Source organism: Bos taurus, chromosome 18 (genome assembly GCF_002263795.3).
Source record: "Bos taurus isolate L1 Dominette 01449 registration number 42190680 breed Hereford chromosome 18, ARS-UCD2.0, whole genome shotgun sequence".
NCBI lineage: Eukaryota > Metazoa > Chordata > Mammalia > Artiodactyla > Bovidae > Bos > Bos taurus.
Window position 1 is genome coordinate 59,596,871 of NC_037345.1, and position 144,179 is coordinate 59,741,049.

Consider the following 144,179-nt stretch of genomic DNA (forward strand, 5'->3'; position numbering starts at 1 on the left):
TCTGTCGTTTTTGAGATTCCATCCAAGTAGTGCATTTCGGACTCTTTTGTTGACCATGATGGCTACTCCATTTCTTCTGAAGGATTCCTGCCCACAGTAGTAGATATAATGGTCATCTGAGTTAAATTCACCCATTCCAGTCCATTTCAGTTCGCTGATTCCTAGAATGTCGACATTCACTCTTGCCATCTCTTGTTTGACCACTTCCAATTTGCCTTGATTCATGGACCTGACATTGCAGGTTCCTATGCAATATTGCTCTTTACAGCATTGGACCTTGCTTCTATCACCAGTCACATCCACAGCTGGGTATTCTTTTTGCTTTGGCTCCATCCCTTCATTCTTTCTGGAGTTATTTCTCCACTGATCTCCAGTAGCATATTGGGCACTTACTGACCTGGCGAGTTTCTCTTTCAGTATCCTATCATTTTGCCTTTTCATACTGTTCATGGGGTTCTCAAGGCAAGAATACTGAACTGGTTTGCCATTCCCTTCTCCAGTGGACCACATTCTGTCAGATCTCTCCACCATGACCCGCCCATTTTGGGTTGCCCCATGGGCATGGCTTAGTTTCATTGAGTTAGACAAGGCTGTGATCCTAGTGTGATTAGATTGACTAGTTTTCTGTGAGTATGGTTTCAGTGTGTCTGCTCTCTGATGCCCTCTTGCAACACCTACCATCTTACTCGGGTTTCTCTTACCTTGGGGTTATCTCTCATGGCTGCTCCAGCAAAGCGCAGCCAATGCTCGTGCATCCTCTACTCTTAAAAAAAAAGTAAGTAGAATTATTTTCTGGCCAGGTTAAATTAATAGGGGCAGTAGCGGCAAGAGCTCTCCAAATTTCTGGTTGCCAATAAGTTTTGCCCTTAGCCGTATAGGAAAACATAGGAGGAAGAAGTTGATTATGATGCCATCTACTGGTGGCTAATGGCCAAGGAACTGAATATTCTTTCCAATTGTCCAATCTGCCGGTAAACTCATCATTGGATATTGGGTCCTGACCTGGATTTGGGTTGCTCCAGTCCTGAATTGTATAATTTCCGCCTCCCAGGATTCTGTAATCAATTCTCGAATTATAAGTACAAGATTTCCAAATCGGATAACCTAAGGACCATCTATGGTGTTCCATATGACATTTGAGGGAACAACATTATCACAATTTGGATATTCTGGTGGAGCTTTGAGGAACAAGGTTTTATGGGGGTCAAGGACCCTGGGCATACGAGTTTGTAATATCCAACTGACCGATCCCTTTTAAATGCAAATTTTAAGTTTGGGGAATCTGTCAGAATTGCTTTTTTAGAGGCTCCAATACATCCTTCTTTGGTAGGAGTAATAAAGCTTCCTGTATGACCAAAGTGGAAGTTAAAGCTAACAGGAAGATCGTCTGTCAATGCCCTAAAGGTATAATTGAAATTAATAGGGTATTGATCCTTTGTATAGGAAGCATATGATCTTCCCAAAAGGTGAGGCTGGTTTGTGTAGACCCGTAGAGGGTCACTGTTTCAAGTAACTACCTGGAAGGTCGGAAGATCTGGGAAATATGCCCAACAATTTTCTGGCCTCCATTATATATTTGGATACCCCAATCCAGTACGTTGCTGTCGAGGAGTTGGGCAAATTGGTTCAATTATTCCTGTCTGTTGTTTGCCTAATCCTTTTGATGGATCATAGCCCATATGGAGCATTTGGGAGATCACTTTATCATCGGGGCTGTAAAGTAGCACTCCCATTTGAGACAAAACATCTCTTCCCCACAGGGTAAAAGGAAGTGAGGGAACTATATAAGGTTGAAAAGTTCCATGGGTGTCTTCAATCTGCCAATCTAACATTTTTGCACTCTTACTACTGTGGGGGCTCTCCCTAATCCCACCAACTCGTTTTCAGTAGTATGTGTTGGCCAGGAGCTGGGCCAGTCCTTCCCTGCAATACAAGAAACATCTGCTCCTGTGTCTCACAGTCCCACAATAGACCTGCCACTAACCAAGATAGTTTTCATAGGGCGTTTCTGAGTAATTTCTGTCACCCAGAAAAACATATCACTGGACCCAAATCCTTTCTCTTGCCTCTCACTTTGAGTAGCAGTGTGCCCTATGGCAGTGTGATAAGGCAAAAGTAAAAGTTGAGCTATTCTTTGTCCTTGATGAATCTGTGTAGTTTTAGTCGAGGGTGAAATCATTATCTGAATCTCTCCTGTATAATCTGAATCGATCACTCCAGGGATAATTGTTAAGTCCTTGCATGGCTGAGGAGCTTCTGCCTACTATAATTCCTACCAAGCTTGTCAGTAATGGGCCTTTAACCCTTGTAGGGATTTTTATAGTAGGACTATCTGGTGTTAATATTGTTGAGGTGGTAGAAGTGAGGTCTAGTCCTGCGCTGCCTGGGGTTGCTCTGATGAGCTCTGTGATGGGACGAAGGGTTTGAATGGGTGTAGTGTTGTTGCCCCAGTCGTTGTCGGGGCCTGAGGCTGGCCCCTCTACCGGTTTCCTGACTGCTGGTCAGGAACTAGCAAGGTTCTGTTTTTATGGAACTTTGATCTGCAGTCCTTTGCCCAGTGATATCCCTTCTGACAACAAGGGCAAGGAACCTTAGGGAGATTAGGAGTCACAGCCGTGGAGGCAGGATTTGACAGAGAAGAATCAGCTGTTTTTTGGGGGGCAAGCGTGCATAAAGTGCCCCTCCCGGCCACAAGAAAAGCAGGCTTTGGACAAGCCAGCATTCCAGCCTTGATTACTGGAATAATTCTTTGATGGGTTATTCTGGCCTGTAAAAAAGGATTGAACTGTCTGTTGATAAGAATCTCCTTTTATGGCTACAGCTATGGCAACACCCTGCATCATTGCTAGTCCTACATCTACACATTGCCTGATGTAATCTCCTATTTCCCCAGATTTTTTTATAGGACGTAGGATGGCCTGGCAGGTAGAATTAGCATTTTCAAATGCCAGTTGTTTTACCAATATATTAGCTGCCTCATTACTAGAAATTACTCTGTGAACTCCCTCCATAAGTCATGACATAAAGTCCTCATATGGCTCTTCTGGTTTTTGTTTAACGTTTGAAAAGGAAGAGGTTGATTCTTTTCCTTGAGGCAATAATCGCCAGGCCCCAATGGCGAAGGCTGTTACCTGTTCTAAAGCCCTTTTGTCTAAACCCATCTGATCTCCAAGTGTTCCAAATTCACCAATTCCTACCAACATTTCCTTTACAATATGTCTTGGGCCATATCTGCCATTAGCATCAGCCTGCTTTTGGGCAAGATCTTCGTATTCAGTTCTCCAGAGTATATATTGCTCTCCAGATAGACAAGCCTTAGCAATTGTTTTCCAGTCATGAGGTATCATCCATCTGGCCGTCAAGGCTTCTAACAATGTTAAAGTATTCGGGGCTGTAGCCCCATATAAGGCACAAGCCTGTTTAAGTTCTTTAATTAGTTTCATTGGAAGGGGTTCCCAGGAGGAGACCTCTCCCCCATCCCATTCCTCAAACATTACGGGAAAACAAGCCTCAAGGTGGGGATCAAATTCATCCTCGGGGCCAGAAAGAACCCTCCTCCAGGGAACTCCTAGTGGAGGCCCCTTACCCCCATAACGGGGGGGAGGCATGGGGGGATGGGAGCCCATGTTTCTCCTCTCCTGTTCCGGAGATCCTTTAACTGTCTGGTGTTTAAACCTTATAGATGGTCTGACTGGAGATGTTTCTCTTAAGCTCTTAGGAGCATCCTTAGCTAAAAGGGGCCAATCCTCATCAGAATGGTATTGAGCTGCTGTTTCCTCTAAATCTTCCTCATCTTAAGGGAAAGCTGATCTTTCTTTTCATCCCTATTTTCAGTATGATGATCGGTGTCCATGGCAGCTAACGTGGCCCTTAATTGTTGATAGCTAAGTATAGCCTCTTCATCTTTACTTTCCTCTTTAACATGTACCTTTTCAGATTCGTGAGCTGGATCTAAAGCATCTCTAATAATATTCCATAGAGAAAAGGTGTCAGTAGGGACCTTTTCTGGGCCATGCAAAGTGTAATAAGTTTTTAACTGTTTCCCTACTTTTTCCCAGGTGTCTAGGTTAACAGAGCCCTCTTCTGGAAACCAAGGACATTGCTCTTGTACAAATGTAAAAAAAGATTGAACACTAGCTTTCTTAACCTTAATTCCTCTTTTAACAGTTGCAAGATTACTCCTAAAAAAAGTTGTCATTCTTTTGACTCATTGTTACCCACGTCAGAAATTTCTGTCTTTTTCGCTTCTCTCTACATGAAAAGAACCCACTTCCCACTCCATCCACCCTACCTATCTTATGCAGGGATGTTCGCGACACCCTGTGTGGGGTCCTAGCCGTCCGAAAAACGGCACAATGGGGGAGACTTACCCTTCAGGTGCTTGTTCCGGGCACCACTTACCAGGGTCCAGCCCCAGCAGGATCCAGGGATACCTTCAGGAGGAATGGCGTCAGCAAAAGAGGAAAGATAAAGGGGAGAAAAAGAGGCGTAATCTTCCTTGGTTTACACAGAAAGCCAATAAAGTCCATGACACCGGACTTGCTCTGTTCACAGAGGCCACAGGCGCCCTCTCGGTGGGGTGAAGATGCAGGGCATCCCCTCCCCCGAAGACGCTAGGCGCCTTCCTAATAGAATCTTAGAAGCCCGGGCAGTTAAGTGAACTCAGAGGGTCCCTGTGCTCCAAAGAGTCATCCTGAAAGAGAGAGAAAAAGAAAAAAAGAATGACACGGGGAGACAAAGCTTCGGTGAACAAGGCCCGAAACTTTATTTTTAAAAGAAGCTTTCACACCCTTAGTTATACATAGAGGATAATGGAAGATACAGAGTCATGCAGGATCAGCAGTCCTTGACCCTTATTGAGACCAGGCTTTCTTTCTGCGAACTTATCATATACATAGGCTTTAGGTGATTTACATCATCTTCTGAGCAGGAGGCCTGTTAACATTTTTCCTCTGATAAAGGTTAGTCAACCAGAAAACTTATTTTCTCTAAAGGTGATTTTTCTGAAGTTTGGCACCACTCCCTGAAAGCACTAGATAAAGTTGCATTTCTATAGGGCAAAGGTGCAGTGGGCTATAACAAGGAAAGAATTTATTAACTCAAAGGCCTACAGTTAACATCAAGGCTACTACTTATTTTTTCTATATTAAAACTATATTCATTAATATACTCCCAGGGACACAGTGGGTAAGGGATATGGAAACTTGGCAGCAAGCATTGGCTCAACAATGATTTCCTTCATCAGTTCTATTCTAATAATTTTTAACTCCCCGAAATGCTCTATACTGTTAGAATGTCTTAAGCTTTCCATGCCTCTCATGGTTGGGAGGTTGTAAACAATTACATACGTAGTTGTAAGAGTCCGGAAAAACCTGCCAGGCAAGTTAGAAAGCCATCCAAGGGCTTGGACAGAAACACTCCTATTGTGCCCAGGAGACTTAGTAACTAGAGCTCTAAGTTGATTTCTTTCAGAGAAAGGTGGTGGGGATAGACCCCGTTAATGTCAGAGGGGTTGGTGAGAGTCATAAAATAGTAAGACAGACAGATTCTGGTTTTGGGGGGTAGATGCTCGAGCAGGTCCACGAGGTCCCTTGAGTCCTGACCCACCTTTCCTGTCAGGTCTTCTCATGACCTTTGTCATGGGTGGGATCTCCCGTGGTGGCTCCCAGCACTACACAACAGGCCAATCAACTGAGAGACTACTTGTTGGGCAAGGAATAGTGACTTTATTCAGAAAGTCAGGAGACCAAAAAGATGGTGGACTACTGTCCCAAAGAATAATCTCTGATGAGTTAGAATTCAGGTTTATTTTACATGAAAAGATTGCTATAGCTTCTTTTCAAATATGGACTTACCGCAGTTGCTCAGTACCTGAAATAAAGTCATCAGAGAATACATATAGTGAAAAAGGTAAAGGATTTGCCACAACCACTGAGTCTGGGAAGTATGGCTCCACTATGTTCCTATCTTGTGACTTTTGGGTAAGATCCTTGCCACACACATTACATTGCTGTGTGTTTTTTTCCAGGATAAATACTCTGATATTACTGGCAAGATGTTGAGCTGTGAGGATAGTATTTTTTTTTTTTTTCTTTTCTTACACTTGTGAAATTGGTGAGGAATCTTTCTAGAATGAATTCATGTTCTAAAGACCTAATAAATACATATATATCTGGCTTCTATCCAGTATGAATTTTCTCATGAAGCCTAAGATGTTGCCACATTCATGATATTTGTATGGTTGCTCAGGAGTATCAATTCTCTGACTAACAGTAGGGTATGAATTTTGAAGACTTCTACCATATACCACATTCACATACGTTTCCCTCATGTATGGATTTTCTGATGTTTAGTGAGTGCTGAGACCTGAGTAAAGGATTTTCCACACTTGAAACATTTGTAAGGTTTCACTATATGTATTCTGCGATGACTTGTAAGGTGTGAATTTCGACTGAAGAACTTGCCACACTCATCACATCTGAAAGGTCTCTCTCCAGTATGAACTCTCCAGTGAAGTCAAAGATGTGGTTTTTGACCAAAGACTTTTCCACACTCATCACATTTGTAAGCTTTCTTACCAGTATGAACTGTCTGATGAGTTAAAAGGGTTAACATTGCATGAAAGGCCTTGCCACACTCATCACATTTGTAAGTCTTCTCTCCAGTATGTAATCTCTTATGACTTATGAACTGTGAAGGTTGACTAAAATGCTTGTAATACTCATTACATTTGTAAGGTCTCTCTCCAAATGAACGCTCTGATGCCCAGCAAGGTGTTAACTTCGGCTGAAGACTTTGTCACATATATCACATTTAAATAATTTCTGTCCTGTATGAATTTTCTGATGTCTCCCGAGGTTTGGGCTGTCAGTAAAGGCCTTGCCACACTCATGACATTTGTAATGTTTCTCTCCACTATGAACTGTCCAATGACTTAAAAGGATTGACTTTACATGAAAGGCCTTGCCACATTCATCACATTGTAAGGTTTCTCTCCAGTATGTAATCTCTTATGACTTAAGAACTGTGAAGGTTGACTAAAATGCTTGCAATACTCATTACATTTGTAAGGTTTCTCTCCAGAATGAACACTCTGATGACCAGCAAGCTGTTCACTTTGCCTGAAGACTTAGTCACATATATCACATTTAAATAAATTCTGTCCTGTACGAATTTTCTGATGTCTCCTGAGTTGTGACCTGTCAGTAAAGGCCTTACCACACTCATCACATTTGTAAGGTTTCTCTCCAGTATGAACTGTCTGATGCCTTAAAAGGCTTGACTTTACACGAAAGGCCTTGCCACACTCATCACATTTGTAAGGTTTCTGTCCAGTATGAATTGTCTGATGACTTAAAAGGAATGACTTTACACGAAAGACCTTGCCACACTCATCACATTTGTAAGGTTTCTCTCCAGTATGAACTGTCTGATGCCTTAAAAGGATTGGCTTTACACGAAAGGCCTTGCCACACTCATCACATTTGTAAGGTTTCTCTCCAGTATGAACTGTCTGATGACTTAAAAGCATTGACTTTACACGAAAGGCCTTATCACACTCATCACATTTGTAAGGTTTCTCTCCAGTATGAACTGTCTGATGCCTTAAAAGGGTTGACTTTACACGAAAAGCCTTACCACACTCATCACATTTGTAAGGTTTCTCTCCAGAATGAACACTCTGATGACCAGCAAGCTGTTTACTTCGCCTGAACACTTTGTCACATATATCACATTTAAATAACTTCTGTCCTGTATGAATTTTCTGATGTCTCCTGAGGTGTGACCTGTCAGTAAAGGCCTTGCCACACTCATCACATTTGTAAGGTTTCTCTCCAGTATGAACGGTCTGATGAATTAAAAGGATTGACTTTACACGAAAGGCCTTGCCACACTCATCACATTTGTAAGGTTTCTCTCCAGAATGAACCCTCTGATGACCAGCAAGGTGTTCACTTCGGATGAAGACTTTGTCACATATATCACATTTAAATAATTTCTGTCCTGTATGAATTTTCTGATGTCTCCTGAGCTGTGACCTGTCAGTAAAGGCCTTGCCACACTCACCACATTTGTAAGGTTTCTCTCCAGTATGAACTCTCTGATGACTCAAAAGGATTGACTTTACAAGAAAGGCCTTGCCACACTCATCACATTTGTAAGGTTTCTCCCCAGAATGAACGCTCTGATGACCAGCAAGGTATGCTTTTCGGCTGAAGACTTTGTCACATATATGACATTTAAATAATTTCTGTCCTGTATGAATTTTCTGATGTTTCCTGAAATATGAGCTGTCAGCAAAGGCCTTGCCACACTCATCACATTTGTAAGGTTTCTCTCCAGTATGAACTGTCTGATGACTTAAAAGGAATGACTTTAAACGAAAAGCCTTGCCACACTCATCACATTTATAAGGTTTCTCTCCAGTATGAATTGTCTGATGAGTTAAAAGTTTTGACTTTGCATGAAAGGCCCTGCCACACTCATCACATTTGTAAGGTTTCTCTCTGGTATGAATTGTCTGATGAGTTAAAAGGGCTGACTTTGCATGAAAGGCCTTGCCACAGTCATCACATTTGTAAGGTTTCTGTCCAGTATGACTTGTCTGATGAGTTAAAAGTTTTGACTTTGCACGAAATAACTTGCCACACTCATCACATTTATAAGGTCTCTCTCCAGTATGAATTGTCTGATGCCTTAAAAGGCTTGACTTTACACGAAAGGCCTTGCCACACTCATCACATTTGTAAGGTTTTTGTCCAGTATGAATTGTCTGATGACTCAAAAGCATTGACTTTACACGAAAGGCCTTGCCACATTCATCGCATTTGTAAGGTTTCTCTCCGGTATGAATGGTCTGATGAGTCAAAAGGGCTGATTTTGTATGAAAGGCCTTGCCACACTCATCACATTTGTAAGGTTTCTGTCCAGTATGAATTGTCTGATGAGTTAAAAGTTTTGACTTTGCACGAAAGACCTTGCCACACTCATCACATTTGTAAGGTTTCTGTCCGGTATGAATTGTCTGATGCCTTAAAAGGCTTGACTTTGCATGAAAGGCCTTGCCACAGTCATCACATTTGTAAGGTTTCTCTCCAGTATGAACTGTCTGATGACTTAAAAGGATTGACTTTACAAGAAAGGCCTTGCCACACTCATCACATTTGTAAGGTTTTTCCCTGTGTGCTCTGAGGTCTTGCGTTACTACTGAAGGATTCATAAAGTCATTCCCATATATATTAGAAACACTGGTTTGGGCACAAGGAGGAATTCTTTGAAGTGGTGAAAATGAGAAACTGTTGTTGACAGACCTCTCAACTTCATTATATTCAGAAATTATCCCACCAGTTTGAAATATCTGCAGTTTATCCTGAAAGTTAAATCCAAGCCTACTTCCAAACAGCTTGATTCCTGCATCCTTTCCATCATGTGAATCTATTCCATCAGGCACATTTCCATTAAGGCTTACAGATGTTCCTTTGTAACTTCTTTTGTCATCTCTCCCCTGACACTCAAAGTCACACGTATTTTCCTGACTTTCCCAAAGATGAAAATGTTTGATATCACAGCTTTCAGGTCTTCCCAGCATCAATGTTTGGAATATTTCTCGTTTATCACTGTTCGCTTTGGGTTGTAAATGCTTGATCACATGTGTAGGAGAGATATCTACAAGATAAAAAGAACCAGAGGTATCCTGCTCAGAATAATTCAAAAACAAATCCTTCATGTTGAATATATATTACACCAGAAGTAATACTTACACCAAGTTGTGAAACACCACAATGATGACCTTAAGTTTTTAGAAACACTAAAGGAATAGAATTCTTAACTTAAGAAAGCATGATAACATAAATTCACCGTTAAGGTAGCCTAGTTTTAAAAATCATATGTGAAACACACTCACGTTGCACAATTTTAGGCCAACTATCAAAAGCACAGTATTTTTCTACCAGGACACCTAGGAACGTATAAAACAACAGTTGTCTCAAATTGAAAAGAAAAATATTACACTATCATTGTATTCTGCATACTTACTGTACATTAATAAATTCTAAACAATATATAATATATTGTAACAGTAAATAATCCAAAACCAAGCTTACCTAATTAATAATTAACTATTGATAATTGTTTGTTTACAATTGAAAACAAATGAGAAAATGAAGAATATGACTAAAACAATTTTTGGAAACAGCAGTTTTCTAAATCTGCTATAGAACTACGTACCCAAAAAGAAAAGGCATTTTACAATATTAACAAGTAGTATGTGTCAGCTGTATTGCAAAATACACGCTAAAAGACCATCATCTGTACATGACATATACATTAAGACATAAAATATTCACCAGTTTTCTAACAGTCAATAACCAAAGCAATCCCTACCTATGTTGTTGTTCAGTCACTCAGTTGTATTTGACTCTTTGCGACCCCGTGGACTGTAGCCCACCGGACTCCCATGTCCATGGGATTTCCCAGGCAGGAATAATGGAGTGGGTTGCCATTTCCTTCTCCATGGGATCTTCCTGATTCAGGGATCAAACCTGCATCTTCTGCATTGGTAGGTGAATTCTTTACCACTGAGCCACCAAGGAAGGCTTCTCTCTAGCCATGCACTATTCTTAATTACCTGGTTTAATGGCACCAAAATATAATAAATAAAAAGTGAATGCTTTGTGTATTTATTGACTAGGGTCAGACACAATATTGCTGAAAAATGTTGCAAGTGAAAAGCATACAAGATATAATGTAGTTGAGGTCTGATAGAAAACAAAATTTTGTAAAGCAATAGTCCCTCAATTTAAAAATTAATAAAAGTTTAAAAAGATATAATGTAGATAAAGTCATATCATAAAGAACATGACAGAATATAGATATTACCTTTTTGAAACAAAAGTAAATTTTGAGTATTTACTATAAAACATGCACTACTGTAAGCCAACTGACAGCACTAATTTGCTTTAAAAGGCTTGAGGTAAATTAACATGTTTTTCTCTAATCAGAGCAGGAGACACACCAAATGGCGCACAAAGTGGTAAGAGAAGCAGGATATGAATCTGAACCTACAGACTGAGAAAACTTATTTGTAAACATGACCACCCACTGAATGAATAGATTAGAAAATATAAAAAAAAAAAAAATACAAGCAACGTAGAAAGAAAATATCAAGGAAGATACAAGACAGAATTAGTCTGTTTAACTATTATTGAACCATCGCATCTCGAAATGGGTTGTGAGTCATCATGGATGCACAGAGTGATTTAGGTTACGTCCTGAGAAACTTGTTCAATAAATGACCAGAGATCTTTACAGTGAGAGTATGTAAAAGGTGGAGGGATGTCGTAGGTGAGAACAGTGTTTCCATTTATATCAAGGTACTACGTGAGGAATGGTCAGGACTAAGAAAGGGCCTGTGTGGAGCATAGGGTACATAGGTTTATGTCAGATATCAGCTTGTGACCGCATGTCTTTGTGAAGGTAACTGAGAGCGCAAACTAATATACTGACCTTAAAAGAAAAGAATTGGTTCAGCAAGTTTATGGGCATTATACTATGGGTATGGGACAGAAACAAGAGAGATTTTAAAAAGTGACTGTGATATATGGAGAACGCAGGATAATATCTGTTATACTATTTATAATGTAATGTATCGAAAGTGAAATTTGTAAGTTACAATGGAATGCTAATATTCAAGAAAAACATACACAATATTCCAGGATATTGTGTAAAAATCTTATCAGAAGAAATCAGAAGGAAAATCCAAGAAAAGGCTATCTAAACCTGGGTTCCTCTGCCAAATATGATTAACCTCTCTTTTGGACATTTACTTCATTTCTTCTTCCACACATGTTCATCTCAAGATTGAGGAGTATCAAAGAAAAGGAGGGACTGAAACTGACTCTGGAGGACCTTCCCAGTTACAAAAGCCTTCCGGAGGCATCCAACGTCTTTTTGTAGAAAAAGGCTTCATTCTCCTAGACCTTCCCTGAGTTCAAAAGAGCAGATTCAAACAGTTACTAATACATAAAAGGATCATACCATGTTCAAGTGGGATTTATTGCAGGGATGCACGATTTCTCAATAGCCATAAGTTAATCAGTGTGATACACCACATTAACAGTTGAAGACTAAAAACCATATGATCATCAATAGATGCAGAAAAGGTTCTGACAAAATTCAAGTGCCATTTATGAAAAAAACCCTTCAGAAAGTCAGCACAGATGGACCCTACCTCAACAAAATTAAGACTGTATATGTCAAACACACAGCTATCATACTCAATAAGGAAAAACTGAAAGCATTCCCCTAAACAACATGAATAAGACAAGAATGTTTACCATTGCCACTTTTGCTGGACATATTTCTGGAAGTCCTAACCACAATAATCAGAAAAGAAAAAGAAATAAAAAGGAATTCAAGTTAAAAAAATAAGAAAGAAGTAAAACTGTCACTATGATGCTACACACAGAAAATCCCCAAGATGCCACCAGATGACTACTAGACCTCATCAATGAACAGAGTAAACTTGCTAGATACAAAATATATAGAAAACTGCTGCACTTCTATACACTAACAATGATATATCAGAAAGTGAAATTAATGAAATAATCCCATTCACCATCTAAGAGAAAAGAATAAAACTCTAAGGAATAAACCTACCTAAAAAGTCATAAGAACTGTACTCATAAACTATAAGATGCTGATGACTGATACCAAAGATGACACAAACAGATGGAAACATATACAATGTTCTTAGATCGAAAGAAGTAACACAGTCAAAATGACCATCTTATCCAAGACAATCGACATATTCAATGTAACCCTTATCAAATTAACAATGACATATTTCATAAAACAAAGAAAACCTTAATTTGTACCATAATACAAAAGACTCTGATATCTAAAACGATCTTGAGAAGGAAGAACAGAGCTGGAGGAATCATGTTCCCTGAGTTCAGACTATACGACAAACTGACAGTCATCAACGTGAAAGTGAAGTCGCTCAGTTGTGTCTGACTCTTTGCGACCCCATGGACTGTAGCCTACCAGGTTGTTCTGTCCATGGGATTTTCCAGGCAAGAATACTGAAGTGGGTTGCCATTTCCTTCTCCAGGAGATCTTCCTGACCCAGGGATTGAACCTGGGTCTCCTGCATTGTAGGCAGATGCTTTACCCTCTGAGCCAGCAGGGAAGTGGTATGATAATGGCACAAAACAGAAACTTAGATCTGTAGAACAGGATAGAAAACCCAGAAATAAACCAATTGACTTGGAGTCAATTATTCTATAACAAAGGAGGAAAGAATACAGAATGAAGAAGTCTCTTTAATAAGTGATGCTGGGATAAATGGATAGTTACATGAAAAAGAATGAAATTACAACATTCTCTAACACCACATACAAAAATAAACTCAAAATGCATTAAACATCTAAATACTAGACCAGATACTGTAAAATTCATAGTGGAAAACAAATGCAAAACACTGACATAAATGTCAGCAAAATTTTTTTGGATCTTAGAGTCATGGTAATAAAAGCAAAATCAAACAAATGAGACCTAATTAAATTCAAAACCTGTCTGCAAAGCAAAGGAAACCAAGCAAAGAACAAAAACACAACTTTTGGACTAGGAGACTATAGATGCAAATGATGCTATCTATAAGGGATTTATTTCCAAAATATACAAACACTTCATACAGCTTAATATCAAAACAAACAAACAACCCAATCAAAAACTGGGCAGAAGATCAAAACAGGTATTTCTCCAAAGGAGACAAACAGATGGCCAACAGTCACCTGAAAAGATGTTTGACGTCTCTACTTATGAGAGAACGCAAATCAAAACCGCAAAACTGTATCACCTCGCACTGGTCAGAATGACCACCATTAAACAGTATACAAACAATAAAGGCTTGAGAGGGTATGGAGAAAAGAGAACCCTCCTACACTGTTGGAAGGAACATATATTGGTACTGCCACTTTGGAGAACAGCATGGAGGTTCCATAAAGAACTAAAAATAGAGCTATCACATGAACCAGCAATTCCAATCCTGGGCATATATCCAGAAAGGATGAAAACTAATTCAAAATGACACATGCACCCCAATGTTGTTAGCAGCACTATTTATACCCGGCAAAACATGGCAGCAACCTAAATGTTCACTGACAGACAAAGGGATAAAGAATGTGTGGTACATATATACAAGGGAATATTGTGAAGTGAAAGTAGCTCAGCCGTGTCCAACTCTTTAAGACCCCATGGCCTGCAGCCTGCGAGACTCCCTGTCCATGAAATTCTTCAGGAAAGAACACTGGAGTGGGTTGCCACCTCCACTGCATAAAACACAATGACGTAATGCCTTTTGCAGAAATATAGACAGACTTAGGGATTATTCTAAGTGAAATCAGACAGAGAAAGACAAACATCATAGGATATTATATGTTGAACTGAAACAAATGATACAAATGAACTTATTCACAAAATAAACTCATCAGCATAAAAAACAAACTATACCAAAGGGGATAGGGCAGGATGCTGGTGGGGGCAGGAAAGGGAGAGATAAATTGGAGTCTGAATATATACAAACTAATATATATATATAAAATAGATAAACAACAAGAACCTACGATATAGCTCAGGGAACTATATTAAGTATCTTGTAAACTGCTGTATACCTGAAACACAACATTGTAAAGTAACTATACCTAAAAAGTGGAAAACGCAATGGCAACCCACTCCAGTATTCTCGCCTGGAGAAACCCAGGGACAGACGAGCCTGGTGGGCTGCCGTCTATGGGGTCACACAGAGTCGGACACAGCTGAAGCAACTGGGCATGCATGCATGCATTGGAGAAGGAAATGGAAACCCACTCCAGTGTTCTTGCCTGGAGAATCCCAGGGGCAGAGGAGCCTGGTGGGCTGCCATCTGAGGGGTCGCACAGAGTCAGAAACGACACGCGACTTAGCAGCAGCAGCAGCAGCAGCAGCATACCTAAAAAGAATGGTTAAAACAAAAACAAAAACACCTCTTGCGGAGATGTTCAAACGATGTTCCAAGGGTATAAAAACTACTAAATGGGGGAAGCAGTCTATGAAACAAGACATGTTGACAAAACTGAATACCCACCAGAAGAAGAATTTACTTGGACCATTATCTTACACTATAGAAAAAAAATGAACTCAAAATGGTTCAAAGACCTAAACCTAAGTCCCATATGTATAAAACTCCTAGAGGTAAACGTGCAGGAAATGTTTCTGGCAATTGGACCCACAAATGATTTACCAGATAGAACACCAAAAGCACAGGCCATAAAATAAAACCATTATTAATAAATTGAACTATATCCAAATTATAAACTACTGTGCATTAATGTGCAGTGAGTTTGAAAAGGCAATCAACAGTAAAAGAGAACATATGTGGAAATCATACATCTGATAGTAAATGACTACAAAGAATATATCAAGAATTGTAAGAGGGACTGATCACCAGTTCCACCATAGGGACCATCCCGCAATCAACCATCCAACCCATTGCAAATACAAAACAGAAACACTAAAAGTAACACAGAAATGTGAACTCAATGCTAAAATAAAAAAATACTTACAACACACAGAACAACAGTGTAGCCAATAGCCTCATAGATAGAGACTGTGAACTTGGACAAACTTGTCCTGGGATAAATTCCCATACCATTTACAGAGGGTAAAATATATGGACTTGATATACATGAACAACACTGTCATGGTGCCCTAAACAGAGTCTCCAAAGGCAGAAAATAACCTGGAAAGATGTATCAGGTTCTTGTGATACTTTCTCTCTCATAATCCTAGAACATGCTGACCACTCTACTGGATACCTTCAAGTGGTGACTTTGTGCAGAGCAAGAAAATAACATTAGGAATAGTGTCTCCATCACAGTTTTCTGTTACCTAGTAAATCCACCCCACAGAGACTCAGCAGAGGCTGCCAATTAAACATAGGTGGATTATCACAGCAAGGAAACCAGATAAAATTTCAGACCCTCAGGAATATATTTCAAAGAAATTTAAGAGGTAAAATGATACAAAGTAAGGAGAATGTAACATCAGGAATGGTTGACATTCCCAGACTGGGTAGAGCAGCACAAGAGTAAAAATAATACAGTGTGAAGGTCAGACATCACAGCATCTTGAGATGGGACCATGCGCTCGACCTACAGATGAAAAGCTAAGAGCCTGTGGGATTCACATATGCTCCCCTTATAGGATCTGGGATCAAAAAGACGATCTCTCTACCCACTCTCCTTACATTTTCCTAAGTAACAACCACAGAGGATCCAATCCACCAGCTTGTCTCAATCCTAAGCAGAAACAAAATGCCCTTTTGAGATACTCGTTTTTTCTTTACACGTTGTGTTTTTGACTATTTTTACGTCACTCCCCACTGTCCAAAGCTTTTTCCCATGCTCCAATGTGGAGATAATATTCAGATCTGAAAGAGAAATTCTGGGACTCCCTGGTGATCCAGTGGTTAAGACTCTGCATTTCCAATGCAGGGGGTGCAGGTTTGATCCTTAGCCAGTGACATGAAACAGACACAGCATTTGAAGAGGGTCAGTTTAACCTTATGAAGCTGTGTCAATGCCCCAGTCACAGAACTCTCAGATGAAAGACATCAGGGCCTCCCAAGGGGCACACAGGGAAAATGCAGATACCCAAGGGCAGCTCTGGAAGGAAGTCATCCTCACCCACAGACAGCAGGTTCCTGTAGGTCTCCAGCATCACGTCCCTGTACAAGGCCCTCTGAGCAGGGTCCAGGAATTCCCACTCCTCCTGAGTGAATTCGATGGCCACATCCTCAGAGGTCAGTCGTTTCTGAAATCAAACCACACGTCACCAAAACGGCCATGAAAAGTTCTCATTTTCATGCAAAAGAGAAAGCGTAGTAAGGGGTAAGGATTGACTTGGTTGAAGTATGTGTTCTAACAGATCCATGCAGGGGTATCTGGAGAAATTATGCATCTCTAATTTTAATTTCTTATGCTTTTTCATAAGACCTTATGAGATCCTCCAATTAATATGGATTTTTCATCACTGCTCAAAATCCATGAAATATATACAAAGAAAACTCAACACTGTATTGGCTATACAGAAGTGTCAGATACTATGTTCTACCCAGTGAGTGCAATTCATTATCTAGATGAGGTACAGCATGAGTGGTGTCTTCAGAGATGACGAAGTCCATTGCACTTTTAATGGAAAGGTCAAAAGTTTCAGTTATGACATCGATAACAGCAGCAAGGACCAAAAGTGTCTAAAGGCTTCCAGTTGCTCTAAATTACTGTAGTATTACTCTAAACATTAAACAAGTACTTTACAGGCAAGAACCTGTCATCCATATAATAGCTCATTAAAGAACGATCTGTTCCCACCTTACAGAAGAAAAACTGTGTCACAGACACTCTGAGAAACTCAACTCAGATCAAGAAGGTAAGAATCGTTACACGAAGCACCTGAACTCAGAGGCTTGGGCTCAGCAACTGAAGCTTAAGCATCTAACAGTTAAGTAATACATAGAACATTAAAAGTCCTTTGACAGAGGGCTCCTAAAGAAAACTTGAAAGAAGTCCAAGGTGAGCCTCCTCCCTGCCCCTCTTGTCTGCACGGGGAGCAGCTCTCTGGCCTCGGGCCTTCATCCCCTGAAAATGGACCTCTGCACCAAATTCGTCTCCACCCACTTCTTGATCAGGAGAACCTCCCTGCTGTTGATTGATCACTGTCGAGACTGGTGGTGAAGGACGGGAGACACTGATCGATGAGAGCCACAGCAGCTTGGGAGCCCCAGGTCCCCAGACCATCTCACTTATTCCTAGCCACAGCTTCCAAACCAGTGCCATTTCAAGGGACTCTGACACAGCAGCCAAGTTCCCTGGAGCTGGAGCTGCCATAGCAGGGGTGGCTGCCTCCGGGCCTGGAAGTGGGACTTGTTCGGGAGCTTCATCACTGTTATGCCAGGAACCCTTCTCTGAAACAGTAGCTCTTCTACGCCATGGGCTTGGCCCTCTCAAAGGCCATGGGGCTCTTTTGCTTGATGGTGGTCTAGCTCATCTTCATCACGATGTGAAGGGCTGTTTCCACCTCCCATAGTTCTTTCTCCTGTGTCTGCCCTGTATGTTCCCTTTCCTGTAACTCCCCAGGCAGCCTGGGGAAAGTGGTGGGCTCAGGGTTTGACAGAAGGAAAACAAATAAATATTGTATTACTATGAAAAAAACACAAAGTTCAAGGCGAACAATGTGGAATAGCATGAAAGGTCATTATAGATGTGGATACAGAAACACAACTGATAATAATTTACTACTTAAAACACTAATAGGATTGTTTAGAAAATTTCAAGGCCACAGATTATACTGATAACATAATTTCAACTCAAAGAAAAAAGGTATGTAGTTTTTAAATAATGATGTCTTCTATCTAAACCACAGACTTGCACATGAATGCATACATATCTATAAAAAATTAACTGAAATGAGAGGATGCGTCTCCTGACAGATGTTTTTGGACAATTTTATATCATCCATTTATTCACATGTATTTCAGCATCTTTCAGACAATAAAAATGTATCCTTTGTATTGAGCTGAGTTTGTCAACAGCATTCTATACTAGGCTACCAAAAGAAAACAGGTAAAAATTAAAAAAAAAAATACTTGATCTAAATTCATAATAAAATTAAAATATACAAAAATACTAATACAATTTTATCCACTTAAATTTACATAGCAAGGCATTAACAGAAGCCAAAGACTTTCTTTGTTTTTTTTCCCCATAATAAAACAGTGATTTGAAACTAGAAGAGTCATTAGATTATGACAAAAAAAAATTATAGCAATAGTAACGTAAAAAAAACTTCTTGGAGAATTAAAAATCATGGCAAAAAAGAATATGAAAAAAAAAATATAGTTATTAAGCACGACTATCTCAAGAAGCATCATGATGGGAAGGAAGCATTCAATACATTCCTTCTGAAATTACAGGGGCATGAAAGGAGCTGTCCAGGGTGTCTGTCTTTCACCACCATACGATGCGCATGCGCAGGGGCCACTAGAACAAGTAACAGGAGGAAAAACACAGGGCAAGAGACACAGAGTTTGTCAGAGAGTTGAAACAGGTAGTACTCACAAACCTAAGGACATGGAAAGGTGAACAGTCAAAGGATGGAAAAAGTCCATCCTAAAGAGAGCAGGGGAGACTGTTATATCAGACAAAATAAATTGAAGAAAAAAAAAGTGCAATGACATAAATATTGTATAATGATAAAATGGTCAATTTACCAAAAAGCTGTACCAAGTAAAATATATATATACATCTTATATTAGATATGTCAGAGAAATGAAGCAAACATTAAGGGAAAGGAAGACAAATAGTGGCACAGGAATAGTATGAGATTTCAACGTCCAGGTTGAACAGGCATGTACAGATCACACGGCCCAACAAAAGCATAAAACACATGCATCTCAAGGACACATAAAACATTCTCTATGAGACACCACAGGTTAGGTGCAAATCAACAATTTTAAGAGACTGATACCATGAAAGTATTGAGAGGGTAACAGGCAGGAAGGTCAGGGGTCTCCAAAGGGAGGAAATAGCCTGCAAGTGTCAGACATTTTTATCTCTCTTAAGCAGCAGGAGGAAACAAACTAGCGATATTTTTTCCTTCTCTACACAAATTTAAGAAGAGGTTTCTCTTAAAATACTGTGTTGCCATAATGACACTTGGTTTCACCTGAAGTTAACTATACTCAAACCTTGAGTTAACCAATGCCTTTCTCTTATGGAAGTGTTTATCTTAAGCTATGCTAATGTACTATATGCATTTACCCCAAACTCTGTCTTCAAGTTGGTTCCGCCTCTTGGCTCAGAATCTACTTGACAAACCAGTATGTTATATTCCGATATTGCTCCCCTAATCTATGTAAACGAAACTATTTGTATGGTGATCTGCTCTTCTTCAAGATTCAAGTTAATCATTTTATGGCCCAGGATGAACCATTTGGAGCCAAGATTATCCCGAAATGCATCTTATGGGTGAGGGGCCTGGTGCCATTTTGAGTTTTAAGACATTCCTTTCTTTCATTAACAGACTGCTAGTGACTATAGAACATCCAGCTGAAGACTAGCAGGCGGGTACTCTTTCTGCCCCCATCTGATGCCTATGTCAGAAGCTTTCTCTATCTCCTTTATACTTTAATAAAACTTTATTACACAAAAGCTCTGAGCCATCAAGCCTCGTCTCTGGCCCCCGACTGAATTCTTCTCCTCCAGGGGCCAAGAATCCCGGCATCTTTGCGTGATTCAACAACAACCTTTCAGGATCTTCCCTAACAATGAAATAAACACAAGAAGAAAAGAAAATTCCCCAAATGTGGACATTAAACAACTCACTCTTACACCACAAATGGGTCTAAGAAAAAAATCACATGGAATTTCTTAAATACGTGGATGAAAACGAAAAGACAACATTAGAAAATTTATAACACACAGAGAAGACTGTCCTAAAAGGAAAGTCTGAACTGTTACATGCTTACAGTAAAAAAGAGAAAAGATCTTAAATCTGCAATCTATTTTTAGACCTTTAGGAAGCAGAAAACAGAAAACAAACTAAACTCAAGTTTAGCAGAAGGAAACAGGTAAATAAGAAAGATTAAACCAGAGATACAGCAGAAAGAAGAAAACTATAAAAATCAACAATCCAAGAGTTGATGCTTTGAAAAAACTGTATAGGAAGACGCCCACCTAGACTAAGGAAAAGAGAAAAAAGATTCAAATAACTAAAAACAGATATGAAACAGAAGTGATTACAAGTGAGGTCAAAGAAAGTTTCTAAAGATAAGGAAGTACTATGACCAATAATGCCGATAAATGACAGAATATAGGAGATACTGGCAAATTCTCAGAAACACACAAACTCTTTTACTTATTAGGAAATAAAAAAATTGAGAAGTGTTGAAAGTAAAAGTGTTAGCCACTCAGTCGTGTCTGACTCTTTGTGACCTCATGGACTGTAGCCCACAAGGCTCCTCTGTCCATGGAATTTCTCCAGACAAGTATACTGGACTAGACAGCCATTCCTTTCTCCAGGGGGTCTTCCAATCCAGGGATAGAACCTGGGTCTCCCTCACTGCAGGCAGATTCTTTATGATTTGAGTCACCAGGGAAGCCCATTATACCTAGAGAGATTTAATAAATAGTCAGAAACCTCTAAGAAAAATACAGGACCAAATTTTACCAAACATTTACAAAAGAATTACCACTAATCCTGCTAATTCTATGGAGCAAGCATGATTCTAATAGTTTGCTAATTTCCCAAAGACACAAGAAAGGAAAACTAGAAACCAATACCCCTGACGAATACTGATGCAAAATTAAAATACTTGCAAACCCACTTCAACACATATTAAAAAGATCTGGAGAAACAGACAGAGAGAACAGACAGAGGCGGGAGGGGAGGAAGGAGAGGGTGAGATGTATGGAGAGAGTAACATGGAAACTTACATTACCATATGTAAAGTAGAGAGCCAATGTGAATTTGCTGAATGACTCAGGGAACTCAAACAGGGGCTCTCTAACAACCTACAGGGGTGGGATAGGGAGGAAGATGGGAGGGAAGGGACATAGGTATACCTATGGCTGATTCAGGTTGGTATTTGGCAGAAAACAACAACTTCTGTAAAGCAATTATCCTTCAATTAAAATAAATAAAAAGATCTGACACCATGACCAAGTGGAGTTTATTCATATAAGGCAAGGAGAAGTCAACATACAAAAATCAATTAATATGACACACTACATTACAGATTTAAGGGAAAAAAAAATACAGGATCATCTCGATGCAGAAAAAAACCATTCGACAAAAATTTGACAATCTTTCAAGATGGAACACTCAACAAGCTACAAACAATAAACTATACCAACATCAACATAATAAATGCCATTATGAAAAGAGCACAGCAATGGGGAAAGAATGAAAGACCTTTTCCTCTGAGGTCAAGAAGAAGGCAAGGATGCACGCCCTGCACTACAGTTCAACAAAGCACTGAAACCCTTACAGCAATTAGATGAGAAAAAGATATCAAAGGTCAGCAAATTGAAAAAGAAGTAAATTTATCTTCTTCCCCACATGACAAAGATTCATAGGTAAAAGTCAAAGATTACAAAAGAAACATGCTATATCAAAACAGATTCTTTAATAACCACACAAAGGATCAATCAACCAATTAACTCATTATCAAACCTGCCATGGCAATCTTTGTAGAAGCAGAATAAAACATGGTGAAAGTGATAGAACTATTCAAAGAGCAAACAGCAAAACTCCTGAAGAAGGAAGATGGAGGTCTCTCTATTCCAAAACCTATTACAAAGTAATCAAGGTGATGTGGTACTGGTATAAAAACAGACAAATAAACCAACTGAACAGAACACAGTACTCAGAAATAATTCTTTCTGTATATGTAAGGTATATCCACAAGGATGTATCCACAAGATACACAAAACAGCAAGGACAATCTCAATAATCATGATGGTGAGAAAATAGATATCCACCAGCAAAACAATGAAGCTGGAATCTTGCTTGCATTAAAAGTTAAAACATTTCTGTGTCAAAGGATTCAATCCACAGAGTGAAAGGACAACCTCTGAAGAATGGAGGTAGTGAAAATTTCCACTTGCCAGAGACTTAGATTCATTTCATAGATTAAATCTGATGATAAACTAAAAAACCCTGTATCACTGACGTCTATTTCTGAACTTTCCATTCTATTAACAATAAGGATTTAAGGAGACTGACCCACATCTTTAGCTTGAACTACCTTAACAAAGAACAAACTGCCCCTAATTGACCTGATTCCCAGATCTCACCAGCTATTGTGCATATTAATACCTCACTTCCAAGTGCAGTTTCCTTACCCTGGTGGACAGAGAGCAGACAGAGCGTCCAAGTGGGCCCTAAGCAATCCCTGCTGCCCAACAGCACTGAGACCCCATCTCCAACCCGTGGGTGAGAAGCCCTGCCCAGGATGGTGCCCAGGGGAGCCTCCTCACAAGGGCCAGGTCACCGGGTCATGGGGACAGGCATCTAAGTGGAGACGACAGGGAAGGCCCCGGATGAGTGTGTGTAGACAGGAATCAAGACAGGATACTCCAGAGTCAGACACAATTAGAAAGTCCAGAGCAGGGCATTTCAGGAAGGACAGACTGAATATGACCTTACCTGAGAAAGAGCCATGCCTGACTCCTTTTCTTTCCTCTTCCTCAACTTCAGGGCTTCCTCAGGCAACACAAGTCTTCAGAGGTCTATCATGAAAGTCGAAAACATGCCGCTTAATGCTTAGAGTCAGCACATCCCCTTTCTGAGCCCCAACAACACACACAGGGCAGAACTCACAGTGTGGAATAGACAGTCCTCTGTGGCCACTGTCTCAGGAGGGAATCAGGACCGTCAACTCCCGCAGAGAGACCAACATGGGACTTTCCCACACGTTCCCTCGGATCGCAATCCCCTCCTGGTGAGGCCTCATGTACACAGCAAGCACCTCCGCTGACCCCACGATCCCCTTCAGGTCACACAGCAGGCCCTGGTCCAGACCCACTCGGAGCAGAGTGCCCCCTCCTCAGCTCAGATCTCAGCCCTCAGGACTGGGAGGACTCAGAGTCCTGATGCTCAGTGAGGGAACCAGACTGGAATCCACTGGGGCACCTGAAACATTCTCGAGCCGTGGACCACCACAAGTTACCTGAAGGGGAATCTGTGGTCAGAGGGTACAAAACATGGGTACGCAAAATGCCTCATCAATGAAACGTGAAGCCTGGACTGAGCACCATTCAGAGGAGAAAAGCACCTCCCAACTCTCTTTTTCATCCCAGCCTAACTAAGGTGTAACTAACAAAAATGGTACAAACGTACTGTGTACAAAGTGATCCTGTGATAGATTCATACATTGAATAATTATTACAGTGGAGTAAGTTACACTTCCATCTATGAGTACACTGTATTTCTCCTCTCTGGGCGAATTTCAAGTATATAGAAACACTACCGGGAGCATGCAGTACCTCAGATTCCCAGAACTGAAAATCTCTACTCTTTGCCTAACCGTGTCCCATTTCCCCCTCCACCCAGCTCCTGGTAACAGCCTTATTACTCGATAGCTCTATGAGTTTGACAAGTCTAGTTTCCACATACAGTGTCTGTCCTCCTTTGTCAGCCTTCTTTAACTTGGCATAATGTTCTCTAGGTTCATTCAGTTCAGTTCAGATCCTTGATTTTTATATACAGAGAAAAAATAGTTCATGAATATACAGTATATAATAAATATTTCTATACCATACTTTTGTTACCTATTCTTTTGTCAAGAGACATCTGGGCTGTGTCTGTGCCTTGGCTACTGCAAATCCAGTCACACTCATGGGACTGCGGACATATCCCTGAAAAACTGACTGCTTTCCCTTTGGATATCTGTCAGAAATGGGTTTGACAGACTGTAGGCCTGTTCTATATTAATTTGTTAAGGAACTTCCATTTTAGTTTCCAACATAGCAGTACCATTTACATTACCACCAACAGTGCAGTTAAGATTCCGTGTTTTCTGTACTGTGCCTGTGTATGCGCTTATTTTGGGAGGACAGGAGTGGATAACAGAGAACCCAGCACTGGCCTGGCAGCAAGAGAGTTGCAGCTGCATCTTCTAGAGGACCAGCCTCCGGGCTGCAGATCACTGAGGTATCGCTGCCCTCTGATTCTCGGAGCCATCTTCCCCTACGTCACAGGACTTTATGACTCTTCGCAGACTGGGCCCAGAGATCCCGGCTGAGCAGGACCACCTTATAACAAGCATTCTGTGATCTTAAGCTTAGTACTCCTATTTTCCCAGAGGGACTCAAACAAACTTACAAACTTTTATTGTGTCCAACAGAGTGTCCACAGAGCCCATGATGAGCCTCTAACCCTCTTATGCAAACACAAAGCATTTCAAGCCCTGATAACTCACGCATGAGGCAAAGTACAAAAGAGGACAGCCAAGGATCCACAGACACAAGACACGGTATTTTCATTTACAGTGAGTGATCCGGGTCAAATATGAAATATCCAAAGACTACGAAAAAGAGGGATAATTCCAATGATGCACGTGGCCCACTGAGACCTCAGCATCTTCCAAGGACACACTCCAGATTCTCTTGGTATCTTCCCAAATGCACGTGAACCTTTCTTCACCAGCAACCCCAAGTACACAATGATACCAAAGTTGATGCAAAAAACGACCTGATACTTTCCCTGTTACTCTATGCTCCCTCCCTGTTAAAGAGCCAACAAAAGCCAGGGCTTGGAGTGGATGCTGGGGGCACCTGCTAGAACCAGCCCCTCAAGCCCAAGGCTCCCATCCTCCTGCACCCACAGGTTCCTGCGGGCTCAGCCCAGGCCACAGTTCTAACAGTGGAAATGGCTTCTCTTGGGTGAATTCCACGTCCTTCATTGCTGCTCACGTGTGGTCATGAGTTGTCAAATCAAACCTGTGCAGGCAAGTGTCAGCCTCAGCACTGCTGTCCCGGGAACACAAGCTAAGGCATTGGAACCTCAAACCATTCCATGCGGGCTCTCCAACAAACCCGCTCCCAGGTTCTTCAGCCTGAACTGAGACATTCTTTTCCAACAGATCCACACCCGCCTTGTCGCTGCAACTACACTTGGGATGGGTGAACGCTCCATTCACTGGGCTCACCTTGATGCCCCCAAGTACTGCCACAAGCCTCCTGCAGACCCCACCAGGCTCCCTCCGCTTTCCCCATTTGCCTACCTCTCCTCTCTGCATGACTGGACTAAGCAAGACTAAAGTGCACCAGGGTTTCTTGGCAAAGGGGATCACAAGAGGAGTGCCCACCAGCTACCACACAAAGGACACTGCACGTGCAGTATGGAAACCAAGAGACTGGCCCTCCTGGGAAAGTCTGCCACCACCTGGGGACACTATGGAGTCCAGGTACAAAGGCATTTGAGATGAGGAAGTCTCAAAGCAAGGGTCTCCAGGTCTCACTCTCTCCTGTTTTCCCCACCCACACCTACTTAGAAAATATTCTAGCCCTTGGGAGGGGGGAGGGCGGGCAGCGTTTCCTTCCTGCCCTGTTAGGTTTTGCATTTCTGCTCATCCTCAGCGCACTGAAATCACAATCACTGACACTCAGCACATGAACTCCTAGAAGGCAAAGCTGCTGTCCATGATGGTGACTGGTCACTGGATGGACAGAGCTTAGATCTGGGGGCTGCAGAGGACGAAACACAGCAGACTAAACATGGGGACATCTTAGCCTGCTGCTTGAGGACACCAATTCTATAGGGCTTTTCAGGTTTTCCTATATTTCTTGGCTCTTCTTTTGAGTAATTACATAGTCTACATGGGGTAAAGATCAATTACAGCTGAAATGTCCAGAACATGGGAAATATCTTCATCACCTGCCCTGTTCTCCTGGTTTTCCTTAGGGATTATTCAGCCCAACCCATAGTCCTGTCATCTAAAGACATTTCCAGTATCAGGTACTGCAGCCATGTTTGGAAGAAGAGGAACACTGCTGCTGCTTCTAAGTCACTTCAGTCTTGTCCGACTCTGTGTGATCCCTTAGACGGAAGCCCACAGACAGAAGCCCACCAGGCTACCGTCCTCGGGATTCTCCAGGCAAGAACACTGGAGTGGGTTGCCATTTCCCTCTCCAGTGCATGAAAGAGAAAAGTGAAAGTGAAGTCGCTCAGTCGTGTCCGACTCTAGAGACCCCATGGACTGCAGACTACCAGGCTCCTCCGTCCATGGGATTTTCCAGGCAAGAGTACTGGAGTGGGGTGCCATTGCCTTCTCCGAGAGGAACACTATGAGTCCTAAAAAGAGGGGAACCAGGAAGGACTCAAAATAACCCATGAAGAAGGGCATTAATTTCTGCTGATGGCAACTGATACAGAGGCAATAAACCTGGGTAACATGAGAGAGACTGTTAGGAGGGGACGGGGAGACCTCTCTGAGCCTAGACTTGAAGGGTGACCTAGGGCCTGAGCCAGGGTGACCTGAAGGTGAGAAAAGGAACTACAAAGTCAGACAGAAATGGTTTTGGTATTTGGAAACAGAGAAAAGGTAAATGAGACCAAGACAGGCTGAACCACGAGCAAACAGTCAGCTCCCAGGATGAGGCTGGAGACTCTTACAGGGCCCTGAGCTTGACAGAGGGCTGTGGAGCCACAGCGAGGAGTCAAGCTTTTGTCCCAAGAACAAATGAAAGCCAGTGGAGGTCTGAATGTCAGGACGTAAAAAAAAATCTCCCTTCAGATTTAGCCTTATTCATAGAAGTCATCTAATTCTGAGCCTGTGATCCTGCCTCCATCCTACAGTTTTCCTTTTTATTTTTCATTGAGGGAGGACTGGGATCTACTTAAAATTCTAATTACCGTCAGACACTCCCTCCAAACCAGAACTGCCACACACAGACACACAGCCAATTTGGCTAATCATTTCAGGGGTCAGTGTTGCCCACGCTCAGAGTTTCCGGTCTAGTCTCTCATCTCCATGTTACAAGTGGGCTCCCTCGGGCCCAGATTGAAGCCGGTTATGAGAAGGTCTGAGCTGAGTGAAGAGAACCAGGTATAACTGATTAATGAAATGGGAGGCTGAAGGGCAAGGGGGCCAAGTTTGTCCTTAATGTCCATCCCATTTAACACCAGGAACATCTGTCATGTATCTGAGCAAAAGAAACTTTTCTTTCAAGATTGGGTCAAACTGATACCAAGCAGGTAATTCTTTATTAGAAGATTGCAGTAAAATATTTTTAAAATACAGAATTGCAAATATATATCCACTAGTACAAAAAACATTAGAAATAGGATCTGAGCAATCTTTTTCATCATGAATAGAGAGGCTCTGTGGGAAAGTCCCACGTCAATCCAGCCCATCCTTCCTCATTCGCACAGAAAAGTCAAAAAGGGACCTGAGGGAAACATCTTCATATCACCTCACAGCTCACTTGTTTCACTGATCATAGAAAATGGAGAAAACAGACCATTACACTAACCAGTTAAAATAGGTGTTGTTTTTTTTTTTTTTTCTTTTTTTGAAAGGAAAGAATGAAGCATTTTATTTTGTTGGTTTTATCATGTTAAATGTTCTTTTATTTTCCCATTTCTCAAAGAAATGCCTTTAATTTCACAAGATCTAATGTCATACCTCCGTTATTCTCTGGTAAAGAGCTGAGACCAGAAATATCCATTTGTGTGTGCACACATAAACACATACACACAATTCAAGTCTTTGGTAAAACCACAGTTGAAAATATGTCTGTTTAATTACACAATGTCCCATACATAAAACCATCCAAGATGTATTTCTCTTTGAATTCAGAGAAAGGGAGGCGAGGTGATCGTTGCTTATTAACTTTAATTTTTTCAGTTTCCTCATTTTTAAGTATTATAATGGAAGGATAATTACTTTATAATATTGTGATGGTTTTTGCCATACATCAACATGAATTGGACACGTGTCCCCCCCCATCCTGAACCACCTTGCACCTCCCTCCTCACCCGATCTCTCTGGGTTGTTCCAGAGCACTGGCTTTGGGTGCCCTGCTTCGTGCATCGAACTTGCACTGATCATTCTATTTTACACATGGTAATATACATGTTTCTATGCTATTCTCTCAAATCATGCCACCCTCGCCTTCTCACACTGAGTCCAAAAGTCTGTTCTTTACATCTGTGTCTCCCTTTGTTGCCCTGCATGTAGGATCGTTGGTACCATCTTTCTAAATTCCATATATAAGCAGGAATATACAGTATTCGTCTTTCTCTTCCTGACTTATTTCACTCTGTATAATAGGCTCTAGGTTCATTTACCTCATAAGAACTCATAAACGAGGTGACATTTTTGCTAAGTATGGCACAAAATAGTCTAAGATGATTTACTACTTACCAAAGAAAATTTCAAATGTACAAGACGAAGGGAAGAAAGCACCCAGGCAAGGAATGAATCGGAAAAAAATTTTAAAGAAAAAATTGTGAATTAGTTTTAATCTAAAAATCTGGTGTAAAAGTTTAAAAAAATACTGAGAATAATCATAATCAGAAAAGGATGATAAGAGTAGAATACTGGAAACTAAAAAAGCCTATTTCTGAAGTTAAAAATGATTACAGAAACTGAATGAATTAAGACCTATTCCAAGCCACAAAAAGCACCATATATATAGAAAGGAGAAAATGTGAATCCATTAAAAAAAAAAAAGTGTTCGTTTAAAAATGCTACCCAATAATGATACAGTGGACAAGAATCTGCCTGACAATGCAGGGGACATGGGTTCTATCCCTGGTTCAGGAAGATCCCACAAGTACAAGCAACTAAGCCTGTGCACAACTACTGAGCCTGTGCTTTAGAACCTGGGAGCCACAACTCTTGAGCCCACGGCACAGAACCGAAGACAACACAGCCAAAAAAATTAAAAAAAAAAAAAAAAGCTATCACAGAGTGACAGAGTCAGTCATTTCTTGCTCCAGGTGTCTTCTTCCCTGACCTCTATCTTATGATAGGACAAGGGAAGGAGTTCACTCACAACTCAGTGAATCAAGCCACTGCCCCAGGCTCAACAGGGTTTGCAAATGAAAAGTCATCTTCTGCCACAGTAATAAAAAAAGACACAAGCCTTATAGACAAGAGTTTTGAAATTCTCAGCCTCCTCTCTATAACTAAAAAAATCATCTGTATCCAAACAACTGGCCACACCTGGATCGAGCTTACCCCTCTGTTCACCTATCTCCCTATTTCATCTAAGTCTTCGTGTCTCTTTCTCTCCTCCTCTGCTCTTCTGCTGCTCCTGTCCTATCTCCTGCCTCTCACGTGTCCTGTCTCAGGCAGCTGCAATTCGTTCCCCCTCGAAATGCTCTCTCTCCCCAACCTTCCTGAGTCTTTCAAAAATCCATACCTGTGTCTGCCTCTTTCTTCCCCCATTTGGGCTCCATCTCTGCGCTCCAGATTACTCCCCTTCTCTCGCTGTGACTCTCCCTTCCTCCCCACTCTCTAGCAGGCCACGTGGTTACGCTTCCTTCCAGCACTTTCTTCCTCTGCTCCTTATCTCTTGCTCTGCCAGCACCATTATAAAACCGGCCACCTCACATTGAGACTTGAACCCTTGTGGCGGGACTCCAACCGGATGAAAACACAACCTCGGACTCTAACCCAAGAGGCCTGGACTCAAACCCGGCCAAAACTCAGTTAGGGACTCTCCACCTCTGACGTCCCTCATCGCCCTTCGCCTCCCCGCTCCCATCATTGATACAGGGCAGTTCTCCCTATGCTGCTTTCCAGTCCCTGGAGATCTGACTTTCTAATTTATTAATACTTCTCTATTTTACTCACTTGGCTATTTTCAAGGCTTAACCTCTTTGACTTGATTATCCCTTTGCAAGTCCCTCAGCCATTCTCAGTATTCCCATTGGTTCTCCCTGATGCTTTTCTCCTCAGTTTCAATTATTTCTCTCAGTCCTTCTGACTCTGCTTCTCTTGATCCTCCTGCCTCCTGAATTTACTGAGTGGGCGACAGAACGCGACGCCCCCGGACCGGAAGACCACCTTTTCCGACCGAGTTGAATTGGGCATGGAACAGCACTGGCGGTCACAAGGCTGGACCAGGTCACCTACCCTACGCGGGGTGAGGGGACGGGCTGACAGCAAAGGGGGGAGGCCTGAAGGGAAGAAGGACCGGCCTCAGGAGACGCGAGGACAGAGGGGCTGGGAGGGACGGGGCTCAGAGCGAGGCGGGCTCTCCGGAATCCCGGGACCAGGGAGGGGGCGCGGCCTCTCCGGGAGCGGGGGCGACGGGCTCTGCCTCCAGCGGTCGAGAAGGCGAAGCGGCGGGGCGCGACTCCAACTCCCGAGAGAGGGCTTTACTTGGCGAGGCCAGAGGTAAAAAAGGGTTTTAAGCAGGAAAATGTCGCCAGAGGCGGTGTCTACGCGGACAGAGCGCCGAAACCGACTCAGAAACACTTCAAACCCAAACGAAAAGATAACTGGGCCGCAACGGCAGCGTCTATTCGGGGCCGAGCACCGGGTGCCAGGGTTTTCAGGTCGCTGGCAATTCGCACACCATGAGGACGAGTGAGCGGAGACGGAGGTGGGGATTGGAGGGGTGGCGAGCTCTGCAAACTTACTCTAGAAGGAAGCTTAGGCGCCACTCGGGGGACCTCGGCTCCGCGCTCTTCAACTTCCGGCTCTGCGTGAAAGGGCTTTCGGTATTAGAGCCGCGGCTTCCGACCAGGGGCGGGGCGAGCACCCGCTGTGCACAGAGTTCGTGGGAGGGGCGGGCCGCGGAGGGGGGCGGGGCCTGTTACCTTGAGAGCACTAAGTTACCTTCTGTAACACTGCTAGGTAAAAGCTTCAACTTATGTCGGAACCCAAGATACTTCCTCTTAAGACTAAAAGGGTTTATTCTCAATAAAAAGCTGTTTTTCACAGCATGGTGTGCTCAGATCCTGCTAGTGAGGCTGAAGCAATTCAGGGATCTCAGAACTTGGGCAGTTTTAATAAACAAGAATGGGACTAGTCTCTATATTACAAATACAAAACTCTCCCTGGGTAGAAATGGGCTATTCCCTACTGACGCCCTACAAACCAGCAAACTCAGCATAGTGCTGAGTTCAACCAACTGAGGGTCAGCACTTGGGTGTCTGAGATGGAGGACTTAAGGGATGTGATCATTTGGGTCACTAACCACAGCCTTAAAATGAGCAAGACACTTTAAATGATTATAAACTGCGTTATTGTTTATTTTATCCAACGGGTTTTAATTATTTCCCTTTCTAAACCCAACTCTTTAAACAGTGACATAAAGGGGGTTGTATAAGCAACTCTTACAATGACAAATATCACTGTGTACGTTTAAGCTACAGAGAAAAATTAAGTGATACATATACTGTGAAACGATTATCACAGTAAGTTTACCAAGCATCCATAATTTTGTATAGATAACCTAAAAAGAGACAGCAAAATAGGAGGGAAAAAAAACATTTTTTTTTTTTCTTTTGATGAGAACTGCATTAAAATATTCTATTCTGTACTTTGGAGGAAGTGCTTAGTCACGCAGCTTTGTCGGATTCTTTGCGACCCATTGGACCATAGCCTGCCAGGCTCCTCTGTCCGTGGGACTCTCCAGGCAAGAATACTTGAGTGGGTTGCCATGCCTTCCTCCAGGGGATCTTCCCAACCCAGGGATCGAACCCATGTCTTGTGCATTGCAGGCGAATTCTTTACTGTCTGAGCCACCAGGGAAGCCTAACTGTTAAGTATCTTTCCCAAAAACTTGTTTAGGAAATTACACTAAATAATACCCATAATGTAATTTCAAGTTGGTTATATATTCAGCGTGAACATAATTAGAATCTTTCACTTGCTATTTGCAAGTTCTAATATATTTTAGGTCTTTATTTTCTAAAGCTATGACAAATTTCTACAGCATATTAAAAAGGAGAGACATTACTTTGCCCACAAAGGTCTGTATAGTAAAGCTATGGGCCAGTAGTCATGTATGGATATGAGAGCTGGACCATAAAGAAGGCTGAGTGGTAAAGAATTGATGTTTTTGAACCATGGTGTTGGAGAAGACTCTTGAGAGTCCCTTGGACTGCGAGGAGATCAAACCAATCAATGCTAAAGGAGATCAATCCTGAATATTCACTGGAAGGGTTGATGTTGAAGCTGAAGCTCCAATACACTGAGAAATCAGACAAGGTCTCTGTGAGGAAGAAACACTTAGGATTGGTAAGGCGGGAAATGGAAGAGTGTTGCAAGCAGAGAGAACAGCCTCAGTGGCAGCTCTGAGGCAGGAAGATATTTACTGCACAGGAAATCAGCCAGTGTGACTGGCACACAGCAAAAGTACATGGGGTAATGCCAGGCAGAGGCTAATTTATGGATTAAAATCTATGGATTTAGGACTTGATTCCAAAAGCTACAGAGAGTCACTGAAGAAACAGCAAGAGGACAGTTAGACGCTTAGATCTGTTTTTCAGAGCTCAATCTGCTGTGGGCAGAAGTTGTTGTTTACCTGCTTACTCATGCCAGACTCTTTGTAACCCCTCTGATGGCAGCCCCGCGAGCTCCTCTATCCATGGAATTCTCCAGGCAAGAATATTGGAGTGGGTTCCCATTCTCTTCTTTCATTTTACTTCTTCATTCAGTAACTATGTCAACATTCTATTTCTTTTTCAAAGCTTATTTATTTTGCTTATGTTGGGTCTTCGTTGCTGTGAGTGGGCTTTCTCTAGTAAAAGCTGCAGTGCAGGGGCTTCTCATTGCAGTGGCTTCTCTTGTTTTGGAGCACACACTCTAGAGTGTGCAGGCTCCTGGGCTCTAGAGCACAGGCTCAGTAGTTGTGGCCCATGGGCTTAGTTGCTCTGAGGCATCTTCCCGGACCTGGGATGGAACCCGTGCACCCTACACTGGCAGGCACATTGTTAGTCACTGTACTACCAGGAACGCCTCAACATTATCTTACTCTAGTTCAAAAAAAAATAAAAAGTAATACAAGCAGAAAATAACATACAGAAGATTTCTTCCAATCTTTATAAAATACCTGTATTTAAAAATATGTTAAAAAAAAAAAAAAATATGTGGCTCTCCCTACGGGTAAGTGGTAAAGAATCCACTGGGCAATGCAAGAGATCTGGGTTGTTGCCTGGTCTGAGTTCCCACATGCTGGGGGGCAACTAAGCCCGTGAGTCTCAATTCCTGAGCCAGAGATCTAGAGCCCAGGAAGTGAAACTACTGAAGCCAGCGGGCTCTAGACCCTAGGCTGCAAGACAAGAGAGGCCACCACAATGAGAAGTGTGTGCACTGTATCAGAGAGTGGCCACCACTCGCCAGAACTAGGGAAAAGACACTGAAGCAATAAAGATACAGTATACGAAATAAATATATTTTAAAAATCAAAATGTGATTTTAGGTATGTACTTATGAACAAAATCCAAAATTTATCATTTTATTCCATTAGGAAAATACTGAATCAAGATTAGTAAAGTTGGAGAATTCCATCATGGTCCAGTGGTTAAGATCCCTCACTTCCACTGCAGGGTTTCAGGTTCCATCCCTACTCAGCAAACTAAGACACTGGAGAATGCATCATGTGGTCAAAAAAGAAAGAAAAATATCTTAGTAAGCCTGATTTCAGTTTAAATTAGATGATGTAACGAAACACTCCCTAGCCCTGACAACTCTTTCTGAACGTTCCACTCCATTCCAAATACTTAGGTTTTCAAGGAGGTGCTCATTTCGTTTTAAATGTACTATAAAAAGTGAGAACTGATTTCCACTCATTGGCCTCTTTTGCAGATTTTACCATGTACTGTACATATTAATACCTGAGGTCCACATACAGCTTCTTTACCCTGGTTGACAGAGCGCAGACAGCACATCCAGATGGGCCCTAAACAGTCCCTGCTGCCCAACAGCACTGAGACCCCGTCTCGAACCCGTGCGTGAGAAGCCCTGTCCAGGGTGGTGCTCAGGGGAGCCTCCTCACAAGCTCCGCGTCACCGGGTCATGGGGAGACGGGATCTAAGTGGAGACGACAGGCCCTGAAGGAAGGCCCTGGGTGAGTGTGCGTGTATAGGAGTCAGACAGGACACTCGAGAGTCAGACACGATTAGCGATCCTGAGAGGAGCATTTCAGGAAGGCAATGTGAGAATCCACTGAGACTATGACCCTACCTGAGAAAGAGCCATGCCTGATTCCTATTCTTCCTCTTCTGCGCCTCTTCATCATGAGTCTTCACAGTTCTATCATGAAAGTTGAAAACATGCTGCTTAAGGCTTAGAGTCAACACCTCCCTTTCCTGAGCCCCAACCACACACACAGGGAAGCCCTCACCCTGTGGAACAGACAGTCCTCTGTGGCCACTGTCTCAGGAGGGATTCAGGACAGTCAAGTGCCACAGAGAGACCAACAGGGATCTTTCCCACACTTTCCTTGGCCAAACTCCCCTGTGGTGAGGCCTCATGCACACAGCAGCAGGGGGCACCTCTGCTGACCCCAGGATCCCATTCAGGTCACACAGCGGGCCCTGGTCCAGCACCACTCTGAGCAGGGCGCTCTCCCCTCCCCCAGGGCCCGATCTCAGTCTCAGAAGTGGAGGCTAAGAGCCCTAGTGTGCAATGCAGGATCCAGATCGGAATCATCTGTGGCTCTGTGCATATTCCTGGGGCAAGGCACCACACGAGATCCTCAGGAGCATGTCTGATGGGGGAGAACCGACTCACCAAAGGAATATGTGTATACACACCATACACCGTGTGAGCATGTGACACATGTGTACACTGTGAAACATTTATCACAATCCATGAACCAACACATACATCACCTCCAAATTCCCATGTTCTGTGTGTGGTGACAACACTGACAAGGTACTCTCCTGACAAATTCCCAGCAGGCAGTAACAGAACAGGATTAACTACGGTCAGCATGCTGTGCATACCTCCCCAGGACACACTCATTTCACAACTCAAAGTCCGTACCTTTTGTCCAACATCTCCCCATCTTCCCCACCTCCCAGCCCCAGATGACCACCATCCTACCCTCTGGTCCTAGTGAGTTTCATTTTTTTTACATTCCATATAATGGAAGGACATATAATACCAGTCTTTCCCTGGCTGTCTTAATTCACTTACTATAATATTCTCTACATTTATGCAAGTTGTCCCAAGTGAGACAAATCTCCAGAATTGTTTAAAAGAAAGTTGCTATTGAACGAACAAGTCTTTATCCCAAGCTACAAAAATAATTAAATGTAAAGAAAGCAGAAAGTCAAAAGTAAAACCATCACAAAGAACATGTTTAAAGTTCCTTGAAAAGGCATCATGTAGTAAGAGTCAGTCAGTTCTTGCCCCATTTCTTCTCTCACATAACCTCTACTCCTCACCAGGAATAGGGAAGGGGGTGACCCACACCTGAGAGAATCAAGTTACTGCCGCAGCCCACACCTCAATAGGCTCTACACATGCATGCTCTTTAATACAAATACTTACAAAATACACATGCGTCACAGACAGAAATTTTGCAATTCTCATTCTTATCTATACAATTTAAAGAAGCAAGATTTGCATTAGATTTTAAAGCCAAAAATCAATGTATAATGACTTAATAATTCTTACCCAACTGATTCAGCACTCTTCTGGATCTAGCCCCCACCATCACCTGCACACTAGCTGTTTCCACTCCATTTGGCTGATCTGTTTCCCTACTTCTTTCTATGTCTCCCTTTCTCTGCTCTCCTGCTGTGCCCGTCCCCCTCTCTGCTTCTTCCCTGCCTCCCATCCCGCCTCTCTCTGTCGTCTGTTCGCCTTCAAGTTGCTTTCTCTCCAACCTCCCTGGTGATCCTCAATCTCCCTGTATTTCTGCTTTTCTTCTTCCATCTCTGCCCTCCCTCCCTCCCAACTCTCTGGCACTCCTAAGTGGCTATGCTTCCTTACAGCTCGCTCTTTTTCTCAGCTCCTTCAATCACTGCTGCTGCTGCCACTAAGTCGCTTCAGTCGTGTCCGACTCTGTGCGACCCCATAGACGGCAGCCCACTAGGCTCCTCTGTCCCTGGGATTGTCCAGGCAACAATACTGGAGTGGGTTACCATTGTCATCTCCAAAACAAGTGTATGAGCCTCCAACAAAAATAATGATGACTGGACTTGAAGCAGTTGATCAAGTGTATAACTCAATATGTGATCAGTGATTGTAATAATGTTACTCTAGATATGGGAGTAACTTCCACTTCCAGATGTTCAAGCTGGATTTAGAAAAGGCAGAGGAACCAGAGATCAAATGGCCAACATCTGCTGGATCATCAAAAAAGCAAGCATTCCAGAAAACATCTACTGCTGCTTTATTGACTATGCCAAAGCCTTTGACTGTGTGGATCACAACAGACTGGAAAATTCTTAAAGAGATGGGAATACCAGACTACCTGATCTGCCACCTGAGAAATCTGTATGCAGGTCAAGAAACAACTTAAAACCAGACATGGAATAACAGACTACTTCCAAATAGGGAAAGGAGTACGTGAAGGCTGTGTATTGTCACCCTGCTTGTTTAACTTACATGCAGAGTACCTCATGCCAAATGCCAGGTTGGATGAAGCACCAGCTGGAATTAAGATTTCTGGGAGAAATATCAATAACTTCAGATATGCAGATGACACCAGCCTTATGGTAGAAAGTGAAGAAGAACTAAAGAGCCTCTTGATGAAAGTGAAAGAGGAGAGTGAAAAGGCTGGCTTAAAGCTCAACGTTCAGAAAATGAAGATCATGTCATCCGGTCCCATCACTTCATGGCAAATAGTTGGGGAAACAATGGAAACAGTGAGAGACGTTTTTTTGAGGGTGGGGGCCTCCAAAATCACTGCAGATGGTAATTGCAGCCATTAAATTAAAAGACACTTGCTCCTTGGAAGAAATGCTGTGACCAACCTATACAGCATATTAGAAAGCAGAGACTTTATCAAAAAAGGTCCATGTAGTCAAAGCTATGGTTTTTCCAGTAGTCACGTATGGATGTGAGAGTTGGACTATAAAGAAAGCTGAGTGCCGAAGAATTGATGCTTTTGAACTGTCATGTTGGACAAGACTCTTGAGAGTCCCTTGGGCTGCAAGGGAATCAAATTAGTCAATCCTAAAAGAAATCAGTCCTGAATATTCTTTGGAAGGACTGATGCTAAAGCTGAAACTCCAATACTTTGGCCACTTGATGTCAAGAACTAACTCATTGGGAAAGACCCTGATGCTGGGAACAACTGAAGGCAGGAGGAGAAGGGGACGACAGAGGATGAGATGGTTGGATTGCATCACCGACACGATAGACATGAGTTTGAGTAAGCTCTGGGAGTCGGTGATGGACAGGGAGCCCTAGCGTCCTGCAGTCCATGGGGTCGCAGAGTCGGACACGACTGAGTGACTGAATTGAACTGAGATATGGGAAGATGCAACAAGAAGGAATACTTTCCTGGACCATAACTAGAAGACAGGTCTGCAGAGATCTTTGACTATGGAGACCTAATCCACTAATAGCACATTGAGTGACCTGTCAGCAAAAGCCTTCTTCACAACTGAGAACAAGCCTTCCCAGCAACACGAGACAAAATGTTCATGAAATGCCCCCCAAAACATGATTGGATGTACGACCACAAGAGGGCCATGTCAACTACAAATTGTCACTTATTAAGGGCATTGCCAATGAGTGAACGGCAAAGGCATTTACCCTCTGCCTGCATGGAGATTGAACCCCATTCTGCTAAAGCTATGGACTTTCAACAGCCTCAGAGGGACTTCAGAGTGGAGCGAGGCACTCTGCTCCAGGGACTCTGGTAGGACTGGTCTGTAGAGAGTTGGATGTTTTTAGGAACAGATTTTATGATCTCAATCCTTGCACCTCCTCCTATCCAAAGAAGCACTAAATTCCTTCATGGTGACATCAGATCCTCATGACTAACCGAAAACCTTTTGTGAAATGAGTGCTTCATGGTATTGAACTTCCCCTTCACCAAAACCTTATATATTGAACTTCCCCCACTGCTGCTTTGGAGCAGTCTCTCAGACTGCTCAGACTACTCTATTGATATGACCATTTAGCAAATATGACCATACTTTGCAGGGCATTTCATGACCATATGGTCCCACGTTGCTGGGAAGGCTCATTCCCCGTTCTGAAGAAGGTTTTTGCTGATACGCCGCTCAATGTGCTATTACTGGACTAGGTCTTAATAGTCAAAGATCTCTGGACACCTGTCAGAGCTATCTGAGATGCTGTCTTCCTGGCTGCTGTCCTCATTTTCCCCAAATAAAACTTAACTTGCAACTCTCAAGTTGTACATCTCTTTTAGTTGACACGCCCTCTTACAACAACACGAGATGACTCTAACACAAGGACATCACCAGATGGTCAATACTGAAATCAGATTGATTATGTTCTTTGCAGCTGAAGATGGGGAACCTCTATACAGTCAGCAAAAAAAACACTAGGAGCTGACTGTGGCTCAGATCATGAACTCCTTCTGCCAAATTCAGATTTAAATGGAAGAAAGTAGGGAAAACCATGAGACACCATTCAGGTATGACCTAAATCAAATCTCTTATGACACAGTGGAAGTCACAAATAGATTCAAGGGAGTAGATATGATAGACAGAATGCCTGAGAACTATGGATGGAGGTTCATGACATTGTACAGGAGGCAGTGATCAACACCATCACAAGAAAATAGAAATGCAAAAAGGCAAAACGCTTGTCTGAGGAAGCCTTACAAATAGCTGAGAAAAGAAGAGAAGTGAAAGGCAAAAGAAAAAACGAAAGATAAACCCATTTGAATAAAATGTTCCAAAGAATAGCCAGGAGAAATAAGAAAGCCTTCTTAAGTGGACAATGCAAAGAAATAGAGGAAAACAATTGAATGGGAAAGACTAGAGACCTCTTCAAGAAAATTAGAGATACCAAGGGAGCATTTCATGCAAAGATGGGCACAATAAAGGACAGAAATGGTATGGACCTAACAGAGGCAGAAGAGATTAAGAAAAGGTGGCAAGAATACACAGAAGAACTATACAAAAAGGATCTTAATGACCCAGGTAACCATGATGGTGTGATCACGCACCTAGAGCCAGACATCCTGGAATGTGAAGTCAAGTGGGCTTTAGGAAGCATTACTATGAACAAAGCTAGTGGAGGTGATAGAATTCCAGCTGAGCTATTTCAAATCCTAAAAGATGATGCTGTGAAAGTGCTGCACTCAATATGCCAGCAAATCTGGAAAACTTAGCAGTGGCCACAAGACTGAAAAAGGTGAGTTTTCATTCCAATCCCAAAGAAAGGCAATGCCAAAGAATGTTCAAACTACCGCACAATTGTACTCATCTCACCCGCTAGCAAAGTTATGCTCAACCTTCTTGATTAGAAGTCAGCTTTCATCATCAGCTCCTCCTCCTCATTGGGTGGGGGAATTTTCTTGTACTTAGAAGGTCAAGCTTGGACTCGAACGGCTCAATGGAAATGCACAAAATTTGGTAAATCATCTCAGGTTTCAGCATAATGTCACCTTTTCCTTATATTTTGTTTTTAGTGCGCACAAAGAAGCATGTCCTAGGGGGTCATTAACTTACTGAGCCCACCGGGCAGGATGTGTGGCTCATGCCACCGTTGTTTTATTCTTTGGGGGCAGGTCCTGCGCCTTTGCCACATGGTTTTGTGGCTGAGAAAACCTGCTTTCTTGACTGATCCTTTAACGTACAGAGTCTCCCATACTTTTTTCTTTACGTACAATCCCCTAGTGGGAATAACTATTTAATGACCTACTCTGTCCCTTTTCTCTATCCTTATCAACTTGATTTACTTTAGTCTGCTTGCCAGTCCTGGGCGACCCAGGTTCTTGTGTTGGGCCCCCATCTGTGGAGGTCTGACAGCAGTCTTTATTTTTAGCATGAATCATGCAAGTCTGAGGGGCTCGCTGGATGGTCTTCCCCAGGTTAGGCTCCATTATGAACTTGTGAATCCGTTGTGGCTTCTCTCCTGGTGTGGGTGCTGTTACAGTATGCTGTGGCACAGTGTGCAAGAGGGCCTCAGGAGACAGGACAGTTCCACATGCACACATCTCCCCCAGGTGTGGTGTGATCCAGAGTGAATGCCCACTCCTTTTCTGGATACACCACCTGGTATTTTGACAAGTTGATCTGTAGTGAACCTCTCATGACTTGAGAATCGCCTGCCTTTGCGGCCTGCCTTTGCAGCTTGGTCAGCTACCTGGCTGCTTTGGATTATATGAATTTCACCCTTCTGGTGGCCTGGACAGTGCACTCCGGCCACCAGTGAGGGCTTGTGGATGGCTTCTCATAGTGACAGGATCTCAAAGCATGTTTTCTGCCTTTATTGTCCGAAGCGAGGAGCCCCCTTCTCTCCAGTTGGTGCTGGGAGCAGGCACCACAGAGAACGCAGAGGAGGAGCCTCTGTATGTATCACTCACGTGCCTTCAGTGAGCCGTAGGGCTGTTGTCAGAACAGTGACTTCTGTCTCCTGAGCTGAGCTCCCTAGGGGCAGGGCTTTTGCTTCTACCACCTTTTCAAGGGTCAGCACCACAGGACTTCCCTGGAAGTCCAGGGGTTAAGACTGCACTTCCTCTGCAGGGAGTCCGGGTTTGATCCCTGGTTGGGGAACGAAGATCTTGTAGGCTGTGTGGCAAAAACACAAAGGGTTTTCACTACATACTGAATACATCCCCTCCCTTGGTCCATGAAGCTGCTTCCATCCATGAACTGGTCCACATCCGGCTCAGCCAAGAGTTGTGTGTTGAGCCCGGTCTATTTGAGGCAGTTGTCCTCAGGGGGTTGTGCAGCAGCTGTCGGGAGCAGTGACACTGGATTTAGGGCCAAATTGACCTCAGGTTTTAGAGTGGAATTGCCTAAGAGAATGGCTTGGTACTTGCCCATTCTCCCAGAAGTCAGCCAATAGCCCCCTTTTTGTTCCAGTGAAGAAAGGACATGAAATGAAGTGAAAGTCGCTCAGTCATGTCTGACTCTTTGCAACCGCATGGATTATACAGTCCATGGAATTCTCCAGACCAGAATACTGCAGTGGGTAGCCTATCCCTTCTCCAGGGGATCTTCCCGACCCACGAATAGAACCGAGGTCTCTTGCATTGCAGGCAAATTCTTTACCAACTGAGCTACCAGGGAAACCCAAAGAAAGGACATGGTGAGAGATGTACACAGTGGTGTGTCACCCCAGGGTGAACTGCTCGGTTTCCTGAAGTGTGGCAGGAGCTGCTACAGGTCGAAGGCTAGGGGGCCACCCTGAACAGTCTGTTTTAGTTGAGAAGTAAGTAGTGGGCCGAGGGATGTTTCCCGGAGCTTGAATTAATATCTGAGACTCATGCCTTGTCTCTCATGGACCTACAGTGTGAAAGGTTTAAGTCTGCTACTTCCAAACCTGGAGCCGAGACTAACCTTGTTTTTCTCATTTCACAGGCTGTTTGGTGCTCTTTTGTCAAAATAAAGAGCTCAAGATATATCCTTTTAAAGCCTGAGTTCAAGATCCTAATTCGATAGAATCCTGCCTTTCCCAGAAGCCCCTCAGCTATGTGTATCTTGGGTGTTCCCAAGCTGGTAGTTGCCTATTTTTTGTCAGGCAGAGGATGAAACCCAGGTACATGACTTGTTGCTTGTTGCCTTCTTTCGGGAGCCGACCATCCACAATCAGCTGAGTTCAGGGTTCCTATGGTATTTTGTAGACATTTCGCTTGTAGGCAAGTACACATGTTGATGAAGTCATAGACAAACATTGGAGTAAGAAGCCTAGCCTACATTTCCCCAAACAAGGTAGGGGAAATCTTCAGTCCTTGAGGCAACACTGTCCAGCAGTACGGTTGGACTCCCTGTGCTTCTGGGTCCTGCCGCCAGAAAGCAGACAGCTGCAGTGGTTCTTCTGCAGTAGGAATGCAGGGGAAAGTGTCCTTCAAGCCCAGAACTGAGAACCCGCAGTATTGTCCCACAGTAGTTGTGAGCAGAACATATACGGATTACTGTTACAGGCTGAAAATCTTGGGCTGTCTCACTAATGGCCTCACGTCTTGGACAGTGTTTCGTACACTGCAGAGTTCAGCTCTTCGGGAGGATAGGGGTTTTATATAGGAATCTACAAGGTTTAATTCGTCCCAGTTAAGCCAACTTTTCAAGAATTGTCTGAATGATCTTTGGGTCTCTTGCCTCAGAAGGTACTGTTTTAAATTAGGTGTCCCAGTGTCCTTTACTTTTTTCTGGCTGTCCTGCATAGTTTGCAGGATCCTAAGTTCCCTCACCAGGAATTGAACCCGGACCACTGCAGCGAAGTGCCAACTTGTAACCACTGAACCACCAGGGAATCCCTCCAGTGTCCCTAATAACAGGATTTGTATTGGCCACGTGTTTGTCGGCCTTCCCTGGAGTGCTGTCAGTGCACACTTCCTGCCTTACCTTTTTGCATACTTGGGGAGGGGGAATCAGTCGCCTTCTCCAGAGTGTCCACAAGTGTCATCTGCCTGCTTACTGGGTGCCCTGACAGGATGCTGATGTCAAGCTGTTGTGGTGAAAAAATTATTTGCACATTTAATTTACAAAAGAAGGATTGGACACATTGGCATATATAAGAAACTGTGTTTCAGATTGAGGTCCCCTAATCGGCATTGCAGAGGTTGTAAGAAAGAACAGCTTTGCACTTCTCCAGAAACTCTTGTGACCGGGATGGACTGAGTCGTTCTCTGCGCCATCTTGGTATCTACCAAGTATGCGGCACTCTAGCTATCAGAAGGTCAGTCAGCTTGTCCCCCCTGTCACAGGTACCCAGGGCTCCTGGGCATCATCAGAGTGTTCATCTCTTTCTACTGCAACGACAGGCTCCTGTCTGTTACTGTTTTCCTTCTCACTCCTTAGCCAAGGACAGTCTGTTTTCCAGTGCCCTCCTTACACTAAGCGTGTTGTTCCCTCCCCCGCAGTGGCTCACCTCTCCTCAGGTTACTCATGCTCTGGGAGTCCACTGCTGCCACCAGGTAATGTGGCTTTCAGTCCTGCATCTTCTTGCTTCGTTTGCTGTTCCCTGTTGTTGAACACTTTTAAAGCAACATCTGCCAGTTGAGAAGGGGTCATTCCAAATGGACCATCTAACTTTTGTGAGTTTCTGATGTCTGGGGAGCTTTGTCCAATAAAGGTTATGTTTACCATTCTCATTATTTTCAGAGGCCTCAGGGTTTGCATCAGAGTAGGGCCTATAAAGTATGATAAACTCTTTCTAGAAACTCTGATGGATACTCATTGGGCTTTTGGTGTATCTCTTGAATCTCTCTAAGCTCCTTTGCATGGGTACTCCTTTTCAAAGACCTGCTAAGATACACTTACTGTAACGCTCTGAGTTGAGTTCAGTCACTCAGTCATGTCCGACTGTCTGCGACTCCATGGACTTCAGTGAACCAGGCTTCCCAGTCCATTGCCAACTCCCAGAGCTTACTCAAACTCATGTCCATTGAGTCAGTGATGCCATCTAACCATCTCATCCTCTGTCATCCCCTTTTCCTGCCGCCTTCAATCTTTCCCAGCATCAGGGTCTTTCCCAGTGAATCAGTTTTTTGCATCTGGTGGCCAAAGTACTGGAGTTTCAGCTTCAGCCTCAGTCCTTCCAATGAATATTCAGCACTTATTTCCTTTAAGATTGACTGGTTGGATCTCCTTGCAGCCCAAGGTACTCTCAAGAGTCATCTCTGACATCACAGTTCAAAAGCATCAATTCTTCGGCACTCAGCTTTCTTTATAGTCCAACTCTCACATCCATACATGACTACTGCAACAACTATATCTTTGACTAGATGGACCTTTGTCGGCAAAGTAATGTCTCTGCTTTTTAATATGTTGTGTAGGTTGCTCATAGCTTTTCTTCCAGGAAGCAAGTGTCTTTTAATTTCATGGCTGCAGTCACCATCTGCAGTGATTTTGGAGCTCCCAAAATAGTGTCTGTTTCCACTGTTTCCCCAACTATTTGCCATGAAGTGATGGGACAGAATGCTGTGATCTTAGTTTTCTGAATGTTGAGCTTTAAGCCAGCTTTTTCACTCTCCTGTTTAACTTTCATCTAGAGGCTCTTTAGTTCTTCACTTTATGCCATAAGGGTGGTGTCATCTGCATATCTGAAGTTATTGATATTTCTCCTAGCATTGATTCCAGTTTGTGTTTCATCCAGCCCAGCATTTTGAATGATATACTCTGCATATTAGTTAGTTAAGCAGGGTGACAATATATACTCTTGACGTACTCCTTTCCCTATTTGGAACCAGTCTGTTGTTCCATGTCCACTTCTAACTGTTGCTTCCTGACCTACAGATTTCTCAGGACGCATGGCAGGTGGTCTGGTATTCCCATCTCTTGAAGAATTTTCCATAGTTTATGTGAGATACACACAGTCAAAGAGTATTCAATGAAGGAAAAGTAGATGGGAAGAAGATTCTATTTGAGGAAGGGGCAGGGTTTCTGGGAATTGGGCCTCTGCCTGCTTTTTGGCCTTTTATGGTTATCCTGTGAACTATCATTGTGCCTGTGGGTGTGTCGTTTAGGTGATGTGTTAGAGTGAGAGTGTAATGAGGCTTAAGGTCAACTGGAAGTAGACTCTTCCGCCATCTTGGGCCTCGTTGGGGTTCTAACTACTTTTTGTCATATCCTTTTTTTCTCAATGACTGTGTCATCCCGTCCCCTCACTTCTTTTAATGGTTGTGCCCTGCCACCTTCCGTCTCATTGTGATCCTTTAGAATATTGAGAATGTTGTCTTCTAAGGAGTGATGTGGCTTGGTGCCAGAGGAAGAAAAATTGATCTTTACATTTGAGCAGGTTCTTCCATCGAGGTCTGGTTAACAGAGGGCTCACGGGAGAGGAGGGAGGGGGCCAAAATGGGCAGAGGGAAAGTTTGCGTTTAATTTTCCTGTCTTGCCTTAAATTGTTGACTTTTTATTTCATCAGTGCTCTCACGAGGCAGACATCTTACTGCATTCCACCTACTCTGAAAGTGTGGGCAAGAGGGGTCAGGAGCCTGAGTGACTGAGAGAAATAGAAACATGAGGAGAAAAGAAGAGTGGGTGAGATCAGAAGACAGTGTGGAGGATGGGTGTTTTGCAAAGAGATGGTAAGAATGAAAGAATAAACACTGAAAGAAGCAGGTGGTAAAAAACAAAGTGAAAGAAATTTGGGATCTCTTGGGACATGAAGGAGTAAAGACAGAATAGGAGAGGAGCCCCTGATCAGTATGAAAAGAGAAGGTTAGTCAGTCGTGTCTGACTTTTTGTGATTCCCATGGACTGTAGTACACTAGGCTCTTCTGTCCATGGAATTCTCCAGGCGAGAATACTGGAGTGAGTTGCCATTTCCTGCTCCAAGGCTGATCAGTATAGTGAGGGTATAAAAGGGTGGAAGACATGGCCTAGGGAGAGACTTGATGCTGGGAGAGGAGAAGGGCTAGAGCGGGAACAAAGTAAGCAGAGGAAGAGAGGGTGGAAAGGTAGTTTTGCCACCAGAGGCTGGGCAGAGTGGGGATGAAGGGCATGTCACGGATTCAATGGTGGTAACCTGCAGGACTGAAAGTGAGGGACACAAGGAAACAGTTCAGAAAGGTTGAGGGGGAACAATGTGCAAAGAGGTAGGACAGCAGAGAGGGACAGATAGACAAACAAAATGAAAGGGAAACACGAAGTGAGAGGGTGGAGATCTGGATGCAGATGAGTGCTGAGCTGTTTGCTTATGCATGATTAAGTAGTGATGTATTTGATTGGTGGCTTTGGACTCCAAAAAATACCTTTTAAAATTATTCTGATAAGGATGCTAATTGAAATTTTCCTGTCTGTATGTGTGCATTTTCTAATTATTTGTATCATAATAGAGCTTCCACTTGCCATCCTGTTCAGCCCAGGGGACAGTGACTTGACTTAGACAGCTGTGGGTCACCCCTTCCGTTGCCTGGTGTGGAGTAGAGAACGGGGAGACTGTTGTAGCCAGAAATGACATCTGTCACCATGCCTCTCTCTCACTTTTAAGTAGGATGCAATGAATAGAGAACATTTCAAGACGAGTTCTTTTATTACCTACCTTGATCCAAGAATCAGAATATCTGTATTAAATTAGAGAAATATTTTAGCGTGTTTAGATTCACACAGAGCAGAAAGGAAACAAATTGGTTAATTAGAAAACACTAAGTGCTCTAATAATGTTTGCCTGTCACTGAACACACGTAGCAGAGTGGCCCTGTGTTTCATGGAACATTACACTCTCAGGATAAAGAATAAAGTTCGATCCAGCCTTAACCCTGGACCCCAGAGAACTCCATCTACAGAGCCTAGTTAGTTAGTTAGTTCAGTCACTCAGTCGTGTCCGACTATTTGCGACTCCATGAATCGCAGCACTCCAGGACTCCCTGTCCATCACCAACTCCCAGAGTTCACTCAGACTCACGTCCATCGAGTCAGAGACGCCATCCAGCCATCTCATCCTCTGTCATCCCCTTCTCCTCCTGCCCCCAATCCCTCGCAGCATCAGAGTCTTTTCCAATAAGTCAACTCTTCGCATGAGATGGCCAAAGTACTGGAGTTTCAGCTTTAGCATCATTCCTTCCAAAGAAATCCCAGGGCTGATCTCCTTCAGAATGGACTGGTTGGATCTCCTTGCAGTCCAAGGAACTCTCAACAGTATTCTCCAACAGCACAGTTCAAAAGCATCAATTCTTCAGCACTGAGCTTTCTTCACAGTCCTACAGAGCCTAATGAAGGTACAAGCCCCAGGCCGTCCCTGCCCCGCTCTCTACACCTTGCACTGACTTCCCACTTGAGCCCTTGACGTTTGCCTTGCAGCTCCTCCAGGATGTGTGAGTAAAACACACTTCCATTTTGCTTTCCCTTGCAGTCTTCTATTGAGTTGTGACATAACGTCCATCACTGACGACCTTGACTTAACAAACGTTAGTGTAACAAAGTCACAACAGTGGTATTAGACATACCTAATAAACATACGAAGAAGAACTAAAGAGCTTTTTGCTAAAAGTGAAAGAGTGACAAAGCTGGCTTAAAACTCAACATTCAGAAAACTAAGATCATGGCATCTGGTCCCACCACTTCATGGCAAATAGATGGGGAAACAATGGAAATGGTGACAAACTTTACTTTTTTGGGCGCCAAAATCACTGCACTGATGGCTGCAGCCATGAAATTAAAAGACGCTTGCTCCTTGGAAGCAAAGTCATGACCAACCTAGACAGCATATTAAAAAGCAGAGACATTACTTTGCCAACAAAGGCCCGTCTAGTCAAAGCTTTGGCTTTTCAAAAGCCATACGGATGTGAGAGTTGAACTATAAAGAAAGCTGAGGGACAAAGAATTGAACTGTGGCATTGGAGGAGACTCTTGAGAGTCCTTTGGACTGCAAAAAGATCCAACCAGTCCATCCTAAAGGAAATCAGTCCTGAATATTCATTGGGAGGACTGATGCTAAAGCTGAAACTCCCAATACTTTGGCCACCTGATGCAAAGCATTGCCTCATTGGAAAATACCCTGAGGCTGGGAATGACTGAAGGCGGGAGGAGAAGGGGACAACAGAGGATGAGATGGTTGGATGGCACCACCAACTCAATGGACATGAGTTTGAATAAGCTCTGGGAGTTTGTGATGGACAGGGAAGCCTGGAGTACTGCAGTCCATGGGGTGGCAAAGAGTCGGACATGACTGAGCGACTGAACTGACTAAATGAACAAACATACAAAGAAGATTTAGCAGCAACTTGACATGATTTCTTTTAGACCAAAGAAAAGGAGGGAACACTTCCCAACTCAATGTATGAGGCCAGTATTACCGTGAGACAATAGGAGACAAAGCTTTCAGAAGAAAAGAAAAGATAAAGATAACTACCAACTAAATCCCACATGAAGAAGCAAACATTGTTAACAAAATATTAGCAATAGAAATCAGCAAGGAAAAAAAAAAATTCAGCAAGAGACAAAAATAATTGTATGCCGTGATCCAATGGGGGTATAGAATGAGGGATAGAAGGCTATCTCAAATTTCAATCAATGTCATCCAGACTGTTGACAGACAAAAGAAGGAAAAGCAAACTGTCTTATTAAATTGATTCAAAAACTGCATTTAACAAAAGTAAACAACCACTTATAATATAAACTTCAGAAAACAAAGAAGAGTGGGAACCTCCCTCAACTCAAGAAAGAACACCTGCAAAAACTTACAGCAAACACCATACTCAATGGTGAAAGACTGGATGCTTTTCCCCAGAGATTAGGAAGCAGACCAATATGTCCATTCTCAGCACTGCTATTGACATTGTTTTAGACATTCTAGCCAGTAAATTAAGTGAGTAAAATAAATAAAAACACTAAGGACTTCGCTGGTGGTCCATCCAGTGGATAATGCAGAGGGTCTGGTTTTGATCACTGGTCAGGGAACTAGATTCCGCATGCCACAACTAAGACTTCACATGCTGCAAGGAAAAGATGCTACAAGGAAGACTGAAGATCTCAGGTGCCACACCCAAAGCCCGACATAGCCAAATTAATAAATACAAATCAATGTTTTAACAAAAAGTGATAAAAACTATATGGAGAGAAAAGGATGTTAAAATTGTACACCCATCAGGAGAAGACAGTCTGGCTGTGGTAGGCTGAATAATGCACTCCCCCCTGCCCCAATACTGCCCACATCCTCTTATCTAGAACATGTTGAGTACTACTTTAAATGTCTTAGGGGCGTCTGCAAATGAGATCTAGTTAAAATCTGACACAGGAGATTAGATTGGATGAACTGGTAAATGAAATATCATTCCAAACGTCCTTCTAAGAAAAATACAGATGGAGATAGAATCATCTTGAAGCTGGTGATGTCATGAAAGGTAAAGAGATTTTAAGATACCTTGGGACTGCCCTGGTGGTCCAGTGGCTAAGACTCAACATTCCCAATGTAGGGCACCCTGGTTCAATCCCTGTCAGGGAACTAGATATCATATGACACAATTAAGAGCTTGAATGCTACAACTAAAGATCCCATGTGCTTAAAACAAGAACTGGTCAAAAAAATAAATATTAAAAAAATTTTTTAATGCTACCTTGCTGCCTTCAAAGGTAGAGTAAGGAAACAATGAGTCAAAGGAAGAAAATAACATCTAGAAACAGGAAAGGCAAGGAAAAGTATTCAGACCTGGAGAATCCAGATGCAGCACAAGGCTGTGGGTTCATTTTACAATTCTGGCGTCCAGAACTGCAAGAGAACAAATTTGTTGTTTTAACCCACTCAGTTGCTGGTGATTTGTTACATCAATAGGAAATTTAATGAAATGGAATATGTGAAAGGCAAAAGGATTTACAGGAATTTCTAGTAAACATATTAGGTGTCAGGATACAAGAAAAATATACAAAACACTACTGCAATTTTACACATTAGTGATATATATGTAATTTTTGAGTACCTCTTTCCTTTTTTTAAAAAAATATTTATTTGGGGTATTAGCTGCAGCACAGACTCTCTAGTTGCAGCACTCGGGCTTGGTTACTCTGCATGTGAGATCATAGTTTCCTGACTAGAGATAGAACTTGTGTCCCCTGCATTGCAAGGTGGATTCTCAACCACTGGACCAAAGGAAGTCCTCTCTTTCCATTGTTAATTGACATAACCTCTCATATAGTTGTGATTATGGTAACTTTCTAATAGTTTCTCTTTTCAGTTCAGTCGCTCAGTCATGTCCGACTCTTTGAGACACCATGAACCGCTTCACACGCCTTCGTGTCTATCACCAACTCCCAGAGTCCACCTAAACCCAAGTCCATTGAGTCGGTGATGCCATCCAAACATCTCATCCTCTGTTGTCCCCTTGTCCTCCTGCCCTCAATCTTGCCCAGCATCAGGGTCTTTTGCAATGAGTCAGTTCTTCCCATCAGGTGGCCAAAGTATCGCAGTTTCAGATTCAGCATCAGGCAGTCCAATGAACACTCAGGACGAATCTCCTTTAGGATGGACTGGTTGGATCTCCTTGCTGTCCAAGGGACTCTCAAGAGTCTTCTTCAACACCACAGTTCAAAAGCATCAATTCCTCAGCGCTCAACTTTCTTTTTTTTTCAGCTTTCTTTATAGTCCAACTCTCACATGCATACATGACCACTGGAAAAACCATAGCCTAGACTAGACAGACTTTTGTTGACAAAGTAATGTCTGCTTTTTAATATGCTGTCTAGGTTGGTCATAACTTTCCTGCCAAGGAGTAAGCATTTTTTAATTTCATGGCTGCAATCACAAGCTGCAGTGATTTTGGAGCCCCCCAAAATAAAGCCAGCCAATATTTCCAGTACCCCACGAAGTGACGGGACTGGATGCTATGATCTTCATTTTCTGAATGTTGAGCTTTAGGCCAACTTTTTCACTCTCCTATTTCACTTTTATCAAGAGTCTCTTTAGTTCTTCTTCACTTTCTGCCATAAGGGTGGTGTCATCTGCATATCTGAGGTTATTGATATTTCTCCCAGCAATCTTGACTACAGCTTGTGCTTCCTCCAGCCCAGCATTTCCCATGATGTACTCTGCATGTAAGTTAAATAAGCAGGGTGACAATATACAGCCTTGACGTACTCCTTTTCCTATTTGGAACCAGTCTGTTGTTCCATGTCCAGATCTCACTGTTGCTTCTTGACCTGCATACAGGTTTCTCAAGAGGCAGGCCAGGCAGTCTGGTATTCCCATCTATTTTAGAATTTTCCACAGTTTATTGTGATCCACACAGTCAAAGGCTTTGGCATAGTCAATAAAGCAGAAATAGATGTTTTTCTACTTCTGCCTTCACAAGCTAAACAGTTTTATCACTTACTGGATCTGAAAATGCCACACACCATTGTACGACTAACTGAGAATTCGGCTTGTTTTTTGTGGCCTTTAACAAGCCCGACCAAGAGGAGCTACTCTATATCCAATGTCGGGGTGGTAGGTGAGAGGAGCTACCCTACGTCCAAGGTTAGGGGTGGCAGCTGAGAGGAGCTACCCCATATCCAAGGTCAGGGGCAATGGCTGAGATGAGCTACCCCACGTCCAAGATAAGGAGCAGTGGCTGCGCCTTGCTGGAGGAGCCATGAAGAGATACCCCACGTCCAAGGTAAGAGAAACCCAAGTAAGACAGTAGGCACTGAGAGAGGGCATCAGAGGGCAGACAGACTGAAACCACAATCACAGACAACTAGCCAATGTTATCACATAGACCACAGCCTTGTTTAACTCAATGAATCTAAGTCATGCTCTGTGGGGCCACCCAAGACGGATGGGTCATGGTGGAGAGGTCTGACAGAATGTGGTCCACTGGAGAAGGGAATGGCAAACCACTTCAGTATTCTTGCCTTGAGAACCCCATGAACCATATGAAAAGGCAAAAAGATAGGACACTGAAAGATGAACTCCCTAGGTTGGTAGGTGCCTAATATGCTACTGGAGATCAGTGGAGAAATAACTCCAGAAAGAACGAAGGGATGGAGCCAAAGAAGAAAAAACACCCAGTTGTGGATGGGAATGGTGATAGAAGCAAGGTTGAATACTGTAAAAAGCAATATTGCATAGGAACCTGGAATGTTAGGTTCATGAATCAAGGCAAATTGGAAGTGGTCAAACAGGAGATGGCAAGAGTGAACGTCGACATTCAAGGAATCAGCAAACTAAGATGGACTGTAATGGGTTAATTTAACTCAGATGACCATTATATCTACTACTGTGGGCAGGAATCCCTTAGAAGAAATGGAGTAGCCATCATAGTCAACAAGAGTTGCATTCCAAAGTGCAGTACTTGGATGCTATCTCAAAAACGACAGAATGATCTCTGTTTGTTTCCAAGGCAAACCATTCAATATCATGGTAATCCAAGTCCATGCCCCAAGAGTAACGCTGAAGAAGCTGAAGTTGAACGGGTCTATGAAGACCTACAAGACCTTCTAGAACTAACACCCAAAAAAGATGTCCTTTTCATTTTAGGGGACTGGAATGCAAAAGTAGGAAGTCAAGAAACACCTGGAGTAAGAGGCAAACTTGGCCTTGGAGTACAGAATGAAGCAGGGCAAAGGCTAATAGAGTTCTGCCAAGAGTTTCTGTTTTAGTCTTCCATTAAAATGATATGATTTCTAATAGAAAATAAATTATTGTTACTCCGAAGTGTTTCAACTCTTACTTATGTTTATCTTCTAAACCTCAGAAACCACAATCTTGTCCAATTATGTCAGTTCAGTTCAGTAGGTCAGTCGAGTCCAACTCTTTGCAACCCCATGAATTGCAGCACACCAGGCCTCCCTGTCCATCACCAACTCCCAGAGTTCACACAAACTCACATCCATCTAGTCGGTGATGCCATCCAGCCATCTCATCCTCTGTCGTCCCCTTCTCCTCCTGCCCCTAGTCCCTCCCAGCATCAGAGTCTTTTCCAATGAGTTAAATCTTCACATGAGGTGCCAAAGTACTGGAGTTTCAGCTTCAGCATCAGTCCTTCCAATGAACACCCAGGACTGATCTCCTTTAGGATGGACTGGTTGGATGGATCTCCTTGCAGTCCAAGGGACTCTCAAGAGTCTTCTCCAACACAATTCAAAAGCATCAATTTTTCGGCGCTCAGCTTTCTTTATAACCCAACTCTCATATCCATACAAGACTACTGGAAAAACCATAGCACCTTAGCATACACACATGGTGCGTATAAAAGTTACATTTTTACTATTCTACAGACTAAACTGTGCAACAGAATTATGTCTTAAAAAAACAGTCTAAATACATGATTGAGATGTTTATTCCTGTCTTTTTCTTCTGGGAGGTGGCCCAATGGACACAGATATTTATTGGATTGGCCAGTTTTGTTCAGGTTTTTCTGTTAAGTTCTTCCAACAGATGTTTGTAAACACACTGAGGTCATCCTAACTGACCAGCAGCATTTGATTTTTGTGGGCACAGCGCTGGTGGATGGCCCTACTCTCTCAGAATTACTATATGCAGAGTCCACCTGCACTTATCTGCTGCCTGAGGTGCCACCGCAGGGAGCCTCCCCTCAGCTGTTCCCCCAGAAATACAACTGGGACAAGGTGACTTGTCCCAAGCTTTGTGCCTGCCTGCACCTCGGCCCTGTCAATTGCAACAAGAATTACTGTAGCATTGCCAACAACCTGGGCCTCAGTGTAGCAACATGGTGACGAGTTTTTTGAGGTGAGACAACGTGGATTCAAGCTCCCATTCAGTCACTTCCTGGGATGGGGTGATTTTTGTTCCATTCAAGTTCCTTCATCTGGGAAACGAGAAAGAACATCAGTACTTATTTTGGAGCTCAAATTCAAAAAGATAGCATGCGTAAAGCATTAAAACAAGGACTCGCACACTGTGATATAAAAGTGAATTTGAGTCCAATTTAACATGAGTTATTAACGAAAGTATTTTCGGTTGGGAGCCAAGAACACATCTCAGTTTCTCTGCAAGATCTTCGGGCTCTGAATGTGAACACAACACTGAGAAACGGCAGGACAAAATACAGTTGGAATCCATAGTCATTCCCTTCACTGTGTGCTTGTGGAACTCTACTCACTTGACTTTCAAGCACCTGATCACAGCCAACTCCCAAATTAAACATTTCATTTCACCATTTTGCGATTTCAGTTTTTTCATGGAAGTGAACCCCACCCCTAAAGAAACTCAGCTTCTTCATGTTTATGCTTCACCTACCTTGTACACGTCATGGCATTTATGAGTATATTCAGGTCACAAAAGTTTGAAAACCACCCACTGATTCATATATCCCTTGGTGTAAAGATGACAGACAGTTTCTGGGAGCACCTGTTATTTACCAGGTGGGATGCTGACCAACCCATGAATCAACGAGTAGCAATCTTTAACATTTACTTCTGAAGACCAGTGGGCCCTGACTGCAAGAGCTCCACAGGAACGGGGAAAACAGAGACTTCACTCTTAACAGGTGCAGACGAAGCCTCAAGCACATGGAGACGAAGCTGAGATGAAGGGCAAAACAGAATCATTTGCTAGGATCCTGGATGGTGAGACCTGCCTGCTGGTCTTGAAGGATCTCTGGAGGGTGGGGAGTGGGCTCTGGCTCACTGTGGGGACACAGATCCTGAGGGCAGAACTATCAGAGAGCACTCATCTGCGTAAAGTCTCCATCGTGGCCTGACACTGGATCCACTCAGAACCTGTAGGCTACAGCAATGGGGCCCCTAAGGTCAAAGGATGAAAGGGCCAGGATGCAGCCCTAACCATCAGCAGACAGGCTGTCCAAAGGCTTCCTGTACACATGCCTTTTGATGTAACTGTACCCACAAACGGTCAAGACCCAGTTCTAACCATCACTGTGCAGGCACAAGCCTCCAGACCAGCCTCACCCAGCAGGGTTGTTGGTCAGCCGCTCAGCCGTGTCCAACTCTTTGCTACCCCCTTGGACTGTAGTAAAGCAGGCTTCCCTGTCTTTCACCATCTCCTGGAGTTTGCTCAAACTCATATCCATTGAATCGGTGATGTCATCCATCCCTCTAGTCCTCTGTGGCCCCCTTTTCCTCCTGTCCTCAACCTTTCCCAGCATCACGGTCTTTTCCAATGAGTTGGCTCTTCACATCAGGGGGCAGACACCAAAAGCAAGAAAAGTAGAGTCCCACAGCTTGCAAACAGAGTCCACAAATACCCGTGGGACACCACCGTGTGATCAGATGTCCTCTGGCCCTTGGATCAGAATAAGGGTGCCTGGGATATCTCCTTCAGAGGGCCACTTCTCCAAGGTCAAGAAACCTAACTATGCTACCAGATAAAAATACAAATAGTAATTTACACAAAACGAGGGTGACAGAGGAATATGTTTCAGAGGGAGGAACAAGACAAAACCCAGAAGAACTAAGTAACGTGGAGATAGACAATCTACCTGAAAGAGTTCAGAGTAATGGTAGTAAACATGATCAAAGAACTTGGGAGAAGAATGCACGACCTGAGAACTGAGAAGTATTTAACGAAGACTTAGAAAATATAACAACCAACCAAACAGAACAGAGGAATATAGTAAATGAAATTAAAAAAAAAGAAGAAGAAACTAAAGTGAATCAGAACAGGCTAAATGAGGCAGAAAACACATCAGTGAGCCAGAAGAAAGAGTACTGAAAATCACCACTACTGAACAGAATAAAAAAGAACAAAAGGAGGAGATTTTAAAAGACCTCTAGGACAATAAGCCACAAATATTTGTCCTGTAGGAGTCCCAGAAGAAGACAGGAAAGATCTTCCAAGGAGAAAACAGCTGAAACCACACTAATCTGGGAAAGGAAACAGTCACCCAAGTCTAAGAAACACCAAGAGCCCATATCTAAATAAAAACTTCATAGTAAGGAGAAGACAAAAATCTGTAACAGATACATAATCACAATACACATGAAAATACCCTCAACATCCTGAGACTGTCCACTGTGTCAGGCTCCTTGAAGCACCCACTTACCAGGCTGAATTCTGGCCAATGCATGAATCATTCAATAAAGCTAATGAGGGACTTCTCCAATGGTTCAGTGGTTAAGAATCCGCCTGTCAATGCAGAGCATCAGGTTTCATCCTTGGTCTGAGAAGATCCCACATGCCACAGGACAATTAACAGTGTGTGCTGAAGCCACTGAGTCCATGCTTTAGAGCCTGTGAGATGCAACTACTGAGCCCTCGCATCTAGAGGCTGTGCTCCCCAACAAGAAAAGCCAACACACACAGCAACTAGACAAACCTTGCATGTAGCAACAAAGACCCCGCACAGCCAAAAATAAAAATAAAGCAGATGAGACCTTTAAGTTCATTTGATGCAATTTTTGTATAGTAATGGAAGTCGGTCTAAAATGCACTGCTGTGCTATTTGGATTACAATCATATGAATGTCCTGGCATACAGTGTAGAGAGAGTAACTTTAGTTACAAGTTATGACTATGTAACCCCCAAATTTTATGTTGTTTGATTCCATGGTGACAAGAAATTGTTCTAGACTATTTAAACCTGAGAGCCGAATGGTGCCTTCTTAGCTTCTGTTATAAGTACTGAAGTGAGAGAAAACTGTGTTGATCGAATAAACACCATTCATCCAGGGTTGTGACATAAGGGTTTCTATTTTATTCATGGAAACAGGAAACCTTGATACATTCAGAATGTAGTTCTTTGAATACAATAGTAGCAAATGGTAATGATAGCTGTTAAATGTGATTCATTCACATACACATAATATCCTGGTTCAGATCAAACTGATGCTCAAAATAATTGCTCTGTGTCAGGGGACGTTCAACTTTAAGGGATCCAATATGTTGCATTTTCTTCTTTAGTGTGCTGTTTCTCAAGGAGTCTCTATTCCTTACCAGTTCCTGGAAAATAGGAACGAGCAGAGCTGCGTGCAGTTCTCAGGACTGAGATCATGAGAAAGGGCACCTGCTTGGATTCCTTTCAGTGACTCCCTTCAGTGACATTTTACTTAAAGGTAATTACTCAGTTATGCCCCTATTCCTCAGTATATGGAATGCTTTCTGGCCCTTTGAAGATTGTTATTTGCTTGGCTTTGTTTTTGCTCAATTTTTTTACTGACTAAAGCTGCCTTGTATGAAGATACATAAACATGTGTTTCTGCAAAAAAAGCACCCTTGTTTTGAGATGTGGGTCACCCTGCTTCCTTCTTCTCATCCACTCCAGTTCCCGGGTTCCAGTCTACAAAGACTGTGACAAGTGGCGCCTGAACAGGGACCTGGTGAATGCCCTTGGCAAGCGGCTGGAGTCGACTGTTAGGACCTACGGAGGTCGGTAAGTGCGGGGTTATACGACAAACGGCTGGAAAGCCCTACCACTTTTCTACTTTACTTCATCATTTATTTAAGGTTCAAGGACTGTTGGTTTTGCGTCAATGGATAGAGGCTTGTCTCCAAAGGATGATTAAATATAATCCCTGGTTCCCTGATGAAGGCAGTTTCGATTTAGAAATTTGAAGCTGGGTTAAAGAAAATGTTGAACAAGCCGCAAGACGGGGAGAAAATACTCGAATAAATTTCTGGCCCTTGTGGGCCTTCATTTAAGCCGTGATCTTGCTATTTCAAGGCCATTCTAGCTCCCCCGATATTCGTCAACAAGCAGAATGCTCATTATATGAATATAAATTAGATGATAAGACTCTACAGAAGGCCCAATTACAGCAACATAAAATGTTTCAAAACTTTCCCACCATCCCTGCTCCGTCTGTCCCAAGTGCTCCTCCCCTTCCTCTTGTAACGGGCACAAAACCAAAGGTCCCCTCAATTAGAGGACAAAATTAATCTGATGATGATTCTTTTGATGCTCTGACACTAAATCAACAATACATTTTTGCTGACAATAAGCTTCTAACACACATTCATATTTATGAATACAGACGATCCACTCATTGTCCTTCACGACAAAGCCTTTCTGATGTACTGGCTTTGCAATCGCGAGTCTCTGAGGTCAATGATCTTCTTGCCTTTTTTGTGTTAGGAAATGTTTATGCTGAAGGGCAACTAATACCGCAATAGGAACGCATTGATTTTTCTCACATGCAACAGGTGAAAATGGGTGTAACTCTATACGGCCCTCATTCACCTTATACTAAAGAACTTCTACACGCATGCTTGAAAGTCAAAGTGAAGTTGCTCAGGCATGTCCAACCCTTTGCCACCCCATGGACTGTAGCCTTCCAGGCTCCTCTGTCCATGGGATTTTCCAGGCAATAGTATTGGAGTGGATTGCCATTTCTTTTTCCAGGGGATCTTCCCGACCCAGGGATCAAACCTGGATCTCCCGCATTGTAGACAGACGCTTTTATACCTTCAATAAAATCATTACTCAGCCATTAAAAATGAAATTCCATCAGTTGCAACAAAATGGATAGTCCTGTAAGTAAAAGGTCACTGAAGGGAGTCACTGAAGGGAATCCAAGCAGGTACCCTTTCCCATGATCTAAGTCCTAAGAACTGCGTGCAACTCTGCTCATTCCTGTTTTCAAGGAACTGATAAGGAACAGAGTCTCTGAGAAATGGCACACAAAGGAAGAAAATGCAACATATTGGGTCCCTTAAAGTTGAACGTCCCCTGACAATTCCCCCTTTTTTATTTATTCATAATTGGGGGTGACTGTAGATACTTTTTGTGAAAAAGGCCCGGGCCAATTGAGTTTGTTTAGTTTGAACAATTTTAGTTGAAAGGCATCAGTATACTACAAATATAATCACCAGGATAATTATCAGTGTTATAGTCCCAGATCCATTACTATGTGTAATGCTTTGAAACCATCCTCGAGGGTCTAACCCAGATAATTGATCAGCTAGCTGGTCAGCTAAGGTTTCCAAATTGTTGGAAGAGGATAGACTCTTAGAGAAGGTTTCAAAGATTTCCTTTTGTAATAATTGTACATTTAAGGAAGCGTTACCACATATGTTTTACAAGTGAAATTTTATTTGTTCCCAAGAGTAGGCACTATAGTTGAACCGAACAGGGGTAATACAAAATTGAGTAGAATTCCAGTCACATCTTAGCACAACTTGTTTTTGTAAATCTATTAATTGATCTCTGACCCATTGGATGGCTGTTTTTATTTCCTGTATTTCATCTTGAACTTCTTCATTTACCTGAGCCTGAGTGGTCCACATAGTATGAGCATCTTTGGTCCAATTTTGAATAAAGTTGTGTATCTGAACTGAGGTTTGTAAAGCAATGCCTGCAACAGTGGCAGTAGTGCAAATGGCTATTAATCCCAAAATGCCCAGAATTAACCACCCAATGAATCATTTAGATCATCAAAGTAATTGAGTGCATAGCCAGGAGGCAACTCCTGCCATGGGACCCTCTTCCCAGTGTCATTAAAGATCTACTGGCAACCATAGATTACATCCAGATTCAAGAATCAAAAGGGATTCGTTTTTCAAAGAAACAGATTAAGACAAGTATACAATTTAAAATCTTATTAAACTGCAAGTTCCCTATAGCTATAAAAAAAAGGGGAACACAAGCTTGTGTGAAACAGATTATAACAAAAGGAATAGTTATGTTTTATAACTATTATTATAGTGTTTTCTATTATAATGTTTTATACTATTATTATATGTTTTATGTTTTATGATAGGCTTGACTATGTATGGAAGGGCTTCCTGATCCTACTGACCATGATGAGTCATGTCCTAGTTTTACATTATTTTCCGCCCTCCCTGTTGCTAATTCACACACACGGCTGAATCTCGTAATTCAGGCTGTGTGTGTTTCCAGGAAATACAGGTGTGACCAAATCATATCTAATAAAGTTGGCCCCTTCATCTCACTGATTCCTTCCCAGAGACCATTAGGAAATGCATGTAGAAAATGTGTTTAATCAATGTATTACCAAAGCCAAGCTCTTAGAGCTCACCACACAACAGGCCAATAAACTGAGAGACTACTTGTTGGGCAAGGAATAGTGACTTTATTCAGAAAGCCAGGAGACCAAAAAGATGGTGGACTACTGTCCCAAAGAATCATCTCTGCTGAGTTAGAATTCAGGTTTATTTTACACGAAAATATTTCTACAGCTTCTTTTCAAATATGGACTTACTGTAGTTGCTGAGTACATGGATTAAAGTCATCAGAGAATACATATAGTGAAAAAGGTAAAGGATTTGCCACAACCACTGAGTCTGGGAAGTATGGCTCCACTATGTTCCTATCTTGTGACTTTTGGGTAAGATCCTTGCCACACACATTACATTGCTGTGTGTTTTTTCCAGGATAAATACTCTAATGCTACTGGCGAGATGTTGAGCTGTGAGGATAGGTTTTTTTTTTTTAACAACTGTGAAATTGGTGAGGAATCTTTCTAGAATGAATTCATGTTCTAAAGACCTAATAAATACATATATATCTAGCTTCTATCCAGTATGAATTTTCTGATGAAGCCTAAGATGTTGCCACACTCATGATATTTGTATGGTTTCTCAGGAGAATGAATTTTCTGACCAACAGTAGGGTGTGAATTTTGAAGACTTCTACCATATACCACATTCACATACATTTCTCTCATATATGGATTTTCTCATGTTTAATGAGTGCTGAGACCTGAGTAAAGGATTTTCCACACTTGAAACATTTGAAAGGTTGCTCTATATGTATTCTGCGATGACTTGTAAGGTGTGAATTTCGACTGAAGAACTTGCCACACTCATCACATCTGAAAGGTCTTTCCCCAGTATGAATTCTCCAGTGAAGTTGAAGATGTGGTTTTTGACTGAAGACTTTTCCACACTCATCACATTTGTAAGGTTTCTCACCAGTATGAACTGTCTGATGCCTTAAAAGGGTTGACTTTACACGAAAGGCCTTGCTACACTCATCACATTTGTAAGGTTTCTCTCCAGTATGAACTCTCTGATGACTTAAAAGAATTGACTTTATACAAAAGGCCTTGCCACACTCATCACATTTGTAAGGTTTCTGTCCAGTATGAACTGTCTGATGTCTAAAAAGTGTTGACTTTACACAAAAGGCCTTGTCACACTCATCACATTTGTAAGGTTTCTCTCCAGTATGAACTGTCTGATGCCTGAAAAGGATTGACTTTTCATGAAAGGCCTTGCCACACTCATCACATTTGTAAGGTTTCTCTCCAGTATGAACTGTCTGATGATTTAAAAGCATTGACTTTACACGAAAGGCCGTGCCACACTCATCACATTTGTAAGGTTTCTCTTCAGTATGAACTGTCTGATGAGTTAAAAGGATTGCCTTTACACGAAAGGCCTTGCCACACTCAACACATTTGTAAAGTTTCTCTCCAGTATGAACTGTCTGATGACTTAAAAGGACTGACTTTTCACTAAAGGCCTTGCCACACACATCACATTTGTAAGGTTTCTCTCCAGTATGAACTCTCTGATTCCTTAAAAGCGTTGACTTTACATGAAAGGCCTTGCCAGACTCATCACATTTGTAAGGTTTCTCTCCAGTATGAACTGTCTGATGCCTTAAAAGGATTGACTTTACATGAAAGGCGATGCCACACTCATCACATTTGTAAGGTTTCTCTCCAGAATGAACGCTCTGATGACCAGCAAGCTGTTCCCTTTCGCTGAAGACTTTGTAACATATATCACATTTAAATAATTTCTGTCCTGTATGAATTTTCTGATGTCTCCTGAGGTTTGAGCTGTCAGTAAAGGCCTTGCCACACTCATCACATTTGTAAGGTTTCTCTCCAGTATGAACTGTCTGATGACTTAAAAGGATTGACTTTACACGAAAGGCCTTGCCACACTCATCACATTTGTAAGGTTTCTCTCCAGTATGAACTGTCTGATGCCTTAAAAGGATTGACTTTACATGAAAGTCCTTGCCACACTCATCACATTTGTAGGGTTTCTCTCCAGTATGTAATCTCTTATGACTTATGAACTGTGAAGGTTGACTAAAGTCCTTGCCACACTCATCACATTTGTAAGGTTTCTCTCCAGTATGTAATCTCTTATGACTTATGAACTTTGAAGGCTGATTAAAGTGCTTGCCACACTCATTACATTTGTAAGGTTTCTCTCCAGAATGAACGCTCTGATGACCAGCAAGGTGTTCACTTCGGCTGAAGACTTTGTCACATATATGACATTTAAATAATTTCTGTCCTGTATGAATTTTCTGATGTCTCCTGAGATTTGAGCTGTGAGTAAAGACCTTGCCACACTCATTACATTTGTAAGGTTTCTCTCCAGTATGTATTGTCTGATGAGATAAAAGGGTTGACTTTGCACGAAAGGCCTTGCCACACTCATCACATTTGTAAGGTTTCTCTCCAGTATGAACTGTCTGATGAGTTAAAAGGAATGACTTTAAACGAAAGGCCTTGCCACACTCATCACATTTGTAAGGTTTCTCTCCAGTATGAACTGTCTGATGACTTAAAAGGATTGACTTTAAACGAAAGGCCTTGCCACACTCATCACATTTGTAAGGTTTCTCTCCAGTATGAACTGTCTGATGACTTAAAAGGGTTGACTTTACACGAAAGGCCTTGCCACACTCATCACATTTGTAAGATTTTTCCCTGTGTGCTTTGAGGTCTTGCGTTACTACTGAAGGATTTATAAAGTCATTCCCATATATATTAGAAACACTGATTTGGGCACAAGGAGGAATTGTTTGAAGTGGTGAAAATGATAAACTGTTGTTGACAGACCTCTCAACTTCATTATATTCAGAAATTATCCTGCCAGTTTGAAATATCTGCAGTTTATCCTGAAAGTTAAATCCAAGCCTACTTCCAAAGGGCTTGATTCCTGCATCCTTTCCATCATGTGAATCTATTCCATCAGGCATATTTCCATTAAGGCTTACAGGTGTTCCTTTGTAATTTTGTTTGTCATCTCTCCCCTGACATTCAAAGTCACACGTATTTTCCTGACTTTCCCAAAGATGAAAATGTTTGATATCACAGCTTTCAGGTCTTCCCAGCATCAATGTTTGGAATGTTTCTCGTTTATAACTGTTCCCTTTGGGTTGTAAATGCTTGATCACATGTGTAGGAGAGATATCTACAAGATAAAAAGAACCACAGGTATCCTGCTCATAATAATTCAAAAATAAATCTTTCATGTTGAATATATATTACACCAAAAGTAATACTTACACCAAGTTGTGAAACACCACAATGATGACATTAAGTTTTTAGAAAAACTAAATGAATAGAATTCTTAATTTAAGAAAGCATGAAAAAAAAAAAAAGAAAGCATGATAACATAAATTCACCGTTAAGATAGCCTAGTTTTAAAAACCATACGTGAAACACACTCACGTTGGGCAATCTTAGGCCAACTCTCAAAAATAGAGTATTCTTCTACCAGGACCCCTAGGAATGTATCAAACAACAGTTGTCTCAAATTGAAAAGCAAAATATTACACTATTATTGTGTTCTGCATACTTACTGTACATAAATAAATTCTAAACAATATATAATATATTGTAACAGTAAATAATCTAAAACCAAGCATACCCAATTAATAATTAACTATTCATAATTGGTTGTTTACAATTGAAAACAAATGAGAAAATGAAGAATATGACTAAAACAATTCTTTGGAAACAATAGTTTTCTAAATCTGCTACAGAACTACGTACAAAAAAAGAAAAAGCATTTCACAATGTTAACAAATAGTATGTGTCAGCTGTATTGCAGAATACACACTAAAAGACCATCATCTGTAAATGACATATACATTAAGACATAAAATATTCACCAGTTTTCTAACACTCAATAACCAAAGCAATCCCTACCTATGTTGTTGTTCAGTTGTTCAGTCACTCAGTCGTATTTGACTCTGCGACCCCGTGGACTGTAGCCCACAGGACTCCTCTGTCCATGGGAATTCCCAGGCAAGAATAATGGAGTGGGTTGCCATTTCATTCTCCACGGGATCTTCCTAACTCAGGGATCAAACCTGCATCTTCTGCATTGGTAGGTGAATTCTTTACCACTGAGCCACCAAGGAAGGCTTCTCTCTAGCCATGCACTATTCTTAATTACCTAGTTTAATGGCACCAAAATATAATAAATAAAAAGCAGGTGCTTTGTGTATTTATTGACTAGGGTCAGACACAATATTGCTGAAAAATGTTGCAAGTAAATAGCATACAAGATATAATGTAGTTGAGGTCTGACAGAAAACAAAATTCTGTAAAGCAATAATCCTTCAATTAAAAAATTAATAAAATTTTAAAAAGATATGTAGATAAAGTCATATGACAAAGAACATGAAGAAAATTTTGAGTATTTACTATAAAACATGCACTACTGCAAGCCAACTGACAGCACTAATCTGCTTTAAAAGGCTTGAGGTAAATTAACATGTTTTTCTCTAATCAGCGGAGGAGACACACCAAATGGCGCACAAAGTGGTAAGAGATGCAGGTTATGAATCTGAACCTACAGACTGAGAAAACTTATTTGTAAACATGACCACCCACCGAATGAATAGATTAGAAAACATTTAAAAAAAAATACAAGGAACTTAGAAAGAAAATATCAAGGAAGATACAAGACAGAAGTAGTCCATTTAACTATTATTCAACCATCCAATCTCGAAATGGGTTGTGAGTCATCATGGATGCAAAGAGTGATTTAGGTCATGTCCTGAGAAACTTGTTCAATAAATGACCAGAGATCTTTACAGTGAGAGTATGTAAAAGGTGGAGGGATGTGGTAGTTGAGAACAGTGTTTCCATCCATATCAAGGTACTATGTGAGGAATGGTCAGGACTAAGAAAGGGCCTGTGTGGAGCATAGGGTACATAGCTTTATGTCAGATATCAGCTTGTGACCGCATGTCTTTGTGAAGATAACTGAGAGTGCAAACAAATATACTGACCTTAAAAGAAAAGAACTGGTTCAGCAAGTTTATGGGCATTATACTATGGGTATGGGACAGAAACAAGAGAGATTTTAAAAAGTGACTGTGATATATGGAGAAAGCAGAATGATATCTGTTATACTATTTACAATGCAATGTATCCAACCATGAATTTTGTAAGTTATAATGGAATGCTAATATTCAAGAAAAACATACACAATATTCCCAGATATTGTGTAAGAATCTTATCAGCAGAAATCAGAAGGAAAATCCAGGAAAAGGCTATATAAACCTGGGTATCTCTGCCAAATATGATTAACCTCTCTTTTGGACATTTATTTCATTTCTTCTTCCACACATGTTCATCTCAAGATCAAGGAGCATCAAAGAAAATGAGGGATTGAAATTGACTCTGGACGACCTTCCCAGTTACAAAAGCCTTCCTTAGGCATCCAACTCCTTTTTGTAGAAAAAGGCATTATTCTCCTAGACCTTCCCTGAGTTCAAAAGAGCAGATTCAAACAGTTACTAATACATAAAAGGATCATACCATGTTCAAATGGGATTTATTGCAGGGATGAAAGATTTCTCAATATCCACAAGTTAATCACTATGATACACCACATTAACAGTTGAAGACTAAAAACCATATGATCATCAATAGATTCAGAAAAGGTTTTGACAAAATTCAAGTGCCATTTATAATAAAAACCCTTCAGAAAGTCAGCACGGATGGACCCTGCTGCTGTGGCTGCTAAGTCGCTTCAGTCATGTCTGATTCTGTTCAACCCCATAGACGGCAGCCTACCAGGCTCCCCTGTCCTTGGGATTCTCCAGGCAAGAATGCTGGAGTGGGTTGCCATTTCCTTCTCCAATGCATGAAAGTGAAAAGTGAAAGTGAATTGCTCAGTCGTGTCTGACTCTTCGCAACCCCATGGACTGCAGCCTACCAGCCTCCTCCGTCCATGGGATTTTCCGGGCAAAAGTACTGGAGTGGGGTACCATTGCCTTGTCAGAGATGGACCCTACCTCAACATAATTAAGACTGTATATGTCAAACACACATCTAACATCATACTCAACAAGGAAAAACTGAAAGCATTCCCCTTAACAAAATGTATAAGACAAAAATGATCACTATTGCCACTTTTATTGGAAATATTTCTGGAAGTCCTAACCACAATAATCAAAAGAGAAAAAGAAATAAAAAGGAATTCAAGTTAAAAAAATAAGAAAGAAGTAAAACTGTCACTATGATGCTACACACAGAAAATCCCCAAGATGCCACAGATGACTACTAGACCTTATCAATGAACAGAGTAAAATTGCTGGATACAAAATATATAGAAAACTGCTGCAATTCTATACACTAACAATGATATATCAGAAAGTGAAATTAATGAAACAATCTCATTCACCATCTCAGAGAAAAGAATAAAACTCTAAGGAATAAACCTACCTAAAAAGTCATAAGAACTGTACTCATAAAACTATAAGATGCTGATGACTGATAGAAAGATGACACAAACAGATGGAAATATATACCATGTTCTTAGATTGAAAGAAGTAACACTGTCAAAATGACCATACTATCCAAGGCAATCTACATATTCAATGCAACCCTTACGAAATTAACAATGACGTATTTCATAAAACAAAGAAAAACTTAATTTGTACCATAATACAAAAGACTTTGATATCTAAAACGATCTTGAGAAGGAAGAACAGAGCTGGAGGAGTCATGTTCCCTGAGTTTAGACTATACTACAAACTGACAGTCATCAAAGTGAAAGTGAAGTCGCTCAGTTGTGTCCGACTCTTTGCGACCCCATGGACTGTAGCCTATCAGGTTCTTCTGTCCGTGGGATTTTCCAGGCAAGAATACTGAAGTGGGTTGCCATTTCCTTCTCCAGGAGATCTTCCTGACCCAGGGATTGAACCTGGGTCTCCTGCATTGTAGGCAGACCCTTTACCGTCTGAGCCAGGAGGGAAGTGGTATGATAATGGCACAAAACAGAAACTTAGATCGGTAGAACAGGATAGAAAACCCAGAAATAAACCAATTTACTTAGAGTCAATTATTCTCTAACAAAGGAGGAAAGAATACAGAATGAAGAAGTCTCTTTAATAAGTGATGCTGGGATAAATGGATAGTTACATGAAAAAGAATGAAACTACAACATTCTCTAACACCACATACAAAAATAAACTCAAAATGCATTAAACATCTAAATGCAAGACCAGATACTATAAAATTCATAGTGGAAAACAAATGCAAAACACTGACATAAATGTCAGCAAAATTTTTTTGGATCTTAGAGTCATGGTAATAAAAGCAAAATCAAACAAATGAGACCTAATTAAATTCAAAACCTGTCTGCAAAGCAAAGGAAACCAAGCAAAGAACAAAACCACAACTTTTGGACTAGAAGACTATAGATGCAAATGATGCTACCTATAAGGGATTTATTTCCAAAATATACAAACACTTCATACAGCTTAATATCAAAACAAACAACAACGCAATCAAAAACTGGGCAGAAGATCAAAACAGGTATTTCTCCAAAGGAGACAAACAGATGGCCAACAGTCACCTGAAAAGATGTTTGACGTCTCTACTTATGAGAGAACGCAAATCAAAACCGCAAAACTGTATCACCTCACACTGGTGAGAATGACCACCATCAAACAGTCTACAAACAATAAAGGCTTGAGAGGGTATGGAGAAAAGAGAACCCTCATACACTGTTGGAAGGAACATAAATTGGTACTGCCACTTTGGAGAATAGCATGGAGGTTCCATAAAGAACTAAAAATAGAGCTATCACATGAACCAGCAATTCCAATCCTGGGCATATATCCAGAAAGGATGAAAACTAATTCAAAATGACACATGCACCCCAATGTTGTTAGCAGCGCTATTTATACCAGGCAAAACATGGCAGCAACCTAAATGTCCACTGATAGACAAAGGGATAAAGAATATGTGGTACATATATACAAGGGAATATTGTGAAGTGAAAGCAGCTCAGCCGTGTCCAACTCTTTAAGACCCCATGGCCTGCAGCCTGCCAGACTCCCCTGTCCATGAAATGCTCCAGGAAACAACAATGGAGTGGGTTGCCACCTCTACCACATAAAACACAATGACGTAATGCCTTTTGCAGAAATATAGACAGACTTAGGGATTATTCTAAGTGAAATCATACAGAGAAAGACTAATATCATAGTATATTAAGTGTTGAACTGAAACAAATGATACAAATGAATTTATTCACAAAATAAACTCACCAGCATAAAAAACAAACTATACCAAAGGGGATAGGGCAGGATGCTGGTGTGGGCAGGAAAGGGAAACATAAATTGGAGTTTGAATATATACAAACTAATATATATATATAAAATAGAGAAACAACAAGAACCTACGATATAGCTCAGGGAACTGTATTAAGTATCTTGTAAACTGCTATATACCTGAAACACAACATTGTAAATTAAGTATACCTAAAAAGTGGAGAAGGCAATGGCAACCCATTCCAGTATTCTCGCCTGGAGAAACCCAGGGACAGAGGAGCCAGGTGGGCTGCCATCTATGGGGTCGCACAGAGTCGGACACAGCTGAAGCGACTTGGCATGCATGCATGCATTGGAACCACAGAGGATCCAATCCACCAGCTTGTCCCAACCCGAAACAGAAAGAAAAAGCCCTTTTGAGATACTCGTTTTTCTTCATACGTTGTATTTTTGACTATTTTTACGTCACTCCCCACTGTCCAGAGCTTTTTCTCATGCTCCAATGTGGAGATAATATTCAGATCCGAAAGAGAAATTCTGGGACTCCCCTGGTGATCCAGTGGTTAAGACTCTGCATTTCCAATGCAGGGGGTGCAGGTTTGATCCTTAGCCAGTGACATGAAACAGACATAGCATCTGAAGAGCGTCAATTTAACCTTGTGAAGCTGTGTCACGCCCGAGTCACCAGAACTCTCAGATGAAAGACATCAGGGCCTCCCAAGGGGCACACAGGGAAAATGTAGATACCCAAGGGCAGCTCTGGAAGGAAGTCATCCTCACCCACAGACAGCAGGTTCCTGAAGGTCTCCAGCATCACATCCCTGTACAAGGCCCTCTGAGCAGGGTCCAGGAATTCCCACTCCTCCTGAGTGAATTCGATGGCCACATCCTCAGAGGTCAGTCGTTTCTGAAATCAAACCACACGTCACCAAAACGGCCATGAAAAGTTCTCATTTTCATGCAAAAGAGAAAGCGTAGTAAGGGGTAAGGATTGACTTGGTTGAAGTATGTATTCTAACAGATCCATGCAGGGGTATCTGGAGAAATTATGCATCTCTAATTTTAATTTCTTATGCTTTTTCGTAAGACCTTATGAGATCCTCCAATTAATATGGATTTTTCATCACTGCTCAAAATCCATGAAATATATACAAATAAAACTCAACACTGTATTGGCTATACAGAAGTGTCAGATATTATGTTCTACCCAGTGAGTGCAATTCATTATCTAGATGAGGTACAGCATGAGTGGTATCTTCAGAGATGACGAAGTCCATGGCATTTTTAATGGAAAGGTCAAAAGTTTCAGTTATGACATTGATAACAGCAGCAAGGACCAAAAGTGTCTGAAGGCTTCCAGTTGCTCTAAATTACTGTAGTATTACTCTAAACATTAAACAAGTACTTTACAGGCAAGAACCTGTCATCAATATAATAGCTCATTAAAGAACGACCTGTTCCCACCTTACAGATGAAAAACTATGTCACAGACAGACACTCTGAGCAAGTCGACTCAGATCAAGAAGGTAAGAAACGTTACACGAAGCACCTGAACTCAGAGGCTTGGGCTCAGCAACTGAAGCTTAAGCATCTAACAGTTAAGTAATACAGAGAACATTGAAAGTCCTTTGACAGAGGGCTCCTAAAGAAAACTTGAAAGAAGTCCAAGGTGAGCCTCCTCCTTGCCCCTCTTGTCTGCACGGGGAGCAGCTCTCGGGCCTCGGGCCTTCATCCCCTGAAAATGGACCTCTGCGCCAAATTCGTCTCCACCCACTTCTTGATCAGGAGAACCTCCCTGCTGTTGATTGATCACTGTCCAGAGTGGTGGTGAAGGATGGGAGACACTGACTGATGAGAGCCACAGCAGCTTGGGAGCCCCAGGTCCCTGGACCATCTCACTTATTCCTAGCCACAGCTTCCAAACCAGTGCCATTTCAAGGGACTCTGACACAGCAGCCAAGTTCCCTGGAGCTGGAGCTGCCATAGCAGGGGTGGCTGGCTCCGGGGCCGGAAGTGGGACTGTGTTCGGGAGCTTCATCACTGTTATGCCAGGAACCCTTCTCTGAAACAGAAGCTCTTCTACGCCATGGGCTTGGCCCTCTCAAAGGCCATGGGGCTCTTTTGCCTGATGGTGGTCTAGCTCATCTTCTTCACGATGTGAAGTAGCTGTTTCCACCTCCCATAGTTCTTTCTCCTGTGTCTTCCCTGTATGTTCCCTTTCCTGTAACTCCCCAGGCAGCCTGGGGAAAGTGGTGGGCTCAGGGTTTGACAGAAGGAAAACAAATAAATATTGTATTACTATGAAAAAAACACAAAGTTCAAGGTGAACAATGTGGAATGGCATGAAAGGTCATTATAGATGTGGATACAGAAACACAACTGTTAGTAATTTACTACTTAAAACACTAATAGGATTGTTTAGAAAATTTCAAGGCCACAGATTATACTGATAACAGAATTTCAACTCAAAGAAAAAAGGTGATATGTAGTTTCTAAATAATGATGTCTTCTATCTAAACCACAGACTTGCACATGAATGCATACATATCTATAAAAAAATTAACTAAAATAAGAGGATGCATCTCTTGACAGATTTTTTTGGACAATTTTATATCATCCATTTATTCACATGTATTTCAGCATCTTTCAGACAATAAAAATGTCTCCTTTGTACTCAGCTGAGTTTGTCAACAGCATTCTATACTAGGCTACCAAAAGAAAAGTGGTCAAAACATGAAAAAAAACACAATATTTGAACTAAATTCATAATAGAATTACCATATACTAAAATACAAATACAATTTTATCCACTTAAATTTACATAGCAAGGCATTAACAGAAGTCAAAGACTTTCTCTGCTTTTTTTTTTACCATTACTAAAACAGTGATTTGAAATTAGAAGAGTCATTAGATTATGACAAAAAAAAAATTATAGCAATAGTGAAGTAAAACAACTTCTTGGAGAATTAAAAATCATGGCAAAAAAGAATATGAAAAAAATATATAGTTATTAAGCATGACTATCTCAAGAAACATCATGATGGGAAGGAAACATTCAATACATTCCTTCTGAAATTACAGTGGCATGAAAGGAGCTGTCCAGGGTGCCTGTCTTTCACCACCATACGATGCGCATGCGCAGGGGCCACTAGAAGAAGTAACAGGAGGAAAAACACAGGGCAAGAGATACAGAGTTTGTCAGAGAGTTGAAACAGGTAGTACTCACAAACCTAAGGACATGGAAAGGTGAACAGTCAAAGGATGGAAAAAGTCCTCCTAAAGAGAGCAGGGGAGACTGTTATATCAGACAAAATAAACTGAAGAAAAAAAAAAGTGCAATGAGATAAATATTGTATAATGATAAAATGGTCAATTTACCAAAAAGCTGTACCAAGTAAAATATATATATACACATCTTATATTAGATATGTCAGAAAAATGAAGCAAACATTAAGGGAAAGGAGACAGAAATAGTGGCACAGGAATAGTATGAGATTTCAACATCCAAGTTGAACAGGCATGTACAGATCACATAGCCCAACAAAAGCATAAAACACATGCATCTCAAGGACACATAAAACATTCTCTATGAGACACCACAGGTTAGGCCCAAATCAACAATTTTAAGAGACTGATACCATGAAAGTATTGAGAGGGTTACAGGCAGGAAGGCCAGGGGTCTCCAAACGGAGGAAGTAGCCTGCAAGTGTCAGACATTTTTATCTCTCTTAAGCGGCAGGAGGAAACAAACTAGCGATATTTTTTCCTTCTCCATACAAATTTAAAAAGAGGTTTCTCTTAAAATACTGTGTTGCCATAATAACACTTGGTTTCACCTGAAGTTAACTATTCTCAAACCTTGAGTTAACCAATGCCTTTTTCTTATGGAAATGTTTATCTTAAGCTATGCTAATGTACTAGACGCATTTACCCCAAACTCTGTCTTCAAGTTGGTTCAGCCTCTTGGCTCAGAACCTACTTGACAAATCAGTATGTTATATTCTGATATTGCTCCCCTAATCTATGTAAATGAAACTATTTGTATGGTGATCTGCCCTTCTTCAAGATTTAAGTTAATCATTTTATGGCCCAGGATCAACCATTTGGTGCCAAGATTATCCCCAAATGCATCTTATGGGTGAGGGGCCTGGTGCCATTCTGAGTTTTAAGACATTCCTTTCTTTCATTAACAGACTGCTAGTGACTATAGAACATCCAGCTGAAGACTAGCAGGCGGGTACTCTTTCTGCCCCCTTCTGATGCCTAAGTCAGAAGCTTTCTCTATCTCCTTTATACTTTAATAAAACTTTATTACACAAAAGCTTTGAGCCATCAAGCCTCGTCTCTGGCCCCTGACTGAATTCTTCTCCTCCAGGGGCCAAGAATCCCGGCATCTTTGCGTGATTCAACAACAACCTTTCAGGATCTTCCCTAACAATGAAATAAACACAAGAAAAAAAGAAAATTCCCCAAATGTGGACATTAAACAACTCACTCTTACACCACAAATGGGTCTAAGAAAAAAATCACATGGAATTTCTTAAATACGTGGATGAAAACGAAAAGACAACATTAGAAAATTTATAACACACAGAGAAGACTGTCCTAAAAGGAAAGTCTGAACTGTTAAATGCTTACAGTAAAAAAGAGAAAAGATCTTAAATCTGCAATCTATTTTTAGACCTTTAGGAAGCAGAAAACAGAAAACAAACTAAACTCAAGTTTAGCAGAAGGAAACAGGTAAATAAGAAAGATTAAACCAGAAATACAGCAGAAAGAAGAAAACTATAAAAATCAACAATCCAAGAGTTGATGTTTTGAAAAAACTGTATAGGAAAACCCCCACCTAGACTAAGGAAAAGAGAAAAAAAGATTCAAATAACTAAAAACAGATATGAAACAGGAGTGATTACAACTGAGGTCAAAGAAAGTTTCTAAAGATAAGGAAGTACTATGACCAATAATGCCGATAAATGACAGAATATAGGAGATACTGGCAAATTCTCAGAAACACACAAACTCTTTTACTTATTAGGAAATAAAAAAATTGAGAAGTGTTGAAAATGAAAGTGTTAGCCACTCAGTCGTGTCTGACTCTTTGTTACCTCATGGACTGTAGCCCACAAGGCTCCTCTGTCCATGGAATTTCTCCAGACAAGTATACTGGACTAGACAGCCATTCCTTTCTCCAGGGGGCCTTCCAACCCAGGGATAGAACCTGGGTCTCCCTCACTGCAGGCAGATTCTTTATGATTTGAGTCACCAGGGAAGCCCATTATACCTAGAGAGATTTAATAAATAGTCAGAAACCTCTAAGAAAAATACAGGACCAAATTCTACCAAACATTTACAAAAGAATTACCACTATTCCTGCTAATTCTATGGAGCAAGCATGATTCTAATAGTTTGCTGATTTCCCAAAGACACAAGAAAGGAAAACTAGAAACCAATACCCTTGACGAATACTGATGCAAAATTAAAATACTTGCAAACCCACTTCAACACATATTAAAAAGATCTGGAGAAACAGACAGAGAGAACAGACAGAGGCGGAGGGGAGGAAGGAGAGGGTGAGATGTATGGAGAGAGTACCACGGAAACTTACATTACCATATGTAAAGTAGAGAGCCAATGTGAATTTGCTGAATGACTCAGGGAACTCAAACAGGGGCTCTCTAACAACCTACAGGGGTGGGATAGGGAGGAAGATGGGAGAGAGGGGACATAGGTATACCTATGGCTGATTCAGGTTGGTATTTGGCAGAAAACAACAACTTCTGTAAAGCAATTATCCTTCAATTAAAATAAATAAAAAGATCTGACACCATGACCAAGTGGAGTTTATTCATATAAGGCAAGGAGAAGTCAACATACAAAAATCAATTAATATGACACACTACATTAACAGATTTAAGGGAAAAAAAATACAGGATCATCTCGATGCAGAAAAAAAACCATTCGACAAAAATTTGACAAGATGGAACACTCAACAAACTACAAACAATAAACTATACCAACATCAACATAATAAATGCCAGTATGAAAAGAGCACAGCAATGGGGAAAGAATGAAAGACCTTTTCCTCTGAGGCCAAGAAGGCAAGGATGCACACCCTGCACTAGAGTTCAACAAAGCACTGAAACCCTTAGAGCAATTAGATGAGAAAAAGAAATCAAAGGTCAGCAAATTGAAAAGGAAGTAAATTTATCTTCTTTCCCACGTGACAAAGATGCATAGGTAAAAGTCATAAAGATTACAAAAGAAACATGCTATATCAAAACAGATTCTTTAATAACCACACAAAGGATCAATCAACCAATTAACTCATTATCAAAACTGCCATGGCAATCTTTGTAGAAGCTTAATAAAACATGGTGAAAGTTATAGAACTATTCAAAGAGCAAACAGCAAAACTCCTGAAGAAGGAAGATGGAGGTCTCTCTATTCCAAAACCTATTACAAGGTAATCAAGGTGACGTGGTACTGGTATAAAAACAGACAAATAAACCAACTGAACAGAACACAGTACTCAGAAATAATTCTTTCTGTATATGTAAGGTATATCCACAAGGATGTATCCACAAGATACACAAAACAGCAAGGACAATCTCAATAATCATGATGGTGAGAAAATAGATATCCACCAGCAAAACAATGAACCTGGAATCTTGCTTGCATTAAAAGTTAAAACATTTCTGTGTCAAAGGAGTCAATCCACAGAGTGAAAGGACAACCTCTGAAGAATGGAGGTAGTGAAAATTTCCACTTGCCAGAGACTTAGATTCATTTCATAGATTAAATCTGATGATAAACTAAAAAACCCTGTATCACTGACGTCTATTTCTGAACTTTCCATTCTATTAACAGTAAGGATTTAAGGAGACTGACCCACATCTTTAGCTTGAACTGCCTTAACAAAGAACAAACTGCCCCTAATTGACCTGATTCCCAGATTTCACCAGCTATTGTGCATATTAATACCTCACTTCCAAGTGCAGTTTCCTTACCCTGGTGGACAGAGAGCAGACAGAGCGTCCAAGTGGGCCCTAAGCAATCCCTGCTGCCCAACAGCACTGAGACCCCATCTCCAACCCATGGGTGAGAAGCCCTGCCCAGGACGGTGCCCAGGGGAGCCTCCTCACAAGGGCCAGGTCACCGGGACATGGGGACACGGCATCTAAGTGGAGACGACAGGCCCTGAGGGAAGGCCCCGGATGAGTGTGTGTATACAGGAGTCAGACAGGATACTCCAGAGTCAGACACTATTAGCAAGTCCAGAGCAGGGCATTTCAGGAAGGACAGACTGAATATGACCTTACCTGAGAAAGAGCCATGCCTGACTCCTTTTCTTTCCTCTTCCTCAACTTCAGGGCTTCCTCAGGCCAACACAAGTCTTCAGAGGTCTATCATGAAAGTCGAAAACATGCCGCTTAATGCTTAGAGTCAGCACATCCCCTTTCTGAGCCCCAACGACACACACAGGGCAGAACTCACTGTGTGGAACAGACAGTCCTCTGTGGCCACTGTCTCAGGAGGGAATCAGGACCGTCAACTCCCGCAGAGAGACCAACATGGGACTTTCCCACACGTTCCCTCGGATCGCAATCCCCTCCTGGTGAGGCCTCATGTACACAGCAAGCAGGGGCCACCTCCACTGACCCCACGCCCCCTTCAGGTCACACAGCAGGCCCTGGTCCAGACCCACTCGGAGCAGAGTGCCCCCTCCTCAGCTCAGATCTCAGCCCTCAGGACTGGGAGGACTCAGAGTCCTGACGCTCAGTGAGGGAACCAGACTGGAATCCACTGGGGCACCTGAAAAATTCTCGAGCCGTGGATCACCACAAGTTACCTAAAGGGGAATCTGTGGTCAGAGGGTACAAAACATGGGTACGCAAAATGCCTCATCAACGAAACGTGAAGCCTGGACTGAGCACCATTCAGAGGAGAAAAGCACCTCCCAACTCTCTTTTTCATCCCAGCCTAACTAAGGTGTAACTAACAAAAATGGTATAAACGTACTGTGTACAAAGTGATCCTGTGATAGATTCATACATTGAATAATTATTACAGTGGAGTAAGTTACACTTCCATCTATGAGTACACTGTATTTCTCCTCACTGGGCGAATTTCAAGTATATAGAAACACTACCGGCAGCATGCAGTACCTCAGATTCCCAGAACTGAAAATCTCTACTCTTTGCCTAACAGTGCCCCATTTCCCCCTCCACCCAGCTCCTGGTAACAGCCTTATTACTCGATGGCTCTATGAGTTTGACAAGTCTAGTTTTCACATACAGTGTCTGTCCTCCTTTGTCAGCCTTCTTTAACTTGGCATAATGTTCTCTAGGTTCATTCAGTTCAGTTCAGATCCTTGATTTTTATATACAAAGAAAAAATAGTTCATGAATATACAGTATATAATAAATATTTCTATACCATACTTTTGTTACCTATTCTTTTGTCAAGAGACATCTGGGCTGTGTCTATGCCTTGGCTACTGCAAATCCAGTCACACTCATGGGACTGCGGACATATCCCTGAAAAACTGACTGCTTTCCCTTTGGATATCTGTCAGAAATGGGTTTGACAGACTGTAGGCCTGTTCTATATTAATTTGTTAAGGAACTTCCATTTTAGTTTCCAACATAGCAGTACCATTTACATTACCACCAACAGTGCAGTTAAGATTCCGTGTTTTCTGTACTGTGCCTGTGTATGCGCTTATTTTGGGAGGGACAGGAGTGGGTAACAGAGAACCCAGCACTGGCCTGGCAGCAAGAGAGTTGCAGCTGCATCTTCTAGAGGACCAGCCTCCGGGCTGCAGATCACTGAGGTATCGCTGCCCTGTGATTCTCGGAGCCATCTTCCCCTACGTCACAGGATTTTATGACTCTTCGCAGGTTGGGCCCAGAGATCCGGACTGAGCAGGACCACCTTATAACAAGCATTCTGTGATCTTAACCTTAGTACTCCTATTTTCCCAGAGGGACTCAAACAAACTTACAAACTTTCATGGTGTCCAACAGAGTGTCCACAGAGCCCACGATGCGCCTCTAACCCTCTTATGCAAACACAAAGCACTCCAAGCCCTGACAACTCATGGATGAGGCAAAATACAAAAGAGGACACCCAAAGATCCACAGACACTAGACACCATATTTTCACTTACAGTGAGTGATCCAGGTCAAACACCAAAATCTCCAAAGACTATGAAAAAGAGGGATAATTCCAATGATACACATGGCCCACTGAGACCTCAGCATCTTCCAAGGACACACTCCAGATTCTCTTGGTATCTTCCCAAATGCACATGAACCTTTCTTCACAGGCAACCCCAAGTACACAATGATAACAAAGTTGATGCAAAAAATGACCTGAGATTTTCCCTGTTACTCTATGGTGCCTGCCTGCTAAGAGAGCCAACAAAAGCCAGGGCGTGGAGTGGATGCTGGGGGCAACTCCTAGAACCAGCCCCTCAAGCCCAAGGCTCCCATCCTCCTGCACCCACAGGTTCCTGCGGCTCAGCCCAGGCCACAGTTCTAACAGTGGAAAAGACTTCTCCTGGCTGAATTCCACGTCCTTCATTGCTGCTCACGTGTGGTCATGAGTTGTCAAATCAAACCTGTGCAGGGAAGTGTCAGCCTCAGCACTGCTGTCCCGGGAACACAAGCTAAGCATTGGAACCTCAAACCATTCCATGCGGGCTCTCCAACAAACCCGCTCCCAGGTTCTTCAGCCTGAACTGAGACATTCTTTTCCAACAGATCCACACCCGCCTTGTCCCTGCAACTACACTTGGGATGGGCGAACGCTCCATTCACTGGGCTCACCTTGATGCCCCCAAGTACTGCCACAAGCCTCCTGCAGACCCCACCAGGCTCCCTCCGCTTTCCCCATTTGCCTACCTCTCCTCCCTGCATGACTGGACTAAGCAAGACTAAAGCGCATAGGGTTTCTTGGCAAAGGGGATCACAAGAGGAGTTCCCACCAGCTACCACACAAAGGACACTGCACGTGCAGTATGAAAATCAAGACACTGGCCCCCCTAGGAAAGTCTGCCACCACCTGGGGACACTATGCAGTCCTGGTACAAAGGTATTTGAGATGAGGAAGTCTCAAAGCAAGGGTCTCCAGGTCTCACTCTCTCCTGTTTTCCCCACCCACACCTACTTGGAAAATATTCTAGCCCTTGGGAGGGCGGAGGGCGGGCAGCGTCTCCTTCCTGCCCTGTTAGGTTTTGCATTTCTGCTCATCCTCAGCGCACTGAAATCACAATCGCTGACACTGAGCACATGAACTCCTAGATGGCAAAGCTGCTGTCCATGATGGTGACTGGTCCCTGGATGGACAGAGCTTAGACTGGGGGCTGCAGAGGACGAAACACAGCAGACTAAACATGGGGACATCTTAGCCCACTGCTTGAGGACACCAGCTCTGTAGGGCTTTTCAGGACTTCCTGTATTTCTTGGCCCATCTTTTGACTAATTAAGTAGTCACATGGGGTAAAGATCAATTACAGCTGAAATGTCCAGAATGTGGGAAACATCTTCATCACCTGTCCTGTGCTCTTGGTCTTCCCTGAGGATTATTCAACCCAACCCATAGTCCTGTCATCTAAAGACATTTCCAGTATCAGGTACTGCAGCCACGTTGGGAAGAAGAGGAACACTATGAGCCCTAAAAAGAGGGGAACCAGGAAGGACTCAAAATAACCCATGAAGAAGGGCATTAATTTCTGCTGATGGCAACTGATACAGAGGCAATAAACCTGGGTAACGTGAGAGAGACTATTAGGAGGGGACGGGGAGACCTCTCTGAGCCTAGACTTGAAGGGTGACCTAGGGCCTGAGCCAGGGTGACCTGAAGGTGACAAAAGGAACTACAAAGTCAGACAGAAATGGTTTTGGTATTTGGAAACAGAGAAAAGGTAAATGAGACCAGGACAGGCTGAACCACGAGCTAACAGTCAGCTCCCAGGATGAGGCTGGAGACTCTTACAGGGCCCTGAGCTTGACAGAGGGCTGTGGAGCCACAGCGAGGAGTCAGCTTTTGTCCCAAGAACAAATGAAAGCCAGTGGAGGTCTGAACGTCAGGACATAAAAAAAAATCTCCCTTCAGATTTAGCCTTATTCATAGAAGTCATCTAATTCTGAGCCTGTGATCCTGCCTCCATCCTACAGTTTTCCTTTTTGTTTTTCATTGAGAGAGGACTGGGATCTATTTAAAATTCTAATTACCGCCAGACACTCCCTCCAAACCAGAACTGCCACACACAGACACACAGCCAATTCGGCTAATCATTTCAGGGGTCAGTGTTGCCCACGCTCAGAGTTTCCGGTCTAGTCTCTCATCTCCATGTTACAAGTGGGCTCCCTCGGGCCCAGAGAGAAGCCGTTTATAAGAAGGTCTGAGCCGAGTGAAGAGAACCAGATATAACTGATTAATGAAATGGGAGGCTGAAGGGCAAGGGGGCCAAGTTTGTCCTTAATGCCCATCCCATTTAACACCAGGAACATCTGTCATGTATCTGAGCAAAAGAAACTTTTCTTTCAAGATTGGGTCAAACTGATACCAAGCAGGTAATTCTTTATTAGAAGATTGCAGTAAAATATTTTAACAATACAGAATTGCAGATATATATCCACTAGTACAAAAAACATTAGAAATAGGGTCTGAGCAATCTTTTTCATCATGAATAGAGAGGCTCTGTTGGAAGGTCCCACGTCAATCCAGCCCATCCTTCCTCATTCGCACAGAAAAGTCAAAAAGGGACCTGAGGGAAACATCTTCATATCACCTCACAGCCCACTTGTTTCACTGAACATAGAAAATGGACCATTACACTAACCAGTTAAAATAGGTGTTGTTTTTCTTTTTTTGAAAGGAAAGAATGAAGCATTTTATTTTGTTGGTTTTATCATGTTAAATGTTCTTTTATTTTCCCATTTCTCAAAGAAATGCCTTTAATTTCACAAGATCTAATGTCATACCTTCGTTATTCTCTGGTAAAGAGCTGAGACCAGAAACATCCTTTTGTGTGTGCAGACATAAACACATACACAATTCAAGTCTTTGGTAAAACCACAGTTGAAAATATGTCTGTTTAATTACACAATGTCCCATACATAAAACCATCCAAGATGTATTTCTCTTTGAATTCAGAGAAAGGGAGGCGAGGTGATCGTTGCTTATTAACTTTAATTTTTTCAGTTTCCTCATTTTTAAGTATTATAATGGGAGGATAATTACTTTATAATATTGTGATGGTTTTTGCCATACATCAACATGAATTGGACATGTGTCCCCCCCCCCATCCTGAACCACCTTGCACCTCCCTCCTCACCCGATCTCTCTGGGTTGTTCCAGAGCACTGGCTTTGGGTGCCCTGCTTCGTGCATCGAACTTGCACTGATCATTCTATTTTACACATGGTAATATACATGTTTCTATGCTATTCTCTCAAATCATGCCACCCTCGCCTTCTCACACTGAGTCCAAAAGTCTGTTCTTTACATCTGTGTCTCCCTTTGTTGCCCTGCATGTAGGATCGTTGGTACCATCTTTCTAAATTCCATATATAAGCAGGAATATACAGTATTCGTCTTTCTCTTCCTGACTTATTTCACTCTGTATAATAGGCTCTAGGTTCATTTACCTCATAAGAACTCATAAACGAGGTGACATTTTTGCTAAGTATGGCACAAAATAGTCTAAGATGATTTACTACTTACCAAAGAAAATTTCAAATGTACAAGACGAAGGGAAGAAAGCACCCAGGCAAGGAATGAATCGGAAAAAAATTTTAAAGAAAAAATTGTGAATTAGTTTTAATCTAAAAATCTGGTGTAAAAGTTTAAAAAAATACTGAGAATAATCATAATCAGAAAAGGATGATAAGAGTAGAATACTGGAAACTAAAAAAGCTTATTTCTGAAGTTAAAAATGATTACAGAAACTGAATGAATTAAGACCTATTCCAAGCCACAAAAAGCACCATATATATAGAAAGGAGAAAATGTGAATCCATTAAAAAAAAAAAAAAGTGTTCCTTTAAAAATGCTACCCAACAGTGATACAATGGACAAGAATCTGCCTGACAATGCAGGGGACATGGGTTCTATCCCTGGTTCAGGAAGATCCCACAAGTACAAGCAACTAAGCCTGTGCACAACTACTGAGCCTGTGCTTTAAAACCTGGGAGCCACAACTCTTGAGCCCACGGAACAGAACTGAAGACAACACAGCCAAAAAAATTAAAAAAAAAAAAAAAAAGCTATCACAGAGTGACAGAGTCAGTCATTTCTTGCTCCAGGTGTCTTCTTCCCTGACCTCTATCTTATGATAGGACAAGGGAAGGAGTTCACTCACAACTCAGTGAATCAAGCCACTGCCCCAGGCTCAACAGGGTTTGCAAATGAAAAGTCATCTTCTGCCACAAGTAATAAAAAAAAGACACAAGCCTTATAGACAGGAGTTTTGAAATTCTCAGCCTCCTCTGTATAACTAAAAAAATCATCTGTATCCAAACAACTGGCCACACCTGGATCGAGCTTACCCCTCTGTTCACCTATCTCCCTACTCCATCTGAGTCTCCGTGTCTCTTTTTCTCCCCCTCTGCTCTCCTGCTCTTCCTGTCCTATTTCCTCCCTCACACGTGTCCTGTCTCAGGCAGCTGCAATTCGTTCCCCCTCGAAATGCTCTCTTTCCAAACCTTCCTGAGTCTTTCAAAAATCCATACCTATGTCTGCCTCTTTCTTCCCCCATTTCGGCTCCCTCTCTGCGCTCCAGATTACTCCCCTTCTCTCGCTGTGACTCTCCCTTCCTCACCACTCTCTAGCAGGCCATGTGGCTACGCTTCCTTCCAGCCCTTTCTTCCTCTGCTCCTTATCTCTTGCTCTGCCAGCACCATTATAAAACCGGCCACCTCACATTGCGACTTGAACCCTTGTGGCGGGACCCCAACCGGATGAAAACACAACTCCGGACTCTAACCCAAGAGGCCTGGACTCAAACCCGGCCAAAACTCAGTTAGGTACTCTCCACCTCTGACGTCCCTCATCGCCCTTCGCCTCCCCGCTCCCATCATTGATACAGGGCAGTTCTCCCTATGCTGTTTTCCAGTCCCTGGAGATCTGGCTTTTTAATTTATTAATACTTCTCTATTTTACTCACTTGGCTATTTTCAAGGCTTAATCTCTTTGACTTGACTATCCCTTTGCAAGTCCCTCAGCCATTCTCAGTATTCCCACTGGTTCTCCCTGATGCTTTTCTCCTCAGTTTCAGTTATTTCTCTCAGTCCTTCTGACTCTGCTTCTCCTGATCCTCCTGCCTCCTGAATTTACTGAGTGGGCCACAGAACGCGACGCCCCCGGACCGGAAGACCACCTTTTCCGTCCGAGTTGAACTGGGCATGGAACAGCACTGGCGGTCACAAGGCTGGACCAGGTCACCTACCCTACGCGGGGTGAGGGGACGGGCTGACAGGAATGGGGGGGGGGGGGGGAGGCCTGCGGGGCAGAAGGACCGGCCTCAGGAGACACGAGAACAGAGGAGCTGGGAGGGAGGGGGCTCAGAGCGGGGCGGGCTCTCCGGAATCCCGGGACCAGGGAGGGGGCGCGGCCTCTCCGGGAGCGGGGGCGACGGGCTCTGCCTCCAGCGGTCGAGAAGGCGACGCGGCGGGCGCTACTCCAACTCGCGAGAGAGGGCTTTACTTGGCGACGCCAGAGGTAAAAAAGCGTTTTAAACAGGAAAATCTCGCCAGAGGCCTTGTCTGCGCGGACCGAGGGCCGAAACCGCCTCAGAAACACTTCAAACCCAAACGAAAAGATAACTGGGCCGCAGCGGCAGCGGCAGCGTCTATTCGGGGCCGAGCACCGGGTGCCAGGGTTTTCAGGTCGCTGGCAATTCCCACACCATGAGGACGAGTGAGCGGGGACGGAGGTGGGGATTGGAGGGGTGGCGAACTCTGCAAACTTACTCTAGAAGGAAGCTTAGGCGCCGCTCGGGGATCTCGGCTCCGCGCTCTCCAACTTCCGGCTCTGTGTGAAAGGGCTTTTGGAATTAGAGCCGCGGCTTCCGACCGGGGGCGGGGCGAGCACCCGCTGTGCGCAGAGTTCGTGGGAGGGGCGGGCCGCGGAGGGGGGCGGGGCCTGTTTCCTTGAGAGCACTAAATTACCTTCTGTAACACTGCTCAGGTAAAAGCTTCAAGTTATGTCGGAAGCCAAGATACTCCCTCTTAAGACTAAAAGCGTTTATTCTCAATAAAAAGCTGTTTTTCACAGCATGGTGTGCTCAGATTCTTCTAGTGAGGCTGAAGCAATTCAGGGATCTCGGAACTTCGGCAGTTTTAATAAACAAGAATGGGACTAGTCTCTATATTACAAATACAAAACTCTCTCTGGGTAGAAATGGGCTATTCCCTACTGACGCCCTACAAACCAGCAAACTCAGCATAGTGCTGAGTTCAACCAACTGAGGGTCAGCACTTGGGTGTCTGAGATGGAGGACTTAAGGGATGTGATCATTTGGGTCACTAACCACAGCCTTAAAATGAGCAAGACACTTTATTTTTTTTTTTTTGAGCAAGATACTTTAAATGATTATAAACTGCGTTTTTGTTTATTTTATCCAACGGGTTTTAATTATTTCCCTTTCTAAACCCAACTCTTTAAACAGTGACATAAAGGGGGTTGTATAAGCAACTCTTACAATGACAAATATCATTGTGTAAGGTTAAGCTACAGAGAAAAATTAACTGATATATATACTGTGAAACGATTATCACAATGTTTACCTAGCATCCATAGTTTCGTATAGATAACCTAAAAAGAGACAGCAAAATAGGAGAAAAAAACATTTTTTTTCTTTTGATGAGAACTGCATTATTCTTTCAGAGAAGGCGATGGCACCCCACTCCAGTACTCTTGCCTGGAAAATCCCATGGACGGAGGGGCCTGGTGGGCTGCAGTCCATGGGGTCGCTAGGAGTCAGACACGACTGAGCGACTTCACTTTTTTCACTTTTATGCATTGGAGAAGGAAATGGCAACCCATTCCAGTGTTCTTGCCTGGAGAATCCCAGGGATGGGGGAGCCTGGTGGGCTGCGTCTATGGGGTCGAACAGAGTCGGATAGGACTGAAGCGACTTAGCAGCAGCAGCAGCATTAATCTTTAAAATACTCTATTCTGTACTTTGGAGGAAGTGCTTAGTCACGCAGCTGTGTCGGATTCTTTGCGACCCCATGGACTATAGCCTGCCAGGCTCCTCTGTCCGTGGGACTCTCCAGGCAAGAATACTTGAGTGGGTTGCCAGGCCGATCTTCCCAAACCAGGGATCAAACCCATGTCTTGTGCATTGCAGGCGAATTCTTTACTGTCTGAGCCACCAGGGAAGCCTAACTGTTAAGTATCTTTCCCAAAAACTTGTTTAGGAAATTACACTAAATAATATTCATAATGTAATTTCAAGTTGATTATATGTTCAGTGTGAACATAATTAGAATCTTTGACTTGCTATTTGCAAGTTCTAATATATTTTAGGTCTTTATTTTCTAAAGCTATGACAAATCTCTACAGCATATTAAAAAGGAGAGACATTACTTTGCCCACAAAGGTCTGTATAGTAAAGGTATGGGCCAGTAGTCATGTATGGATATGAGAGCTGGACCATAAAGAAGGCTGAGTGGTAAAGAATTGATGCTTTTGAATCGTGGTGTTGGAGAAGACTCTTGAGAGTCCCTTGGACTGCAAGGAGATCAAACCAGTCAATCCTAAAGGAGATCAATCCTGAATATTCACTGGAAGGGTTGATGTCGAAGCTGAAGCTCCAATACTTTGGTCACCTGATGTGAAGAGTCAACTTTTAGAAAAGACCCCAATGCTGGGAAAGATTGAAAGCTGGAGAAGAAGGGGACGACAGAGAATGAGATGCTTGAATGGCGTCATCAACTCAACGGACATAAGTGAGCAAGCTTTTCGAGATGGTGAAGGACAGGGAAGCCTGTCATGCTGCAGTCCATGGGGCTGCAAAGAGTCGGACACGACTGTGCAACTGAACAACAACGTTCTATCAAATGTGGATAACAAAGTCTGAAAAATACACTCTTCTGAAGATTTGGGATTTATGGATAAACTCCATACGCCCATCATCATGGGATCTAATCAACATTTTCAGAACTTTCAAAAATGGCAGATTACACGTTATTTTCAAAAACACATATCAAAATATATCAGTCTTAGCAATATCTTCTTAGATGCACTTCTAGTAGCCAACTTCCACACTTAAAGTTTGTTTCAGAGCAGGCTGTTTGATTCAAAATATTATAGGCATTCTTTTCATTATTCACTTCAGTTCAGTTGCTCAGTTGTGTCCGACTCTTTGTGATCCCATGAACTGCAGCACACCAGGCCTCCCTGTCCATCACCAACTCCCGGAGTTCACTCAAACTCATATCCATCAAGTCAGTGATGCCATCCAGCCATCTCATCCTCTGTCGTCCCCTTCTCCTCCTGCCCCCAATCCCTCCCAGCATCAGAGTCTTTTCCAATGAGTCAACTCTTTGCATGAGGTTGCCAAAGTATTGGAGTTTCAGCTTTAGCATCAGTCCTTCCAAAGAACACCAAGGACTGATCTCCTTTAGAATGGACGGTTGGATCTCCTTGCAGTCCAAGGGACTCTCAAGAGTCTTCTCCAACACCACAGTTCAAAAGCATCAATTCTTTGGTGCTCAGCTTTCTTCACAGTCCAACTCTCACATCCATACATGACCACTGGAAAAACCATAGCCTTTCCTAGATAGACCTTTGTTGGCAAAGTAATGTCTCTGCCTTTTAATATGCTATCTAGGTTGGTCATAACTTTCCTTCCAAGGGGTAAGGGTCTTTTAATTTCTTGGCTGCAATCACCATCTGCAGTGATTTTGGAGCCCCCCAAAATGAAGTCTGACACTGTTTCCCCATCTATTTCCCATGAAGTGATCGGACCGGATGCTATGATCTTCATTTTCTGAATGTTGAGCTTTAAGCCAACTTTTTCACTCTCCTCTTTCACTTTCATCAAGAGGCTCTTTAGCTCCTCTTCACTTTATGCCATAAGGGTGGTGTCATCTGCATATCTGAGGTTATTGATATTTCTTCCAGCAATCTTGATTCCAGCTTGTGCTTCTTCCAGCCCAGCATTTCTCATGATGTACTCTGCATATAAGTTAAATAAGCAGGGTGACAATATACACCCTTGATGTACTCCTTTTCCTATTTGGAACCAGTGTGTTGTTCCACGTCCAGTTCTAACTGTTGCTTCTTGACCTGCATACAGGTTTCTCAAGAGGCAGGTCAGGTGGTCTGGTATGCCCTTCTCTTTCAGAATTTTCCACAGTTTTTTGTGATCCACACAGTCAAAGGCTTTGGCATAGTCAATAAAGCAGAAATAGATGTTTTTCTGGAACTCTCTTGCTTTTTCGATTGCCAGCGGATGTTGGCAATTTGATCTCTGGTTCCTCTGCCTTTTCTAAAACTAGCTTGAACATCTGGAAATTCACGGTTCACATAATGCTGAAGCCTGGCTTGGAGAATTTTGAGCATTACTTTACTAGCATGTGAGATGAATGCAATTGTGCAGTAGTTTAAGCATTCTTTGGCATTGCCTTTCTTTGGGCTTCCCTGGTGGCTCAGACGGTAAAGCGTCTGTCTGCAATGCAGGAGACCCGGGTTTGATTCCTGGATTGGGAAGGTCCCCTGGAGAAGGAAATGGTAATCCACTCCAGCATTCTTGCCTGGAAAATCCCATGGATGGAGGAGCATGATAGGCTACAGTCCATGGGGTCGCAAAGAGTCAGACACAACTGAGCTACTAGCTACTACTTCTTTGGAATTGGAATGAAAACTGAGCTTTTCCAGTCCTGTGGCCACTGCTGAGTTTTCCAAATTTGCTGGCATAGCATGATTAGAAGCTCCCATCACTATGACTTGGCACCTGGGATCCATATCCAGTCCATCCCAAAGAGTCATAAACTGAGCTTTCATCATGGCTAGGCTTCATGGTCAGAAACTGAACATTCTCATGCTCAGGTGCCTCAAGTCCTAATGCATAAGTCCTCAACATAAAGGTTTTCCCACACTCATTCCATTTGGGAGGTGTTGCTCCAGTATGTTCCCCAACTTGTGATCTTTGGGTGAAAGCCTTGCCACACACTTTATATCTGTGTGCTTTCTCTTCAAGATAAATATTCTGCCATCTAGTGATAAGTGAACAATAACATGAAGCTTTGCCATATTCACTGCAATTTAAATCATGAAGTATTTGGTAAGTCTAAGGCACAACCTAAAAGCTATTCAAAATTCAGTTCATTCGTACTGTTTGGTGCAGTACAAACAACTTGATTACTGGTGCAAGAGGGACCAGTGAGGAAAGGTTGCTCGCATTCCTGAACTGGTGATGAACTTTTTGAGAATGAGTAGATATTCAACGGCCTGACCACATTAAATATCATCTGCGCTTGATCCAGTGTGAATATTCTCATGAAGCATAAGATATGAACCACTGCCAAAAGCACTGCAACCTCTATATTTTCAAGGGCTCTCACCTCTGTACATCATCTGATGGCAAGTTAGGCTTGAAAGTACACTGAAAAATTTACCACACTCATTACATTTCTAATGTTTCTTTCCAATATGGATCATAAGGTATGCATTCAGACTAAGTACTCTGAGACACTCAATACATTTGTAATGTTCCACTCTTCTATGAATTATCTGATTGTGAGGCTTCCACACACAAAAGCTTTGCCACACTCATGACATTTGTATAGTTTCTTTTGAACTCTGACAGTTAAAGATCAACATATATCACACTTGGATGATGTCTCTTATTTGTGGATTTTCTGATGTTTAGTGAGGTTTGAGACCTGAGTAAAGGCTCTTTTAACACTCAAGACATCTGAAAGGTCTCTCTACAAAATGTACTCTCCGATGACTTGTAAGGTGTGATTTTCGACTGAAACACATGCCACACATTACATTTGTAAGGTTCCTCTCCTGTATGTATTCTCCAATGAAGCTGAAGATGTGCTTTTTGACTAAAGGCTTTTCCACACTTCTTACATTTGTAAGGTTTCTCTCCAGTATGAATTCATTGATGCTTTGCAAGGGTTGCCTTTTCCGTAAAGTCCTTCCCACATTGATTACATTTGTAGGGTTTCTCTCCCATAGGGATTTGAAAGGTTGTTGCTGACTGAAAAAACGCCAGGATTCTTGGCCTCCGGAGGAGAAGAATTCAATCTGGGGCCAGACACGAGGCTTGATCGCTCAGAGATTTGTGTAATAAGGTTTTATTAAAGTATAAAGGAGATAGAGAAAGCCTCTGACATAGGCATCAGAAGGGGACAGAAAGAGTACCCCCCTGCTAGTCTTCAGGTGGATGTTATATACCCACTAGCAGTCTGTTCGGAGAAGGTGATGGCACCCCACTCTAGTACTCTTGCCTGGAAAATCCCATGGACGGCATAGCCTGGTGGGCTGCAGTCCATGGGGTCTCGAAGAGTCAGACACGACTGAGTGACTTCACTTTCACTTTTCACTTTCATGCATTGGAGAAGGAAATGGCAACCCACTCCAGTGTTCTTGCCTGGAGAATCCCAGGGACGGGGGAGCCTGATGGGCTGCCGTCTATGGGGTCGCACAGAGTCCGACACGACTGAAGCGACTTAGCAGCAGCAGCAGCAGCAGCAGTCTGTTAATGAAAGAAAGGAATGTCTTAAAACTCAAAATGGCACCAAGCCCCTCATCCATAAGATGCATTTTGGGATAATCTTGGCACCAGACAATTCATCCTGGGCCATAAAATGATTGACTTGAATCTTGTAGAAGGGCAGATTACCATACATTAGTTTTGTTTACATAGATTAGGGGAACAATATCTGAGTATAACATACTGGTTTGTCAAGTAGATTCTGAGCCATTACATGGAACCAACTTGAAGACGGAGTTTGGGGTAAATGCATGGTACATTATCATAGCTTAAGACAAACATTTCTATAAGAAAAATGCATTGGTTAACTCAAGGTTTGAGAATAGTTAACTTCAGGTGAAACCAGGTGTCATTATGGCAACACAGTATTTTAAGAGAAACCTCCTTTTAAATTTATAAAGAGAAAGAAAAAAATATCACTAGTTTGTTTCCTCCTGCCGCTTAAGAGAGATAAAAACGCCTGACACTTGCAACCTATTTCCTCAGTTTGGAGACCCAGTTTGTTTCCTCCTGCCGCTTAAAAGAGATAAAAATGTCTGACACTTGCAGCCTAATTCCTCCATTTGGAGACCCCTGGCCTTCCTGCCTGTTATCCTCTCAGATTCTCTGATGAATTAAAAGGTATGAACTCTAACTAAACAGCTTACCACAAAAATACATTTATAACCTCCCACTTTTCTTCGATTCTATCTACCATGAACTCTCTGTTGATCTGTGATGTTTGGTTTTTGACTAAAGACACTGCCACATATATCACATTTATATAATTTATATTCTATATGAATTATCTGGTGCCTAGAGAGATTTGCTACAGTACGCTTGCCTGGAAAATCCCATGGATGGAGGAGCCTGGTGGGCTGCAGTCCATGGGGTCGCTAAGAGTTGGACACAACTGAGCAACTTCACTTTCACTTTTCACTTTCATGCACTGGAGAAGGACATGGCAACCCACTCCAGTGTTCTTGCCTGGAGAATCCCAGGGACAGGAGAGCCTGGTGGGCTGCCGTCTATGAGGTCACACAGAGTCAAACACGACTGAAGTGACTTAGCAGCAGCAGCAGCAGAGAGATTTGAGGAGCAATTAAAGCTTCTGCCACACTCATTACGTTTGAAAGGTTTCTCTCCAGTATGAATTCTTTGATTATTTGCAAGGGTTGTTCTATGACTGAAGACCCTGCCACACTCATCACATTTGTAAAGTTTCTCTTCCTTATGAATTCTCTGATGAACTGCAAGGTGTGAATTTGTACTGAAGACCTTGACACATATGTCACACTTATGTAATATCTCATCTGAATAAATTATCTGATGATTCCTGAGAGCTGAGACATGACTAAAGGTTTTCCTACACTCAATATACTTGGAAGCTCTTTCCCGGTATGCTGTTGGATCTTGTGTCAGTAATAAAGGATGCAAAAAATCATTCCCAAATATATTAGAAAGGTTAGTTTGGACACCAGGAGGTATTCCTTGAAGTGGTGAAGGTAACAAAGTACTGTTGACAGACCTCGTAACTTCATTACATTCAGAAATTATCCCATCAGTTTGAAATATCTGCAATTTATCCTGCAGGTTTAATCCAAGCCTATTTACAAAGGGCTTGATTTCCAAATCCTTTCTTCACTGTTGACCTCTGCCATCAGTGAGAATTCCATCATGAGTTATAGGCGTTCCTTTGTTATTTCTTCCACCACTTCTCCAACGACACTCAAAGTCATACATGTCTTCCTGGAGTTCCCTGAGGTAAAAATGTTTGATTTCATGACTTTTAGGTCTTCCCAAGATTGCTGTTTGGAATACTTCTCCTATATCACTGTCTGCTTTGGGTTGTAATTGGTTGACCACATGTATCAGATAGATAGATCTATAAGACATAAAGACTCTATATTCACTAAAATTCGTCAATAAGTGTCTCAGTGTCTATTACACCAAAAGTAATACATCTATAACAGTTATAAAACTTTTCCCAACTATGTAATATTTTTCATTTTCGAAAAATTTTGAAACTTTCCAAATATGATATTAAAATTCTGAGAAACACTAGAGCAATAAACTTGTTTATTAAAAATAAGAGTTGTAAAAGATAATTCAAATTGATTTTAGGGAAGAATACTTGCAAACAGCCTATGACAAAAACACGTATACTAGAAAAACATGTCAGCTCACACAAAAACACTATTTTTGCACCATGACTTCCATGCATGTACCAATTAACAGTAAACACACTGCAGTCTCATAATTGAGGAGAAAAAAGTACTCTACTATAGATATATTCTCCACACTTACTGTACACAAATAAATGCTAATGAACACACAATATATTGTAATGCTAAAGAATCCAAAACGAGTTTATCTAATAATATGTTGCTATTTAGATCTGTAATATATATACCATAGAGAAAAAAATTCAATACTACAGTTTTTATGAAACAAAATATCTTTCTAAATATGTCCTACAAGATAACATATGCATAATAGGCATTTTGCAACATTAACAAGTAAAAATATATATATAGAAATAATGAAAGACTTCAAAGCAATTACAAGATACAATATCAACATGCAAACCCAATTGGGTTTCTAAACTTTAAAAATGAACAATCAAAGTAATTCAACTGACAAGAAAATTAAAAAAGAATACTTCATCATAACATTATACAAGAAGGGAAGAATTTTTATACTGCAAACTAATGACTTCTGCAAAATATTAGAGAAGACACAAATAAATGTAACACCCCATGCTTCACAGATATTGTGAAGCTGATATTGTCAAGATGTCAGGACTAGTCAAAGTTAACAAAAGATTCAAAACAATCCTTAGTGAAATCCAAACTCTGCTTTTCTTAAGAAACAGATGAATCAATCCTACAATTCCTATGGAATCACAGAAGACAATGAACAGCAAAAACAAACTAGAAAGCAAAGTCAGACATCTCATATTTCTTTATTTCAAAACTGAATCCAACACTACACTAATCAAAGCAGTATGGTACCAATATAAAGACAGACACCTGAGGAACACAACAGATTCAGAAAAATACTTTTATGTGTAAGGTCACATGATGTTCCACAATAGTGTCCAGACCAAGTAATGGGGCAAGGGCAATCTATGGAACAAAGGTGTTGTGAAAACTGGATATTCACATATAGAATTTAGTGGGAGCATTATTATACACTATACACAAAAATTAACTCAAAATGCTTCAAAGACCTAGACCTCAGTCGCTAGTGTATAAAGCTCCTATAAGTAAATGAACAAAGAATGATTCTTGACAGTGGACTCACCAAAGATTTATCAGATACAACAACAAAAGCTCATGCCAAGAAAATAAAAAGATAAACTGGACACATCCTAATTATCAAGTATTGTGCACTAATCCATCCTCAGCAGAGTGAAAAAACAATGTACACTATAATACAAAATATTTGCCAAGCATATATTCAATAATAGCTTAACATCAAGAATACATAAAGAACTCTAAAAAGTACTGATCACCAATTCCACCATAGGGGTGGGGGAGCTTTCTTAACCAACCATCCCACATATTGCAAATAAAACACAAAGAGTAACATAAAATAGAAACTTAATGATAAAAATAAAAGACATTCATTTATAATGCATAAAAATATAAAAAAAGGAAAGTAGCAATGCCTTGAAAAAAAACAAATGATGGTTCATCACTAAAGTTATCGCTCCACTACATAAGCTCTGTCATTAAGTTACTACAAAATTAAGTGTGGAGGCAGAATGATCAATAGCACCCAGGTGACAAGCATGCAGCATCAGCAACAGTTTAGTCAACAGCCTCACAAAAATGAGGGTGTGAACCTGGACAATACCCTTGTCAGGAGAAGTCCAGCAATGGCTTTAAAGAAAAATCAAAATCATCAATTATGATAATAAGAGAAATAGCACTGACTGAAAGTGTTTGAATACTTTAAGTCAAGAAGCTAAGCAAGGACACTTATGGCTCAAAGAAATCAAGAAAATTTTTGAACATCTACATGAAACTGAAAGTACAACACTCCAAAATTTATAACATGCAGTGAAGGCTATAATAAGAGAAGTCTACATGGCTAAGAAACTTCTCAGGTGGTTCAGTGGTAAACAACATGCTTGCCAATGCAGGAGACCCAGGAGATTCAGGTTTGATCCCTAGGTTGGGAAGATCCCTGGAGAAGGAAATGACGACTCACTTAAGTATTCTTTCTTGGGAAATCTCATGAAGAGAAGAGCCAGATGGGCTACAGCCCATGGGATGCAAAAAGTCAGACATGACAGAGCACACACACATGCACGTGGCTAAATGGTTACCACAAAAAGGAAAAAGAAGTCCAATCAGGAAACTATTTTTACATCTCAAGGAAGGAGAAAGAGAACAAACTAAATTCAGCTTTGACAGAACAAAAGAGTTAAATAAGAAAGATTCAGATCCTGCAAACCCACTCCTGGGCATTTATCTGAAGAAAACCATAATTCAAAACAACAGTGCACCCTAATGTTCACTGTAGCACTATTTACAATAGGCAAGGCATGGAAACAATCTAAATGCCCAGCAACAGAGGAATGGATAAAGAAGACATGGTACATATATACAAGAATATCAGTCGTGTCCGACTCTTTGCGATCCCATGGACTATACAGTCCATGACATTCTCCAGGCCAGAATACTGGAGTGGGTAGCCTTTCCCTTCTCCAGGGGATCTTCCCAACCCAGGGATCAAACCCAAGTCTCCTGCATTGCAGGTAAATTCTTTACCAACTGAGCTATCAGGGAAGCCCAAATGAAATATTAACTCCTGCATGAAACAAAAAAGAAAGAAAGAATGCCATTTGCAACTACATGCATGGAACTAGAGATTATCACGTTATGACCAACCTAGACAGCATATTGAAAAGCAGAGACATTACTTTGCCAACAAAGGTCCGTCTAATCAAGGCTATGGTTTTTCCAGTGGTCATGTATGGAAGTGAGAGTTGGACTATAAAGAAAGCTGAGCGCTGAAGAATTGATGCTTTTGAACGGTGGTGTTGGAGAAGACTCTTGAGAGTCCCTTGGACTGCATGGAGATCCAACCAGTCCATTCTAAAGGAGATCAGACGTGGGTGTTCATTGAAAGGACTGATGTTGAAGCTGAAACTCCAATACTTTGGCCACCTGATGCAAAGAGCTGACTCACTGGAAAAGACCTTGATATTGGGAAAGATTGAGGGCAGGGGAAGGGGACAACAGAGGATGGATGGTTGGATGGCATCATCGACTCAATGGACATGGCTTTGGGTGGAGTCCAGGAGTTGGTGATGGACAGGGAGGACTAGCAATGCTGCAGTTCATGGGGTCACAAAGAGTTGGACACGACTGAGCAACTGAACTGACTGAGAGATTATCATACTAAGTGAATAAGCCAGACAGAGAAACACAAATTATCACTTGTGTGTGAAATTAAAATAAAAAAAGATCCAATTGAATTTATGAAACACAAACAGACCGAGAGACACGGAAAACAAACACAGAGGTGACCAAAGCAGAAGGTGGGAGGGATAAATCAGGATTGGGGATTAATACAGACACACTCCTAGGTATAAAACAGATATCCAACAAGGACCTACTACACAGCACAGGGAACTATACTTCATAGTTTGTAATAGCTTATAAGGGAAAAGGATGTGTCAAAGAATATATATAAATAAAACTGAATCACTTTGCTCTATACCCAAAATTAACTGAACATTGTAAATCAACATACTTCAATAAAAAATTTCTAAGTAATAATACCTACAAATTACAAATACATATCATAAAATAAACAGGTAAATTTGTAGAAACATACTGCTACTGCTACTGCTAAGTCATTTCAGTCGTGTCCGACTCTGTGTGATCCCATAGACGGCAGCCCACTAGGCTCCCCCGTCCCTGGGATTCTCCAGGCAAGAACACTGGAGTGGGTTGCCATTTCCTTCTCCAATGCATGAAAGTGAAAAGTGAAAGTGAAGTCGCTCAGTCGTGTCCGACCCTCAGCAACCCCCTTGGACTGCAGCCTACCAGGCTCCTCTGTCCATGGGATTTTCCAGGCAAGAGTACTGGAGTGGGCTGCCATTGCCTTCTCCATGAAACATACTATCTAATCCTTAATCATGAAGCAAATAAAAATGTGAACCAAATTATAACTAGAAAGATTCAAGCAGTAATTAAAATCCTCAAACTAAGAAAAACCTAGGATCAGATGCCATCTGTGAAATTATACTAAACCTTTACAAAAGAAGTACCTCTAATCCTGCCAAAAATATTACAAAGAGTTGAAGATGCAACACTGACAAACTCACTGAATAGAGCCAACATGATTCTGAAATCGTCCCAAAAAAGATCAAAGAACAAAAAAAAAAAAATCCAATACTCCCTGATGAATATTGATGCAAAATCCTTAACAAAACACCAGCAAACCAACTTCAACCCCACATTAAAAAGATCTGAATTCATGACCAAGTGAATTTTATTCATATAAGGCAAAGAGGACTCAACAAACAAAAATCAACTTATACGTTACATTAACAGAATAAAGGGAAAAAACAACAGATGACCACCTCAACTGATACAGAAAAAAAGTATCTTACAAAATTCAACAACCTTTAAATATATATATACAAACTAGAAAAGATAAAGTATCTCAAAGTAAAATATACCCTGTATGAAAAGAGCACACCTAACATTGTTCTCAATGGTGAAAGACTGAAAACTTCCTCTGAGATCAGGAAGCAGGCAAGGACGTGCACTCTGCACCACTGTTCAACAAAGGACTGAAACCCCTAACCAGAGCAATTAGACAAGAAAAAGAAATCAAAGCTTTCCAAAGTGAAAAATTAGAAAGTTGCCTTCTTTCCTAGAGGACAAGGTCTTTTATGCATAAACTGTAAAGACTCCACACAGACACAAAAAAACCCTGCCACATCAAATAACAATTTTAGCAAACTATCAGGATACAAAAGTCAACATGCAAATCAGTTGCATTTCTCTACAAAATGAACAATGTCAAAAGAAAATCACATAACAATTTTATTTACTATTGTATTAAAAATGGATGAAATATTTAGGAATAATTCACCAAGGAGATGAAACATATACACTGAAAACTACTTAACCACTTCTAAAAGAAATCCAAAATAAACAAATAAATCTAGTAGTCATGGACTGGAAATCTCAGTACTCTTTAAATTTGCAAGTTACCCAAAGTGTTCCACAGATTTAATGAATTCATTATGAAACTTAAAATAGAAATGCTTGCAGAAATAGAAAAAACTTGCCAGAAGTCATAAAGAATCTCAAGGGGACCACAAACGGCAAAAATACTCTTCAATAAGTAGAAAGAAGAAAGATGAAGGCCACCCTTTTTAAAATTTCAAGCCATATCAAAATATAATCCAGATGGTGTAGTACTGGCATAAAAACAGATTTATACACCAAGGAAACAGAAGAGAATGCTCAGAAATAACCATTTGCATATATTTAAAATTTAATGATAAGGATGCTAAGAAAACCCAGTGGAAAAAAGACAGTTGCCATAACAAATGATGAAATTACGGGTTAAACAATGAAGAGGAAACCTCACGTGCATCAAAAGTAAAAAATCTCTGTGCCAAACCACAAAATGAACACCGTGAAAAGACAAAATCTGAAGAATGAAGGCAATGAAAGTGAATTTCCAGCTGTGAGATTTAGATTCATGTCACAGTTTCAAACAGATGATGGAATAGCACACCCTCTATCACTGATACCTGATTCTGAACTTTCCATCCCATTTCCAATCAAGATTTTGAAGTCAGTGCCTCACTCACTTAGCTTCAATTACCTTAGAACAAATTTTCCTTTTTAGGTCTACTTCCAGATTTTACCAGGTACTGTGCATGTTAATACCTGACTTCTACCCACAGCTTCTTAATCCTGATTGACAGAGCAGACTGCACATCCAGAAGAGCCCTAGGCAATCCCTGCTGCCCAACAGCACTGAGCTGCTGCTGCTGCTGCTGCTGCTAAGTCGCTTCAGTCATGTCCGACTCTGTGCGACCCCATAGATGGCAGCCTACCAGGCTTCCCATCCCTGGGAGTCTCCAGGCAAGAACACTGGAGTGGGTTGCCATTTCCTTCTTCAATGCATGAAAGTGAAAAGTTAAAGTGAAGTCGCTCAGTTGTGCCCGACTCTAGCGACCCCATGGACTGCAGCCTACCAGGCTCCTCCGTCCATGGGATTTTCCAGGCAAAAGTACTGGAGTGGGGTGCCACTGCCTTCTCCAACAGCACTGAGACCCCTTCTCAAACCTGTGGGTGTGAAGCCCTGCCCAGGATGGTGCCCTCCACACAAGGTCCAGGCCACTGGGTCATGGGGTAATGGGATCTAAGTGGAGACGACAGGCCCTGAAGGAAGTTCCCTGGTGAGTGTGCATGTACAGGCGTCAGGAAGGATACTTCAGAGTCACAGATGATTAGTAAGTCCAAAGAAGGGCATTTCAGGAAGGACAGACTGAGAATCAACTGAGAATATGATTTTACCTGAGAAAGAGGCATTCCTGTTGCCTTTCCTTTCTTCCTCTTTCCAGCTTCTTCCTCAGACAATGTAAGTTTTTAGAAGTTGATCTGGCAAGTGGAAAAACGGCTGCTTAAGGCTTAGAATCAACATCCCCCACTTCGTTTGCCACAACCACAAAAAAAGGAAGACCTCACTATGTGGAACAGTCCTTTGGTGTCCACTGCCTCGGGTGGGATGCTGTTTCTGCCCTCCTATTTCTTCCCTCACACCTGTCCTGCCCCCCTCTGCAACTTGTTCTCCTCTTGCTGCTCTTCTCCCCACCCCCACCCTTCTAATTGTCCTAAATATCTATACATCTGTCTCTTTCTTTCTCCAACTCTGTTCCCTCTCTGCCTCCTAGTCACACCCCTTCTCTCCCTGTTACACTCCCACTCTGGGGCACTCCAGGTTTCTAGGCTTATTTCCTCCTCTTCTCTTCTCCTACTGCTGCTAAGTCACTTCAGTCGTGTCCGACTCTGTGTGACCCCATAGATGGCAGCCCACCAGGATCCCCCGTCCCTGGGATTCTCCAGGCCAGAACACTGGAGTGGGTTGCCATTTCCTTCTCCAATGCATGAAAGTGAAAAGTGAAAGTGAAGTCGCTCAGTCGTGTCTGACTCTTAGCGACCCCATGGACTGCAGCCTACCGGGCTCCTCTGTCCATGGGATTTTCCAGCCAAGAGTACTGGAGTGGGGTGCCATTGTCAACACCTATCCCTGTTTCTCTCCTAGGATCACCCCTTGTCAGCCCTCCTATCGCAGACGCAGAGCCCCTGTCTCGTTGTCTCCAACTCCTGGAGATCCCACGCAGTGGTCCATTTCTCTTTCACCCACCCGCTACTTTAAGGGAGAAATCTATTTCATGTTACCATCCCTTTGCAAGTGCCTCAGCCATCCTGGGCGACCCCGTCGGTTCTCCCATCGTTTTCCACTTCTGACTTTGCCTTTCACTCTCAGTCACTGCTTCTTCTGATCCCCCTAGCCCACGTATCTACAGAAATGATGAGTAAATGAAACGCCCGCCTATCAAAAGAGCACATTTTCCAACGAGACGGACTCGTGACGGAAAAACGCTGGGTGTCACACGTCCAGCCCAGGGGTGAGGAAAAGGGACTGACCAGGAAGGGAGGCCTGCGGGGCAGAACGATCGGCCTGAGGAGACGCGAGGGCAGAGAGGCTGGAAGCGAGGGGGTCTCAGGGGTCGGGCGGGCTCTCCGGAATCCCAGGACCGGGGAGAGGAATCGGCTTCTCCGGGAGTGGAACTGTCGACGCGACCTCCAGGGGTCGACAGGGTGAGGCGGTGGAGGTGGGCGTGCCCGAATCCCCCTCGCGCCCGGGGACTTGACAAGGCACAGGCGCAGGTACTAACGGTTAAGTTTTAAGCATGAAAATATCCCGGAAGGCGGCGTCTCCGGGGCCAAAGGCGAAAACCAAACGGCAAGGACAAGCCTCACAGCGATTTCGAATACTTGACCTAAACGGCGGCCTCTGGGTTTATTTAGGGCGGAGTTCGGGGTATTGGGATATTACTGCCGCAGAACCAGCCGGACCCTGAAGATGGGCGTGGCGAAGGCAGGCGCTTAGGGTTACTCTAGGAAAAAAAACAAGCAAAGGCCGTGCGGCGACCTTCTCTGTCCGCTTTCCGCTTCCGCAGGAAACTGCGCACGCGCGGATAACGAGGCGGAACTTCCGGGTCGGGGGCTGGGCGGATCGCTGCAGGCGAGGGGCGGGGCGAGGAGCGTCCCGGTAGGCAGGCCGAGAGTAAGGCGGGGCAACGGGCAGGGAGGTGCTTAACAGTTCTGTCATGCCTCATAAATTACATCTGTTTTTTTTTTTTAATCTGTTGCATTTAACATCTATATAGATAGCATATTCTTCTATAATTACAATATGGAAATGTCTATGACCAAATAAACTTTTTGTCATATGTTGAGGAAAGAACGGTGGTAGTAGTGAAAGTCGCTGGGTCGCATCCGACTCTGCGACCCCATGGTCTATACAGTCCATGGAATTCTCCAGGCCAGAATACTGGAGTGGGTAGTATTTCCTTTCTGCGTGGCATCTTCCCAAACCAGGGATCTAACCCAGGTCTCCCGCCTTGCAGGCGGATTCTTTACCACCTGAGCCACAAGGGAAGCCCTGTTAGTAAGATTCATCCAGTGTTTTAGCAACAACATCTAAGCAGCCACGGTATGGTCAGTGTTGGGGACAGACTTAAAAATCTGCAATCGGTGCATACCTTTGATTTCTTCTTTTAGAGCCTGTTGGCTGCTGGACAGTTCTCTTCTCCTTAAATTCTTCCCATTTAATTTGAATTTTATACATTCCCCCACAGCCTCCTGGAAATTTTGAGGATTTGGGTCACTTTGCTCTCCCCCTCCGGATGCGAGGAAAACATGCACTGGGCACAGTGGAGAGGAGGAAGCTGGCGGGTTCCGCGGACCAGAGGCGCTGCTGCGGCGGGGCTCCACGCCGCCATGCCCGCAGAGGCGGCCGGCCTTCCCAGGTCGCTGTGTCACCCCGTTACACTTTTAAGGCAAAAGCTTATAACTTTGTAGACCAGTTATGTTGGAAACTAGGATCTTTCCTCCTAACAAGTAGAAAAATTTCAATAAAGATTTTATTTTCCTTTTTAAAATTTTTTGCAATTACGAAAGTATGACAACACATTTACATGAGGCTTTGAAAATAGTTACAGACAGTTCCACTATATATTACAATTTTTTTAAGAGTAGACAAATTAAGATTTTTAGTTGGAATTTCAATATTAAACCCTCAAAAATTAATATAATGGACAGGAAAGTAGGATATACTAGACCTGAAAAGAACTGTGAACCAATTGAACATAATTAAGACTTATACAATTTTCACACAACAGCAGGATACATATTTTATTCAAGTTCCCATAGACTATTAACCAGGAGACACTGGAACATGATGTAAAACAAGGTGCAAAAGTTTCATGGTCTAAATAGAGTGTTGAAATCATACAGGGCCTGTTCTCTTATTACTGTGAAACTATGTGAGAAATCAATACCAAAAGGTATTTGAAAATAACTCACACATTTTCAAGTGCAATAAATAAATAAATAAATGTTTTTGTCAGCAGGTTCTTGCCTTTCCTGCTCCTGGCAATTCAGGGGTTGGGAACCTGGGTCTCCAGAGAATTCCTGTAGGGCGATAATTGGATGCAGAACATTTCCTGCCATTAGAATAATTGAACCATCTTAAGAAAACAAGAAATTTTTTCTGGATTTCTCTCTGTACTGCAAACTAAAATAAGAAATACAAAACTATCCCTGGGGAAAACATGCCATTTTACAGTGACATCCCGTATAACAACTTTTCCTCTTTGTTCTTCATTCAGCTGGAAGGCCAAACTCCACATGGCTCGGTTCCAGAGACACAAGGTCAAAACCTACAGTCTGAGACTGGAGGACTAAGGTATGTGATAAGAACTTCCGTTAGTACCTTTTTTTTTTTTTTTAATTTTGAAATTGACAAAGTTTACTAACCATTGCTTTAAAAAGAGCAATTTTCATTGATCAGTTGCTAAGTCGAATCTGACTCTTTGCAGCTCCATGAACTGCAGCACACCAGGCTTCCCTGTCCTTCACTATCTCCCAGGGTTTTCTCAAACTTCTGTTCATTGAGTGGGTAATGCCATCCAACCATCTCATCCTCTGTTGCCCTCTTCTCCTGCCCACAATCTTTCCCAGCATCAAAGTCTTTTCCATTGAGTCCGCTCTTTGAATCATGTGGCCAAAAAGAGCAATACATCTTTAAAAATTGATGAAAACCGCATTATTCCTTTAGTTCACATTCTAAGCTTCTACTGCTCTCCACACAACAGGCCAATAATTGAGAGACAAGTTGCTGGGGCAGGAATAACGACTTTATTCAGAAAGTCAGCAAACCGAAAATATGGTGGACTATACCCCCAAAACCATCTTATCCGAGTTAGAACTCAGTCCCCTTTTATACTAAAAGAGGAGGGAGTAAAGTCAAGTCGAATTCCTTTGAACCTAAGGAATCAAACAGTTAAGTAACAGAGCATAAAATCCATCAATAAGAGTTCCCTGAGAAACCTCAAATAACATCAAGGAATTTGAAGAGCAATGGAAGGCCATAAAAGGTCATTGTATAGGGTCACTCCTCAACCCCTCCCCCACACACAATATCAGTAATCTTATTACTACTTAAATCATTCCTGTGCTGGGGTAGAAAAAATTTAAGGCTACATAATGTATTTAAGATGTAATTTCAACTGTTAAAAAGTACAAAGCTTATTTATGAGATGATGTTTTGTAATAAAACCATGGAATTGCGTATCCATGCTCACATGCATGCACATGTAAATACACAATTGACTGAAATGAAGAGTTGCCACTTGACAGATTTTTAAATCATTTTCTCATTATCACTTTTAGTCATATGTATTTCAGCATCTCTGGGGCCATGAAAATGAATCAACTGTACTTAAGTTTGTCAATATTGCATTTTTTTTAAAGCTTATTTCTTTATTTAGGTTGTACTGGTCTTTGTTACTTTGTGTGGCTTTTTCTAGTTGCACTGAGCGGGAGATACTCTGTAGTTGTGGTGAGTGGGCTTCTCACTGCAATGGCATCTTTTGTTACAGAGAAGAGGTTGTAGGTGAACTGCAGGCACAAGGCTTCTGTAGTTGCAACACATGGGCTCTGCAGTTTTGGCTCACAGGCTCTCGAGCATGGGCTCAGTAGCTGTGGTGGACGGGCTTAGTTACTCCCGGGCATGTGGAATCTTCTCGGACCAGGGAGATCAAACCCGTATCCCCTGCATTGGCAGGCACATTATTATCACTGTACCAACAGGGAAGTCTCAACTCTAATACTATATTAGTTTAAAAGAAAGAAAAAGTAGTATACGTATGGCACCCCACTCCAGTACTCTTGCCTGGAAAATCCCATGGACGGAGGGGCCTGGTGGGCTGCAGTCCATGGGGTCACTAGGAGTCGGACACAACTGAGCAGCTTCACTTTCACTTTTCACTTTCATGCATTGGAGAAGGAAATGGCAACCCACTCCAGTGTTCTTGCCTGGAGAATCCCAGGTACGGGGGAGCCTGGTGGGCTGCCGTCTATGGGGTCGCACAGAGTCGGACACGACTGAAGCGACTTAGCAGCAGGCAGACAGTATACGTATAAAAAACATATATAGAATACTTTGATTGCAATCCCTATAAAATACCTATATTCAAAAATAATATGAAGGTATCTCTCCTGGCGCAATGGTAAAGAATCCATTTGCAAATGCAGAAGACATGGGTTCTGCTCCAGGATAACGCCACATGCCTCGGGGCAACTAAGACCAAGTGACACAACTACTGAGCCTGTGCTGTAACGCCCAAGAGCCCAAACTACTAGGCCCACGTGCTGAAACTACTGAAGCCCAAGCATCATACAGCCCATGCTCTGCAACAAGACACAAGAATGCCACGCACCACGACTAGACAACAGCCCCCACTGCTGGCAACTAGAGAAAAGACCAAGCAGTGACAAAGACCCAGAACACCTAAATAAATAATTTTTCTAAAAAAATAATGATTTTATCCTTAGTTAATTTTAGGTATGTAGTTACTAACAAAAACCAAAGTTTATTTGTTAATTCCACAATAAAACAATCAAACAAGGTTAGTAAAGTTGGGGACTTCCCTGGCAGTCCCATGATTAAGACCTCACGCTTCCATTTCAGGAGTTTCAGGTTCAATCCATACTCAGGGAACTAAGATTCTGCAAGCTGCACCATGTGACAAAAAAGACAAAAAAATTTCAGTGAACTTGGATTTCATAGTGAAAAATAGATGATGGAATGAAAAGCCCCCTAGCCCTGAGGTCTCTTTCTGAACTTTCCATTCCGTTCCCAAACACCAAGATTTTCAAGGAGGTCCTCATTTAGTTTTAAATGTACTATAAATAGTCAGGACTGATTTCCCCTTATTGGCCTCTTTTCCAGATTTTACCACGTATTCTGAGCGTTAATACTTGATGTCCATGTGCAGCTTCTTTACCCTGGTTGACACAGAGCAGACAGTGCATCCAGATGGGCCCTAAGCAAGCCCTGCTGCCCAACAGCACTGAGACCCCGTCTCAAACCCATGGGTGAGAAGCCCCGGTGCCCAGGGGAGCCTCCCCACAAGGGCCAGGTCACCGGGTCATGGGGAGACGGGATCTAAGTGGAGACGACAGGCCCTGAGGGAAGGCCCCGGCTGAGTGTGCACATACAGGAGTCAGACAGGATACTTCAGAGTCAGACACAATTAGCAAGTTCAAGTAAGGGCATTTCAGGAAGGACAGACTGAGAATCAACTGAGAATATGACCTTACCTGAGAAAGAGCCATTCCTGACTCTTTTTATACCCTCTTCCATGTTTCTTCTCAGGCATCCTGCAGAGGTTGATACTAAAAGTTGAAAACATGCTGTTTAATGCCTACAGTCAACATTCCCCCTTCCTGAGCTCCAACCACACATGCAGGGAAACCCTCACCATGGGAAACAGACAGTCCTCTGTGGCCAGTGTCTCAGGAGGGACTCAGGAAAGGCAACTCCCACACAGAGACCAACACGGGAGCTTTCCCACACTTTCCTTCGGATCACACTCCCCTCCTGGTGAGGCCTCATGCACACAGCAGTAGGGGGGACCTCAGCTGACCCAACAATTCCCTTCAGATCACAGAGCAGGCTCTGCTGCTGCTGCTGCTAAGTCACTTCAGTTGTGTCCGACTCTGTGCGACCCCATAGACAGCAGCCCACCAGGCTTCCCCATCCCTGGGATTCCCCAGGCAAGAACACTGGAGTGGGTTGCCATTTCCTTCTCCAATGCATGAAAAGTGAAAAATGAAAGTGAAGTCACTCAGTCGTGTCCGACCCTCAGCAACCCCATGGACTGCAGCCTTCCAGGCTCCTCCATCCATGGGATTTTCCAGGCAAGAGTACTGGAGTGGGTTGCCAAGAGCAGGCCCTGGTCCATCCCAACTCAGAACAGAGTGGCCTCTTCATCCCTGGGGCTGATCTCAGTCTCAGAAGTGGAGGCTAAGAGCCTTGGTGCTCAATGCAGGATCCCGATCAGATTTGCTGCACTGTGAATATACCAGGGACTAGGACCCACACAAGTATCTGAGGATGTCTGATATGGCAGGGGGTACCATACACGGTTTCGCAAAATGCTTCATGGATCTCATGGGAAACATGGGTTGAACACCATTAAAGGTGCCAAACCCAGCCCACCTCCTACTTTCTTCTTTTCCAGCCTTACTAAAAGAACTAATGAAATGGATATGTGTATACTTATCATGCATGATCTGACCATTTGACAGACATATACACTGTGAAATATTATCACATTCCAGTCATCAACACATCCATCAACTCCCAGTTTCCACGTTTTGTATGGTGACAACACTTAAGATTTACGCTACTGGCAAATTTAAAGTATGTAGTAACACAGAAGAATTTACTACAGTTAGAATGCTGCACATAGTGCCCCAGAACTTACTCATTTTACAACTCAAAGTTCATACCTTAACATCTCCCCATCTTCCCCAACTCCCAGATCCAGAAAACCACCATCCTATTGGCTGTTACTGACTTTCACTCTAGTAGATTCTACATGTAAGTGAGATCATACAATAGCTGTCTTTCTCTGCCTTAGTTCACTTAGCATATTGTTCTCTACATTCATACAGGTTATTCTAAGTGGCAAAAGTCTTCATTTTTTTTATGGCTCAATAATATGTCATCTAGTACTCCTTCACTGACTATTCTAAAGCCTTTGACTGTGTGGATCTCAACATACTATGGGAATTTATTAGAGATGGGAGTACCAGACCACCTTACCCGTCTCCTGAGGAATTGTATGCAGATCAATAAGCAACAGAACTAGAAATGGAACAACTGGCTGATTTAAAATTAGGAAAGGAGTAGGTTGTCACTCAGCTTATTTAACTTATATGCAGAGTGCATCGTGAGAAATGCTGGGCTGGATGAATCAAAAGCTAGAGTCAAGAGTTCTGAGAGAAATATCAACAACCTCAGATATGCAGATGATGCCATCCTAATGGCAGAAAGTGAAGAGGAACTAAAGAGCCCCATGATGAGGGTAAAAAGAGGAGAGTGAAAAAGCTGCCTTAAAACTCAACATTCAGAAAACTAAGATCATGGCATCTGATCCCATCAATTCACGGCAAATAGATGGGTAAAAAGTGGAAACAGTGGCAGATTTTATTTTCTTAGGCTCCCAAGTCACTGTAGATGGTGACTGCAGCCTATGACAAACCTAGACAGCAGATTTAAAAGCAGAGACATTACTTTGGTGACAAAGGTATGTGTAATCAGAGCTGTGGTTTTTCCAGTAGTCATGTACAGATGTGGGAATTGTACCATAAAGAAGGCTGAGCACCAAAGAATTGATGTTTTTGAATTGTGCTAGAGAAGACCCTTGAAGGCACTTGGACTGCAAGATCAAACCAGTCAATCCTAAAGGAAATCAACCTTGAGTATTCACTGTAAAGACTGATGCTGAAGCTGAAACTCCAATACGTTGGCCACCTGATGCAAAGAGCTACCTGACTGGAAAAGACCCTGACACTAGAAAAGATTGAAGGAAAAAGGAAAGGAGACAGAGAGGATGAGATGCTTAGCTAGCATCATTCACTCAATGGACATAAATCTGAGCAAACTCCAGGAGATAATGGAGGACAGAGGAGCCTAGTGTGCTGCAGTCCATGGGGTCACAAAGAGTTAGACACAACTTACCAACTGAACAACAAAAAGCAGCAGCTAGCAGAATTTTATGTCTCTAACCATAGTGAATTCCAACTAGTGAATTCCAGCCCCTGGGGAATAAAAGATCAGTCTAACCACTGGATTGCTAGAGCATTATCTAGGTGATTTATTTATAAGATATAAAGATTTAGTCATGGAGAGGAGTAATGCATTACTCACACCCTATTTGGCAAAAAAGTTCTTATGGCCTTGCCTAACTGCACGGTGGCTGTGAAATTAAGAATAACATTGCTATGTCTTAGGAATGAAGAAAGTCATTACACTGTAGTGATTTTCACTGTGAATTTATATGTGGATATAAAAATGAATGAAAGAGCTGAAAATAGCAAGAAAAAACTACTTCATGTCTTTCAGACAGACTTAAGTTCAAATATTGAAATAATAATTTAAAATAATTTCACAACTATAAACCTTTTGAATATCCCTCAGGTTCAGGTAAGATGGTATGAATGACAGCCTAAAATGGATTTTTTTCATTTACCTACTTTGCTGCTAGAATCAGAATATTTATATTAAAACTTAGAGACTCATTTTAGCTTATTAAGATTCAGAAAAAAATCTAAAGGGAAGCACATCTGTGAGTTAAAAAAAACACAAAGGCCTCATTTAATTTTAAACTCTCATTTAGGACAAAGAAGAGACTGGCCATGGGTCACATGGGGTATTTTACATTGAGTATAAAGACAGTGAGTTGGTATATCTCTTTCAACAATTTTTCTTGACTACCTTGTTATTTGGGGCTTCCAAGATGGCTCAGTGGAATCTGCCTGCCAATGCAGGAGACACAGGTTTGATTTGGATCGGTAAGACCTCCAAGAGAAGGAAATGGCAACTCACTGAAGTATTCTTGCCTGGGAGATCCCATACAGAAGAACCTGAGGCTACAGTGCATGGGGTCACTGTAGGACACTGCTTAATGACTGAACAAATTCTTCATGCTGGGTGGTGAAATTTCAAGTTATCTGTCAAATAAGAGAAAAACTCATGAACACTGATCTTTTCAAACAATTTTACTGAGTGCTCCAAGCACAAAAAAGGTGTTTTTGTCCTTACTTGTGACATTATTTTATTTCTTAAATATTTTATATGCCTACTATATTCTTATTTTCTCTTCTTGTAAATCAAGGAACACAAAAAGGACATGAAGAGATCTATTTATAAGGTATACATTCACTGATGCCTGGCAAGGTTCACTCAATGTTCAAAAGACAAGACAGGCCCGAGATGGTGTCACTGCCTCCAGGACACCAAATCCACATTTCATTGTAGTGTCTCCCCTCTTAGAATCATGACCAGGAGGCACTGAGTCTGGAATTTACAGATGGACACTAGTGAAATAATCTGCAGGGTAAGACTCTGTCTGCATTCTCTCCCACCCTGAAATAGGAAATCAGACCTGAAGCGATGCCCTTTTTTTGTTTGTTTTGTTTGGTAATAACTTTCTTGTCCCATCCAGTTCTACCTGTGAAAGCTTTCCCTTTTGTATAGCTCCTTTGGCCACCTCTGTTAACTAGGTGGGATGTTTCCAGATGCATGAATCATTCAAGATACTCAATTATCTTTAAATTTACTAAGTTAAATTTTTGTACTGTTTTTTTCCCATTGGCCCTGCCTGGCATCTTGTGGAATCTTACTTCCCTGACCATGAATCAAATCCATGTCCTCTGTGGGGAAGCATGGAGTTCTAATCAGTGGGTCGCTGGGGATTTCCCCAAGTTTTGCACAAAATACACTGATAATTCTTTGCTACGCTATTTTCATTAGAGCCATCTGAAGTGTGTGGAGAAGGAACTCAAGAAAGGGTGTGGAGAATAACTCAAGTGCAAATTATGAACATGTAATCCCCAACCTGCATGTTGTCTGGTTCCATCGTGGAAAGAAATCATCATAGATTCTTTCAACCCTAAGAGCCAAATGCTGCATTTTTAGCTTCTGTTACCAAGCACTGGCTTCCCTGGTGGCTCAAACAGTAAAGAATCCACCTGCAATACAGGAGACCCAGGTTTAATCCCTGGGTTGGGAACATCCCCTCAAGAAATGGCAACCCACTCCAGTATTCTTCCCTGGATAATTCCATAGACAGAGGAGCTTGGTGGGTTACAGTTCATGGGGTCGCAAAGAGTTGGACACGACTAAGCTACTAACACTTTTCACTTTCACAAAGTACTGAGGTGGGATAAAACTGTGTAGTGGGAGGAACATAATTCATCCAGGGTTGTGACAAGTAATCAAGACAGGAGACCCATGATACATTCTGAATAAAACAGTAACAAATGGTAATGGCAGAAGTTAAATGTGAACTACACACATATACATACTATTTGACTTTTTCTGATTAAAATCCACTCAGAAAACTGCTCTCTTGATGGTCAGATGGTATGGCACCCTGTCCAAAAACACACTGTGGTCTATGTATGGAAGGGTACCCTGAATATAGTGAGCATGGTAAATCATGTCATAGTTTCACATTATTCTCTGCCCATTCCTGATGCTAATTCATACACCACTGAATTTGATAATTCTGTGTCCCTGTTATCCAAGGAAAGATGGATATGAATTAACTACACCTAATGAAGTCAACCCCTTCATCTCACTGATTGCTTTCCAGAGACCATCATGAAATACCTGTACGAAAGCTATAAAATAAAACAAAACGCTTTTGAAACTTCTGCAGGAAAAGTCACAAATAGTAATGTCACCGTCTTAAGAAAACTCAAGTAATTAAATACTTTACACACTGAAGATAATGGACTATTACTACATATGTCTTAATTTTCACCATATTTAACATACATACGCTGTAACTTTCAATATATTTAATATATTTTTTCTACACTATGTAATATCACAGACTGAGGTCAGAGAACTAAAGCTTTACTTGTTCCTAATATGAATTGTCTTATGTGTAGTCTGCAGTAAGAACTAGTCCAAAAGTTTGACAAATTCATTACACTTGAAAGGATTCTCCAAAACACGAATTTCTTGGTGAATATTAAAAACATACAGTTTCTTAAAGTTGTTTTGACATTCAGTATACCTGTACAGTTTCTGACTTGTGTGAATTACTTCATTATGCACAAGGTCTGAATATTTGATGAAAAGCAATACAACATTTATTACCTGTGCAAGCCTGCTCTGCAATATAAATCCTCTCAGGTTCCAAAGTTTTGATCTTTGGCTAAAGCTTTAGCATACACAACTTTTTTTAAAAAATTATTTTAATTGGAGGCTAATTACTTTATAATATTGTGGTGGTTTTTGGCATACATCAACATGAATCAGCCACAGGTATACATGTGTCCTGCCCATCCTGAACTCCTCTCCCACATCCTGCCTCACCCCATCCCTCTGGATTGTCCCAGAGCACCGGCTTTGAGTGTCCTGCTTCATGCATCAAACTTGCACTGGTCATCTATTTTAAATATGGTAATATACATATTTCAATGCTATTCTTTCATCCCACCCTTGCCTTCTCCCACATAGTCCAAAAGTCTGTTCTTTACATCTCTGTCTCCTTTGCTGTCTTGAGTATAGGGGCATTGTTATTGTCTTTCTAAATTCCATATACATGTGTTAATATACTGTATTGGTGTTTCTCTTTCTGACTTACTTCACTTTCTATAATAGGCTCCAGTTTCATCCACCTCATTAGAACAGACTCAAATGCATTCCTTTTTATAGCTGAATAATATTCCATGGTGTATATGTACTACAACTTCCTTATCCATACGTCTGCCAATGGATATCTAGGTTGCTTCCATGTCCTAGCTATTGTAAACAGTGCTGCAATGAACACTGGGGTACATGTGTCTATTTCAATTCTGGTTTCCTTGGTATGTATCCCCAGCAGTGGGATTGCTGGGTCATATGGCAGTTCTATCTCTAGTACAGCCACTATGTTCTCCATAGTAGTTTGCATTCCCACCAACAGTGTAAGAGGGTTCCCTTTTCTCTACACCCTCTCCAGCATTTATTGTTTGTAGGCTTTTAAAAAATTAATTAATTTTAATTGGGGGCTAATTACTTTATAATATTGTGGTGGTTTTTGCCATACATTGACATGAATCAGACATGGGTGTATCTGTGTCCCCCATCCCGAGCCACCCTCCCAACTGTTTCTAGACTTTTTGATGGCAGCCATTCTGACCGGCGTGAGATAGTACTTCATTGTGGTTTTGATTTGCATTTCTGTGATAATGAGTGATGTTGAGCATCTTTTCATGTGAGCACCTTTTCATCTTATATGTGTTTGTTAGCAATCTGTATGTCTTCCTTGGAGAAATGTCTGTTTAGCTCTTTGGCCCACTTTTTAATTGGGTTGTTTATTTTTCTGGAATTGAGCTGCATGAACTGCTTGTATATTTTGGAGATTAACTGTCAGTTGTTTTGTTTGCTATTATTTTCTCCCATTCTGAAGGCTGCCTTTTCACCTTACTTATAGTTTCCTTTGTTATGCAAAAGCTTTTAAGTTTAATTCGGTCCCATCTGTTTCTGTTTTCATTTCCATTACTCTGCGAGGTGAGTCATAGTGGATCTTGCTGTGATTTAGGTCAAAGAATGTTCTGCCTATGTTTTCCTCTAAGAGTTTTATAGTTTCTGGTCTTACACGTAGCTCTTTAATCCATTTTGAGTTTATTTTTGTCTATGGTTTTAGAAAGTGTTTCATTCTTTTACAGGTGGTTGACCAGTTTTCCCAGCAACACTTGTAAAAGAGATTGTCTTTTTTCCATTGTATATTTTTGCCTCTTTTGTCAAAGATAAGGTGTTCATAGGTGCATGAGTTTATCTCTGGGCTTTCTATATTGTTCCAATGATCTATATTTCTGTCTTTGTGCCAGTACCATGATATCTTGATGACTGTAGCTTTGCAGTACAGTCTGAAATCAGGAAGGTTGATCCCTCCAGTTCCATTCTTCTTTCTCAAGATTGCTTTGTCTATTCGAGGTTTTTTGTGTTTCCACACAAATTGTGAAATTATTTGTTCTAGTTCTGTGAAATATACTGTTGGTAGCTTGATCAGGATTGCATTGAATCTATAGATTGCTTTGGGTAGAATACTCATTTTCACTATATTGATTCTTCCAATCCATGAACATTGTATATTGCTCCATCTATTTGTGTCATCTTTCTTTCACTAGTGTTTTATAGTTTTGTATACATAAGTCTTTTTGATTCTTTAGGTGAATTTATTCATAAGTACTTTATTCTTTGCATTGCAGTGGTGAATGGGACTGTTTCCTTAGTTTCTATTTTTTCATTGTTAGTATATAGGAATGCAAGGGATTTCTGAGTATTACTTTTATATCCTGCAACTTTAGTATATTCATTGATTAGCTCTAGTAATTTTCTGGTGGTATCTTTAGGGTTTTCTGTGTAGAGGATCGTGTCATCTGCAAACAGTAAGAATTTTACTTCATTTCCAATAAGGATTCCTTTTATTTCTTTTACTTCTCTGACTGCTGTGGCTAGGACTTCCAAAACTATGTTGAATAGTAGTCGTGAGAGTGGGCAACCTTGTCTTGTTCCTGATTTTAGAGGAAATAGCATGCACAACTTTTGTGTGGTTTCTTTGGAAGACATATATTTTTAAGGCTAATATACACTGAAGTCTTGAGAAAGCCCTTGCCGACACAGTTCCATGACTTCTCTTCAATATGGACTCTTATAGCATAATATTTCAACTCAAGGTGAAATTTTTTCCACTCCAATTGCATCTGTAAAGCATTGCTCTAGTATCATCCCCAAACTTTGCTGTTTCAGAAAATTCCTTCCTACAAACATATTTGTGCGGCTTGTCTCCAGGATATATATTCCTACATACCAAGAGAGTGACTAGTAATTGTAAAAACTGCCAGACTCATTGCATTTCTAAGTATAAAGTATTTGATGAATCCTGTATTCCAATCCCAAAGAAAAGAAATGCCAAAGAATGCTCAAACTACCGCACAATTGCACTCATCTCACACACTAGTAAAGTAATGCTCAAAATTCTCCAAGCCAGGCTTCAGCAATACGTGAACCGTGAACTCCCGGATGTACAAGCTGGTTTTAGAAAAGGTAGAGGAACTAGAGATCAAATTGCCAACACCTGCTGGATCATGGAAAAAGCAAGAGAGTTCCATAAAAACATCTATTTCTGCTTTAATGACTATGCCAAAGCCTTTGACTGTGAGGATCACAATAAACTGGAAAATTCTGAAAGAGATGGGAATACCAGACCACCTGACCTGCCTCTTGGGAAACCTATATGCAGGACAGGAAGCCACAGTTAGAACTGGACATGGAACAACAGACTGGTTCCAAATAGGAAAAGGAGTACGTCAAGGCTGTATATTGTCACCCTGCTTATTTAACTTATATTCAGAGTACATCATGAGAAACGCTGGGCTGGAAGAAGCACAAACTGAAATCAAGATTGCCAGGAGAAATATTAATAACCTCAGATATGCAGGTGATACCACCATTATGGCAGAAGGTGAAGAGGAACTAAAAAGCCTCTTGATGAAAGTGAAAGTGGAGAGTGAAAAAGTTGGCTTAAAGCTCAACATTCAGAAAACGAAGATCATGGCATCTTGTCCCATCACTTCATGGGAAATAGATGGGGGAACAGTGAAAACAGTGTCAGACTTTATTTTGGGGGGCTCCAAAATCACAGCAGATGGTGATTGCAGCCATGAAATTAAAAGACGCTTACTCCTTGGAAGGAAAGTTCAGACCAACCTAGATAGCATATTCAAAGGCAGAGACATTACTTTACCAACAAAGTTCCATCTAGTCAAGGCTATGGTTTTTCCAGTGGTCATGTATGGATGTGAAAGTTGGACTGTGAAGAAAGCTGAGCGCCAGAGAATTGATGGTTTTGAACTGTGGTGTTGGAGAAGACTCTTAAGAGTCCCTTGGACTGCAAGGAGATCCAACCATTCCATCCTAAAGGAGATAAGTCCTGGGTGTTCTTTGGAAGGACTGATGCTAAAGCTGAAACTCCAGTATTTTGGCCACCTCATGCAAAGAGTTGACTAATTGGAAAAGACTTTGATGCTCGGAGGGATTGGGGGCAGGAGGAGAAGGGGGTGACAGAGGATGAGATGGCTGGATGGCATCAATGACTCGATGGACATGAGTTTGGCTGAACTCCAGGAGTTGGTGATGGACAGGGAGTCCTGGCATAGTGCAATTCATGGGGTCGCAAAGAGTCAGACACAACTGAGCAATTGAACTGAACTGAACTGAACTGAGTTTAAGGCAGCACCTAAAAGCCTTGCCACATTACATACATTTGTAAGGATCTCCCTAGTATGGGTCATCTGATGATAGGTGAGATATGAGCCCCGAGTAAAGGTTTTACACACTCATTATCACTTGTATGCTTTTCCTTCAGAATGACTTCCTTCAGTTCAGTCGCTCAGTCGTGTCTGACTCTTTGAGACCCCATGAATTGCAGTACTCCAGGCCTCCCTATCCATCACCATCTCCCGGAGTTCACTCAAATTCACATCCATCGAGTCGGTAGTGCCATCCAGCCATCTCATCCTCTGTCGTCCCATTTTTCTCCTGCCCCCAATCCCTCCCAGCATCATAGTCTTTTCCAGTGAGTCAACTCTTCGTATGAGATGCCCAAAGTACTGGAGTTTCAGCTTTAGCATCATTCCTACCAAAGAACACCCAGGACAGATCTCCTTTAGAATGGGGTGGTTGGATCTCCTTGCAGTCCAAGGGACTATCAAGAGTCTTCTCCAACACTACAGTTCAAAAGCATCAATTCTTCAGTGCTCAGCCCTCTTCACAGTCCAACTCTTGCATCCATACATGACCACTGGAAAAACTATAGCCTTGACTAGACGGAACTTTGTTGGCAAAGTAATGTCTCGCTTTTCAATATGCTATCTAGGTTGGTCATAACTTTCCTTCCAAGGAGTAAGCATCTTTTAATTTCTTGGCTGCAATCACCATCTGCAGTGATTCTGGAGCCCCCAAAAATAAAGTCTGACACTGTTTCCACTGTTTCCCCATCTATTTCCCATGAAGTGATGGGACAAGATGCCATGATTTTCGTTTTCTGAATGTTGAGCTTTAAGCCAACTTTTTCACTCTCCACTTTCACTTTCATCAAGAGGCTTTTTAGTTCCTCTTCACTTTCTGCCATAAGGGTGGTATCATCTGCATATGTGGGAGAAACATTATTGATATTTCTCCCAGCAATCTTGATTCCAGCTTGTGTTTCTTCCAGCCCAGCGTTTCTCATGATGTACTCTGCATATAAGTTAAATAAGCAGGGTGACAATATACAGCCTTGACGTACTCCTTTTCCTATTTGGAAGCAGTCTGTTGTTCCATGTCCAGTTCTAACTGTGGCTTCCTGACCTGCATATAGGTTTCCCAAGAGGCAGGTCAGGTGGTGTGGTATTTTCATCCCTTTGAGAATTTTCCACAGTTTATTGTGATCCTCACAGTCAAAGGCTTTGGCATAGTCATTAAAGCAGAAATAGATGTTTTTCTGGAACTCTCTTGCTTTTTCGATGATCCAGTGGATGTTGGCAATTTGATCTCTGGTTCCTCTGCCTTTTCTAAAACAAGCTTGAACATCTGAAAGTTCATGTATTGCTGAAGCCTGGCTTGGAGAATTTTGAGCATTACTTTACTAGTGTGTGAGATGAGTGCAATTGTGTGGTAGTTTGAGCATTCTTTGGCATTGCCTTTCTTTGGGATTGGAATGAAAACTGAACTTTTCCAGTCCTGTGGCCACTGCTGAGTTTTCCATATTTGCTCGCATATTGAGTGCAGCACTTTCACAGCATCATCTTCCAGGATTTGAAATAGCTCAACTGGAATTCCATCACCTCCACTAGCTTTGTCCATAGTGATGCTTTCTAAGGCCCACTTGACTTCACATTCCAGGATGTCTGGCTCTAGGTGAGTGATCATACCATCGTGATTATCTTGGTCATGAAGATCCTTTTTGTACAGTTCTTCTGTGTATTCTTGCCAACTCTTCTTAATATCTTCTGCTTCTATTAGGTCCATACCATTTCTGTCCTTTATGGAGCCCATCTTTGCATGAAATATTGCCTTGGTATCTCTAATTTTCTTGAAGAGATCTCTAGTCTTTGCCATTCTGTTGTTTTCCTCTATTTCTTTGCATTGGTCGCTAAAGGAGGGTTTCTTATCTCTCCTTGTTATTCTTTGGAACTCTGCATTCAGATGCTTATATCTTTCGTTTTCTCCTTTGCTTTTTGCTTCTCTTCTTTTCACAGCTATTTGTAAGGCCTCCTCAGACAGCCATTTTGCTTTTTTGCATTTCTTTTCTATGGGGATGGTCTTGATCCCTGTCTCCTGTACAATGTCGCGAACCTCCATCCATAGTTCATCAGGCACTCTATCAGATCTAGTCCCTTAAATCTATTTCTCACTTCCACTGTATAATCATAAGGGATTTGATTTAGGTCATACCTGAATGGTCTAGTGGTTTTCCCTACTTTCTTCAATTTGTCTGAATTTGGCAATAAGGAACTCGTGATCTGAGCCACAGTCAGCTCCCAGTCTTGTTTTTGTGGACTGTATAGAGCTTCTGCATCTTTGGATGCAAAGAATATAATCAATCTGATTTCAGTGTTGACCATCTGGTGATGTCCATGTGTAGAGTCTTCTCTTGTGTTGTTGGAAGAGGGTGTTTTTTATGACGAGTGCGTTCTCTTGGCAAAACTCTATTAGCCTGTGTCCTGCTTCATTCCGTATTCCAAGGCCAAATTTGCCTGTTACTCCAGGTGTTTCTTGACTTCCTACGTTTGCATTCCAGTCCCCTATAATGAAAAGGACATCTTTTTTGGGTGTTAGTTCTAAAAGGTCTTGTAGGTCTTCATAGAACTGTTCAACTTCAGCTTCTTCAGCATTACTGGTTGGGGCATAGACTTGGATTACTGTGATATTGAATGGTTTGCCTTGGAAACGAACAGAGATCATTCTGTCGTTTTTGAGATTGCATCCAAGTACTGCATTTTGGACTCTTTTGTTGACCATGATAGCTACTCCATTACTGAATCTTAAATTCAGACTGTTGTCTAAAAGCCTTGACACACTCATTACATCAACATAGCTTCTATGTATTATACTATCAATTTTCTCATGAAGCCTAAATGGAAACACCTGACAAAAACCTCACAGCAATGATTACATTTGTAAGGTCTCTTGCCTATGGATCACCTGATGTCTTTTTAGGCCTGAATGCTGCTGCTACTGCTGCGTCGCTTCAGTCGTGTCCGACTCTGTGCGACCCCATAGACGGCAGCCCACCAGGCTCCCCCGTCCCTGGGATTCTCCAGGCAAGAACCCTGGAGTGGGTTGCCATTTCCTTCTCCAATGCATGAAAGTGAAAAGTGAAAGTGAAGTCGCTCAGTCGTATCCGACTCTTAGCGACCCCATGGACTTCAGCCTACCAGGCTCCTCCATCCATGGGATTTTCCAGGCAAGAGTACTGGAGTGGGGTGCCATTGCCTTCTCTGAGGCCTGAATGCTACCTGATGCATTTGCCCCACTCATTACGTTTGATTTCTCTGCATTATGAATTCCCTGATGATGTGACTAATGAGACTTGTATTGAAGCACTGGTCACATATATTACATTTACATTCTTTCTGTCATGTACAGGTTACCTTATGGTCCCCTTTAGATCTACTGCACTCTAAATGTATGGCTTCTTTTCAGTATGATTTGTTTTCACGATTTGTAAGGTTTGAATGTCTTCTAAAACACTTGCCACAATCACTACATGGGTAAGATCACAGAATTCATTACATGATGGTTAGTCAGTTCTGAACTCAGAATCCAAAGCTTTGCCATACCCACCGTTATTTGTGCAGTTTTCTTTCACTGATTATCTGCAAAATGATTCCTGTGACTGAAGGCTTTGACATATAAATTACATTTATGTGGTTTTGCCTAATGTGCAATGAAAGCTTTGCCACACTAATTATATTTGTATGATTTCTCTCTAGTATAAGTTCTCTGATGAATTAGAAGGCCAGAAATCTGACTAAAGTCTTTGTCACACATGTTACATTTGTAAGGTTTCTCTCCAGTATTAATTCTCTGATGACTTCCAAGGTTTGCATTTTGAGTAAAGCACCAGCCACAAATATCACATTTATATGGTTTCTCTCCAGTATGAACTCTCTGATGAACTGTGAGGTGTGCATTTTGACTAAAGGCTTTGCCACATACCTCACATTTATATGGTTTCTCTCCAGCATGAATTCCCAGATGAATTCCAAGATGTGCATTTTGAATAAAGCACCAGATACACACATCACATTTATATGGTTTCTCTCCAGTATGAATTCTCCAATGAACCATAAGATAAACCTGTAACAGAAGTCTTTGCCACATAAATTACATTTATATGATTTCTTTTCTGTATGAACTGCTTGATGCTTGGTTAGAGCTGAATGTGCATTGAAATCTTGGTCACACTCATTACACTTGTAAGTTTTCTCTTTAGTATGAATTCTCTGAAGAATTCCAAGGCTCGCGTTTTGAGTAAAGCACTGGCCACAAACATCACGTTTATACGGTTTCACTACAGTATGAATTCTCCGATGAACTAGAAGGCTTGCAGTCTGACTACAGGCCTTGCCACATATATCACATTTATATAGTTTCTCTCCAGTATGAATTCTCTGATGAACTTAAGCTTGGCATTTGGACTAAAGGCCTTGCAACATACATCACATTTATAGGGTTTCTTTCCAGCATGAACTCTCTGATGAATTCCAAGGTGTGAATATTGATTAAAGCATTAAAGATGGAAAGAAAAATACTTCACAAATTCATTTCGCCTCTGCCTCCTTCTGAATACATAAGGAATAGTACAATATGAAAATATCTATTACTTTTAAAGAGCTACTAAACCAAGACCATAGGGGTAGAAAATAGGAAATTGGATATTGCAAAAGGTTGAAATCAGCTTTATAAATACTTAAGCTCTGGAAAAACTCCTTGTGTATCATGTAGTGGGCAGATCACCTGAAGAAAGGACAAGTTTAAATTCATAATGCCAATCATGAAGCTTTTCATGTCTGAGTCAACAGGGCTTTGACGTCAGTCACGAAAAACGGGCTACCAAGAGGCATAGAGAGAAAATGCAGAGACACACCCCCAGGGCAGATCCCAAACTTCAGAGGCAAGTTATCCTTACCCACAGAGAGCACATTTCTGAGGGTCTCCAACATCACATCCCTGTACAAGGCCCTCTGAACAGGGTTCAGTCATTCCCATTCCTCAGGAGTTAATTTGATGGCCACATCCTTGAAGGTCAACTGTCCCTGAAATGAAAATACATTTCACCAATAGGCCCTGAGCAGAGTTTTTATTTTCACACAAAAGGAGAAGAGGAAAAAGAGGTAAGTATCATTTCAGTAGAAATAATATTCTGATAAATCCATGGAAAGCTATTTGGAGCAAATTCTTGGTCTCTAATTTCTACATTAAATATGGTTTCCAAAATAAATAATGAATCAAAATTAGTAAAGTTGGGACTTCCCTGGTGGTCCAGTGGTTAAGACCTTGCATTTCCACTATAGGGGTTTTAGGTTCAGTTCCTCCTCAGGAACCAATATCCTGCTGCAAGATGCAACTTGCAACCAAGAAGAAAAGGCAAAAAGTATTAGTAAACTTGGTTTCATGGTTTAAATAGACAATGGAAAGAACTTTTTAAAATGGAAATAATTTAAAAAAAGAAAGAAAGAAAGAAACTGAAAATGAAGAAAAAAGATGCAACAGACAATGATATGAAACACCATCTAGTCCTGAGATCTCTTTCTGAACTTTCCATTCCATTCCCAAACACTAGGAAATTGAAGGAGGTCCTCATATAGTTTTAAAGATACTATAAAAAGTCAGAACTGATTTCCCGTTTGGTTGCTTTTCCAGATTTTTCAGGTACTGGGCATGTTAATAACTGACTTCCAGATACAGTTTCTTTACCCTGGTTGACAGAGTGCAGACAGTGCATCCAGATGGGCCCTCAGCAATCCCTGCTGCCCAACAGCACTGAGACCACAGCTCCAAACCATGCGTGTGAAGTCATGCCTAGGACAGTGCCCAGGGGAGCCTCCTCACAAGGTGCAGGTCACTGGTTCATGGGGAGACGGGATCTAAGAGGAGATGACAAGCGCTAAGAGAAGGTCCCAGGTGAATGTGAATAGAAAGGTGTCAGGTAGGATACTTCAGCGTCAGAATGATTAGTTAGCACAGAGAAGGGCATTTCAATAAGAACAGACTGAGAATAAATTCATAATATGACTTTACCTGAGAAAAACCCATCCCTGACTTTTCTTTCTTCTTCCTCATCTTTTGAGCTTTTCCCTCTGGTATCATGAGTCTTTAGAGATCTGTCATGCTAGTTGAAAAGATGTTGTTTAATGCTTACAACTAACACATTACCTTCCTGTGCCCCAACCACACACTCAGGGAAGACCTCACCATGTGGAACAGACAGTCCTCTACTGCCCACTGTCATAGGAGGGACTCAGGACAGTAAACACCCACACTGATAAAAACGAGTTTTCACATACTTTCTTCAACCATACTTCCCTCCAGATGAGGTCACACACACACAACAGCACTGAGGACCTCAGCTGACCCAGTAGTTCCCTTGAGGTCATAGACCAGGCCGTAGTCCATCCTCATGCAGAGTCGAGCACCTCAGCCTTCAGGAGTGAAGGACTCAAAAGTCCTGATGCTCAAGGCTAGATGCACTGGGGCCCCTTTAAAAAAATCCCTGGTAATCAGCCCCACCCAGACTTTCTGAAGGGAAATCTCTAATCAGGGTACAAAGGTATTTGCAAAATGCCTCACTGCCGTAATTTATAGCCTGGATGAGCACCACTCAAGAAATCAAGCCCTGCATACTCCCCACTTTTCCAGTTTTATTGAGATTGAATTGACTAATGAAAAGGGTATATGTACATATAATATGCACAATGTGATGATATGACATATGCACACTGTGAAATATTTATCACAATCCAGTCATCAAAATGGGCTTCTGTGGTGGCTAAGTAGCAAACAATTTGCCTGCCAGTGTACCGGGGTCCAGCCCCAGTGGAGTTAGAGGTTTCAAAGGGGAGACAGCTTCAGCGATCAGGATACGATAGAATTAAAGATATAGAGTGGTTAAATAAGGATAGTTCAGTGAGGAAATTCAGTGGAGAAAAGAAGCTGAATAACTTGGTTTATGTGAAAAGCTAATAAAATTCCAAAGCAAGGAATTTACTTCACCTACGTAGGCTGCAGGCATCCTCCCATTCTCCCGAAGGAGAGGAGACACTAAGTCCTCCCCGGTCAGATCTTAGAAGCCCAGGCATAGTGAGTAGGCTTGACGAGCCTCCACGCCCCAGATGAAAATTCAGCCAGAAGGTGAGAGAAAGAACGACATGGGGAGACCAAGTTTCGGTGAACAAGGCCTGCACTTTATTTTCCAAAGTAGTTTTTATACCTTAAGTTATGCATAGAGGATAATAGGGGAAGGGGTAGAGTCAGCAGTAAGCCAGGCTTTCTTCCTGCAAGCTTATCATATACAAAAGTTTAGGTGATTTACATCATCTTCTGGCCCAGAGGCCTGTTAACATTTTAAGACCCTTTCTGCAGAAGACTTATTTTTCTCTAAAGGTGATTAGTCAGGCGCCACCCTCCAAAAGCATTAGATAAAGTTGCATTCCTATAGGGCAAAGGTGTGGTGGGCTATGACAAGAAAAAGAATTAACTCAAGGGTCCAAGGTTACAAATATTAAAGCTACTACTTACATTCCTATACACCAATTATATTAATCAATATACTGCCAGGGACACAGTAGGTAAGGGATATGGAAACTTAGCAGCAAACATTGGCCCAACAAGTGAAAAACCTTCACCAATACAATTTCTAATCAATCTTTTAACTGCTCAAAGGAATCTGTATTTAGACAGTTTAGAACATCTCATGCCTCTTACGGTTGTGAACAAAAACACTCTTGTCACGCCCAGGAACTTTATTAACTGGAGCTATAATTTAACTCTTTTCCAGAGAGAGGTGGTGGGGGACAGCCCCCTGTAAAGTCAGAGGTGTAGGTGAGAGCACAAAGCAGTATAGTAGGCAGACTCTAGTTTTGGGGCTGGATGCTCGAAAATTTCCAGGGGGACACCTGAGGCTCAATTCCGCCTTTGTGTATGCAGAGCCTCCTTCCTCATGACCTTTGCCACAGGCAGAGTTCCTCGCACTGGCTCCCGGCACCAGTGCAGGAGTTTTGGTTCAATCCTCGCCTCAAAAAGATCTCCTAGAGAAGGAAATGGCAACCATACTAGTATACTTACCTGGGAAAACCCATGGACAGAGGAGCCTGGCAGGCCACAGTCCACTGGGTTGCCAAAGAGTTGCACACGACTTAGCAACTGAAAACACACATCAACTCCCAATTCCCATGTTTGTGTGTGTGTGTGTGTGTGTGTGGTGAGAACGCAAGATTTCCTCTCTTGGCAAATTTCAAGCTGTAGTAACAAAGTAGGATTGCCTATAGTCAGCAAGCTGCACAGAGCTCCCTAGAACATACTCATTTTACGTCTGAAAGTCTCTACCTTTGGACCAATATCTCCCATATATCTTCACCACGTCCCAGTTCCAGATAACCACCATCCTACTGTCTGGTACGACTGTCACTTCCTCTTATTCCACATGTAAGCTAGCACATATGTTTTTCTCTGTCTTAATTCACTTAGAATAGTGTTCACTACATTCATCAAAGTTGTCTTAAGTGACAAAAATCTACATTTTTATGGCTGAATTATATATATATATATATATATATATATATATATATGCGTGTGTGTACATAACTTACCTGGAACCTTGGGGTCTTTAATTAATAGAAATAATTAACAGACCAGAGGACAAATTCAGGCAGGGCTTTATTGGGGTTCCTGCCGCAGTAAGAGCAAGAAAAAGTAGGTTTCCCTTGCTGTTTTCCAACAGGTGGGAGTGGGAGGTAGGCCGGTCCCCTAAATGGGGTGGGGTGGTCACATCCCTGCTTTTGCTTCTGGAACCTCAGAAATAGCAGCTGGTCTGTGGCCTTTTAATTTCTTATTGTTCAGAATTGCTCCAACTGCACATGTGGGTGACTACATTTTCTTTGGTCCCTTACAGTGTCTTTGTGTTCTGATGCCCAAGGAGACATTTGTCCAGGAGCAAGCCCTGCAGTAAAGGGCCTCAGGTCCCAGTCTGTCTCATGTGCTGTGTGCTCAGACACTTCAGTCGTGTCCTGCTTTTTGTGACACTATGGACCTTAGCCCACCAGGGTCCTCTGTCCATGGGATTCTCCAAGCAAGAATACTGGAATGGATTGGCATGCCCTCCTTCAGGGCATCGTCCCAACCCAGGGATCAAACCTTCATCTCTTATGTCTCCTGTAGGGGCAAGTGGTTCTTTATCAATAGTACTACCTGGGAAGCCTGTCACACACACGTTTTTATAATTGACTTATCTGTCAACAAACATTTAGGTTATTTCTACAAATGATTGTTGTGGATAAAGAAATATTGGTTATACAAATGCAGGTAACTCGTTCAAATCACTGATTTTTCACAGGACATTCTGGTGGTCACAGGAATTCCAGGTTAAGAATCTGCCTTGCAACAAAGAGAATTTGTGTTCAATCCTTCGTAAAAGCAGGGCACACCCCTGCTTTTGCTTCTGGAGCCTCAGAAATAGTATGGGGACTTAAGATCCCCCAGGAGGCGGAGCAACTAAGCCCAGGCACTGCAAAGACAAAGGCTGCATACTCCAGAGCCCCCATGCCATGATTAAACGTCCTGTGTGATGCAATGAAGATCCCATGATCCACAACTAAGACCCACTGCAGTCAAATAAATAAACGTTCTTTAAAATATACTGATTCTGCTTCCTTTGGATATATAATCAGAAGTGAGACTGTGAGGTCCTATGCATGTTTTATTTGTAATATTTGAGGAACCTCCATACTGCTTCCCATGTACTATTTACATTCCCGCCATCCATTCACAAGAGTTCCTGTTTATTTGTATTGTTCAGGTATGTGGCACATGCACGTGATTTGGAAAGACATGGAGAGAACCCCACTGCACTGGCAGCAAGAAATAGCAGCTGTATCATCTCCAGAAGAAGCCTTTGCACTACAGATTGCTATGGAGCTGATGGTCCTCAGAGTCTATGAATAATCCTTCCCTGTGCCTGTGAAGTAAGTCTCTTCAGTCATGTCTGACTGTTTGGGACCCTATGGACTGTAGTCCACCAGACTCCTCTGCCATGGATAGGTTGCCACGCCCTCCTCCCAACTCAGGGATCAAACCCGCGTCTCTTACTCCTGCACCACCAGGAGTAGAAATTCCCTGGTGGTGGTGTGGTAAATAATCTAACTGCCAATGCATAGGACCCGGGTTTGATCCCTGGTCTGAGAGGATACCATGTGCGTTGGAGCAACTAAGTCCATGCAACACAAGTACTGAGCCTGTACTCTAAAGCCTGTGCTCTGCAACAAGAGTAGCTACAGCAGTGAGAAGCCTGAACGCAAGTAACTAGAAAGTCGCTTCTGCTTGCTGCAACTAGAGAAAGCCCACGTACAGCAAAAAATAGGCTCAGCACAGCCCCCAAAACAAAAAGGCATTGAGTCCTCTGGACTGACCAAAAGAAGCATCAAAATGCCAGTCTCCAACCATACCCCAACCAAGTTTATGTGGAGAATTCATAGCCCTACTGCTGCAAAAAGAGAAAGAAGCCAGCATAAAGAAGACCTAGCATAGCCAAAAATAAATTTTAAAGATTATTAATGAGAGAAAAAAACATTTAATGAGAAATGCATTCTTCTTTATAAAAGTTTCTGTTCCATGCTTATGATGACAAAACTTCAAATACTTATATGATAAAAAAAAAAAAAAACTTGTTTACATCATAATATATAATACTTAAGCCAATGATCTGCAACGGCAGGGTTAGGCACATAATTTCTCTTCTGTATGAACTGCCTACTGGGCAGTTAATGCTGAATATGCACTAGAAACTCTGACACATTCATTTCACTTGTATGTTTTCTATACAGTATGAATTCTCTGAATTATAAGGCCTGAACACTGACTAAAGGCTTTGTCACACTCACGACATTTGCACTAAAATGTTTCAACTGTCACATTTCTAATGTTTCTCTCTAGTATGAATTCTCCAATGGTTTCTAAGTTCATCATTTCAAGTAAAGCACCGGCCATATACATCATATTTATATGGTTTCTCTCCTGTCTGAACTGCCTGATGATGAGTTATGGATGACTGTGCCTAAATGGTTTGTCACAATTTTTATATTTGTAAAGTTCTCTCCAGTATGAATTCTCTGATGAAGAGCAAGGCTTGACCTTACACTGAAAGCCACATATACCACAATTATATGGTTTCTCTCCAGTATGAACTCTCTGATGAACAGCAAGGTTTCCAGTACAAACAAACGCCTTGCCACATATATCACATTTATATGGTTTCTCTCCAGTATGAATTCTCTGATGAAGTCCAAGTTTTGCAGTCTGATTAAAGGCCTTGCAACATACATGACATTTATATAGTTTCTCTCCAGTATGAATTTTCCGATGAACTGCAAGGCTTGAAGTTTCACTAAAGCCTTTGCCACATACATAACATTTATATGATTTCTCTCCAGTATGAATTCTCCGATGAACTGCAAGGTTTGCAGTTTGACTAAAGGCTCTGCTACATACATCACAGTTACATGGTTTCTCTCCCGTATGGAATCTCCGATGAACTGCAAGCTTTGCAGCTTCATTAAAGCCCTTGCCACATAAATCACATTTATGTTGCTTCTCTCCAGTATGTGCTCTCAAATGAACAGCAAAGTGTGAAGTTACTCTGAAAGTCTTGCCATACAGATCACATTTATATGGTTTCACTCCAGTATAAAGTCTCTGATGAACAGTTAGGTTTCCAGTATGACTAAATGCCTTGTCACATACATTGCATTTGTATGGCTTCTCTCCAGTATGAATTCTCTGATGAAGTGCAAGGCTTGTAGTTCTACTAAAGGCCTTGCCACACACGTCACCTTTATATGGTTTCTCTCCAGTATGAGCTCTCTGAGGAACTGCAAGGTTTAAAGGCATTGCCACATACATCACATTTATATGGCTTCTCTCCAGTATGAATTCTCTGATGAACTGCAAGGCTTGTAGTTCTACTAAAGGCCTTGCCACATACATCACATTTATGTGGTTTCTCTCCAGTATGAACTCTCTGATGAACAGCAAGGCTTGAACTTATACTGAAAGCCTTGCCACATATAGCACAATTATATGGTTTCTCTCCAGTATGAATTCTCTGATGAACTACAAGGCTTGCAGTTTGACTAAAAGCCTTGCCACATACATCACATTTATATGGTTTCTCTCCAGTATGAGCTCTCTGATGAACAGCAAGGTTTCCAGTATGACTGAACGCCTTGCCACACACATCACATTTATAAGGTTTCTCTCCAGTATGAATTCTCTGATGAAGTCCAAGTTTTGCAGTCTGATTGAAGGCCTTGCAACATACATCACATTTATATAGTTTCTCTCCAGCATGAATTTTCCGATGAACTGCAAGGCTTGAAGTTTCACTAAAGCCTTTGCCACATACATCACATTTGTATGGCTTCTCTCCCATATGAGTTTGCTGATGAACTGCAAGCTGTGAGTTTTGAGTAAAGCATAGGCTACATACATCACATTTATATGGTTTCTCTCCAGTATGAACTCTCCAATAAATTACAAATTTTTCAGCTTGATTAAAGGCCTTGCCACATACATCACATTTATATGGTTTCTCTCCAGTATGAATTTTCTCGTGAATTGCAAGGTTTGAAGTTTGAATGAAAGTCTTGCCACATACATCACATTTATATGGTTTCTTTCCAGTATGAAGTCTCTGATGATCTGCATGGCTTGCATTTACACTAAAGGCTTTTCCAGAAACATCACATTTATATGGTTTCACTCCGGTATGAGTTCTCTGATGATTTTCAAGGTGTGTACTTTGTTTAAAGCAGTGACCACACACATCACATTTATATGGTTTCTCTCCAGTGTGAATATAACGATGAACTGCAAGGTTTCCAATTTGAATAAAAGCCTTGTCACATACATCACATTTACATGGTTTCTCTCCAGTATGAATTCTCCAATGAACTGCAAGTTTTGTAGTTTGATTAAAAGCCTTGCCACACATGTCGCATTTATATGGTTTCCCTCCTGTATGGATTCTTTGATGTCCAGTGATTTCTGAGTCCTGAAGAAAGGTTATATCACATTCATTACATTTGTAAGGTCTTTTGTTTTTTGTTTCATGGTCTGGTAACATTTCTCAAGGATGCATAACAGCATTCTCATCTTTATGAGAAAAGCCTTTGCAGACATTACGAGTTCTCTGAGACGGTAAACCTGAGGCGCTGACATCTGTCACAACTTGACTACATTCAAAAATTATCCCTTCAGATTGTACCATCTGCAATCCATCCTGAAAGCTTGATCTGTGCCTTTCAAAAGGTCTATTTCCTGCATCACTTCTACTATGATGATCTCTTCCATCAATGAGGTTTTTGTTATGGGATGTAGAGATTCCTTTGTCATTTCTTTCATCATCTGTCCACATACAGTCAAAGTCATGTATATTTTCCTGGATCTTCCTGAGGCGAAAATCTTTGCTTTCAAGGCTTTCAGCTCTTCCAAACATCATTCTTAAAAAATTTCCCCTTTACTACTGTTTGCTTTTACCTGTAATTTCTTCATCATATGTATATGAGACATATCTACAAGACATAAAGAACCACAGGTATTCTATTAGTTACAATTCATAAATAAATAATTTCCTGTTGAACACATGATATTATACCAAAAGTCATATCCATCCTGAACAGAATTATGAATCTTCACAATGATGATCTTAAAACTATAGAACAATAAATGAATAGAACTCTTTAAAAAAGAGTGAAGTAATTCAAATTAATTTTAGGGTAGTTTAGTTTCAAACACAATCAGAAAACATTCATTTTATGCAAACTCATGTCAGTTGACAAACAAAACATATTTTCCCACCATGACCTCAAAGATCATCCTACTTTGTACTAAACACACTGCTGTCTCATAATTGAGGAGAAACTAATGGTATATTGTACACACTTTATGTATACTTATACATATTTAAATGGTAAAGAACATACAGGACTAGAGAGGTGACTCACTGGTAAACAAGCTGCCTGCCAATGCAAAAGACACGGCATAGTGGGATACAATCCCTGGGTAGGAAAGATCCCCTGGAAGAGGAAATCACAACCCAGTGCACTATTCTTGCCTGAAAAAAAATTCCATGGATAGGAAAGCTTGGTGGCCAACAGTCCATGAGATCACAAAGAGTCAGACAGGACTGAGCAACTGAGCAAACAAGCATCAAAAGGCAATACATTGGAATGGTAAACAATGCAAAAGAAGCATTCTAACGAATAATGTAAAAATAAATGGCACTTAGTAACTATTCCACAAATACTGCATTGAGAAAATAAAGAATTCTGTAAACTATATATATATATATATATATATATATATATATTTCCACCCCCCCCCCTTCCTGGACTATATGGCTTATGAGATCTTACTTCCATGACCATGGATTAAATCCAGGCTCACTGCAGTGAAACTACTGAATCCTATCCATTGGACTGTCAGGGAATTCCCTAAAATAATTTAAAAAATAAAAAAATAAACCGTTTTCCAAATACCTCTTAGAAATCTATCAGTAGATAGACATATAGGCATTTTATGACATTAACAAGTGGTTCATGTCAGTTATAGTGTGTAATACAAAAAGACTGTCATTTTTAAAAAACAAAAAGTAAGTGAAACATTCTCTACTTACACAATAATCATTCAATACATCAACTCCCTATCTACACAGTAACCTAAACTCACCCAGTTCACTGGCTCCAAGATACATGTAAAGGAACAAGCTTTGGGGCTTCCCTTGTGGCTCAGAGGTAAAGAATCCACCTACTAGTGCAGGGCACACAGGTTTGATCCCTGATCCAGGAAATTCCCACATGCCTGAGAACAACTAAGCCTGTAGGCCACAAGTGATGATTCTGTGCTCTAGAGCTGGGGAGTCACAACTACGGCACAAACACAGAAGAAACCACGCATTGCAACAAGAGAATCCACTAGAATGAGAAGTCCATGCACTGTAACTAGAGGGTAGCCCTTGCTCACTGCAAGTAGAGAAAAGCCCCTGAAGCAACAAAGTCCTGGTGCAGCCAAAATCAAACAAATTTTAAATAAATTTTTAACGTACTGTTATGCAGATAAAATAATGTGATTGGAAAACTTAGTTAACTAGAGTCAGAGACAACTCTCTTGGGCATGAAATGTAAAATAACAACATACAATATGCAATGTAGACAAAGAGACATGTCACAATAAGCATGACAGGAAGTAAATATATCTTTTAAGCAAAAGTAACCTTTGAGACAAACTCCCTGTAGTCCAGTAGTTAGGACCATGTGCTTCCACTGTAGGGGGCACAGATTCCATCCATGAATGGAGAACTAGGAACCAGACTGCCATTGTCACAGCAAAAAAAGAAAAAGTAACTTCTTATTTTTTCTATAAAACACACAACAGTCAATGCACCTAACAGCACTAATTACCACAGGAGGGGGACAAGGGGAAGTAAATCCCTTTGAAATACCTCATCACATGCTACCCAAAGTCAAGCAACAAAATTGACAGGAGTCAAATGACAGATTGTTGCAGAACATATAAAGACCTTGCCTTCTGGGACCTCTTTTCTTGGAGTCCACTCTCCATGAAACCTCTCTCTCTTTAAAAAAAAAATCACTTTGTTCATTTAGAAATAGCCATGTGTAAGTCAGAAGTACTTTCCATTTTCCTTAATAAAATGTAATTTTGAGGTAGCAGTTGGAAGGGCTGCAGGTTGGACATCTACAATCAGCTACCCTCCTCTTTGCGTGCCCTGAGATAAGAGATAGGTCGGCTCCGGTCGAGGAATTTACAGCCAACAAAAACAGGGTAAACAGCCAGTTTGTCTCTTACTTTAAGGGAACAGTCATGGCAAGGACAAAGAAAGGAAAAAACCCTGTCTGATGAAGGAGACAGTACACAAGTGCAGAAAGGCACCTTGGAGTTAAAAGTCAGAGGATCATTCCAGGCCATAATGAGTTTTGCTCCTCTGAGAAGCCTTTACTTCAAGATCCAGGGTGTGCCTGTGTACCCAAAGGGAGGGTCCTGAGACAAATTAACCAGAGGAGACAAAGCAAGGTGATTGACCAATATTTCTCATACCTTTCTTACTAAAAACACACGTCTTACTTTCCTTAAGCAACCATGAGCTGTCTGTTATATTAGCATTTTGTAGACTGGTGAGCATTTTGTAGACTGGTGAAAATGTCTAAGAATAAGACTAGTGATAATGTCTAAGAATATTTGCTTTCCTATAGAGAACGTCTCAGGGTGGCACCAAACGTAGTCATTAATAGTCCAAAATCTCTTTAGTTTCTCTGTAAAAGGAAATGAGTTTTCAGTAATATGTGTTTCAGAATCTTATTTTATTTGGAAATAACCTAGATAGTCAACGAACTTTCATCACTCAGTTTAGCACAACCCTAGAAATTCAGGTTATTCAAATCTGGAGAGACTATTTTAGACAGAGTTTATCTAAAAGCTCCAATTACATTTGCTGTCTTCCCTTAAAAGTTTCTTCACTTGAGTTACTTTAACTGTTGACAACCTTATAAGTAGGTACAATAAATGTATGAGACAATGTTGAAGATTCAAGACATGTCTTAATTAAATTAGCAAACAAACATTAATACTAGATATTTAATATTGAATATTTTCCAGTTCACATAAACCTGAAATTCATTTAGGTTAATTTCTCTTGTAATTGTTTGATTTGTAAGTGCTTCTTTTTTTTTTTTTTTTTACAAACAATTGAATTAGAGCTTATTTACAAATAAACCTCAGCAATATTATCCAAAAACAAAGACACACATTGAGATAAACATAAATGCAGATCGACAGACATGAGAGCTCTCATACTTTCCTGCCTGAGATTTAAAATGTCTCTTTCACTCTTTTTTTCCCACCCCCTGCCCCGTGGTTTAAAATTCTAATTTGCCCAAGACTGAAATCCCTGGAAAAATGGGTTACATATTTCCAGGACATGGCAAAGGTTGCACACTATGCAGGGTCGCTTCACTCCTGTCCAACCCTCTGCAACCCCATGGACTGTAGCCCACCAGGCTCCTCTGTCCATGATGGTACTCTCCAGGCAAGAATACTGGAGTGGGTTCCATTCACTTCTCAGGGGATCTTCCCTACCCAGGGATCAAATCCACTTCTCCTGTGTCTCCCCCAGGGGCTGGCAGGTTTTTCACCACTAGAGTCATCTGGGAAGCATTGGCAAAGGTTAACTTTAAACTTTTTTTTTGACAGGCCTTTTTAAACAAACTTGCTGTTTTTAATTCCACAGGTAAAAAGAACCGGTTTTGCATTTCCAAAGAAAAAAAAGAATTCATCTTAACCAGTTTTCTCCAGAGTCTAAACAATATCATGGCCATCCTGCATCAAAAAAATTATCTTTCCTTTCTATAGTCATAGCTTTATGGCTATAATACAGATCGAACAGTGCTCAAATTGACTGTGATAACAGGGACAGAAGGATTGATAAAAATCTTGGAATGTCTCTCCAGGGAGTTGGGGATCTTTCATCAGAAGAATCTAAAGGGGTAAACAAACTTGCTAGTGTGGGGGAACCTGAGCTCCCCCTCCCCGCTCAGAGACTGGGGCAGTTAAAAGGGGACCAGCTGATGGAGAAGGAGACAGAGGGGTTGGGAGGGGTGTAAGGCTACAACAGGACAAAGAATGGAGAGAGAAAGAGCAGTGGGGGACACTATTGGAGCTGTGCGCTGGCTAAAGAGAGTTGACTTAAAAAGTGAAGATTTGATCAGCCAAAATATAATGTGACATTGTAATATGGGTAATCATCCTCACAAATCGCGTAATTCTTTTTCCAGTTGTAACTTTTCTTTAGACAGTTTTAAGTTAACTTTATTTACCTCACGGTAAGCTGAGAGGAGGATCCAGGCACCAACTTGGATGGTGTTAAACCTGGGGTTGGTTGGCAAGGGCCCCTGCAAAGGCTGAACAATGTCACGATTTGTCCCCTATCTTATCTATGGTGCTGCAAGCCTGGCATTCACAGGAGACAGTCAGGACATTCAGACTCAGGGCAGTTTCCATGCAGGTTAGAAGCAAGGTCAGAAGAATGCACTGCTTTGTCTTGAAGCCTAAATAAGACTATTTATTTAATTTCCCTAACACCCTGGTGGCTCCCTGGTAAGAATCTGCTTAGTAATATGGGAGACATGGGCTTGATTCTTGTTCTGGGAAGATTTCACATGTCATGGAGACTAAGCTGATGAATCACAGATACTGAGCTTGTATGGTAAAACTATTCAAGCCCTTGTGCCTAGGGCCTGTGCTTCACAACAAAAGAAGCCACCACAATGAGAAACCATGCTCCCTGCAACTACAGAGTAGCCCTCACTCGTCTCAAATAGACAGAAGTCCACATACCAAAAAAGACTCAGTACAAGCCCCCCAAAAAAGACCTTGCTTTCATCTCTGTGGGGGTTACAGCACCACTCGAGGGTACTGTACATTTCACAGGTCAAAGAACAGAGCTGTAAGTTAGGGAGAAGAAAAATCTCCTGTGAGAGTTCACAAACATTAAACATCTGTTTTCTCACAGAACTCTCCCACTTGGAGAGTTTCCCAAACACCATGAATGGTGTGGCTTCTTCTCTGTCCTTGTGACAGCTGACCTGTGATCACACTGTGGATACTTTCCCACTCATCTGGATGTTTGCTATTAGCACCTCATTCTCCACAATCCAGGGGTCTTCTTTCTTGTGCCACAAGAATGGAGGTAACGTTCAGATAAGCAACAGAAATTCCTACTCAGAAGTAATGCCACATACTGTGGCTTCTTCCAGAATCCAACCGCTCTCTCTTCTTTTTTTAATAAATATATCTGTTATTTTTAATACATTTGATTTCTTCTGGCTCGGGTGAGTAATCGCTGCTGCTTGGTCTTTTCCCCAAGTTCAGCAAGTAGGGGCTACGCTCCAGTTGCAGTGCTCATCCTCCTCACTTGCTGCGGCTTCTCCTGGGTGCATGGGCTTCAGTACTTGTCCCATGTGGGCTCAGTAGTTGTAGCTTCCAGGCTCTAGAGTGCTGGCTTGTAGTTGAGGCACACAAGCATAGCTGCTCTGTGACATGTGGGATCTTCCCAGACCAAGGATCGAACCCGTGTCTCCTGCATTGGCAGGTGTAGAATGCAGCTCTTTTGTCAGCCAAGGAGTGAGGATATTATAAACCGACAGAAAAATACTTCTCAAATGAATTTACTATCTGTCTCCTTCTGAATGCACAGGGAATAGTATAATATACAGTATAATATGCAGCAGGTATCTAGTTCCTACCTAAGAACTACGGAACCAAGAACACAGGGCTAGAAAACAGGCAACTGGATATTTCAAAGTTTGAAATCAGCTTTATAAACACTCGAGCTGTGGAGAAACTCCATGTGTATCACACAGTGGGCAGGTCACCTGAAGGAAAGTCAAGTTTAAACTCCTGATGCCAATCAGGAAGCTTTACATGTGTGAGTCAACAAGGTTTCGAGCTTAGTCAAGAAAAACTGGATCTCAAAAGGTACAGAGGGAACATGCAGAGGTACCCCAGGGAAGATCCCTACTTCAGGGGGAAGTGATCCTCACCCACAGACAGCAGGTTCCTGAGGGTCTCCACCATCACGTCCTGGTACAAGGTCCTCTGGGCAGGGTTCAGGCATTCCCACTCCTCAGGAGTGAAATCTATGAACATATCCTTGAAGGTCAATTGTGCCTGAAATGAAAACACATTTCACCAACGGGCCCTGAGGAGGATTCTTAGTTTCACACAAAATGAGAAGAGGTAAGAGGGGTAAAGCTCAATTCAGTTGAAGTAATGTTTTGATAGATCCATTAAAAGCTGCTTCAAGCAAACTGTTGGTCTCAACTCTAATTTATAATTTCCCCTTTTTGCTAAGATTATGATATCCTGCATACCTGAATGGTCTAGTGGTTTTCCCTACTTTTATACAGTGGAAGTGAGAAATAGATTTAAGGGACTAGATCTGATACATAGAGTGTCTGATGAACTATGCACAGAGGTTCATGACATTGTACAGGAGACAGGGATCAAGACCATCCCCACGGAAAAGAAATACAAAAAATCAAAATGGCTGTCTGGGGAGGCCTTACAAATAGCTGTGAAAAGAAGAGAAGTGAAAAGCAAAGGAGAAAAGGAAAGATATAAGCAACTGAATGAAGAGTTCCAAAGAATAGCAAGGAGAGATAAGAAAGCCTTCCTCAGCGATCAATGCAAAGAAATAGAGGAAAACAACAGAATGGGAAAGACTAGAGATCTCTTTAAGAAAATTAGACATACCAAGGGAACATTTCATGCAAAGATGGGCTCCATAAACGACAAAATGGTATGGACCTAACAGAAGCAGGAGATATTAAGAGGAGGTGGCAAGAATACACACAAGAACTGTACAAAAAAGATCTTCAGGACCAACATAATCACCATGGTGTGATCACTCACCTAGAGCCAGACATCTTGGAATGTGAGGTCAAGTGGGCCTTAGAAAGCATCACAACGAACAAAGCTAGTAGAGGCAATGGAATTCCAGTTGAGCTATTTCAAATCCTGAAAGATGATGCTGTGAAAGTGCTGCCAGCAAATTTAGAAATTGCTCAGTTTTGGAAAGTGCTCAGTATGCCAGCATATTTGGAAAACTCAGCAGTGGCCACAGGACTGGAAAAGGTCAGTTTTCATCCCAATCCCAAAGAAAGGCAATGCCAAAGAATGCTCAAACTACCGCACAATTGCACTCATCTCACACGCTAGCAAAGTAATGCTCAAAATTCTCCAAGCCAGGCTTCAGCAATACGTGAACCGTGAACTTCCAGATGTTCAAGCTGGTTTTAGAAGAGGCAGAGGAAGCAGAGATCAAATTGTCAACATCTGCTGGATCATGGAAAACGGAAGAGAGTTCCAAAAAAACATCTACTTCTGCTTTATTGACTATACCAAAGCCTTTGACTCTATGGATGACAATAAACTGTGGAAAATTCTGAAAGAGATGGGAATACCAGACCACCTGACCTGCCTGTTGAGAAACCTGTATGCAGGTCAGGAAGCAACAGTTAGAACTGGACATGGAACAACAGACTGCTTCCAAATAGGAAAAGGAGTACATCAAGGCTGTATATTGTCACTCTACTTATTTAACTTATATGCAGAGTACATCATGAGAAATGCTGGGCTGGAAGAAGCACAAGCTAGAATCAAGATTGCTGGGAGAAATATCAATAACCTCAGATATGCAGATGACACCACCCTTATGGCAGAAGGTGAAGAGGAACTAAAAAGCCTCTTGATGAAAATGAAAGAGGAGAGTGAAAAAGTTGGCTTAAAGCTCAACATTCAGAAAACGAAGATCATGGCATCTGGTCCCATCACTTCATGGGAAATAGATAGGGAAACAGTGGAAACAGTGTTAGAATTTATTTTGGGGGGCTCCAAAATCACTGAAGATGGTGACTGCAGACATGAAATTAAATAGATGCTTACTCCTTGGAAGGAAAGTTCAGACCAACCTAGATAGCATATTCAAAAGCAGAGACATGACTTTGCCAACTAAGGTCCATCTAGTCAAGGCTATGGTTTTGCCAGTGGTCATCCATGGATGTGAGAGTTGGACTGTGAAGAAGGCTGAGCGCCGAGGAATTGATGCTTTTGAACTGTGGTGTTGGAGAAGACTCTTTAGAGTCCCTTGGACTGCAAGGAGATCCAACCAGTCCATTCTAAAGGAGATCAGTCCTGGGTGTTCTTTGGAAGGACTGATGCTAAAGCTAAAACTCCAATACTTTGGCCACCTCATGCGAAGAGTTGACTCATTGGAAAAGACTCTGATGCTGGGAGGGATTGGGGGCAGGAGGAGAAGGGGACGACAGAGGATGAGATGGCTGGATGGCATCACTGACTCGATGGATGTGAGTCTGAGGGAACTCCGGGAGTTGGTGATGGACAGGGAGTCCTGGCATGCTGTGATTCATGGGGTCGCAAAGAGTCGGACATGACTGAGCGACTGAACTGAACTGAACTAATATCCTGCAATCAAGATGAATGTGTCATGTATGTGGACAATACATGAAAAATACACAAATTAAAACCAAACTGGGTTGTCTATGCAGAAGTGTTACATTCAACACACTGAGTGACATAGTGTCACTATCTAGATGAGTTACAGCAAGACTGGTGTCTTCAGAGATGACAAAGTCCACAATGACTTTAAAAGAACACACATTGTGATGACGACGACATCATCACACTGATGACAGGTGTTTCAGCACGTCCTACACACTAAGCATTACTCTAAAGACTTCACACGGATGAACTTGTCATCAGCATAACAGCACGTTAGAGAAAGATCTGTGTCTACCTTACTGGGGAGAAAACTCTTTCACTCTAAGAAATCACTCAGATCAAATAGTTAAGAAATGAGGCTACAGCACCTGAGCTCAGGTGGTTGGGAGTGACAACTGAACCTAAAGAATCAACTAGTTAACTACCAGAGAAGGAAAGAGCATCCACAGAGAGTTTCCTGAGAATATCTGAAACAAGTTCAAGGAAGTTGAAATACAATAGAACAGCATAAATGGTCATGATACAGGGTCACATCCTCTCCATGACAAGCCACACAATGTCAAACTCCAGGAGATTGTGAAAGACAGGGAAGCCCGGCACGCTGTAGCCCACGACGTTGCAGTGACTAAGCGGCTAAACAACAACACATCATTGATAGGGCATAGACTGGGAATTTGTGGTGCGTGTGTCTGGTTTTTTCCCAGGGAAACAGGGGGCCTAGTGGGGTCTTAAATCGGTGATAATGGGGAAGGGTTGCTCTTGGCAGTAAGCCTTTTCCTGGAAGTCATGTGGGAGAATTCTTTAATCTTTGCTCTTTGCCATAATTACAGGATCTGAAGTAAGCTTCAACTCTGTCATTGTAAGCTATAATACCAAGAAAAGTCAAAGAAGATAAATACACATGTAATAGTTAAAAATGGAACCTTAGGGATATTAACCCAGTAATAATAAAAACAACAAGGCCTGAGAACATTAGTGTATGTACCTTTGAACGTTGGTGAGGGGCCCTGCGTGTTCCTTTGGGCTCTGTTGTGTCTGGTCCTATCACATCTTAGAGACATCAGTACGTGTTGAAAGACATTCCTCTGAATCAGCAAGTCAGAGGTCTGGGTTGAACCAGAACCCAGAAGTTATATTGATGCCAAAATCTTGGCTCTCTGTGCAGAAATGCCAAACTGAAATATTTGAAATACAAACACAGAGACAGAGTTATGGAGGATAAACAGTGGCTTTATATATGTGCGAGGCTAAAAGGGAACACTTTAGGCCCCCTCCCTGGTGAGTAAGGAGATGTTCTATCATCCGCTAGGGATATATGCTGGAGAAGGCAATGGCAACCCACTCCAGTACTCTTGCCTGGAAAATCCCATGGATGGAGGAGCCTGGTATGCTGCAGTCCATGCAGTCGCTAAGAGTTGGCACGACTGAGCAGCTTCAATTTCACTTTTCACTTTTCACTTTCATGCATTGGAGAAGGAAATGGCAACCCACTCCAGTGTTCTTGCCTGGAGAATCCCAGGGATGGGGGAGCCTGGTGGGCTGCCATCTATGGGGTCGCACAGAGTTGGACATGACTGAAGTGACTTAGCAGCAGCAGCAGCAGCAGGGATATATGCTAAGGATCAAGGCCATAACAGTCTTGTATTCTTGTTTCCTCTGCAAAGTTCTAAAAGGATGGGGTTGGTGACAAGATTAAGTTGTGTGCAGGGTCTTAGACGGTCTAGTCTCCTAATCAGTGCAGTGGTTGCATGTTCGATTCCTAGGTCAGGAAGATCCCCTGGAGGAAGAAATGGCAACCTATTTTGTCTCCATAGGGTTACAAAAGAGATGGACACAATTGTCCCGTTGTGAGCATCCTTCTTTGATTAGCAACTGTTCTGCCCTTTGGAACTCATACAAGGTTATGGAGGCTGCAGGCCTGTCTTTAAGAAATGGGAACTCAAAAGGCCTCCATGCCTGGGAGCCCCACAGAGCCCTGCTCTGCAGCCTCAATACTAGGAAAAATATTTTCCATTTTGCCATTTCCCTGGTGATCATAGAAAAAAAAAGTCTTTGCACAGCATCCTGGATATTATGTGTATGATTAGACAGTAATGAAATATCATACTGATGTAACTAAATTATCCCCTCATCTCCTCTTTTACCAGCTGTGCTCTGGTGAAGAAATAGCCAGTGAGAATAAGCCTTTCTTCATTGAAAGTGAAAAAGCAGTCAGTTGTTTTCTCTGCTCTGAGAAAAAAGCTGCATGTGAATTGTCCACATTCCACATGCAGACAGAAAACTCAGATGTGGATAGATGTGGTCTTACCTTAAAATGGTTTCGCCCATACACCTGGGGGAAGTCTTCATGGAATTCCAAGAGTAGATGTACTGAGGATTTAGCACATATGAAGTAGTAAACACAAACTGAACGGAATTATCCAAGAAAAATGCAACATTGATGGGAAAACAAAATTAAACACCAAAGTGAATGGGCCTGGAAATTATAATACTGAAAGGGTAACACGCAGGAAGGTCAGGGGTCCCCACATGGAGGATATAAGCTGCAAGTGTCAACGTTTGTCTTTCTGAAGATTTATTTATTCCTCAAATGAATTCTCTCTTCTGTGATCTGTTGTAAGAACTGTCATAAAAGATGGCCAAATAAGGATTCCCTCCAATATGAATTTGGGGGGGGGGGTGGAATCTTGAGGAAATATTGTTTTCTTAAACATGTTTCCAAATTCAGTATAGTATACAGTTTCTGACACACATGAATCACTTCATATGCCCATGGTGTGAGTACTTCATGGAACAGACTACACAATATTCATTACCTGTCCAAGTTTGCTGTTCATATATATCCTCTCACGTTCCACAGTTTTGATCTTTGAGTTAAAGCTCCAGTGTGCACATTACTTTCGTGTGGTTTCTCGGAAAGACATATATTCTGAAGTCTACACCCCACTCCAGTACTTTTGCCTGGAAAATCCCATGGATGGAGGAGCCTGGTAGGCTGCAGTCCATGGAGTCGCTAAGAGTCAGACACAACTGAGCAACTTCACTTTCACTTTTCACTTTCCTACATTGCAGAAGGCCATGGCAACCCACTCCAGTGTTCTTGCCTGGAGAATCCCAGGGTCGGGGGAGCCTGGTGGGCTGCCGTCTATGGGGTCGCACAGAGTTGGACACGACTGAAGCAACTTAGCAGCAGCAGCAGTCATTTCTTTCATCATCTGTCCACAGACACTCAAAATCATGCATATTTTCCTGTATCTTTCTGAGGAAAAAATCTTCAATTTCATGGCTTTCAGCTCTTCCAAACACCACTCTTTGAAAAATTTCTTTTTTACCACTGTTTCCTTTTGCCTGTAATTTCTTGATCATACGTATTTGAGACACATCTACAAAATATAAAAACCATATACATTCTATCAATTACAATTCATAAATAAATTGTTTCATGCTGAATACATGGTATTATACCAAAAGGCATATCCATGCTGAACAGAATTATGCATCTTCCCAGTGATGATCTTTAAAATATTTGAAACGCTAAACAAATAGAACTGTTTAAAAATGAAAGAGAAATCACATGTAATCCAAATTAATTTTAGGGTAGCCTAGCTTCAAAGATACAGTCAGAACATATTAATTTTTTCCAAATTCATGTCAGTTCTCAAAGAAAAGGGTATTTTCGCACCATGACTTCTAAACTCATTCTACGTGGTAGTAAACACACTGCTGTCTCATAATTGAGGAGAAAATATAGCATATTGTACACACTTTATGCATACTTATACATAAGTAAATGGTAAAGAACAGACAGGGCTATGTAGGTGTCTTGGTAGTAAAGAATTAGCCTGCCAATGCAGGAGACATAGGATAGGGAGCTTCAATCCCTTGGTGGGGAAGATCTCCTGGAGGAGGAAATGACACCTACTGAACTATTCTTGCCTGAAAAAAATTCCATGGATGAGGAGCTTAGCAAGCTACTGTCCATGAGATCACAAAGAGTCAGACAGGACAATCAACTGAACGAGCATTCATTAACAGGCAATACATTGCAATGGTAAATAATCCAAAAGAAGCACTTTAACGAATAATGGAAAACATAAATAGCAGTTGACAACTGTTCAGGAAATTCCCTAAAATAATGGGGAAAAAAAAAAAAGAAAACTTATCTAAATACTTCTTATAAATCTATCAGTAGATAGACATATAGGCATTTTATGATATTGACAAGTGTTTCATGTCAGTTACATTATGTAATACATAAAGACCATCATCTTTAAATAAAAAATATTAATAAATGAAACACTGTCTACTTAAAGAACAGTCATTCAGTAGAGCAATTCCCTATCTATACAGTAACTTTAACTTATTCAGTTCATTGGTTCTAAAATACATGTCAAGGAACAAGTTTTGGGGCCTCCCTTCTGGCTCAGAGGTAAAGAATCCACCTGGTAATTAACACAGGGCACAAGGGTTCCATCCCTCATCCGGGAAGTTCTCACATACCTTGGAGAAACTAAGCCTGTAGGCCACAACTCCATGTTCCAGAGTTCGGGAGTCACAACTACTGTGCACAGGCATACAGCCCATACACTGTAACAAGAGAAGGCATTAGAATGAGAAGTCCGTGCACTGCAAGTAGAGAGTAGCCCTTGCTTGCCACAAGTAGCAAAAAGCCCTGGAAGCAACAAAGACCCAGTGCAACCAAAAATAAAAAACATTTTAAAAATGTAATGTATTGGTATGAAGAAAACCAATATTATTTGAAAACTTATTAACCAGAGTCAGAGACAACACTCATAAAAATGAAAAGTAAAATAAAAACATACAAGATGTAAAGTAGACAAAGAGATGTCACAATAAGCAAGACAGGAAGTAAATATATTCTTTAAGCAAAAGTAATCTTTGAGGCAAATTCCCTGGTGGTCCAATCTTTAGGACTACGCACATACCCTGGAAGGGGCACAGATTCCGTCCAGGAATGGGGAACTAACATACAACCTGCCACAAGGCACAACGGAAAAAAAAAAAAAGCAGTAACTTCTGACCTTTTCTGTAAAACAGGCAACATTCTATGCCACCTAACAGCACTAATTACCTCAATCTCACAAATAAAGGTAGTGGATTCACAGGGTTCCTGTACACGACTCCATGGAACATGAAAGTAAATGAGCAAAAGCAGGACTGACACCGAGACTTACAGATTCAGACATGCTCTGAACCATCAGGGCCCACTTGGGCAGAACAGAAGACAAAAAGTTACAACGAACTCCAGGAGTGTAAAAAGGAAACTTCAGATCAGACACAAGAACTGACCTGTGTAATTGTGTTACTCAGCCATCCCTCTTGGAAATTGTTTCCAAGGCACCAGTAAGATCTCAATTCAGGTCCTGTCTAAGAGAGGACCTCAATCAATATCCACTGTCCTTACAGGTTTCCTGAGTTACAATCACAGAAGATCCAAACCACATTCCTGTTACACACACCCCTGAAGGATGTGGCAAAAGAAGTAACAATAGGAATAGCTGAGGGTTCTGAACAGGAAGACAGGTTGAAGGCAGCTCTGTGTAGGATCCGAGACACCAAATGCAATCAAAGAGCTGCCAGTCCTCCCCGTCTTCCAATGAGGTCTCCCAAGTGCAGCAAATAGGAAGAGAAGCAGGCTGGGTCCGAAATAATCTCTGGAGGTGTTAGTGCTTAGTTTTACACGGACCAAAAAGCAGGCATTCGATGGAATCCAGCACAGAAGGGGGACAAAGAGGAAATAGATCCCTTTGAAACACCTCATCACATGCTTCCCATAGTCGAGCAACAACATTGACGGAGTTAAATGACAGATTGTTACAGATCATATAAAGACTTTGCCTTTTGGGACCTCTTTTCTTGGAGGTCCACTTTGCATAAAAACTCTCTTTTTTATTTCTTCCTAATTAAATCATTTTCTTCATGGAGAGACAGCCACCTGTAAGTCAGATGTACTTTCTTTCTCACTAATAAAATGTAATTTTCTGGTAGGAGACTGATGGGCTCCATGTTAAATGTCTTGAATGTTGTCATCTTCCCCTTTGCATTCCTTTGCAACCATGAACTGTCCTTTATACTAGCATTTGGTAGAATGGTGACCATAAATACCAGATAAGAGATAGGTGGGATCCAGTTGAGGAATTTACACCCAACAAAAACAGGGTAAATAGACAGTCATTCTCTAATCTCAGGGAATAATTATGGCAAGGACAAAGAAAGGAAAAAACCCTGTTTATTAAGGGAGACACTACACATGCCCAGAAAGGCTGCTTGGAGTCAAAACTCACAGGATAATTCCAGGCCATAATGAGTCTTGCTCCTCCCAGAAGCCTTCACTTTGAGATCCAACTTGGCTAAGGTATGCATGCACACTCCACGGAGGGTCCTGAGACAAATTAACCCGGGAGAATAAACAAGGTGATTGGCCTGAGGGAAGATGAAGACCTGGAAAACTGTCCTTTGTAAAGAATTTACACTTCCCAAAGGCGTCTCTCTCTCTCAGGCTGCCCGTGTGCCTTGCCACATGTACTTTTCCTTTCAATTAACTTTTTCCTTTACTCTTTATCTTCTGCCTCATCATCTGAATTTGTTCTTGACTAGGCAGGTCAGACTAGGGACCTTAGCCCTAAATGTTGGCTCCTGTGGTCCAGGGGTTAGGAGTCTCGATCTGAGAAATTAAGAACTTGCTTCCAGCTTCCGCTCGCTCCCACTCACTGCTATGAGCATCCCAAATCAATTTCATTGCTTATACCTTTTGTTACTAAAAACACGGATCTTACTTTCCTTAAGCAACCATGAACTGTCCTTTATATTAGCATTTTGTAGAATGGTGACCATAAATACCAGTGATAACTTCTAAAAACATTTGCTTTCTTATGGAGAACATCTCAGGGTAGCAACAAACATATTCATTAATAATCCAAAATGTCTTTAGTTTCTCTATGAGAGGAAATTATCAGTAATCAGTGCCTATGTGTGTGCTAAGTCGCTTCAGGAATGTACGACTTTTTGCAAACCCATGGACTGTAGCCTGCCAGCTCCTCCATCCATGGGATTCTCCAAGCAAGAATACTGAAGTGGGTTGCCATTTACTTCTTCAGGAGATGTTTCCGACACAGGGATTGAGCTCTCAATTCAATCAATTCAAAAGGTTGAGGCGTCAGGCAAAGTGGGTTATGTATTTCAAGGACTTGGTAAAGGTTGCGTGCTGTGCTAAGCTGCTTCAGTTACGCCCGACTATCTGCAGTCCCATGGACTGTATCCTGCCAGGCTCCTCTTTCCATGGGACTCTCCAGGCAAGAACACTCTGATGGGTTGCTATTCCCTCCTCCAGGGGATCTTCCTAACCCAGGGATCAAACCCACCTTTCCCACAGGTGCAGGCAGGTTCTATACAATTAGAGTCATCTAATAGTAGTACAAGCAGAAAATAATACACAAAATACTTTAATGCCAATCTGTATAAAATACCTGTATTTAAAAATAATATGAGGGCATCCCGGGTGGCTCAGCGGTAAATAGTCCACTGACCAGTGTATGAAACACAGGTTGTTGCCTGGTCCAGTTAGATCCCACATGCTGAGGGGCTTTCAGGGACTGTTTGATAGGAGGATTCCTAACTTGGTGTTTCTCACAAGTCCTTTGTTTCTTTTCAAGTGAAGCAGCACACTACTCCCAGGAACTGAAGTCATTGTGTGAGACAAGCTTGAATCTCCTTTAGTAAACATTCTCTTTACTACAAAACTACTTAGTCTCGATCCCCTTTCTTGAGATATGGATTGTCTCCTGACCTTGTGACCATTATTAATCCCATTATTAATTCCCTTGTTAACAGTTGCTGTAGGTTTGGTTTTCTGATCTTTATCACAGTCATAAGAAACTTCTGGTACTACAGCCTATACATACGCACAGAAAAATCATTAACGCGCCTTTGCTGCATCAGAGGTTAGGGCCCCATGACGTTTTTGTTTCTCTCTCTCTCCCCTGCAAGTTCTCTGGATGTAAAGACCCGTCGAGCTCACTCTCCTGCAGGAGAGTGAGGCGCACTGTGTGAAGGCGCACTGTGCCTTCACCCCTTCGAGAGGGCACCTGGTGCTTTTGTGAGCAACCCAAGACCTGTGTCAAGGACTTTATTGGTTTTCTGCGTAAACCACGGAATATCAGCCTCTTTCTTTCACTTTCTGATCATTGACTCTGGACCACCAGGTTCCGGTCCGTTAAAGGACCCCAAAAAGTGGCACTCAGAACAGGGACACTGGTATACGTGGCATTTCGGACGGAGTGACTCCAGACTCCCATTGAGGTCAGTAAGTACTAAGACACGGGTCAAAAGGCTAGAAATCCCCATCATTTGTCTATTTTACTTCACCATTTGTTTAAAGCTCAGGGACTTTTGGTTTCGTGCCAATGAATAGAGGCTTACTTTCAAACAGTGGTTAAATGTAATCCAT

The 144,179-nt window shown here is 41.8% G+C and overlaps 4 protein-coding genes, 1 long non-coding RNA gene and 3 pseudogenes across 16 annotated transcripts; 3 read left to right on the plus strand and 5 right to left on the minus strand.

The window, feature by feature from the left end:
• Nucleotides 1-4,741: 4,741 nt before the first annotated feature.
• Nucleotides 4,742-83,274, minus strand: LOC508131 (zinc finger protein 665). 6 transcript variants are annotated; one of them, XM_059877200.1, is made up of 6 exons: nt 83,208-83,274; nt 69,011-69,137; nt 23,245-23,327; nt 21,030-21,205; nt 16,725-16,851; nt 4,742-9,666 (listed from the first exon to the last, which is right to left on the minus strand). In XM_059877200.1, the coding sequence occupies exons 4-6, from the start codon at nt 21,063-21,065 to the stop codon at nt 7,130-7,132; spliced, it is 2,700 nt and encodes an 899-aa protein (XP_059733183.1). In that variant the 5' UTR covers nt 21,066-21,205; nt 23,245-23,327; nt 69,011-69,137; nt 83,208-83,274; the 3' UTR covers nt 4,742-7,129. The 6 variants fall into 6 exon arrangements, with proteins under 6 accessions (XP_059733183.1, XP_059733184.1, XP_010813682.1 ...); XM_059877201.1 differs by lacking the exons at nt 16,725-16,851; nt 21,030-21,205; XM_010815380.4 differs by lacking the exons at nt 21,030-21,205; nt 69,011-69,137; nt 83,208-83,274 and adding an exon at nt 31,195-31,252.
• Nucleotides 17,682-18,079, plus strand: LOC112442242 (ATP synthase F(0) complex subunit C2, mitochondrial-like; annotated as a pseudogene).
• On the plus strand, nt 48,862-57,377 carry LOC101903454 (ubiquitin-ribosomal protein eL40 fusion protein-like). The gene is made up of 3 exons (XM_005219612.1): nt 48,862-48,919; nt 53,462-53,756; nt 57,266-57,377. Exons 1-3 carry the CDS (start codon nt 48,862-48,864, stop codon nt 57,375-57,377), a joined length of 465 nt encoding a protein of 154 aa, XP_005219669.1.
• LOC100300095 (zinc finger protein 665) lies at nt 56,676-83,274 on the minus strand. Of its 5 annotated transcripts, none has more exons than XM_059877204.1 (4): nt 83,208-83,274; nt 69,011-69,137; nt 63,864-64,113; nt 56,676-63,123 (listed from the first exon to the last, which is right to left on the minus strand). In XM_059877204.1, the coding sequence occupies exon 4, from the start codon at nt 63,044-63,046 to the stop codon at nt 60,623-60,625; it is 2,424 nt and encodes an 807-aa protein (XP_059733187.1). In that variant the 5' UTR covers nt 63,047-63,123; nt 63,864-64,113; nt 69,011-69,137; nt 83,208-83,274; the 3' UTR covers nt 56,676-60,622. The 5 variants fall into 5 exon arrangements, with proteins under 5 accessions (XP_059733187.1, XP_024835072.1, XP_024835073.1 ...); XM_024979304.2 differs by lacking the exons at nt 63,864-64,113; nt 83,208-83,274 and adding exons at nt 73,336-73,511; nt 75,550-75,633; XM_024979305.2 differs by lacking the exon at nt 63,864-64,113.
• On the plus strand, nt 69,972-70,376 carry LOC132342732 (ATP synthase F(0) complex subunit C2, mitochondrial-like; annotated as a pseudogene).
• A 5,263-nt stretch (nt 83,275-88,537) lies between the features above and the next one.
• LOC112442365 (uncharacterized) lies at nt 88,538-99,191 on the minus strand. 3 transcript variants are annotated; one of them, XR_003030475.2, is made up of 3 exons: nt 98,650-99,191; nt 97,516-97,599; nt 88,538-88,954 (listed from the first exon to the last, which is right to left on the minus strand). It is a non-coding gene; the product is annotated as an uncharacterized lncRNA (long non-coding RNA). The 3 variants fall into 3 exon arrangements; XR_009491223.1 differs by having other exon boundaries at nt 97,516-98,522; XR_009491224.1 differs by having other exon boundaries at nt 97,516-98,554.
• A 517-nt stretch (nt 99,192-99,708) lies between these two features.
• LOC107131453 (bolA-like protein 3) lies at nt 99,709-100,080 on the minus strand (annotated as a pseudogene).
• A 24,105-nt stretch (nt 100,081-124,185) lies between these two features.
• Nucleotides 124,186-127,147, minus strand: LOC112442409 (zinc finger protein 665-like). Its single transcript, XM_024979471.2, has one exon. It carries the CDS (start codon nt 126,741-126,743, stop codon nt 125,454-125,456), a length of 1,290 nt encoding a protein of 429 aa, XP_024835239.2. The 5' UTR covers nt 126,744-127,147; the 3' UTR covers nt 124,186-125,453.
• Between the last annotated feature and the right edge of the window lie 17,032 nt (nt 127,148-144,179).

Excerpts from the sequence above, each read along its gene's own strand:
- LOC100300095 (XM_024979304.2), bottom strand. The coding sequence starts at position 73,371 with ATGGACAGAGGAGCCTTGTGGGCTACAGTCCATGAG. Across the intron at positions 69,138-73,335 it reads TGTGGGCTACAGTCCATGAG|AAACGACTGACCTCTGAGGA; the intron begins GTAACAAAGAGT and ends GTTTGATTTCAG. Across the intron at positions 63,124-69,010 it reads CAGGAACCTGCTGTCTGTGG|ATATCTCTCCTACACATGTG; the intron begins GTGAGGATGACT and ends TTTATCTTGTAG.
- LOC508131 (XM_059877200.1), bottom strand. The coding sequence starts at position 21,065 with ATGGACAGAGGAGCCTTGTGGGCTACAGTCCATGAG. Across the intron at positions 16,852-21,029 it reads TGTGGGCTACAGTCCATGAG|AAACGACTGACCTCTGAGGA; the intron begins GTCACAAAGAGT and ends GTTTGATTTCAG. Across the intron at positions 9,667-16,724 it reads CAGGAACCTGCTGTCTGTGG|ATATCTCTCCTACACATGTG; the intron begins GTGAGGATGACT and ends TTTATCTTGTAG.
- LOC112442409 (XM_024979471.2), bottom strand. The coding sequence starts at position 126,743 with ATGTTACCAGACCATGAAACAAAAAACAAAAGACCTTACAAATGTAAT.
- LOC101903454 (XM_005219612.1), top strand. The coding sequence starts at position 48,862 with ATGTCCATTCTCAGCACTGCTATTGACATTGTTTTAGACATTCTAGCC. Across the intron at positions 48,920-53,461 it reads CATTCTAGCCAGTAAATTAA|ATGTTTGTAAACACACTGAG; the intron begins GTGAGTAAAATA and ends TTCTTCCAACAG. Across the intron at positions 53,757-57,265 it reads GGCCTCAGTGTAGCAACATG|TTCCCGGGTTCCAGTCTACA; the intron begins GTGACGAGTTTT and ends CATCCACTCCAG.